At 37.9% G+C, this 137,198-nt stretch overlaps 5 protein-coding genes across 8 annotated transcripts in view; 1 reads left to right on the top strand and 4 right to left on the bottom strand.

Annotated features, from left to right (window-relative positions):
* Positions 1-18,262, bottom strand: part of tmem181 (transmembrane protein 181) — a 34,400-nt gene extending 16,138 nt beyond the window's left edge. Inside the window, exons 1-5 of one of the 2 annotated variants that reach the window (XM_035522657.1) lie at positions 18,082-18,262; positions 7,085-7,188; positions 4,426-4,487; positions 3,395-3,485; positions 1,717-1,838 (exon numbers count right to left, since the gene is read on the bottom strand). In XM_035522657.1, coding sequence (XP_035378550.1) covers positions 1,717-1,838; positions 3,395-3,485; positions 4,426-4,487; positions 7,085-7,188; positions 18,082-18,221 — 519 coding nt within the window. In that variant the 5' untranslated portion in view covers positions 18,222-18,262. Of the gene's footprint in view, positions 1-1,716; positions 1,839-3,394; positions 3,486-4,425; positions 4,488-7,084; positions 7,189-7,975; positions 8,063-18,081 lie in introns of those variants that run through there. The other variant, XM_035522664.1, reaches the window with a different exon arrangement.
* Positions 18,263-37,851: 19,589 nt separating this feature from the next.
* LOC113592158 (tubby-related protein 4-like) lies at positions 37,852-69,701 on the bottom strand. The gene is made up of 14 exons (XM_027032921.2): positions 68,663-69,701; positions 61,652-62,064; positions 54,566-54,694; positions 53,782-53,943; positions 52,273-52,453; positions 50,187-50,294; positions 49,040-49,206; positions 48,719-48,943; positions 48,277-48,511; positions 47,375-47,519; positions 44,788-44,938; positions 44,415-44,508; positions 39,844-43,076; positions 37,852-39,246 (listed from the first exon to the last, which is right to left on the bottom strand). Exons 2-14 carry the CDS (start codon positions 61,901-61,903, stop codon positions 39,130-39,132), a joined length of 5,199 nt encoding a protein of 1,732 aa, XP_026888722.2. The 5' UTR covers positions 61,904-62,064; positions 68,663-69,701; the 3' UTR covers positions 37,852-39,129.
* Positions 69,702-73,951: 4,250 nt separating this feature from the next.
* zc3hc1 (zinc finger, C3HC-type containing 1) lies at positions 73,952-88,302 on the top strand. Its single transcript, XM_035523787.1, has 10 exons — positions 73,952-74,176; positions 76,189-76,291; positions 76,508-76,658; positions 76,754-76,837; positions 76,926-77,053; positions 79,030-79,166; positions 82,513-82,756; positions 82,855-83,043; positions 84,915-85,127; positions 87,936-88,302. The coding sequence occupies exons 1-10, from the start codon at positions 74,043-74,045 to the stop codon at positions 88,032-88,034; spliced, it is 1,482 nt and encodes a 493-aa protein (XP_035379680.1). The 5' UTR covers positions 73,952-74,042; the 3' UTR covers positions 88,035-88,302.
* A 17,143-nt stretch (positions 88,303-105,445) lies between these two features.
* Positions 105,446-111,680, bottom strand: mapk12b (mitogen-activated protein kinase 12b). Its single transcript, XM_027006815.2, has 12 exons — positions 111,396-111,680; positions 110,382-110,511; positions 110,191-110,249; positions 109,961-110,072; positions 109,778-109,807; positions 109,432-109,479; positions 108,828-108,942; positions 108,259-108,330; positions 106,326-106,405; positions 106,155-106,233; positions 105,748-105,921; positions 105,446-105,534 (listed from the first exon to the last, which is right to left on the bottom strand). The coding sequence occupies exons 1-12, from the start codon at positions 111,512-111,514 to the stop codon at positions 105,458-105,460; spliced, it is 1,095 nt and encodes a 364-aa protein (XP_026862616.2). The 5' UTR covers positions 111,515-111,680; the 3' UTR covers positions 105,446-105,457.
* An 823-nt stretch (positions 111,681-112,503) lies between these two features.
* Positions 112,504-125,019, bottom strand: mapk11 (mitogen-activated protein kinase 11). 3 transcript variants are annotated; one of them, XM_027006816.2, is made up of 12 exons: positions 124,756-125,019; positions 122,008-122,137; positions 121,158-121,216; positions 120,745-120,856; positions 120,549-120,581; positions 120,090-120,137; positions 119,864-119,978; positions 116,864-116,935; positions 115,628-115,707; positions 114,960-115,038; positions 114,594-114,767; positions 112,504-114,374 (listed from the first exon to the last, which is right to left on the bottom strand). In XM_027006816.2, exons 1-12 carry the CDS (start codon positions 124,866-124,868, stop codon positions 114,301-114,303), a joined length of 1,089 nt encoding a protein of 362 aa, XP_026862617.1. In that variant the 5' UTR covers positions 124,869-125,019; the 3' UTR covers positions 112,504-114,300. The 3 variants fall into 3 exon arrangements, with proteins under 3 accessions (XP_026862617.1, XP_026862618.1, XP_035379134.1); XM_027006817.2 differs by having other exon boundaries at positions 120,549-120,578; XM_035523241.1 differs by lacking the exon at positions 112,504-114,374 and having other exon boundaries at positions 114,568-114,767; positions 120,549-120,578.
* Positions 125,020-137,198: the final 12,179 nt, after the last annotated feature.

Here is a 137,198-nt window from a genome sequence, read left to right as displayed (position 1 = left end):
AATCAAAACACAATCAGGCAAAAATAGCATACAAAGGCATAGTATAGTCATAAATCTAAATGAAAGAACCAACAAGAATCTCAGAAAACTGGAGATCAATACGGCAAGTTGAAGAGCAATCCAACAATCGTACTCTATCTTTTCAAGGACATGTGGCATGGGCAAAATACAAGGGACAGACAATAAGTGCTGTCTTCAGCATTTCATACACTGTGTGCACAATTATTAGGCAAGTTGTATTTTTGAGGACTCATTTTATTATTAAAACAACTACAGTGCTATCTGTCAATCCAAAATGTTAAACCTCAAACCTGAATATTTAGGAAAGTAAAAATGAGGTTTTGGCTTTCTTAGGAGAATATCTGTGTGTGCATAAATATTGGGCAACTATTAGTGTGCAGAATTATTATGCAACCAAATGAAAAACAGACATCTTCCCATCTCACTTGTTTGTTTTCAGTTGTTAAAGTGAGAATAAGGAATAAACATGTCAATTTACAAATAAACATTTGACATTCAAAAAAAAAAAAAGTGACAAATATAGCAACCATTCTTTTTTATACTAGTCATAAGCTTTCTATTCGTGGAGTCTGTCAGTATCTTAGTCTGTTGACGATCAACTTTTTGTGTAGCAGCAACCACAGCCTCCCAGACACTGTTCAGCGAGCTGTACTGTTTTACTTCAGCATAAATCTCCCATTTAAGTTGGGCCCACAAGTTCTCAAGGTCTTAGGTCAAGTGAGGAATGGGAACACGTCATTATTCTTTCATCTTTAAAGCCAGTACTGGCTAGCCACCCAGTGGAGCACTTTGATGCATAGAGCACTGTCCTGCATAAAACTCATGGACTTCTTGAAAGATGCACTTTTTCCTGTACCACTGTTTGAAGAAACTGTCTTCTAAAAACTGGCAGTAGGTTTAGGAGTTGATTTTGAGTCCACGTTCAACCTGTAAAGGTCCAACTAGCACATATAGCTTAATAATACCAGCCCATAACAGAACCCCACCTCCAACTTGCTGGCATCTGATTCGAAGTGGAACGTGCTTTTCTCATCATGTTTTTTGCAAACCTGTTGACTATTTGCAACAAAATGTTTGATGGTTCTGTGATTACCCCCCAATATCTTAGCAATTTTAAGAGTACTGCATGCCTCTGAAAGACTTTTTTTACAACTTGACTTTTTAGACTCAGTTAAAAATCTTTTTGGCCCATTTTGCCTAAGGAAAAGCAGCTGCCTAATGATTATGCACACCTTAATATAGGGTGATGATCTCCTTAGGCCACACCCTCCCTCATTACACAAATACGCATCACCATATATGCTTAAATCCAATAACCATTCAAGAGCTTGGAAAATATGCATAAAAATGATGAAATATTCTCTTGCCTAATAATTGGGCAAATAGTATATGAAAGTTTAGGTAGAAATAAGATATTTTGAAAGAACGAGATGTTGAAATGACAAGATATTTAAAAATGATTTAAAATAAAGTTAAGTGAAAATGGTGGCACCGTACTTCAAAAAAACTTTCACAGCTTACAGTAAAGGACTTACATTGCTGTATTATGCAGTTGAATCAGAGTTGTTCAAGTTATTTTTGCTTAAAAATAGTATCATCTAAACTACACTTTTTTTTTAAAGTGAGCTAAACCATTAAAAAGTGATTGATTACAAAGCTCTGGTAGAGCTGTATTAAATCACTGAAAATACTCACTGTTGCACAGTGCAGAACACGTGATTTATGTTGCACATTATTACTGATGTCCATGATGCTGGCATCCTGTATTACACCTTTCAAATCCACATTCATGTCAAACTTTTTTCTGAACTCTTCTTCTGAGGAATACAAACATCATACCATTTTAACAAACATAATATAAATTAATAAAATCAAATCATGATGTGGACAAAGAAACTGGATTTGCCACCACAGCAACCTTCCACTGTGATAAAGTAAATAATTTCAGACAAACCATCTAATATCCAGGTGTGGTGATGAGGTTAGAGTAGACTTTACAACAGTTGTAGAAGTAGCGAGTATCTTATAGAAAATAACAGACCAACTTTTCACCTATAAACTGTGATCAGAAATTAATTACTCTAAATGCATTTCTAAATGGCTAAAGTACCTACCAAGTTTAATTCTATCTTTTTCTTAATACATCAAAGGGGCTTACTTGTTTCTTTGCTTTAGATTTCTCATATTTGTAAATTTACTAATTCATCTTGCAGCACCAGGATGAGGGCTTGTAGCACTTGAATCCCTAAATTAATTCACAATTCAAAAGCATGTTCTTCTGCCCTATATATAAAGGTTACCATTCTCCTTCTGACATCACTTTTTGAAACCCAATGCATAAATTGCAACAAAGATTAATTGCTCACACCAAGTCGTTCAAAAATGATCTTAAAACTGGAGGTGCACTTAGGGGTTAAGTGCACTAAATTGCTTCAAGTCATTATCATGGAGTTGCTTGTGATGGCTAACTTTGCTGTTTCCCAGACATCATGTATATTGGACTATTGTCTGTGATCACCTGTCCTGTATTATATCTGTAGTCAAAATATTTCCATAAACTTCTGCTTTTAGCTTTTTTGATGGAGGAAAAAGTTCTGGGGCCACACCACCTTCCACTATGCTCTGGAATCTCTCTCTCTCTCTATGCTTACAAATCTCTCACAGCAATGAGGGCAATGACACGTGATCAGAGTGCCACACAGCAGTGCATGAGATGATAAAGCAGGCTTGCTTTGTGACTCTGGCAAAATAAGCATCTTTTTAAAATGCATTGACGGTATGTTGAAGTGTCCATGATATTATTGTACGCCTTTAATATCGTGATGTATCATATTACCGTATATCGACATATGCCTGGTAGAGACTGAAAGATGGGGACTTTTTCTTTAATAGATGTGAGCCATATATATACACCGAGGCCCTTTGATGTGAAGTCAAAATTATTTTTGTGTGGTATTTTGTTGCCTCTAGTATCAGTGTTTTCTAATTCACAAATCCATAAATTATTATTTAAAAATGTGTTCTTGTTGGTGTCTGCATGAAACCATCACAAAAAAAGCTTCTCAAATGACAAAACATGCAAATGTTAAAAATTAATAATAAAAAAAAAAAGTCAGATATTACTTTTATGACATTTAGCAGACACTTATATCCAAAATGATTTACAATTATGACTGAGTACAATTTGAGCAACTGAGGGTTTGCTCAGGGGTCCAACAATGGCAACTTGGCAGCAATGGGGCACTGAGCTACCGCTGATATTTATATTCATTTGTGCATTAATACTTTTCACAGTTTATGCAATCTGTGAGAAATCAAAATTTGTTTAAGCTATTACTGACAGAATGAGAGAAGAGCTAAAATGATGTCTTACCATTGATTTGAGCTATTTGTATGAGGCATGTGAGCCACAGCTGTTGATTATAATTGGATAGTGTTGGTGATTTCAGGTAAAAGGGTCCAGTCTTAAAAAGCAATTAATAAAAGGGAGTTAATAGTAATATAACGTATGAGAAACTGTACTTGAAAAACTTGATGGCTTTTCAGCTTCTTACAATAAACAGTGTTCTTTAACCTAAGACATACACAGTGGCAATTCAAAGTTCTTTACACATACAATGCAGAATAAGATAAATATAAAACATTTGCAAAATAAAATAAATATTTAAATAAACAGAATAAGAATTAAAAAGAGGAAAAATAAATTAAAAGACTCAAGTTAAAAAAATGCAGTTTGTTATGCTAATGGTTGTATTCATATAGCAACTGCAAAGAGTGTACAGTAAATAGGCAATATTCCATAATATCAAATGGAATTACAAATTAAACCCCAAATAAATTCAACTCCATCTCTCATTGTATATGGAAACTACTCTAGGTGACCAGTTCAGCAATGAAATAAAGGCATGAAATAAAATTTTAAAGAGGAGAACTAAAGAAACTAGAATTGAGTAAAGAGCAAGTGCACTTTTAGATATTCTGCAATGTAAATATATTAATCACGTCTGATCTCAAACCATGTCAATTTGTTCTATGAGCAGCAGCATAGTAGAGATTCGATTCATGTTTGAACAGCCAATGACAGAGTGCTAAAGTGGTGACAGGTGGGTTTTGCACATCTGCTCTCTCCATGGTCCATTTCATAGTGGAGAATGTGCATGGATAAAAAATAAATAGGCATAGGAACTACGTTGCGCTTACGGACATTATTATATAAAATCTCTTCACTTGAAGCAGTGGTGCTGTGACAGTGTTGAGTGCACTTAGGACAACGCATGTGTACTTTGTACAAGCATGCTACAAAAAAGGCACAGTATGTGGAAAGCACTACATGTTTTGTTTTACACACTATTACATGCATTTCGCTCTATACCATTTGTTATATTTGTTCAGGTTTATACTTACCTTAGACCCATTGGCACTGGTGCTTAAACCATTGTAGAAGTTCTCTGTTATGATCTTTGGTCCTGTGAAAAACAAAAAAGAGAATCCTATATTCCCATTTTCTAATAATCAGTTTGTAGTGCTCTACTGACACAAGCAATCATATCTACAAGTTGTAGGTGCTGCAAGGTATATATATTTTTAACAGCCTAAAAAAAAATCTTTATTATTGATTTTGAAATACAGTGAGTAGCTAATGTTGTAAGATAATAGTTTAACCTTGGTAAAGATTCAGTAAAGATTGGTCTGACAAACGGAAATGGTTACATTATACTGAAACACAACCAAATCACTTGTTTAAGCTGTGCTGAGGCTGACAGAATGGTCTCAAAGAGAAAGGTTTATCTATGTTAATTAAAAGTTGGGAAGAGGCTGAATATGCTTTTTGTGCCATGAATTGTAGATTAATTTGCAAAGCCAAAATTACTTTCCAAGTTCTGGCCAGCAGAAATACATTCATTATCACCAACATGCAATACACCATGCTGCTGGTATGTCAGTGTCTGTTTTATGTCAGAATGTATTGGGACTTTTTAAACAATGTAGCTACGATAATGCCTCCATTTTTAATTCTGTCAAACTATTGACAATTGTATTTTTATATACTATTATTTGAACATCAGTACTTTCTGTTGATCAAACCCTCGTTTCTTTATATGAGCAGTCCACACACAATTTACACATCATTTATGTTCTGATTTTTTCCTGAGGTTGGGCTACAGCTTTACCAACCTTTTCAGCTACCAACTCTGCATTCATTCAAGGTCATTTTTATTGAGATTTGCAGAGATTCAAGAGTAGTTATTACTCAATTGGGATTTTTTGACAATATTTGCCACTATTATGACCTGAATATCTTAAGTATCTGGTTTGGTATTGATGACTGATCTCAGATCCCTTTATATGTGGTTTCCCACCTTATTAATCATCATCATCATCATCAATGACACTGTCACTTATTTTGGCAAAGGGTAGGTGCACAAAGTATCAAAACATAGCTGCGCAAATAATTTTGACATATTTAAAAATGTCTTTTAATAAAGATTTATTTTCTTTAAATAATTTGACCTCACTGAAAGGTTAGATTTCTTTCATAATTTCAGTGTAACTGAAATAACAATAGAATTTTTCATAGCTTTAGCTCTTTTCCAAAGGGGTGAAAATCATGGCTTACTCTGTGTACTATTTTTGATGCAACAACAAGTGTCTATCCACTCAAGGGTCAACTTTTAAGTTATTTTCAGCACTTACATTATGTTTAGGAGACAGCAGAAACCAGGCCAAAAGATACAGCTAGTGACTTCTTGCCTCTTATACCCACTGGCTACAATTCAATGCTATGAAGTAGTCAGAAGATATTTTCAGTGAGATTTGGAGATTTACAGCCATAAAGGGCATGGCAACATAATGTGTGCAGAGCTAGCAAACAATATGATGACCCTAGTACACTATTCAACTTTCAGTTTATACGAGGTTTAACTTTTTGCAAACAAGCAGTGATGCAATATGATAACTATGAAAGGGAAGGCTGTACAATGTTTTGCCTATCTACACACTAAGTAACTATAACTATAGACTACTCCTCACTTTGTTTTTTCCTTTACCATCGAATTCAATGAGCATTAATGAACAAGCATTAGAAAGCACCCCTTACAATTAAGTTTTGAATTTATTCTCATTATTCTTTTAAACTTTCTCCTAAAGTTAGTCCAGTTTTGTTGCTGGTCACACTTAAACCCAAATAAGGACAATAACATGCTTCTTCTGTGACATGTAAATTGTAACTACACATTACTGAACCACAATATCAAAGATGAGCTGATGCTTGCATCTTAAGACTGGCTAACTGCCCAATTCTGTAGAAATTACCCAACATGTCGACTGGTTAACAATTATTCCATACTAAACCACTGAAAGTAATGGAATGGGTATAGATAAGTGTTCAAAAAATGTCCTATCATAATATCAGTGACCAAAAATATTTTTTGTGATTTTCTTAGTATTTTATGGCTTGTCATCAACTTACAATTATTCAATGTCATTTGCATCAGTTAATTTGCATTTGTATAAGTTAAAGTTGCTTTGAACAAACATTTATTTTCAAAAGTAGATGTAAAATGAATTATCAGTCATTTTTATACGGTCAAAAAATATTGAAACATTGAGGAGAACTTTACACCATACAGGACAATGCATGAATAGCCCAACTTATGATACAAATGCCAATTCAAGCAACAGTAGATAATAGGGATGCACTGAAATTTCAGTCAGTGAACATATTTGGCAGGACATTTTGGAACCTTTAGAACAGGGTGCAGGTATTTCTTGGAGAGTAACCAATTCTTTAAATGTTAATAGCAGGTCAATAGTCATATTGAAGGGTTCAGACTGTCATTTTTTGTAGTTCTTTTGTTTCCAAAACAATAATGATCCACAAAATGACAGATTATGCAATAATATGAATATGGCAAATTTAATTACAAAATAAAAATAATTACAGAAAAGTGGCACTTGGCTGTGTGTTTACATCTCAGTGTGAATTTCAGTTTAGGGCAAGAATTTATTTCTATTTACTGGTCTAGGACTCTGCTGTATTTGGAGGAAAAACTGGAGCACCTACCTGCTACACCAACGAAGACCGTGAGCCCAAAGCACATCAGGAAAACCACAAACACCACAGCAAAATGCCTTCTTGTGAGAGTGTAAAGACGCATGGGGGCTAACCTACAACAGAGATACACGATACCTAAAATATAGCTAACAATGAAAGAGTACTTTCACAGGGGTGAAGAAAAGCATAGCACAAAAAGTGTGTGTGTGTGTATATATATATATATATATATATATATATATAGATAGATAGATAGATAGATAGATAGATAGAGAGAGAGAGACTATAAAATATAGCATTACTGTTCTTTTATAACTAACGCTACTGTTCTTTGACGGGGGCACAGATTTCACTGTCCGTTACGTTTATATTCACCCATAAACTCAAGGAAACAACTCGCAAGTTATACATTTTACTTGACATTTAAGTAATATTTAGTGTAAATAGCTAGCTACTCTCGAACAAGTTACTTCAGCTCATTTACCCTAACTAGGTTAACTAGCTAAGCTAGGTACTTTGTTGAATTTTGACCTTATAACAGCAATATTATGCTGTTTTGTTTAAGAGAAAGACTTGTGTAGCCTATTTCTCCCTTTGACCACACATCCTGCCGCAAACGTTAGCATTAATGCAATGATATATTTTTGCAAAAACCAACTGAAGTAGCCAGCTAGCCATTTTGCAAGAACCTTTCTTTAAAAGAGAACATTTAGCCAGTTATGCACGTTAGCTAGCTAGCGTTAGCTAACAAGCTAGTTTATCTAACGTAAAACAGGAGAGTAAACCACCGAGCCAACTAGACATGACAGGTAAATTATACGGAAACAAACATAAAATGTCTTAATTCAGGCGTGTATCGGATGTTGCAAAAACAACTAAAATGATTGTCTAAAGTCTTACATGTCCATTATCTTTGGATTATACACTCATCAAACCTAACACATCGAGTTTTCCGTGATAAAGCATATCCGTACACATCAGCCCTACGGCATGTTCGATAATAAGCAACGCGCGTTTTGATTCGTGTAACACTGGCTAGTAATTAATGTCTGTCAAAATAAAGGTTTCTCCAATTTTTGTGGCGAGAAAAACACACTGTTCAAGAGATCTTAAGTTTCTGAAGGTTTAAAAATAGTCCTAAATTATACTGTCCACAAACATTTGAATGATACAAAAATTATTCAGCACCCATCCACAAATTTAAAGACAAGGTTATCCAAATCCCTGGATGTCTTCAGACTTGCAGACCTGTGGTCTTGATATGCAAATTCCAGAGAAAGTCTACACGACCAAAGGCCAACTAAGTCTGCCATTTATCTAGGCCGTAAAGGGATAATGCAATTTTTTTTAACTTCCAGAGAGTCCGTTTGGAATACAGACTACAGCAGACTTTGCTTGTAGAATTACTGAAACACGGATATGACAAACAAGAAAGGAATGCTTTAGATCACAGATTTTTATTTAAATGTAGATATTACATATGGCATGATAGCTGTGCTGAACTGTAATTGTTTTTAAATTGTATTATAACTTCTGATCTTCAATAACAATAGGTGCACTGACTATAAAAGTTTATATTATTTTATCATCAAACTGCATGCCTCTAACCAGTCCTGGAGTGCAAGAGTATGATCGATTGGATCAGGTAATAAAAGCTTCTGCCTCCAATTGTCTGGCAGTTAAAAGCACAATAATGTAGACAAGATCAACATTGGTAGCTAGGTACAGCTTGTTTCCAATATCATATATTACAGTTAATGTTAACCAAGGAAACAAGTCCAGCTGAGGTCTCCTAGAACTGTATACACTTGCAGCTATGTGGCCTTACAGATTCAACATGATGACTTTGACTATTTTAGTAAATGTCACAAAATAGTCCAAAACCTGTAAGGCTTGGAGTCTGGGGGTCCCACAGTCTGTAAATTTAGACTGGGCATATGTACATTCTCAAACACAGTTCTGAAGCAGCACTTTATTTACACAGTCATAATAAGAACACACAAAACATGCCATATAAAAGCAAACCAGGCATCTCAGCTGTTGGAAGCAAAAACAATTAAAAAGTGAAGAAGGATACAAGAATGGTTTAAATATTTTTTTTGTTTCTCTACTCATCCATTTCAAATTAGCAACAAAGTGTCAAATATCATGGTGATTTTTAACTGGATGTATATTTCATATACAGTGATGATAAAATGCTATGAGTTTTATTCTTGTTTTGCTGGCAATTGCTGTCCTGAAGGCATCTAGGCTGGTTGGACATGTAGGTACTAATACAGTGAAAATGAACCTAAACTAGGAATTAGTCAAAATGTTTGTTTTGTTTTTATTTATTATTTAAAAAAGAAGACAATCTCTGCTCCTAGCTTGCTATTGTTGCTACCAATGCACTCTAGTGATTAGTGGCTAGTGACTTCACTGGACTTGGCGCTTTGCTCTTGTCCATTGAGCATGAGTTAGTTAAACATACCTACCACTTACAGTTTTTGTTACATAACTTCAAGAAAAGTAAAATATATATATAAACAAAGGGGTCCAAAAACATACATCACCCATCAGCCACAAAAATATAGCATGAAAGGAGGACCCACATTAATTACAGTGGTTCATGAAAGGTTACCCTTTTAGTAGCCATTTTTAGTCAAACTATCCAATGTTTTATTATTGTTTTTTGGAATAAATACTGTAAATCCTATACACTATAAATATTCAAGTTAGGTAAGTAAATAACTATCTTTAAAGAGAAAGAACGTAACAAGAACATTTAGCAACTTCTAACTGGAATCTATTTGGAGTGAATTTTTTTGGTCCTGACAGTCCCTTCACCCTGCCATAACGATGCTCAGTAAACCAGAGCAGTGAAGGTCATATTCATATTTATATTTGTAGGTAAGATGTTAAATCTCCAGGTAATTTATCCTTCATAGAATTAATAGAGGGAAAAAATCATATAAGACCATATAATACAAAATATAATAGAATACAATAACTAAGATAGCTAGATAACTAACTTCTTTCAGACAGGAGCAAGTAGTTCCTTATTTAGCAGTTTAATTAGCTAGCTTGCTAAACTTATTCTTGTACCTAAAGCTAGCCTTCAGTGGAACACTATTGACACAGATGACGTTTAACACCTTGTCTTGTAGGCTAATAGAGTCCAGATTCAAGACTAAATTTACAGCTGATGCAGCTTTGTTTGCAGCTACTGTTTGTTGCAGCTACTGCAACAATAAATCCCTTTTCCATATTTGCTGTGAAAGGATTACATTTTTGTATGTATACAATGCGTCACGGTTGGCCGACCATCAGCCGGGAGGGACACGCCCACTGCTGAGAGGGACCGTACTTCATTTCTGCCACGCTCCCAATCTCCAACATATTAATGCACTACACCCATTTACCTAATTGACGCCACCATTTAATCCTGCAGGTCCCGAGAGAGGACGCTGCACATTGATGGACTACTGCCGTGAGACTAGCTGCACTAGAGCTTCAAAAGCAGGAGATGTTCGATGGTGCAAAGCTTTAGCCATTGCATGAATCGCTTGGCTATAGGCTACAACCTCGTCAGTTACCTCGCCTATCCAGGAAGGGACGCGAGGTGTAATCGCTACTCCTGAAGCTTACGGGGGAGACCATTGTGCACCTTCTTGCGAGGGTAGATGTTTTCACAACCGGAAAAAGTGTCTATCCAAGCAACGTCGGTTGTGATCCACACAGGAGAGGAGAGAACCATGGAACAGTACATTAAGGAAGCCTTGGGCCAGGGATACATACGTCCCTCTATGTCTCCAGCCTCCACCAGCATATTCTTTGTAAAGAAAAAGGATGGGGGTCTAAGACCCTGTGTGGATTACCAGGGGCTAAACAAACTGCTCGTGCAGTATCCTTATCCCCTTCCCCTGGTTACAGCTGTGCTTGAGCAGTTTAGGGGAGCCAAGTATTTCACCAAACTCGATTTGAGCAGCATGTATAACCTTATAAGGATTACAGAGGGCTTATATCGCTTATATCGATGACATATTGATCTATTCCGCCTCCTGGGACGAACTTGTGCACGAAGTGCACTCCGTCCTCCTTACCCTTTTGCGGAACTTCCTTTACTGCAAAGCTGAAAAGTGAGTTTCACCGCAGGGATATAAACTTCCTGGGTTGCATCATACAAGAGGGCAGTGTCCATATGCAACCAGGTAAGGTGGAGGCAGTCAAAGAATGGCCAAGACCAACCACACGTAGGGCTCTGCGGCGCTTTTTAGGGTTCGCAAACTTTTGTAGACGTTTCATTAGATATTTTAGCACAATTGCACAAATCACTCATAGATGTGCCAGAAGGTCAGAAAAAAAACATTTGAGTTGGAACCCCGATGTGGAGAGATTATTTGAGGAATTAAAAACCACGTACTGCAACAGCCAGACCCCATGAAACCTTTTGTGATGTGGGAGTGGGAGCGGTGCTGTCTCAGCACAAAGAAAAAGGGGGCAAACTGTACCCTATTGCCTACTTATCCAGGAAGCTAAGTCCCACAGAGAGAAATTATGGGGTTGGAGATCGCAAACTGTTAGCCATAAAACTCTCTTTCGAGGAGTGGAGACACTGTCTAGAGGGGGCTCGGCATCCCTTTAAAGTGATCACTGATCACAAGAACTTGGAATACTTACAGCCCACAAAAAGACTGAATTCCAGACAAGCAGTCATCACTCTTCTTTTCCAGGTTCAACTTTAGCATAACCAACATACCAGGAGAGAGGAACATGAAGGCAGACGCGCCATCTCAACAATACAACGCGGAAGCACAAGCTACCTGTTCAGAGTCTATTCTTCCCCTCTCCTGCTTCCTGGTGTCTCTGAGCTGGGATATAGACAGAGAAATAGAAGCTGCTAACCCTCATACGCACTGTCCACCTAATCACCTCTACGTGCCATCCAGACATCCTGGTCCCCTCATAGCATGGGCTCCCACTTCGATGGGAACGGGCCACCCAGGATCCACATGCATGGCACAACTCTTGGGGGCACGCTACTGGTGGCCAGCTATGAACAAGGAGGTGGTGAGGTATGTGGCTTCTTGTACGGAGTGCGCCCATAGAAAAACACCACACACTCCACCCCCAGATGATCTGCATCCTCTACCTACCCCCCCTTAGACCATGGTCTCACCTTGCTGATTTCAGCACCGATCTACCCACATCCAAGGGTAATACGGTGATCCTAACTATAGTGGATCATTTTTCAAAGATGGTAAGGGAACAAATCTTGCCAGGTCTACCCATAGCATTGGAGACAGAGGATTTACTAACAGTTCGGTTTGCCGGAGGACGTCGTTTCCGACAGGAGACCACAGTTCACGTCTCGGGTGTGGAAAGAACTACTCGGGCAGCTGAATATCACAGTCAGCCTAACGTCCCACAGGCTAATAGTCAGGTAGAGAGGATGAACCAGGAATTGGGTAACTTTCTGCGTTTATACAGTCAGCAAAACCCAGAAACTTGGAGCACATACCTAGCCTGGGCTGAATACGTGCAGAATTCCCTGTGTCTCACAAGACTGACCCCATTCGAGTGTGTTTTAGGATACCAACCACCTCTCTACCCATGGAACCTCCCTATCTCAGACCAATCAGTGGTAGAGCAGTGGTGCAGACACAGTGAGAGGATTTGGAAGGAGACACACCAGGGACTGCGTAAGGCAATCTCCGCGTACAAATAGAAGACCAATAAAAAAGGGAGAAAATCCACAGTATGGACTTGGGCCAAAGGTAAGGGTAGCCACTAAAGACAGCAGAGCAGGCCCTACAGGGAACCTAGTGGCAAAATAGAAAGGGGCGTACACCATCACAGGGAGGATTAACGCCATTACATACCGAATCGGACTACCAGGAGGCAGTCGGGCATCGAGAGCGTTCCACTAATCGGCACTGAAGCCAGTGGTAGAGGGTTCCCTTGCAGAGGAAGGCATGTCTTCGGGCTCCGCACCACCACCTCTGGAGGTGGAGGGAGGCCCGGCGTACAGGATAAGGGCTTGCAGTACCTGGTAGATTGGGAGGCGTATGGCCCAGAAGAACGATGCTGGATACTAGCCTCCCAGGTATTAGACCCCGACCTCGTCGCCTCTTTCTAGAGAGAACACCCACAAAAACCCACTCCACGGCGGCTGGGTAGGCCATGCTCTAGGAGGCTGGCGGGGTCTTGGAGGGTTCTGTCATCGTTGGCCGGCCATCAGCCAGGAGGGACACGCCCACTCCTGAGAGGGACCATACTTTATTTCTGCCACACTCCCAATCATCAACATATTAATGCAATACACCTGTTTACCTAATTGACTTCACTATTTAATCCTGCAGGAGAGGACGCTGCACATTGACGGACTACTGCCGTGAGACTAGCTGCATATCGCACTACTACAAGTGTCTTGTTGTTTGTGGATTTTCGTTGCGTATTATTATGGATAAAAAACACCAGCTCGGACTTGCCTCTCAGTTCATCTGTGTCGCCAGCGTCACACAATGCTTCACAGTTTGCATGCACCAGTTAGTCAGCAGACATAAGCTTCAGTCACCAAATTATGACACAAAAAGTATACTACGATTCATTATTGCAAAATAAATTTGGTGACTCACAAAATGTATTTTGTCATCTAGCAACGTCATTTTATGTCTCACAATAAAGCCAGTACAGTGATCTAAACAGTTGCATTTGGGCAATGCTCCTGGACACTAAAGGCACTTTACGGTTAGCTTACATGGTAACGTATCAAATCATGAGAAAAACAAGAAGCTAAAGAAAAGAGGAGGAGTCAGAGAGAGATATATGGCATTTTTTAAATTAAGGTAAGCTTCCTGGCCATTTACAGCAAGAAGGTAAAGAAATGACCAGCAAACGCTTAGCTCACAACTCACTGATTCAAGTTGTGCCCATTTATTTGGAACACTTGGACCTTTAGTGGCCAGGAGCATTTTCTTTATATGTGACTTCAAATGATTTTGACTAAAGGGGACATATTATACCCGCTTTACACAAGTTAAACAGTTCACCGCAGTCTTAATGAAATGTCCATGGTTTGGTAAAAATACCACAAGGACCAAGCATCACGGCGCCCATTTCATCCCCTCAGCCCTGGTCAGAACAGCCAGTTTGAGTGCCTGTTCCTCTAAATGATAATGAGCCACTACTCGCCACAAACTCTCTTCCACAGGGACCATATGCAGTATGTTTGAATCAGACAGACCTTGAGTTTGCTCCAAGGTCAGATTTCTGCTAATTCTAGCAGCAACATACAACCCAACATACATACCTACACACAGCAAAGCGTGCCCATTTGTAAAGTTACAGATGGATATAAACCAAATTTTCCCCTAATACAACATGCTAACGCCTCAAACCTTGATAACCTGAGTGGAACACAATGGTAAATTTCACTGTAACATTTACTTTTATGTTATTTATGTGTATGTATCCATCCATCATTTTAAGTTAATTTTACAATAGGTATGTATTAATATTATATTATATACCAACCCATAAACTGTGAAATAATACAACTCAGTCTGTTTCTTGTGTCCTGCCTATGTCAAAAAACATGGTATAAAACAATGCATGCAGATTTGATTCCCTTATAAATGTCACTAGACTGTTGTCAGACTGGCAACAAAACCTTTACTAAAAGGGTGATCAACAATTGTCCATGGCAAATTTTCAGATAAGAAAAATGTAGCTAAATATTTAAAAAATTATTGTGTGTTTCTTTTGCCATGTAGCACTAGCTAACACTAACTGCTGAGGTTATCATCATTACTTGTTGCAAGATCCAGTTGCTAAATAGAGAAATAAAACAATTGATTTAAATGAAAAAGATAAAGTTAAAATGTAGGTAAACAAAAATTTCAAATAGAGATCTAAATAAATTAGTAAATAAAACAAATGTTAAAATTAAAATGCTAAACACGTTGAGATAAAATACAAAAATAAAAACAAAAATTAAGAATGAAAAGAAATAAAAGTATACTGTGCTGAAAATGAAATGTGCAGTGCAACAACAACAGTGTTTAAACTGAGCCAAAAGCCTGGTCATATTAGAACATTTTTAATTTAGTTATCTACTTGGGTCTTATCTAGTGTAGAGGGCTCTTCTGTTAATAATCTAACAATCTAGTGCTGGGACACATCTAATATTCTCTGACAACAGATTCCATTTCAAAACTGCATAATTGCTAAATGCTGCCTCTCTGTGTTCAGTAATTAACTTTCGGCGGGACTAACTGACAAGTTCCTAATGATCATAAAATTCTGCTTGGCTCATAATCCTGCACCATATGTAGCATAATCCAGTGTAAGGATTTAAGAATAGGGGTGATGTGTTCCCTTCTTTTCTCCTAGTGAGAACTCTGGCAGCTGCATTTAGAATCAACTGAAGTCCAAACAGGCAGCTAGTCTGTGCCTCTCATTGCTGTTCCCAAATATAATAAATTTCCACTTTAACTTTATTCAAATGCAGAAAGTTTTTATCCAATCAGTTAGTGTTGGGCTTAAGACACTTACAAAGTGAGTCAAGGGAACCGTAGTTACTTGGGGAGAGGGCCAAGTAAATATCAGTATTATATGCATAGCTGTGAAAAGACAGCTAAATCACACAGGATTTGGGCTAAGCAAGTATAGACTGGGTACAAGTTAAATAAGAGCAGCTCAAGAATAAAACCCTAGGCGCACCACAGGTCACAAACACTCTTTCAGAAACATTATTTTGTATTGTGACAAAGTAGTTCCTGCCTTGCAGGTATGAACCTAACCATTTTTGTACTGTTCCTGAGAGTCCAACCGACTTCTGTCAATACGAATTATATGCAATCAAATGCTGCACTGAGATTAAGCAGTAATAAAACTGATACCTTTAGAGTTTATATTTAAACTAGTGTCATTCATTACCTTAATTAGAGCATTCTCAGTAATATGAGTAGGTCAAAATCAGCTATTTAAGGATAGAAAACCAGTAAATTACTTGAAGATGATTCTCTCAATGATTCTCCCAGTGATTTTTACACAAGCCCTAAAAAAAGTGAATTTTTCATATGATGTCCCCTTCTGTGCAGTCAGGTTCTCAGTTTTTATTTGCTTTGTAAATGCTGCTGTGATTTTACTCTCATGGCCACTGTAGCCTTGGTAATTGATCCATGCAAATTGTAAATAATTTTCCTTAAAAATGTAATCCATTTAAAATACCTTGATGGACATCCTCAGTGCAGCAAACTACAAGCATGCATCCTAAGAAATGGTCTAAAGCAAAATCACTATCAAAACAGTTATTCAGTCGTGAACTGAGATCATCATATGCTGAGGAACTGATGTGTGGAAAGGCAGTTGTAATAAATTTAGGTTTAGCATAGGGAAAATTTACATCAGGTCATTAAAAATGGAGAATATTTATTAATTCTATGCATTACTTTTAGCAGGCTAGACTATGAGAGCTGAGCGGCTTTGGCCTACACATCTACAGAGAAAATAGTGCCACTTTTTGGTCAATTGGTTAATTGTTTAAAGTATCTCAACACCATGTGCTTTATTTTGTGAATCATGGTTAAATGACAGAAAGCTCAAAAGTGCAAAATTGTTATGTGGACAAATAATTTTTTCTGAGTTATGACATCTTGAGACAGGACATGAATCTTGTGACATGCAACACCGCTTGACAACAATGCTCATACAGATTTCATGGGTAATAAATTTGCAGAGAACAAGCCTAAAAACAATTTACCAGTTCCATTTGAAAGTTTTATAGATATCGTTTTATTTTTTATATATATAGTTTTATAGTAAATTTGACAGTTTTATAAAAACATTTTCTACTGACTATTAAATTGTATAATTGATTACATTAAACAATAAAATATATTGCTAACCTCTCTGTACACATCGATCATCAGTGAACTTTTCAAATGCATATCAAGGTTTCCAACTCTGATGTAACAGTTTACATGTATCTACATGTAATTTTTTGTTCGTTTCGATTTTGTTTCCGCCCCAATTTTGTTTGTTCTATACGCATAATGCCCTCATTTGTTTCATCAATGTTCCCAACTATTCCCTGTTCTGTACATATTTTTCTCTACTGTTTGTGTTTTCTCCTTTGTCAAGTCTGTGCATGTTCATTGTTTCGACTCTTGGCGTGGTCTCTGTATACTGTATATGCTGTTGGAGTTTTGTTTTTTTGTCTGGTTTCCCAGCCCTGTTAACGACTATAATGACTAGGCTTCCCAAAAATAAAGATGCTAAATGCAAATGCATCCTGTCTCACCTTATTGTATCTCTGCATTGATTTATTCAATTTTTTGTTAAACATTGAGGAGTTTTGCTTTTAATAAATTTCTGTAGGATTTCTCCGAACTTTCAAAGAAAAAACTGCTATAAAGTGTTATAAAAACTGCTATAAAATGCTATAAAGAAAGTGCAGCAGGATTCGTAAATTGTAATTTGGTAACTATTGCAATCATGGTTCCACATTCAGAAGTTTCTAATTATGAGTGATCATTAGGGTACACCCAGGTTTTCCATATCTCCGTCACTTAGGACATGACAAACATGCGTTAGTGATCTTCATCCAGTCATTTCCACAATATCAAAATGGATAAATTAAAAAACATATAAAAGGCCACAGACAATGGTAGCGCATTTAACCACTGTAAATCCATTTAACCTATCGGACATATCGACGTGTTCATTATTTTTCAATTACAAGCTTTACAAACACAGAACAGCTTAATCCTCAACATTATTTTTAACGAGATTATAAGGGGCTTGTTTGACAACCTGGCCGCACAGCACGGCGATGAAGGTACTAGCCTAGAAGCCACCGCGTCTGTGCGAAATGTTGCTTTAATCCAGGAATTGAAATTAATCGAAGTGAATATGATTCTTATATAGGATAGCAATTGGTATGACGCATGCAGCACAGATAGGTTATGGCGTGGCTAATGGTCAAATGGCCCTCTACGTAATTTGAAACACATTCAGCATACCTGTAGAATCGATCGTCTTTGTATGGTGTTATTTCCTCCTTTAAGTCGTTATAGAACCCTTGTATTTTTTTACAGATTTTTTTTATCTCACAGAGTGTCGATGTTTCAATGCCGGAATAGTCAGAGTTCATCATGTCCATATATTCGCGCTTAAAATGGCGATGTTCTTTTCTCTATGGTCCACCAAGCGGTAGGTGAAAATGTGCACCTTTTTATTTGGCAGGTTCACGATCGTGCCTTAAGTAGGTTGGAATAAAGCGTCCTGCTCGGGTCACGTGATAAATTCGGCACCACGAACAGTGTGTCACTGTTATTGGGCAAGAAAACAAGTTAAAGTCTAGGAGGTGGAAAGGTTTTGCGCTATGTGAATATGTATTTTTGCGTTTAATGAAGCGAATATTCCATAAAACGGGTTTAGCAAAGAACTCAGAACTCACTGAAATCTTTTCTAGAATCATAGAAATAATTTCTATAATCCTATATCAGTGGGGTTTTTTTTAGTTTTTGTTTTTACTAGGCCTATAGCTACTTAACTCAGATTAAAACAGGTGCACAGAGGGCATGTCTACAGTACTTGGACACTAAACATGAAATGTCTCTAAACAGACATGCATTGTTAGTTTTACTAGAGAAAAATGGAGCTGTGGTTGCCAGAATAATTCTGTAAAATACAGTAAACATGTAAACAACCTTACAGAACAATCTGTAAATTAATTTACAAAAATAAATAAAATGTTGAACCTGTACATTTAACAGCCTTTTTTTTTGCAAAACTAACATGATCACACTCTTATTTCAGGAATATTTCTGTGCAGTTTTCATACCAAACAACATTATTTAACTGTAAAATCCTCATTATAAAGACTATCACTTAACTGATTTTCACTGCTAATTCTACTTAAAGGTGTTTTTTTTAAATAATGTACAGTCTGTTGCTGTATTAATGACAGGTTTCAGTGAAAGCAACATCTAATCACTGTATTTGAATTTTCTCTATAATTTGTTAATTACTATTATATCTATTACAAAGGCATAACATCCTGTTCTATGACTCTGTCTAATATCATTTTCAAATATAAACTAAAACTGTTTAAGAATTTCTCATGTCTTGGGATCATCACACAGTGAAAAACACAAACTATTTCTATACACTACAGGGAGATTGAGAGCACATCTATTTTAGATAATTTCATTTAAAGTGCACAGCCTTCACATGGATGTTCAATTTTTACCAGAAATGTGAAAAATGTAAAGCAGTGGACACAGATTAAGCATTTTACAACTGAAAAGCAAAGTTAGATATACCTTAACAGTTACTGTACTGAAAGATTTTTTTAAAATCCAACAATATCTTGCCTTGCCAAGAATGTATTTACCCAAAAGCAGTTAACAAAATCGTCTGTAATTTCTCAGCATGAATATTTGGAATATGTACTTAGAATAGAGAGCATGTGACAGATTACTGTTTATTATTGCCACTGAAATGGCCCTGGTTAGGGGAAGAAATGTGGGAAATATACATAAAAGAAAGAAAAATTGAAAAACATATGGTGGGAAACTGAGAAAAGACTTTCCTCCTAGAAATGTCTTAAGAACAATTAAATTATTATTTTTTTCAATAATGTAACCCTTGAAGGATTGTAAAACTTATGTACAAATGCCTTCAAACTGAGGTAGACATGTGAATGAGGAAATACACGAGGAATAAAACTCCAGTCCTTCTAATTACTCTGAAATAAATCATACACAAACTTGTTTGAAACTTTTATTTCCTTTACTGTCCTGTCCACATATATCTGGATATTTTTGAAAACATGTTTTTTCTGCTCTATCCTCAGCAACATTTCTGAAAATATCTCTACCCACACAAGAATGCAAAAACAAAGTTCACAAAGTTTGATGTCAAATTCCTTAAGAACCAAATGCCAAAATCCAAACCAGGCAAATTCAGTGCAAAACAAAGATTTTCCCACCGTGTTGTTCAAACAGGAGGTCTCCATAACGCAATCTCGGATAGAGATTTTTTTCCCAATCTGTACCAAAAAAACTGCTTAAAAACTGAAAGAGAAAAAAAACCGAAATAATTATGTTGTTGTTGCAAGGCTCATGTCTCTAAAATCACCCACACACTCTTAGTGAGGCACTGAAAACCATTTGTGTGGACAGGGGGCCAAAATGTAGAGCAAATGCTGGGTTCTCAAAACTATTTGGAGGAAGAGACCTTGAAGTTGAAGAACTGAGCCAATGAGCTGAACCAAACCTTTAAACTGTGTGTGAGGCATGTCACATACCATAAATCTTACTGAGTTTAGTCCATATTCAGGCATCACACCATTCATGATCGGAAAGTTCCGGCATCAAGGTAAGGACTCTAGGGTTCACAGGTAGACAGGATGGATTTGTTTTCTCCACTTTAGTGCCCTGCTCTGGGTTGATGGAGAAAAAAACATCTTTGGAAACAAAAGAAAAACGGACGACTTTATAAATAATACTTTCATTAACAACAAAAAACGTCACATCAACCATTATTATTCAAGCTATTTTAAATATACTAATACTAAAAAGGTAAAATGACAACTCCCCTAAACCCCAAGTGACTGCCAGATCTACTTTAGATTTGTGTTAGTTCAACAAAGTAAAATGTTGGATAAAGTTAATCAAGAGACACACCTTTGCAGAAACTCCAGGGTTGATGCACACTCTGATGGGTAATGGATGTTGAAGCAATAATAGCTTCCAAACATGATACACAGTACAGAAATGAAAGAAGGGATGTTATCTTGTACAATGTTTCAATCCATGCTCAACATGAACCATCCTGAAGAATAGCAAGATCATCCTTTATAAAAAATAAATAAATAAATAAATAAAATAAAATAAAAAAACCCAAAACAAACAAAAAAACAATTTGACAAAATTAAAACAAGACATGTTTGACATTTCACAAAACAATGATCTTGTACATTTAAACATTTTCAAGGTCAGTTAAATTTCTTACAATCAATACAGAAATCACGTGCAGGTTTAGGGAAGATAAATGTAGTGCCTTTTAAGGCCACTTTGACTAACCTTACGGGTGATGATATACTTGCTGTTAACCAAAATTCAAAAGCGAGAATAAAAGAAAGACCAAGAAAAAAATGTTAACTTGCCAAACAACAACGCTGAGAGTCAGTTGAACTTGGTCCATCTGTACTTCCCCTGCCAGGCATGTGTCCTCCATATAACAGAACATATCTTCCTTCTCACCAAAGTAGGACAGCAGAAGCAGCATATCTTTGATGTCTGCAGAGCAACCACTCCACTCAACCTTCATCACTCTCAACTTTGTTACAGCCTGTAGGAACTTTTTGTTCCTGCTCACATACATAGTATTCATATAGTTCAGGAGCCATTTCACCTTCAAATCCATATTCCGTGTAATGGTTTCTTTATGACCAATTCCAGTGAGTTCCTTAAAGTAAACAGCCATGCCAAGTTCATCGAACAAAAATGGCCATTCTTAGATTGGGGTAGTTTATATTTTTTCTCTGTTTGAATTGTTTACGTTGTGTGTAGAAAGTTGCCCTCGTTAGAAGTTTCATGTCCTGTGAATTGGATCAGTTTGCTGAGAAATCATCTTCAGGTTTTCTCTTTCTTCTCTTCTTGTCTTTCTGGGGTCTTTCCAATGGGCAAGAATTTTAGATCCCAGTTAATGCACCCATATGTATCCTGGATTGCTGCTCTCTGTTCTGGAGGAACTTCGTCTGTCAGACTTATCAGTGCAATGCTTCTGTTTTTTATTTTTGGGGTTGTACATAGCTTGATATCATCTACCCTATTTTGCAATTGCTTGACTAGAGAGTGATACCTTGGCCCAATCATTTCTCCCTCTATTATGTCTTGCAGAGATCTAGGATATTTTGGTACAATTTTTTTTTTTTTTTTTTGGTAACTTCAGTAGAGTTCCTTTTACTTATGCAAGAACATTTTCACATCATTTTACCACAATCCAGACCATTTACTAGCATTTACTTGACTACAGGTGGCCCTGATGAGGCACGAATAGAAGAGCTACTGGTTTTAGGAGTCTGGCATGCAATAAAACAGATACACAGAAGATGATTTATAAGAAACAATGTAAATGCGTCTACATTTTTCATTTATTTTGAATGCACACTATTTTGACTACTTTTGACTTACATCTCAGCTTCAAAGCAGCCAGGATTTTGCCAGTTTGAATTGGCATCAATGCTGACAGCTAATTGACTTTCTCAATAAACTGAGAATGTAAGATCTCTTGTACAATATCCTTCATCATCTCTGGAAGGTTAGGCAAGACCTTAGTGATGGCAATGTGTAACCATGTTTGTTCCAAGTCAGTCATTTCTGGAATTATGGAATATTGCTTTATTATTGTACAACTAAAAGGAAAAACTGTCATCACATTTATATCAAGTATGTGTATATAAAAACACTTTGTTTTGTGATATTTTTACATATTATTTGTGAAGTTTTAGTATGGTTTCCAGCACAGTGGCCAAAATCAGATTTACTTCGACAACACAGTAGAATGATTTGGTGCCCATTAACAATGTATGATGGTAACGGATAAAAATGTAACAAGTTGTTAATGTTAAGACATTCCAACATTGACCTCTGTTTTGTCACAGAATACAGATGGTATTCAGAATGAAAGTCAGCATTATGCACACTATATTGCCAAAATTATGCGTGCGAAGGCAGACGAGCGAATGTGAATTTGAGGGACATCCCAGTCTTAATTCATATGGTTTAATATGATGTTGGCCCTCCCATTGCAGCTATAACAGCTTCAACTCTTCTGGGAAGGCATTCCATAAGGTTTAGGAGTGTGTTTATGGGAATCTTTGACTATTCTTCCAGAAGTGCATTTGTGAATTCAGACACTGATGTTGGACGAGAAGGCCTGGCTCGCAGTCTCCGCTATAATTCATCCCAAAGGTGTTCTAGCGGGTTGAGGTCAGGACTCTGTGCAGGCCAGTCAAGTTCTTCCACACCATACTCACTCACCGATGTCTTTATGGCCCTTGCTTTGTACACTGGTGTGCAGTCATGTTGGAACAAGAAGGGGAAATCCCCAAACTTTTCCCACAAAGTTGGGAGCATGAAATTGTCCAAAATTGCTTGGTATGCTGAAGCATTAACAGTTCCTTTCACCGGAACTAAGGGGCCAACCCCAACTCCTGAAAAACAACCCCACATCATAATCCTCCCTTTACACAATGCAGCCAGACAAGTACCGTCCTCCTGGCAACCGCCAAACCCAGACTTGTCCATTGGATTACCAGACAGAGAAGCTTGATTTGTCACTCCACAGAACACATCTTTGCTGCTCTAGAGTCCAGTGGTGGCATGCTTTACACCACTGCATCTGACACTATGCACTTGGCGATGTAAGGCTTGGATGCAGCTGCTTGGCCATGGAAACCCATTCCAAGCTCTGCATGTACTGTTCTTGAGCTAATCTGAATGCCACATGAAGTTTGAAGGTCTTTATCGGTTGACTCTGCAGAAAGTTGGCGGCCTCGGCGCATACGCTGACCCCACTCCTTAATTTTACGTAGCCTACCACTTCGTGGTTGAGTTGCTGTTGTTCCCAAATGCTTCCACCTTCTTATTATACCACTGACAGGTGACTGTGGGATATTTAGTAGCGAGGAAATTTCATGACTGGACAGGTGGCATCCTATCATGGTACCACGGTGGAATTCACTGAGCTCCTGAGATTAACCCATTCTTTCAAAAATGTTTGTAGAAACAGTCTGCATGCCTAGGTGTTTGGTTTTATACACCCGTGGCCATGCAAATGATTGAATTCAGGTGTTCCAATGATTTGGATGGGTGACGAATACTTTTGGCAATATAGTGCATTTCCATTACAAAATACACAGCTGTATCAGTTTGAATTAAAATCATGAGAAGTTCTCCAAACTGTGCTCACAATTTTCTGAGAAACTTCCACACATCATCTGGATTTTTCATTTTGTCACCAATTAATACAGGCAGCAACCTGAAGAAATTTCAATTCTGCATAGCTTGACAGGAAAGCTTGAACACCCCAGAGTTAACAGAACATGGCTTTGCAAGAGCATCAGATCCTTTGTACTTGAACTGCTTGATGTGCCGGTTCAATAGTGAATATATAAGACATTTTTTTCTTAATGAACTGCTTCAAGTACAGTACAATGTCAGAGGATAAACACACCTTAAAATATATCTTGGCCTATATAAGGTGGGAGACCAGGGTATTGAAAACAGAATTTTCCTTTATGCCATTGATGCCTTGACTGTCCCCAGCTTCAGTCTGCAGCTCAATAACAGCATAACAACTCAGGGGTGCATGGTGCACCACATACATTTGGATCATCACTCTGAAACTCAGTAAACCCATCAGTGCTGTGTGAACACAAATTATTACCAGCAACACAAAGAGCCCCTTTGATAATTTCACCCTCTATAGTATTTCCATTTTCCTCTAAATGTTTTAAAAACACTAACATCTCTGAGAAAAAACAATTTGGAATTGCAAAGGTTAAGTCATTCTTTCCACACAGTAAGACAAGGGACATGTGACCAGTATTGGACTACACATGAGCAGGCAAATTTGCAACAGAAAGATAGACAGCAACAACTTTGTGCAGAGCAGAGGGGATTTACAATTTCAAAAGCATCCTGGTACAGAATTAGCTTCAGGCATCCTGCATTTTCAATGAAGAACTGCTTGAACTTTAAGTTTTGTCCATCACTTGTGTGGCCAAAATCTATTTCACAAGATGGTTGAGACACTGATTTAATCCATAATTCTGATTCTAATAAACTATTTAAATGTTTGTAACATGGGTATGTAGTAAGCAAACCTTTGTGTCATATTTTCATCATTTCCTAATTATACTTTTTGTATCTATGTATTGAACATGCTTTTGAATACCGGAGCTCTTGAATATGTTGTTCTTAGTGGTCCCTAAGGACAGACAGAGAACAGATCTGAATCCTTCACACAATCACAGATTTTAGCAATAGCATCATTTGTTATACACGTCTATTTTTTTTTAAGTGAATATAGTTTACCCAAAGTATAAAACAGTCTGTATTGTTGAAGCTGGAAGAAGGAGCTGCCCTTGTAATTTTAGGTAGAAAAAACATGCATTCCTTAGAAAGGTCTCCTTGAATTTCTGTGGCAATTGAATGCTTTCAATTGTTGTTGCACCATGTGAACTCTGGGAAGCATCCTCAAATGCAATGACCCCAGAAGACTGAGAAATCATTTCCTTGTACATGTCCCTTATGCCATCAGTCGAACATTTTTGATGTTTCCTAGGTTTCCAGGTTGCCCCTCCACTATATGTTCTTTTAAGTTGGTCAGAAGTTCTTTCACTGTGTGAAATTGGCACTCCCACAGAGAAATTGCACATTTAAAATCTCTAACAATGGCTCTAGCAGTAACAGACGGTGCAAGCACATTGTGAACATGGTAGAAGTACAAAATGTCTGCGTGCAGTCAACACATTTGAAAAAAAAAAACAAAAAAACAAAAAAACAACAAGTTGGTTCTTTTCTATTAACTTTACAATCCAGCACATAACCCTTCAGAGAATCAAGTGTTTTCTACAAAATGGCAGTTAATAATTTTAGCAAACACACCAATGAAACTACCCATTTTAAGGTTTTAGCCTCCTTGACTGATACTGCAAAAAAAAAACACTGCACCACAACAGCATTAAAAAATGAACTAAGAAGCTTTAGCACAAAACTTACTATTTGGCATTATAACTATGAATGAAAAATATACCCTCAATAAAACACAGAAGCTAGTATTTTTATGACAACAAACGGTAGTGTTATTGTATTTCAAGTTTGAAGAAATTTAATTGCTATCTTACCAGTGCTACATGTGGTGATTCTCCATGTCTTCATGCACAAGAAGATTGGACGCACACTCAGCAACTTCCCCAAGAAGGCTGCTCCTAATTAAGTAGTCCAATAAAAGAATAGAAACAAACTCTACTGCTCTGTGATCTGACAATTCAGATCTCATTTACTTTAAAAATAAAAGATACCGGCCTTTATTTTTCGGGAATATAAAATTCACACTGAAAATCATTGTTACTCTTAAAATTGCTTTAAGAAACTATAAATAAGACCATATGACATTATTCTGTAATGAAAATACATTCATTAGTAACTGATTAACAATTAATATGATGCAAAAATAAAGAAATAATGAGCAATGGAACGATAATGATTTTCTTTCAACTTATGTTGCGATAGGCAGATAAAATATTTATGTATTTATTTTGCATGCTAATATTTATGAACCTAATAATAAATCTGTCAGTCATTCATTCTAAATATTAACAACATACTCAATGTTCACTGCAGTTACCTGCACTTATTTTATTTTGTACAGTGAACATAAGTAGGAAAGTGTTAACATTCATCTTTACCATCAAATGTTTTAAATCACAGATGCTGTAAAAATGGTGCATGTAAAGCATTCTTTGGTGACATATTACTACATTAGGATAGTAGAAACAATGATATATGTCTATTTAGAATTGACTGGATCTATATTTAATAGCATAACACCTGATTTAACTTTTCATATGAACATAATTTTACTGCATTTGTACATCTGTAATATAGAACAAACTTGTAAACTCAACCTTGTCATGTTGTAATTTTAACTGTATTGTATTGCATTATTATTTTTTGTTTAAATTATAGTTTTGTTTAGTATTTTACTAAAATTTACACATTGCTTCATTGTATTTCTACTTACAGCACTTTATTGTTAATTTCACAGACATTGTTTACAGTTTGGCTTTAATTATACTTTCAAGGTTTTCTTCAACAATATGGGGTTTTACTCAGATCAGACATCATTTTCTGCATATTTTATGGTGTTCCATGAAACCATGTATAACATGAGGAAAGGCAGAGCAGGATGCGGGAATGAGTTGCAGAGCACAGAACATATGTTTATTAATACACACCACAATGATGATGTAATTCGCAGGCTGTCTGGGTCAAACACCCACAACATTCACATTTAACATTTCAAATACGAGACTCAAACTAACGATACACAACGAGGAGCAGGTGTGAAACGGGGGGGGGGGGGGGGGGGGGGGAGACATTTGGGAGGTGGGGCTGTACCATGACAGAAGCCCTCTCCAATGCCGCGACTCCCGGCGTGCCAGCCTACTGGGCTACGGCCCTGAAACCAACACCAAATAGCGAGGCCAGAGGACCGAGCAACCCAACACGGGCCAGCGCAAGCAGGACAGAAGAGAGGAAGACGGGGACCAGGACAACAGACACAGGGACGGACACACTGATGGGTACAGGCACGATCCTGTGCAATACACAGCGTCCCCCCAAAGTTTCCAGGAGCACTCTACTCTGTTGTCTCAATATGGAAAGTGCCCAAGACTATGGGGGTTTTCCCCAAAAGGGCATGGGAGGAACAGTTACATGCTCTCTTCCCCTTCTTCTTGCTCCTCTTTCCTGGTATCCTTCTTCTGTCTGTTTCTGTAACGCAAAGAGGCAGAGCAGGATGTGGGGATAGGTTGCAGAACATATGTTTATTAATATACACCACAATGACGATGTAGCTCGTTGGCCATCAGGGTCAAACACTGACAATATTCACACTCAAATACAAGACTCATATGCACGCATACCAACAATACACACTGAGGACCAGGTGTAAAACACGGGGGGGGGGGGGGGGGGGGGGGTCCATGCCATACGGACGAACACACATACAGGGAGACATCTGGGAGGGGCCATACTGTGACACCATGACATTCAAAAGTTTCACTGAATTTTAAATGTTATTTAAAAAAACCCCAAAAACAACAAAACCCATGCAAAACCAAAAACGTGAGGACTAATCACTGAATTTTACCATAAACCTTATAACCAAAGTCTTACACAGATCAACATTCCTATTACAGGTTCTTCATTACCAAATTTCATATATAACAGCATAATACAACAAATAAATGCCTTTTCCACCATCAGGCTAAGGGTTATGTGATGCTGGGCTGATTACACTGGACAACACATTTTTACAAAAGGCATGCTTCTTTGATAAAATTAGTCAATTTTAATTAAAAGTTGAAGGTGCTGAGCACGAATTTGACAATAGAAATGCTGACTTGGCTAACTGACTTGGCAGTTTTTTAATGCATTTATGAAATAACAGTGTAACAGAAGTCCTGTCCATTTGTGACATTGCTTTGCCTGTCGTTTGTGGACCTGCTCAGGATCTATGTTGCCTGATTACTATTGGACGCTAGTCAGAGAAGTGGACCACTTCCCCTGGTATCTTTTCTCAAATGCTGAAATGTCCTGATGAAAGCATTCGCCATGCTCATCGCTTACCATGCCACAGTTTTTCAGGGAAAAATTCCAAATGGGAATGAAGGAAATGGATCTTTAAGGACATTGTTGACCCAGGTTTGTGATACATTGACATGTCTTTAACCAATTCCTTGTAGTTTCCAGCCCTGACGTTCCCGAGGAAGTTGGTTGACACCAGATGAAATGCATCCCAAGCCTTTTTCTCATTACCCTTAAGCAGGTAGTCGAATTTCTCGTCTATGAAGAGTTGACAGATCTGAGGACCCACAAAAAATCCCTCTAATTTTTGCTTTGCTGATCTGAGGGAATTTCTCAGACAGGTATTTAAACACTGATCCTTTCCGATCCATGGCTTTTACCAAGTTTGATGTGTAGGGGTGGTAGAAGTATTTTGTCCAGTTCTGCCAGTGCTGAATGCTGTACATTCTTCTCTCCAATCTTCAGAGACTTCCTCAGGGGCCAGTCTTTCTTCACATAGTACAAAGAACGTGCTCTGCTGTCCCATTCACATAGGAAACAGCAGTACTTTGTGCATCCCAGCTGCAGACCGATCAACAGAGCGACTACCTTAAGGTAACATATACCAGCCATACTTGCTGTATTCAAGACAATCCAGCAGCTGCTTCATGTTGTCATATGTCTTTCATATCTACAGCGTGTCCAACTGGAATAGATGGAAGATTTCCATAAAGCAGCAATACTACCTTGAGACTCATTTTTGAAGAGAATATAAACAATCGCCATTCTTTGGGTCCCAGGGCATTCCAAGGGCATTCAACAAGCCATTGACGTCAGAGCAGAACACAAGATTATCTACCTTTCTGAAGAAAGGCTCTAACTGCAGATGCTGCTTTCGATACAAATGTCACTTGTACATTTTCCTGAAGAAGATTCCATTGCTGAAGTCTTGAGCCTAGTAATTCTGCTTTGCTCTTGGACAGCTCTAGATCATGAACGAGATAGTTCAGTTCCTGCGTTATTCTGTGTGGTGCAGATGATGTACCTTGACTGAAGTCAGGATCAGTTTCCTGATCATCTGACATCGAAGGTCCAGGAAACTCCAGAGTCATTTCGTCTCCATCGTCATCGTCTGAAGGATCATTAAAAACTTCTGTCGGAGGTTCAGGGACAGGAAGTCCTTCGCTATGCGGAACTGGTCAGATAGCAGGAGGTATATTTGGATACGCCATTGCCCACTTCTTTGTAATGCCTCCAGAAACAGGAGGCACCATGCAGAAGTAGCAGTCAGTTATGCGATTGCTGGGCTCCCTCCAAACCATCTGAATGGCAAAGGGCATCGATTTCCCCCCCCCCCTCCCCAAATCATCCACTGTGACAGATTTGTTGCACACATACTGCAACATGTGTGGGGCCCAGGACTTGTCCTGGTCACCGATCTTGCATCCGAAATACAGATAAGATGCCTTCTTCACCTTTACATTTGAAACAAATGTCCTTCTTCTGTCACTTCCCCATAAATGTAACAAATTGTCTGCAATATTGATACAGTTATGAGTCACTGATGGCATCAACAAGTATCTGAATCACTTCAGTAGTGTTTATAACGCAGCTGGAATTACATTTAACCTAACGCAGCTGAATTTACATCCAACATGATGCTTAGCAAGAAGTAACAGAAATAAATCACTTGTCCTATGGTGTCTTGGTTTATATATCTCCCTATTGCGTAATCTTATGTCAGTGATGCAATAGACCTTCCTGGGTATGATCATCATGATCTGATACAATATGATATCTTATAGCTTTACCTAATACAATGTCTTATGGATCACATGGAGTTATCGTTAAAACAAGAGCCAATAACAAATGCGGATATAACCATGAATTTAGGACATTTAAATCATTAAGAATTGCACCTTATTAACTCTATTAAGAAGCATTTTTGTTGCTGTCCAGTGTTATCAATGTTGACACCAAATGGTTAACCTCTATCATGAACTTAGACATTATTAGACTACATTTTAAAGATACAAAAAATATGCACACAGGATGACCCTTCTGATGGGATATTTCAAATGCCAATTTTCCCCCTTTTCTTACTAAATCAAGTGAACAATTAAATATGTAAAACATCATAAAAATATTTAATTTTAGCAATGGCATCAGTATGTGTATTAGGTGCCTCAGAAAACCTGTTTGAAAAACTGCATTCTGGGAAAGGATCTCATTTTGTTTTTATATTAACCACCTTTTAGATATCCTTCTCAGTGTACCAATGTCCGAACCTATATCCATCTGTTTGGCTAAGAAAACATGGTGGAATCTGGTAAGCACCCTGCACCACCAGGTGCTTGTACTGTGGCTTAAAAAACACACCACGCTGCCAAACATATTCACAAGAAATGTAATAAAATGAGTTAATATTGGAAATGTTTCTTCCTACATTTGAACATTAAGAAATGACTTAAAATAAGTCACTTAAATATTCATTAACCTCTTCCATTAAAATATATCATCTATTGAATGCTATAAACAAAATAAAATCAGCAGCAGACATGTGAACTTGTATAAATATTGTCTACAAATCAAGCAGCTGTAAAAGTGGAAATGGAAAACAAAATAGAAATGGAAATGGAAATAACACCTAATGGTGGCGGTAGAGAAAAGGTTAAGTGGTTCTTCCACTTGGGGGTCTTAATTGTGCATAATTGTGCTGTTATGGCAATTTAACCATTACTTTGAGATATATCTAGTTCTCAGCCTTGAAACAATGAAATAATGATGGTTGGGTGTATCACAATACCTAGTGAGCTACCTACTTCCTGCACAGGCAGTTGTTTAATTAAGCAGGATTCTAACCATCATAAAGCCTCATCAGATTATTGGGAAACTCTAGATCGATAGCAATTACATCACCGTTTGTTCTCAAAAGAGCAAAAATAGCTTGTGTATTGACTAAAAGTAGCAACTTAAAGCACCTTAGAAGACTCAATTCTGCTCAAATATTCAAGACAAACAAGTTGGGTAGTACATTGTGGAAGGTTTCACAGTGAAAAATGAATAATTTTGCTAACTAAAGGAAAACAATTTTTAAGCAAATAGAAGTCTTGCATTTTAAAAGTTAATGCAATGGTCTTGTATCATCTAGCTATAAATTAGGTATCAAAAGGAAATATCCTACTCACACATTACAACTATCTAACTGCAGTTGTAAAGTGAGATCATCTTAGCTCAGCTTGCTAGCCAGCCATCTTAGCAAACTCTTCAGCATCATGTAGTATTATTTTTGTTTGTTTTTCACATTCCATTTCACTTTTCAGTATTGTTATCCTTGGAACAGTTTCTGTTGTGGCATTACAGTTTTACATTTGTCACAATGTACATGAACAAGAGTTCAATAAATCTGTGTTATTGTAATTGTCATGGCTTCTATGTAGTATGTAAATGAAGAAAAATGGGAGATTGGCTGCTTCTTGTTTGCTCCCTAACAAGGACTATAAGTTGATGCTGTGCATACTGTAGTTTCTTTATCAGACTTTTTTTTTAAATTAAAATGTCAGAAAGCATTAGGCTGAACCAAGAGCAACCAAGAAGCTGCACTATTGGTTTTGCCTTAAATCCTTGGTTCACCAATAGTTCCAATTGTTCTCTTGACACACCAATTCTGGGTCCACCACAGTAATCTGAAATGGTCAATGCTAACAACAAACTAAACTTAGTGAGATCATCTTAATACAACATTCCTCCATGCACGATTTCCCAGAAGGTGATGGTCCATTACATATGCATATCTCAAGTTTCAAGTTTGGTTTGTCACAGTCATACACAGTATAACTCGCAGTGAAATGGTTTGAAAGTGCTCTGTCCAAACTGAGGAGAAAGAAACAGGGGTGTTTAGGGAAATATATATATACACACATACATATATATACACACATATACATATATATACACACATATACATATATATACACACATATATACATACATACATACATACAATATATTAACAATGTATGTTCAATATATGTATAGTAATATATGTATATACACAATGTACATCTTAAGATATGTATATATCTTAAGTAAAGCTCACAAATAGAATCAAAACACACAGAATCAAAAATTGTCATATGGTTAAAATGATTTAAATCAAAACTGATCATTAGTTGTAACTTTTACAGACAGTTGGCATTGTAAGAGTTAAATCACAAAATACAGGTGTATAAAAAAAAGCAGTCTGTATAGTTTTTGACAACACAGCAGTTTCCCCTGGGGTGTAAATATGGTAATCAAACTAAATCGTAACGGTACAGAAGTTGGTTACAAATAGCATTCTAACGTTGAGCTTCAATTATGTTATTACTCCTAATTGCCAACATTTATTCATTAATCCAGATTAAAGTGGTCACCGGAGGCAGATAGTAACACACTACATTTACTTAAGTAACTTTTTGAACAAATTGTACTTTTAATAGTTTAAAAAAAAAAAGGGGGAGTGTACTTTATACTCTTGTAAAATCAAAAATGTCCCTTTTACAGCATTATATTAGTCAACCTTCCTTCTGTTACATTTAAACATAATTTTTACATTTTGTACATTGCACCACAACCTGTCAAGTGTGATCACTGAGTACCACCACTTTGCTTCAGCAAGTTAGACACTGGGACACTAGACTGACATAATGAACAGAGATCAGGCACATTTGCTGGTGTGGGACTCAAAAGAAAATTAGCTTGCAATATATCCTTTTCTTTAAGGATCATATACATGTGTGTGAAAACGGTGCTCTCTATTAATATTAGTGTGGTCTAAATGATATTCTAAGAAGAAAAAAAAAGTCTAGCTAGTCACGTAGCTGTATGGGTTTAACCTACACATCTTTTCTTACAATACATAAGATTAATAATTGATCAATAGTAAATACGTCTCCATTAAATCAGTCTCAAATATTCAAATCAAAACCACAATGCTTAATTTTTAACTAAAAAGAGAGCAACATTCATGATTTGATCCCTGCAGGATTTAAATAAACGATATCTGATACCGGCAACAACCACAATCCGAGAGATATCAAGACAGACAACTTGGTTAGAATAAATGATACATTTATGAAAATACACTACTCTAAATGACAAACAGCAACAACAGTCAGTAAATTTATATTGAAACAATCTGCGTTCGTGTGTGTGTGTGTGTGTGTGTGTGTGTGTGTGTGTGTGTAAAAGGGGAGGAAAGTGAATACGTGCGTGAAAGGGAGGCGGGACTTGATATGGTGGCTCTCCAAAGGAGAACAAATGAAACAAATTGGAGTTTAAACAGCAGAATAACGTGGCTGTATGTTAAAGAGCTCAGATGGCGTGTTCTAACGTGATCATGGAACAAATTATAATATCGATTGTTTTACTAACTAAACAATAAGGTCAGTGTGTCAGGCTAGGTTAGCAATATGATGAATACGTTTGTTAATACTTCCAGTACGTAGCAATATTAAAGTCATCTAAACAAAATAGGTTGAACAAGCACAAATACATTCAAGATAGAGAAGTTTTTAAGAACCTAGTACTGTTTAACTATTCCCTTTTTATAAACTATGCCCAGATGATAAAGACTCACGTGTTTTTGATTATTCTAGTTGATTATCTTATTTGGTCGTCCTCAATGGATTCCTCTAGCGTTAGAAGGGAATTTCCACCACTGGTTCCTTGTTGATCAAATATGACGCCGTCCAGATGTGCTGGGAATCTTCATATTCCTAAGATCCAGGAATGTGAGTTTCGTCCACAGTTTAACAAGCAGGAACTGACCGCCCTTGCAACTTTGCTTGACGTAATTCGGTGAATCTGTTGCGTTGGTCTGACATTAGTTTATATTCCACCGTTACTTGGACTAATTAGGAACTACGACTCTCAGCTGTTTGCTGTTAAGTATCCACGTGGTGCTGAGTGAAGAAAGAACCTGAGGGCGAGATGACGGAGACCCTCTTTAATGTTTAACCTTAGAGGAAAAAGCAAAAAGAGACCTAAGTTCTGTTGATCGAGGTATTTAAAACACCTGAATTCCGCGTGCCATCTTGTGTTATGCGATATTGATGGTGCTGCCACCTGCTGGATTGACATGATTCTTACATAGTTATATACACTATAAACTGCAGGTGAACTGATCTCATGGCGTGCAGGAATGTATGCCCCATATTGGGATATATTTTCAAGATTCTAAAGCTTTCAAGGTTATAAAATTAAGGTTTGTTATTGATTTTATATATTGATATTTCTTTCGACCACGTACAGGCGCAGGTGTTAGCTAGGCAACTTAGGATATCTAATTAGCTAGCCATTCAGTCTGACTAATCGGTCAAGTAATTGCAATGTAAATATAACGAAAAGTAAAATGTCCAGTAATTGACCTTGGGCAAGAGCTCGGAATATTCCCAGAAACTGTACTAATCACATAGTGATCACCAAATCCATTGTGTAGCGTAAACATAACACGTAAACTAAGAAGGACAAAGACCAAGAGCAAAGAAAAACAGCTGTTTATAAGGTATTTTTGCACGCTAAGTCCGAATATGTCAGCCATCGTGTTTTTTGTTTGTTTGTTTGTTTTTTGGTCCATTATATTTGCATCTACATGTTTCGCCAGATAACTGTCTGCACCTTAACATTGGGAGGGTCCCATGGGATCAATGGCTGACCTTAGTGCTTTCAGTTCTTCAGGGATCAGTGGGTGATCTGTTGTAGGAACAGTGACTCCATGGCGTGGGTCTTCAGGCAAGCTGCAGTCATCCCAGTTAAGATGTATAAGGTATAATTCCTGAAATGAAATTGTAAAACAGCTGTTAAATCAATTGCAGGCAAATATAGTTTGTTGTCATCTCATTAAAGTTTCAAGTATCTCTTCATCTTAACTAGCATGGAAAAATATATGCCTACAATTTGAGAATAATAGATGCTTTCTTCATACAACATCAAAGCATTTTATATATATTTTTGACTAGAATGTGCTAATCACAAAATTAATAATTTGTAATACCTCCACAAGTTCTGTCACTGAATACTGAATGTTTCCCATCTCCCAGAGTTGATTAGATGTCAAGTTCCCCACTGTTCTGATCAGGTGATTATCCTAACCATTGTAGAATGTGCAGAGACTATTCTGTAATCTGGGCAAGAACACATAATGACATCTGAAAATGTGCAAGGTCTTTGACAGGTCAAGGAAACTATGATCTTCTAGTGAGTGCAACACATCATAGTATATGCTTGTGACAGCACATCACATATCTCCACAGCCTCTCTATTCTGCAAAGAGGGATTAAGCAACAGACAGTAAATCAAATGGGTTCATACATTTTTAATTAACACACATTTTAACATATAATACAAATAACCTACAATATATACAATAAACTTTGATGCATATACAGACTTCTCACTGGGAAACAGTTTACAGATGTTTACAGGATGTATGTGCATAAAAGGTGGGCATTGAAATGTTAGGACTTGGCCAAGTATCACAGAGTGGTTCTTTAACCTGTATTTAAGGAGTCTTTGTTCTAAAATAATACAAATAATACTAGTAAATACTTCAAAAGCATTTCTAAAGCTCTTTGTTCAACAGAGCAACTCATGTAATAGTAGTAAAACTGATAATTGGATTATTCATGTTAATGTAGTAAGGTCTTATAGTAAATGAAGCAGTACCTAGTAATGACTATAACTAGTTATATAGACAAAATGCCTACACATTCTCCATTTTAGTTAACACTGCACTAGAAAAGGTCACTTCATAGGTATATTTACAAATTACCTTTTACTGCAACTTATCAGTCCTGTTACCCATTCATCATTGGTCAATTATAACACACATTTTGCATAATCAGAAAACATGCACAGTACCATCAATGCTTACCTTTACCTACTGATTTAAGTTAACACCATCCTGTTACTTTATGATGTGGAAATGAAGAAGCCATACTCGGTAGAAGGTCTATTAGATAAAGTTTATGAATATGAATGGACCGTTGAATCAACTTCAGATGAAAACTAGTATAGCCTACACAAGCAGTTTCACCTATTAATGGCTCACTTATGTTAACTTTGAATTATGGCAATGGTACTTTTTTAAGTGATGTTAAAACAGGAATGAGCTATGAATTACAGGAAAGGTTAACGTGCAAGAAAATCGTGGACACTAGACAGACTGGCAAACATACAGAAACAAGCTCACCTTCTGGCCGTTCATTATTGATTGAAAGACGATGGCCTTCACTTTGACTCAGTCAACTGAAGTGCTTTTCTCACAGTCATATCTTGTAAAGTGTACAAACAGCACCACGTATTGTTCAGGGGCAATATGAGGGCAGTGTGCATTTATGAGAAAATCTCAACATAAATTGTGCTTGCTTTGAGTGTGGGAAAAGTCAAGTGATTCACAAACAGCATCATGACACAAGAATATTTGAAAAACATGTTTTATTTCATTGCTATTTTTTTGCATTTGTAAAACATGTTATATTTGATTAAGTGCAATGTATTTTAAATCATCTCTGCATTCATTAGAAATTTACATATGCATTTGCAACAACTGCATTTTGTTTTTGTAATGCACAACTTGTTTGTTAGTTATGTCATATGTCTGTCCCGTTATGTCACGGTGTGTCCTGTTTGTTTGCAAATAGTATATTTACAGAATATGTTGTTTATTTGGCAGCAAACTAGCTCCATATTCATTCCTTTAAAAAGCCATGCTGTTGCACTTGTATTTGCGCAAAGAGCAGGCCAGAAGACATGGTAGCATAAGCACTGTTTTAAGATACAGTGGGCCCAAAAATACCATTGTATTGGCAGATTTTAAATGTCACACTACCCGTTGTGCTGCTCCACTCACCTTTTCACAGGTACATTTACTTCTGTCCATCAAATTAACAGTGGTGTTAAATGTGTGTGCGCCCCACAAAATTAGTAAAATGCACCATTAGGGGGTGTTCACATGAAGAAAAATGCCATGTTAACACTCCCTTAGGCAGCTTTAACGTCCCAGTGCAGCAACAAAATGTAGAGCCCTTAAGTCTTTCATGAAGTGTTCTCATCCGCCTTCTGTGTCAGTTCCTTGCCCTTTAGCCTAAGTTACCCAGCAATGAATTTGACCTAGCACTTGTATCATGCTTCCTCGTTTGTGCTGCCAGCCCGTGTTACAGTAAGCCATGGTTACCCATTGTCACTGCATGCATCATAATGCATTATTTTACTAAATCTTTTTCCTTTTTTCCTACCACGATCATTACATTTTAGGTGACTACTGATAAACAAAGGACCCCACAGTGGGCTGAATATCAGAGTTCTCTAGTATAATTCCTACACTGAGATTTCCTTCCAAATAGTTGCACCCACAGGTAATTAATGTACGTAACAAGATTATTCAATGCATAGGCATCTTAAATTTTATTGGCAATCAATACCATGGAAATCTGGTAATTTTTATATAGACATCCATGGTACAAAAAAACTTGTTTTTTGTACAGTCCCCTGATTGTCAATCATGAACACCAACAAGGTGTTATTGCTGGTGTTATTTAAACATAACAAACATATAAATTAAGTAACAAAGTAAATAATCTCCAGCATCATTTTTCAAAGAAATACTGAGTGCACTGCTGCTCCCCCATGGGAGACTTGAAACTACATATATAATTTTTTTTTTTTTTTTCATGTATCAGAATAGTTTATTTCCTACCAAGCCCGGTGAGCTACATTTGGTAAATGCAGTGATATGAAAGGAAAATAATGACATTGAAGTGTATATCTGATGGTAAGGGATTTAACTGAATTTGAATACTGATATGTATACACTAGCCACTGTAAAAAACAAAACAAAAATATGCTGAACACAAATTCAGCCTCCATAGACAATTTGTGGGTAATACCTGATGCTAATATGGCTGTACGTGTACCTCACTATTTGTTTTCTGTCAAATCTAACTAGCATACCAGTCTACCTGACAAGAACATCTTAGAAATTATATTTAAACATTAACAGAAAACTGCAATGAATGGGGGTTTAACAACCAGATCAGAATAGGGCAGACAGTGTGGAGTAAAGACCATATACAAGCAAACTGATGTATGCAAAATGACAGATCACTAAGTACAAAACACACATTTAGAAACTTGTTACTTCCAAGACAAATTGTTAGTATGTTATGATAAACACACAAATGATTATACAAATGAAAAGTAATAGTGCAGACTATTGCTATAGTTATATACCAAATTTTCTAAATATCATGGAGACATTATCAAAAAATAAGTTAAAAAACCCAAAATAAATAAGTAATGAAGTACATTATTTCACTTTAGATGAATTCTTTTTCTTTCAAAAGTAAACTTGAAATATGTACAAGCTAACTATAGAAAACAGTAGACAATTCCCCTAAGTCTTTACCAATGCGTTTTATTTTCCACTGAAAATATAGGTAACAGTCTTAAGTAAGTAAAATCTATCACATTTAGCTGCCTTATGATGGAGTACAAGTGGTATTCACTAGACTCCGAATGCTTTGTTCTATATTCATTTATAAGACCTCGTAAAAGGCAACAAGATTACCAGAAGAATCACAAAAACATACCGTAGTGCTGCCTTTCTGGTTTACACTAAAACTAGAGATATTCCCATGGATGAAAATGGAACCAGTGATATCACTTGAGACGCTGTGTAACATTGGCCAGGGCTACAGCAAATGCTTGCACTGCTGAAAATGGGTATTGAAAGTCCAGAATGTAGGCATTCCCATCGATCCTGCCAAACTGCATCACCTGGGTTTTGAAAGACAAATGTCACACATTTGGTAATACTTTATAATAGGTAGTCCTAATAAATAACACAATTATTAATTTGGTGATTATTAATATGTATATAGTTGTTTAGACACGAAAATGAACATTTACTTTATCATTTATTATTTATTTGCATTATTACAATATCAAGCAGTAGCCTGCCAAAGACATCATTATAAACTTTTTTTTTTTTTAAATAATTAATTAATTTTTTTTGTACCAGCCATTAATATCACTTAGTGACATTCGGATACTCATAAAGCACAACCTATTTACCTTTTCCTCTAAGCTGTGTATGGCTGTGATTTGAATAACTGATATTTTGATATGTGATTTGAATAACTGATTTTTTGACAAACATACACACACACACACACACACACACACACACACACACACAGGCTGAGGGATTACCCACTCAAATTGTATATAGCAACAGATGGGGTAGAGTTGATGGGCAAATGTTTATGATGGGCAAATGTTTATATTAAACATTTCTAAGTAATACAGATTTATAATTTATAGTGAATATATAACATGCATGTACATGCAAGGACACTCTTGGCTATTGCTTACCTGTCTTCCTTCAAGCTCTATTTGGAAGTTTTTTGCAGACTCCTGTGTGACCCTTCCCCCAAAATCCAACTGGTATACCTGTGTTGCTTCATTCCAAAGAGGCTGTTTGTTGGCCATGATGTAGACAAAGCCCTGGTTGTCTAGGCCACACTCCTCTTTCTCAACAGCCTTTCTCAGAAACTTAATATCATCCAATTCACAGCCACCTGACCGAAGACTCTTCTTGGCCTTCCAGCCTTTCTTGGTACTTTGGTTTTGGTTCATCAGCTCATCCCCAATAACAATGAACTCTGACTCACTCTCAGAACTGTCCTGGAAGTCACCTGTTGTGGGCTTACTAAACCTTTTTGTCTTTTGCTGCTCCTTCTGTCCCTTGGTTTTCTTGTCCTGGCCACCCAATCCTGGGCTAGAGATGCTGAAATCAATAAGGGCTCTGCCCTCTTTTCTGGATTTGTTGCATACTGTGATTGCAGGAACACTGACTTCATCATTCCTATTACTGTCTAATCTCTTTCGGTTTTTCTTGCCAAACTTGTCTGCATACTGGGGAATTATGCCCTTGCTAAGAGACAGCACCTCCTGGAAACTTTCTGCAGTCTCAGAGGTGTCTTCTGGAGAGTTAACTAAACCCTCTGTATCTGTGAAGGGTAAGAGCAGTTGTGCAGTTTGACTGGGAAGAGACAGAACATTCTTTTCCATTATTTGGGAGACATTTTCTGGAAGTGCACTTAAGAAGCTAGGCATGGCTGGGCAGGGATTGCATGTGTCCCATGGACAGACAGCAACAGGGGTCATAGGTAAATTTGGACCTGAACTTACCCCAAGATTAGGTGGAGGAGAGCAACAGGTAAAACTGCTTAAATTGGGAGGGTAAATGGGTGGCAAGACCAGGGTATGATCCTGCTGTGATAAGGCCACTGGTGCAACCATTTGTTTAGGCAAAAAGGGAAGTGGTGAGTCCAGGACAGGCTGGAGGTGGGCACCAACATCACTGCTACCTGGGGAACAGGGAATGGTGATTTGGTATGTCTCACTTGCCTTGAATTTTGTGGCACTTGGGTGTGTAGAAGAACTCGATGATATATCAGGAAAATGAGAAACATCTACAGGCTGAGCAGGATTAAGGATTAATGCAGGTGGTTTGTGAGACACTGTGTGAGGAGTTATGGAGAAACTGGTTGCTTGGTCCTGAGGAACCCATATTTCATCAGTGACAGATTGATCCCACTGATATGATTGTGGTTGTTTAACAGTTGGTTTAACCCCTTCTTTGTTAAGAGATAGTTGCCTTAATGACTGATTCAAAGGCTCATTTACAGTAAAGGCAGTGTTGATAAAATCAGATGTATCCCTGTTATCACTGCCACCTATAACATTATAAATACCCCTTACATGTATTAAATTATAAGAGGACTCTGAAGGCAGCACCAAATTACTGCTGGAATGCACTATCACTGTGTTGTGGGTTGTGCCACTTGCAGATGGTGAAAAGTCTTTCCTTTTGACTGTATCACTAGCAATATCACAATTATCACTGGTTGTGACCTCTCTGCTTGCTCCACTAATGCTACTACACTGACTACATGTATGAAGTGTCACTGGTGCAGTTTGTTGATAAGAGACTGACAGAGTGCTTGTTTTTGTGGGAAGTGTCCTCTGAGGATAAAGCATCTGAGAACCCTTCAATATTACCTCTTGACTATCCTCAAGGCTCAAAGTGCCATGAATCATTCTGGTGTCAAGTGTTTGTCTGCAGCTTTGTGCTGAACTGATTTCACTGGCTGCATCTGTGTAAGGGGGCTCGTACCCACTGGATATGGAGTACCTAGGAACAGTGAGCTGGTTAAGTTTGGAAGAGGCATAGGACAGCTGTACCTTTTTCTCCTCACTTGAGGAGGATGAAACCCTGAGCATAGCAGAGCTTCCTGAGCAAGGAACTGTACTAAGATTCTGATTACTGATTAGTTGCATGCGAGGCTGGCAAATCTCCTCCACATTCCCGCTACTGTCAAAGGTGGTGATCCGTTCAAAGCCAAAAGAGGTTGAATACGGTGCTGTTTGTGTGGCAGATTGTTGAAGATTATCATCATCTCTCTTCTGATAAGTATCTTCCTGGTGTGGAGTTCCAGAGTTACTACCTGCTCCCACAGAAGAGGAACTACCATTTGCAGCAGATAATGGCATCATAGCAGCTGCTGCTGCAGCTACTGGAGTATAAACTGTACCACGGTAGGGGGGAGGAGCAGTAATCTTGTTAATTTCCTGAGGGGCACTGAAAACCACAGCATCTCCCTCTGCCAGATAAAAGGTAGGGGGAATCGGTTTGATATTGAGCAGTAACTCATTCTCCATTTGTTTAGCTTCATAGTTTCCAGTATGTTGAGAGGCATGTGCATTACTTTGTGAGAGCTGTAGGAACTGTCTAAATGGAGATCCTGAAGGTAAGGAATGAGCAGGGATTTGCATCTGACGCTGCTGTTGGTGCTGATGATTGACCTGCCTATGCATTTGTAGAGGTTGCTGTTGCATTTGATTTAGTTGTGGCAAGTGCTGTTGCTCCATCTTTTGGACCTGCAATCGAAGATGGTGTTGCTGTTGCTGCAATAAGCGATTCTGCAGCATCTGTTGCTGTTGTATTTGTTGTTTCTGTTGTACTTGAAGCTGATACTGTTGTTGCTGTAAATGATGCATCTCTTGACAGTGCTGTTGTTGCTGAAGCTCCTGGAACTGTGGCAACTGTTGTTGATGCTGTTTTAGATGCATTTCATGCTGACACAGTTCTGATGACAGAAGCTGAGTGTCCAAAACCTGTCCAACATTTATCCCTCCAAATATTACCTGATCAGAATTGGAACATCTAGATGGTACAGTATAATGTGTCATTAGTGCAGTATCCTTGCTGTGGACTGGCCCCTTAGTAGGGGATGTTTTTTTTTCACTGGAAAAGATATCCTTACTGGCCATCAATGACTGCACCAAACCAATGCTCTGGGTACGAGACATTGTTTGGGCAGGGCTGTGTATTGGTGCGATAGGTATGTTAACAGTGCAAGGAGGGGTGTCATCAGGAACTCCTGGATTTGTAGTGGCAGGCAGGTCATCATCATCCTCACTAAAGACATTAGGGCTGAAAATAGGTAAGTTGATGTATTCCATGGAAATCTTCTTTACCTCAGGCAGATAGATAGTCATCTGCCTAGGCTGCAGGTGCAACAGACTGGTTTTATAAATAACTGCGGAGAAAAAGGTAAAAATGAAATGTAATTTATGTAATATACAAAATACCTTGTTAGTAACAGGATCTAGTATGATCTTTGAAGAATGCCCAAATTTCTAATTAGGAACAAGAGTCTGTAGAGCATGTACAAAAGCTTTGTAGAGGTACTTGATGTTATTCTGTATCTAATCAGGGTTTCTGTCATGGCACAGGATCTTGAACAGGTTGCTTATTTGTTCAAATTTTAAAATTCCTGTTTCCAAGGAAACTGTGCTATTTACCATAAAGCCTGACAAAGTAGCCCAAATCCTATATTTGTCACATGTATCATTCTTTGACTGTAACGGGGAGCGGTAAGGAGGCGGACGCTTGTGCAGAGAAGAGCGAGATTTATTATGGGCAAATCCAAAATCAGAGTCTTTGTAGTAGTCCAGGGTCACAGAGCCAACATAGAGATCACGGGGATACATGCTAAACAAGACAAGAGTTAGGATAAACGAAAGCTAGGAAACACAAAGCAAAAGTACACAAAGGTAAACAAGGGAAGCAGGCTATGACAAAGACCAGGGAAAACACTGAGCTAAGAAACACGAAGGCTAGGATACACGGAGTACAAACTTACAGGTATACAGAGACATGCTTTCAAAAACATTCCCTAAACGCATAAACGCACAAATTCAAATAAACACAACCATTCAAATAAACACTGAACAGCCAAGACCAAGGGAACAAGGCAGGGTTTAATTACATGAACTAAACAAGGGACAGGTGTGGAAAATCAAACAAGGGGCAGAGAAAATAAAACTACGGAATGGAACTAAAATACACAAGACAGGGAAACTACGGAACACGGAAGCTGGGAGGGACTAATCGTGACATTGACATTTGAAATTCTTGAAAAGAAATTAGATTCAAACTGTTTTATCCCTGTGGCATTTACCCAAAAGTAGTACTGTGAAAAGTATTTATCTTTCTCTTAGAAAGGTGTAAATTCCCCTTTGCCCACAGCAATTTTTGACATTTACCTAAGCACCACATAAACTGTTAAAGATGTGAACAATTAGCCTGCCTAAATGTGATTTAATCCCAGTTGCAATTAGCTGCAATTAGACAAATTAAACACAATTTTTCCATTTTAAATTTTACTACTATAATTTTCAAAATGATGATTCACTTCAACTTCTAATCAAAATCTTAACAGATGTTCTGTAACCTAATAAATACTTTGATTATTACATCTTAATGATTTTTGGATTTTTTTAAATGTATTATTGCAAAATGAAAAAAGGTCAACTAGTAATCAACTAGTATTCAACTATTTCAACAAAATCAACTAGTAATTCATTGTCATTACCTGTACCAAGATTTGTTGGTAAGAAAGATGCAAGTCCCACAATTTTAAACTTTGTTCCCCATATGTTGGATGTGACTTGAGCAAGGTAATTATTCTGGAAAAAAACACAGAGGTGAGCCAAGTAATCAGTGGCTCATGATTTGTTTTTAATTTTGAAAAAAAAAAAGAATGAGGCAATCTATATTTTCCTTTTTATTCTGCCACTATTTATATCAATCCCTATAGCAAAATGTTAAATACATTACAGTAGTATATAAAATGTGCAGACTCAAACAAATTTCCTCATTATGAACAATAAGGAATCATATTAATATTAAATATTGCTATTAACGTTATAATACATTTCTAACATGATGTGCATCTCTAAGTGTACCTGTGTTAAGTCTTCTAAAGGAAACTCTCTGCGAGAGGGACTTGGGGATCCAATGGATCCAATGGGTTTGCGGATAGGTAACCGTGGTGATCTAGATACTTCCTGTGTGGCACGGGACAGCTTAGGGGACTTGCGGGGATCTATATTTATCCTGTTGGTGAAATAACACTAAGTCTCTACAGAAAATGTACAAAATGAAGGAAAAGACTTGAACATTAGTTTTTTTCAAAAACATGCTTTTAAAATTATTGTTCTGGTTAGCAGCAGGGTAAGTGTGGGCTTAGTGCTGGAATCTGGGCAGCCATACATGGGCTGGAATCAAACCAACCATACCTCATTTTGGAACTGGGCCAGATCCAGATGCAGGCTGACAAAAAAAGTTCTCACATGATAGATAAGGGCCAGAACCAGACCATACATTTTTTGCTAGCTGGGATGCAAGCTACAATGATCTACTGCTAGTAGGTATGCTGCATTAAAATTAACAATTTAATTTCTAAAATAAAATACATAATTAGTAAAGGGAACTTTGACATGATTGTAATGTAGTAAAATTTCCATCATTATATGTCCTATACTTCAGCATTAGAAAACATTTTGATTTCTGTTTTTGTTAAAGGAATTAAATAATTGTCTCATGTCAGTTCTTTGATTGCATACTTTCTGCCCAGAATGTCACAATATTTAAAAGTGGTTTAGATGAGTCTTTTTTTCAGAGGCAATTTGTCTTTTTATTTGCTTAATATGTGACATAATAAGGTAATTTTATTTTGTGCTTATATAACTGTTCTATGCCACTTTTTACTTTATGTACAAATTATCCCCTAAATCCCAGTGTGATTGTTTCTATTATACAAACTGAAACAAATGTCAGAAATAACATAATTAAATACACTTTTAATGTTAAAACCAGCTGTCTGAGGGCACAAAATAGAGCAGATCTACATAGTGAGGAAATCAAACAGTGCAAACTAATGCAAATATTTTCTGAGGTAGGTTTCCTGTACTGTTCTTTTATAAGAAAAGATGAAAACTGTTTCATTTGGTAGGTCAATGGGGAAGAGGTGCATAAATGCAAATGCAAAATGTAGTTGCCAACTAGGACATTGTTTCATATATATAAGATATTTGTTTGTTTGTTTAGTGAATGCATGTGGGTTTGTGATCATCTTATTTGTGTGTCACGGTACGGCCCATCCCCCGCTAAAACGTCTCTGTATGTAGGTGTGTGTTTGTCTGTATTGTCACGCCCTCTCGTGTCTTACACCTGATGCTTGTTGTGTGTAATTATCATACGTATATAAGTCACATGTCTTATTGTTGAGTTCCCTGTGTTTGAAACATAGCATGTGTCCTACGTCTAGGTGTTCTATGTTAATAAACGTCTGTTTCAACGTGCTTCATCCCCGCATCCTGCTTAAGCCTCTGAGCATCACACTGTGATTTTATTAAATGAACATAAGACATCAATAAAGGTTGAAATTTCATTTTTGTTTCTTAATTCACATCTAGCCTCCTAAAACAAAAGTTTTCATTTATAAATTTTACATTTGATATATAGCAATTTTCTCTTAATTTCTGTATTTATTTGTTGTCAGATGCCTTACTTAAAAAGAAGCGAGTAAATTGTGCTCTTTGTGGGACACACAAGTTGGCAAGGATAGTGAAAACCATTATTTTCATACTTTAATCTTTTCTTATTTTAGGAAACCCAGTGTTTATTAGATTATCTAAAAAGACTAAAGCTTGTACAAACTTTGCAGCTAGTGTATTCATGTGTGCCTGTTTTTTGCATCCATATTCCAAAAAACAGGAAAAGACTTTTTATTCACCAGAGATTAAGAATTGTTTATGTATTCAAACCTAGATTAGACTAATGCAACATGTGGTTGGCTGGCTATCCTGCTCTTACTTTAAGAAAACTTCAGCTAGTTCAGAACACCCCAGGCCACATCTTTATAAGGAAAAGAAAGTCAGAGCATGTTACCTCAGTCAATTTGCACTAGCTTCCTATTAAATTTGATATTCACAACAAAATCTTGCCTTTGATGTTTGAAGTCCATAGTGTCTATGATATCCTTAACTCTGGTGCATAAATCCGTACAGAACTGTATATTTTCCTTGGTTATAACACAAAGGATTTTGTGTCTATTCTCTCTTCTCTTAGCCTTTTTACTTTTATCCAAGTAAACTGTATTGATCTTAGCTCAACATAGATTTCCCCTGCCTCATATGCCTTCTAATATCACATCCATGTCATAATGACTAGGAAACCAAAATGTTTACAAATTAAAAGTATAATTTCCTATAGATAGGTGCTAACTAACTTTAAACATTTTTGTAGGCAGGCGAACACCTGCCAATTGTTTTCTTTTGCAGTGAATATTTAGTTTTTTTATCAGTTTAATTTATGTTGCCAAGATTGTGGGTATGACTTTTTGCTAAATCATTTGATTACCATCAAAAATAAAACTGTATGCTTACTTCAGCCACTCAGTTGATACTGTTTCCAAAATTAGTGAATTCATGAATGCATATTCAGATTAATTTCACACTTTTCACACATCTACAAATGGTTTCTCACTACCTGGGGAGTTTGGGTGACTTGCTTCCTCTGGACATCTTTGGTGATTTCTTGCCAATCCAGTCATCGCTGAGTTCAATGTCACTGCAATCTGAGCAGTTGCAGCTGTCTACCACAGAAGTGATGAGGCTGTTCCCATACAAATCATCTGGAGAGGGAAAATAGATAAGGTTATACAGTGTGATTGGAACTTAAAAAGTGAAAAATTAAAATCCCAACCACATTCAATACAACATATACATACATAAACACTCGTGTGTGTGTGTGTGTGTGTGTGAGAGAGAGAGAGAGAGAGAGAGAGAGAGAGAGAGACAATCTAAGTGATCAAACAAATAAAAAAAAAAAATAAAATTTGCACAGCCTGCTCATATCATCTAACAAATGTCTAGAGGTGACAATGTGATAGAGCATAGATTCTGTCCCTTGTATATTTATTTCAAGATGGTGTACACGCAGAGGGAGACACACATGTACACACATGCGCACACAGAGAAGACACACACACACACACACAAGTGCAGAAACTGTAGCTAGAAAACCAGAACGTTCATTCCCCAAAATGTTAATGCATTAACGCTAGCATTCATTGTCCTGTTAATGTAAGCCCACAAGTTAAATCTCCCATTAGCAATTGCAACCGACTTTAACTAGAATCTTATAACTATCCAATTAATCACTTATGATAGCAGATTGTTGAACTGAGATGAGAACAATAGTTTTTGAGCCCTGTAAGTAACTAGTTTATCTGATTAAAGACTTGCTAACATTACAATTCCCAAATAATATTATTTGCATAAATGACCAAAATCAATCTAATCGTACAGACTGAAAACATTGTATATTTTATTAAGAGTGAGCAATTAAATATATTATTATTTCATTTCATTTTTCCAGCATGATCTCACCTGTTTTCCCATCTGTCTTGGGGTCCATAATGATAAACTCAGGGCGTAGTTTGCTGATCCTGCAGCCCTTCAGAATGGGAACAAGCCCACCCAAGTACTCCAGATATAAGGTGTAACAGGGCCCACCCACATCCAAGTTATCATCTGTGCGCTTCATAGTACAATAAAGACGCTCATTCCCCGATGAGGGGTAACTCACAAAGTCCCGCATATTGCTTGTATCAGGAATGGGGGGCTGTAGGAGGACGGTGAAACATACAGGAAAATGTTTCCCCTTGAGCCATCAGTTTAGCAAAGGTATATTTTTATACCTCAGTACTGAATAAACAAAAAAATGTCTGGCTTTTCAAATACAATTTAGCAATGAGTGAATAATTAATAAAGGCAGAATATTAATGCCATAAAATGAAACTTCAGTAAAACAGGTAAATAAACATCTTACTTTAATAGTAGGAGCAAAGGCAGAAGACACATATCTGCTTAGGCGAGAAGGAATACTGAGTTTGGACACATCCTTTTCTTCTCTCACTGTGCTGGCAATCACCTGTTGGCATAACAACTGCAGACTGGCAAGCCTGCGCTCTACCCGAATCACATACAGTGCTGCTCCACATGCCAGAAACAAACGAGAGTCCTTATGACCCCAGCAGAGGGTACTAATTGGCCTCTGTACAAGAATGAACACACATGAGACAAAACTATATGTAGATTAAAACTGTTTGTGAATGCGTTAATATTTTATACAGAAAGAGTATATGCACACCTGTGCAGGTGTTTCAAGTAGATAGATGTGTTCTCCATGATGATTGTAAAACTTAACAACTGCAGTTTTGGATGCTGTAAAAAATGCATACTCAGGGATGACCATTTGTTTCTCCAATCCAGCAACTGCCAACAGATCCCCCTGAGAACACCACTGCATCACAATATCTGAAACACACATACAAAAGCAATATAAGTAAATTACACACATCGACATCATTGCTATGTAGATAACTGAGTGCATAAATTTGTAAATATTGGTTGGCTGTATGTATAATGACTTCATTTCAACAAGTGTACAGCAGAAAAATAAACAAGTATTGACATGTGAGCTTGTAATAACATAGATGAAAATTGGTCAGGATTATAAGGAAGATCAATAATGTGCAAAACAGAGAAAAGAATGAAATCTTGGGCTTCTCTGACAGAAACTGGGGAATAAAATATGCACATTAGCTTTGTTATGACCCAAAGTTGTGTATCTGTGGGCTGGTGGGCTGGTGGGCTGGTGTTTGGATTTCAAGAACAATACAAATTTGTTTTTTTATTTAAAGCTATTTTGTATAATGTTAACTCCCCTTGTAACTTTTCAAACTTTCAAATATGTCATTTACATATAAATGGCACATGCTGTTCCAAATGCAATATTAATATATTATGTTGAACCCTATAATACCCTGTAGAACACCACTTTTTGCCACCTGTAGCTACACAGTACAACTGAAACCATTTGCAAGATGTCTGATCAAAGTAAGGATAATCAAGGATGGCTGTATAAGGAACTGATGGGAGCGAATCACAGTATCAAAAGACTAAGAAATCAATAAATATGTCTGAGCAATGCTTATTTTAAAGTAAAATAGATAAATGCACTAAGTAAACAAACAATAGCAAATTAAGCTGCAGTTACATTTGCAGTTAAATGGCCTGATCAAAACCACGGTTTATATCAATATATTGACATTGACAGAGTTTATCAGCATGCATATATTGCCGAAGTCAGCAAGGAAAATGTTATTTAGATATTGAGTAATAGTTATTTAGATAATTTGTATCCCCACCCATTATCCAGTGGATGTACATCGATATACTATGGATAAACCAAAAGTACATGAAAATATTTGGTGCCCAGCTACACACATCCTTACCTTTAAGTCCAGTGCGAATTATAGTAGGTGTGAGGTCATCATAGTTGCTCATCAGACTGATGTCTCCTGAGGTGAAACACACAGTGAGCAGGAGCTTCAGGCTACTCACTGCAGCAGGAGAGATATAAAAATAATATATTACTAGTGAAAATCATTATAAAGAAAAATACCATTTGTAACACTAAACAATTCACCAATCTTACATTTTACACCAGTGTCAAGAGACAGTGGCTATTACTTGGTATTTAATAAATATATAACAACCAAAATAGCCATGACTAGTTGAAACTATTTGGCTTGTTTTAAAGCCTAGCACCCTTTCCACATACCAGACAGCCAAACTGAATATAGGCCTATCACAAAAGCGTCACGGTACGTGTGCTCATTTCTATGGCCACGCCCTCCCTGTGTTTCACACCTGCTCCTTATTGTGTCATTAGTGTGTATGTATATAAGTCCTCTGTCTACGTATAGGTGTGTCGATGTTTGAACCAGGTTAGTTCGCTAACGATGTTGTCGTCTTTGTGTCAAATAAAACGTTTGTTGTGTTAGACACGGCACGTCCCCGCATCCTGCTTTGCCTCCGCTCGTCACAAAAATGACAATTTAATACCATCTAGAGCTGATCTTAGAATGTACTTAATCAAACAGGAAAGAAGAGGTGAGGCAAGTTTATAATCCAATGCTATGATAGATACTTTTTATGATATCTTGAAGGAAACTGTAAAATTATAGCAGCAAACTGTTCACATCACATAAACACAAAATAAACACAATTAGAAAATTAAGGATGCTCTAAAAAGGCTCTACGAAGTACAGTATTTACAATTCATTTACAGAAGGGACTACACTACAATAATTACAAATGTGCAAGTGAATGTAAATGAATACTTTCCAAATGCTACAATATGTGGTAGTATTTTAAGAATAATGTCCAAGTCTGAAACTAGCTGATCTACAAATAGATGTGTTGTTAATTGCTAAAAGAACTGCCCTATCAACAACTAAATATTCAATGATTAAACAGATATACCATTTACAATAAACCATACAAACAATGAAACTCACTATAATTTAAGCAGTATGGTATCAATATTGTCCATGTTGGAGGGTGACTCTTTAAAATGTCTAACTGTTGTGGGTATGAATGACCTCACATAGTGCCCATTAGCACTAGTTAAACCCTAAGTGCACCTCCAGTTTTAAGCTTATTTTTGAACGATTTGTACTTCTTCAGTTTAACACTAATTATCTGAAATTGTACACATTGTACAATGATCATTAGGGTTCAAACTGTAGGAGACACTTGGACCAAGACATCTATTCACATCCAGGCTTATTTTTCCATCATTTAGGTTCCATTTGATCTCATCTAATACAGAAGAAAATGTCAAAAACACATTTGGAGGAGAGGCTCAAAAACACAGGGGTTCTAACAGAGCATTTCAGAGAGAGGGTGATAAGATATGTACAGTATGATAAAGATGTGTGGAACATTGAAGCATGCAATCTATTTCAATAGACCAAAAATAAAATATGTACATTCAAAATTAGCATAATAGGTCCCCTTTAATGAAAAAATAGGTAAAACAGTGTTAGGCTAAAACTCCTGTCTGTGTAAATAGTTCAACAGAAACCAAAATATAAATCAACACACACACAAAAAATCTATGTACTACAAGACTTGGTTTATGCATACAACCACAGCTATTTCAGCAGTATCAAAATAAAGCATGTTTTATATTATATTTATATTATATTAAGATTGATATTATATTTATATTATATTAATTATACTATATTAAGAAGCAAAAATCATATGTTGCCTACATAGACAGACCAAAAAATTGGTTTAGTTTAAAAATCAGTAAAACTTTTAGTGATTCACAAACACAAATTACAAAAAACTGCATTACCAAGAAGACGAAGGCAGAATACCGTAGCCTAATAAACAGCTTTGTGGAGTCATCTTCTACCACCTACAACTCCCAATAGGGATATTGAGTAATTTAATTTTTGGATGGCTTTCTGGCAAAAATCTAAACAGACATTTGGCTAAGAGGAGGTAAGAAAATTGGTTATATACCTTGCAAAGAATCACAGTCATCTGAGTCTGTCTCACTCTCACTGCTCTCCTCCATTATAAAGTTGGGATAGCTCCAGGCCATGCTTACGATGCCCTTTGCCTCATGCAGCAGTAAATGTGCCATCATCCGTCCGTGACAGTCCATTACTATGACTTGTCCATCAGCTGTGCCAAACAACACCTGGAAAACCCAGGGGAAAGGATGAGAGAAACAAATACATTGGCATTGTTCATTGTTTATTAGCAAACCTAGCTAGCCTGGGAATTGGCTAACTTATAAAACTGCTCAAAATACCAAATGATAGCAACCTTTTAATAACCTATATTACAAAATGTTCTTCTGCACATTTCATGAAACTACATATTTGCATTAGAAATTGCCAATTCTCCAAACTTACACAGTGCTGCTTTAAATTATTTTTCATAAAATACCTCTGGGACAAGTGTCAAGTATAAACAAACCACAAAAAAACATGACAACACATTTGTACAACAAAGGCTGTATAAGCACAACTAAACTTTTTTTTCTTCTAGTCTTTTTTATTCAAGAGACAGAAACATATAAATAAACAAATTTTGTAGGAAAAATGGACGTCAGTGTCACTGTAGTTTATAGGCTACATCACTAATGGGTTTTGTGGGATGGATGTGGGGGGTATTTCAAGGTTCAGCATAAATTCTTAATTTTGGGAAGATGTCTATAATAATTTATTTCAGCAGCTATGGTATAATGGTGTAGACATCTTCCAAAAATTAAGAATTTATGCTGAACCTTGAAATACCCCCCACATCCATCCCACAAAACCCATTAGAAAAGGCTACTGGGATCAGTGCAAAGTAGGCCAGTTTGTATATAACAGATTACAATGGTAAAGTTAAGATACTTTACTAAAAAATGCAAATAATCAAAGGAATGAATGCATTTGTTATAATGCCATTAGGTTTGTTCACTTTGTCAAGTTTTAAATTTACAAGAATGACATTCAGAAATAATGTTAGGCTGGCGCGCCGGGAGTTGCACCCTTGGGGGGTTGGGGGGTGTCTGTCACGTTACGGCCCTGCACTCTCCTCAAACGTCTTGGTGTGTGCGTGTGTGTGTGTTCATCTGTGTCGCCATGCCCTTTCGTGTCGTCCACCTGTTCTGTATTATGTGTAATCCTCGTGTGTATATATGTCTCGTGTTGTAGTACATGTTGTTGGTGTTTGAAAGGTGTTTAGTGAGGTGTGCGGTGTTAGATGTGTCGTCTGTGTGTTAAATAAAAACATATGTTTGAACGTGCCCCTACTCCGCATCCTGTTAGCCTCGAATCGTCACAGATTATAGTATAATAATTACAAAAACACTTTACTCCAGGTGTAATAATCATTTGTGTAGCTGGAAATACACATGTACATAGCATTCTAAAATTTTGTATCATTGTTTAATGCTTTCATTATTGATAAGGAACTGCAGACATACATTTGATTTAAAAATAAACAAAGAAATAGGACTTAATTCAGGTACACTACCTGCTGGTCATCAGGAGTCCATATCCCACAAGTTAACTGACTCTCCAGATTAATCTCAGAAGACCAGTGGCGTTGACCACTGACAGAGCCCACCAGCACAAAACCATCACGGTAGGAGATCAGTGCCTGCGTGCCATCATGAGACCATGTGAAGTCACTGACCTAAACAAATAAAACAGTGTAATTCAGTAACTCTACAGGGATGCCCCTTTATTCAGTTAGTAAACAGTTAGTTAGTGCCTCCTTGCACTTAACTATACTTAGCAGAGACTTTATTTGTAATCAACACATTCTTAACACTACTGTCTCTAACGTTTACCAACAAATAAGTTAATGGTAACTTATGGTGTACAAAATACAATTAAAGTGGTCATATGTCTAGTGGTCTCTTTAAAGAAAAAAAACTCCTGTTATAAATGTCAACTGCGATTTAATCTCAGAATTACTGTGGCGCTCAAAAGATCTAGGTTACATTTTACAGTTAAATTCAAAAGGTACAGCAACCTATTAGGTAGAGTTATACTGTGTATATATAGGATGACTACTACTATGCATACTCTAATATTCTTAACTTGTTAAATCAATGTTAAACAATCCTCCAACCTGTATGGCCACAAAATATATGCACATTCATTGTACCTGCCTCTGTGTCTATTTAAACCACATATAAATTTGTCTCTGATTTTGAAATACAGTCACTGAAATGCATACTCCACTATAATTTTTAGTGTATTTTAGTGTTTTTCGGTAATGACAACATTTAAGTGTCCTTCTCCAGTCTTACCTGTGTTCCCCGGTCATTTACCAGCTCTATAGACCAGCGGCCCTCATACTGAATCCATACAAAAATCCCCCCATCTGCATCACAGGTGGCCAGCTTCTGAAAAGGCTCATTCCACCGCACCAAAACCACCTGCAATAAAGAACAACTCAGGTTAATCTGCAGCATTTCTCAACACTATGTTGTAATACACTGTGTGTGTTGCATACATAATGTAACATTTGTTGCTTTGGCTTTATATTATAGCATTAGTTATGAAATGAAAGAAGACTTTTTATTTTAAAAAAAGTTCAGAATGTTACCTTTAATTAGGGGATATTTAGAATCATAGTCCTATAAAAAATCCACCAATTTCACAGGTCCATTAGTAACATCAGTTTTCTTTTTTTTCTTTTTTTTTTAAATTTTTTGCTTATTTCAGGGGTTTTTGGTCTTAAGTCTTCTCATTGGAGATTAGATCAGATTTGGCCAGTCTGAAAAATTACACTTTTTGTCCTTGAAAATCTCCATAGGTACTTTAGTTGTATTGTTTCACTGCAAGGTGAAGAATGATTTTCTGACTTATGACCTGATCTCACTGTGGAGGCGAGCAATTTCCACTGGCAGCTACACTATGTTGCCAAAAGTATTCACTCACGCATCCAAATCATTGAATTCAGGTGTTTCAATCACTTCCATGGCCAAGGGTGTATAAAACCAAGCACCTAGCCATCCAGACTGCTTCTACAAACATTTGTGAAAGAATGGGTCGCTCTCAGGAGCTCAGTGAATTCCAGTGTGGTAACGTGATAGGATGCCACCTGTGCAACAAGTCCAGTCGTGAAATTTCCTCGCTACTAAATATTCCACAGTCAACTGTCAGTGGTATTATAACAAAGTGGAAATGTTTGGGAACAACGGCAACTCAGCCATGAAGTGGTAGGCCACGTCAAATGACAGAGCAGGGTCAGCAGATGCTGAGGCGTGTAGTGCGCAGAGGCTGCCAACTTTCTGCAGAGTCAATCACTATAGACCTCCAAACTTCATGTGGCCTTCAGATTAGCTCAAGAACAGTGCATAGAGCACTTCATGGAATGGGTTTCCATGGCCGAGCAGCTGCATTCAAACCTTAGTTCACCAAGTGCAATGCAAAGTGTTGGATGCAGTGGTGTAAAGCACACCACCATTGGACTCTAGAGCAGTGGCGACGTGTTCTCTGGAGTGACAAATTACACTTCTACGTCTGGCAATCCGATGGATGAGTGGGTTTGCCAGTTCCCAGGAGAACGGTACTTGTCTGGCTGCATTGTGCCAAGTGTAAAGTTTGGTGGAGAGGGGATTATGGTGTGGGGTTGTTTTTCAGGATTTGGACTCAGCCCCTTAGTTCCAGCGAAAGGAACTGTTAATGATTCAGCATTTTGGACAATTTCATGCTATCAACTTTGTGGGAACAGTTTGGGGATGGCCCCTTCCTGTTCCAACATGACTGCACACCAGTGCATAAAGCAAGGTCCATAAAGACATGGATGAGCAAGTTTGGTGTGAAAGAACTTGACTGGCCTGCACAGTATCCCAACCTCAACCCGACAGAGAACACCTTTGGGATGAATTAGTGCAGTGACTGTAAACCAGGCCTTCTCGTCCTACATCAGTATCTGACCTCACAAATGTGCTTCTGGAAGAATGGTCAAAAACTACCATAAACACACTCCTAAACCTTACAGAAAGCCTTCAAAGAACAATTGAAGCTGTTATAGCTGCAAAGGGAGGGCCAACATCATATTAAACCCTATGGATTAAGATTGGGATGTCACTCAAATTCATAGGCGTGCGAAGGCAGACGAGCAAATACTTTTGACAATAGAGTGTATGTAATTCCACACCAACTTTGGCAGACCTGGTGATTTCTTTTTAATGTAATCTTTTGAAAAACAAGATACACATATGTGCCTAAAAATTGAATGCAACATTTTTTAAATAGCACATAGCCTGAACCTTTCTTACATCCTGATAGATATGCTTAGAAAAGATGCTGTGGGGAAGGACTCCATGACTGTCTTGTGCTCTGTAGTTAGTATCCATACATTTCAGCATGGTCTGCTGTATTACCCACTCTACAACATTTTCTACAATAAGGTGGCCCTCCCTTGCTTTCAGTGATTTTGCATGCACATGTAGTACTGTACAAAGAAGGGTAAGCTAGGTAGTGCTCAGGATTCATGTCGTTGGAGGGAGGGGCTTTGGGAATAATTTCAAAAGAGGGCAAACATTGAAGGGTGAAGCTGGGCTGCTTTGGTGGCCAGGTCTACTGAAAGTTGACAAGTCCTATAAAATCCATTTCAAGAGCCTTGATGATAAATCACAATATTTGGCTGTTGTTTTTTAATAAACATTCTTTCTATACCCACTATACACTCTTTAACTCTACATCTAAGAATTTAGTCCAAGTGAAATAATCAGAACTTCTGTTAATTATTTAATTTTTTTAATTTTATTTATTTTCTACTAAAAGTGCTAAAGGTTATAAACCTCTGATCAAGAAACCTAACCTTGATCTCAGCCAGTTCTCTGACTGCAGCATGTTTCAAACCTTCCTTCGCTGCTGAACCTGTAGCCAAGTTCATAACATTTTAATCTAGTGGAAAAGTTATACTAGTTAATTAACAAATATACTGATCTGTCTTGCTAATGGATCTGAGTGTAGCATCTGACAGCAAGATAAGCTAAAATGTCGTAAGACTCTCCTAGTTGAGATCAAGCTTGATTGTTTACACATTGTAGGTTATGACGCTGGCTCTCCTGCAAGAGTATCACAACCCACAGACCACTGCTACAAATCTTTCAACACCAGGACAGTCCTCACAACAAAAACAAATGCATGTGTCCAAAGAATGGCAAAGAAGAGAATCCAACATGGCTGGTATAGAATAACAAAACTAATTGCACTTGTCTCAAAGAAAGAAAAAAAGACCAAAAGGTTTCTTGGTATAATATTACTTACCTATTTCTGTTCTTGGTCATAGATGAGCAGAGTACTGTGCTGTTATTAATTTGTTGTTGCTCTGAATGCAAGTGTTCAATATTTTGTTAAATATAGGTTAATGTCTGGGAAATGAATGTATTGAAAACAAAAGAAAAACCCCAAAAATCCAAACAAAGTGTGAGATTAAAATAAGTTGCTTAACACTAGTGGTTTGTAAAGGTAAGCAATAAATTATCAAAGATACACTGTTCCACAAGGCTGTGTTTTAGCACCATTACTGTTTTACACAGAGAAGTATGTAAATATTTGGACAGAGGCCAGCTATGGTTGCTATTTAGGTGCTCATATACTCAAGCAGACCTGAAAAATGGCTGAAAAATAATGAGTGTAAACTATCTGTCTAATTTTTACAGCACATACATCTATGTCAGTTTGAATGTGTAGGAATTGCAGCCCTTTTATACATTTAGGAGAACAAAAATCATTGGACTGAATCAGCCACTGAATGCAGTTTCTTGGGTAAATCTATGTCACTACAGCATCAGGTCATGCACAAAAAAGCTAACAAAGTCCTAACAGAAGTTTAAAGCAGGGCACTGAGGCTATAAAATTAATCAGTGTAAGATTAAACTAATCAGATGCCAAAATCTTAACAAAATAACGAATATATTAACTAACTATATACAAATAAATAGATATTAACTAATATTATCTAATAATATAAATAATAAATCAACTAATTAACTAGTAACTAATCAGATACCAAATTATTAACAAAAAGAGACTTAGTAAAATACATTAGCATAACCTGTGAATAATGGTAATTATTTTAAGAATTGTTGATTTCTGAACTATCTTTGTATATGGAGGTCTGTTGGTTCCAATGTGGGTATCTTGTGGAATACACTGCTCCACTTGTTTTCAGCTGCTAAACTGGTCAGTGTAAGATAATGTTAGCTAACACTAACAAATTCAAGTTTTCTTTAGATTTATATATAAGTGAATAACATTATATCATCACAATAACGCCTGTCAAGGATAGGATATACGAGGCAGCAATTGAACAGTCAGCTCTTGATGTTGATGTTTGAAGTCATAAAAACTGGCAAGTGTAAGGATCTGAGTAACTCTGACAAAGGCCAAATTGAGACGGCTAGATGATAGATGAGGCATCTCCAAAACAGCATGTCTTGTGGATTGTCTTCAGTATGCATAAAAGTATCTACCAAAAGTGGTCCAAAGAAGGACAACAGGTGAATCAGCAACAGGGTCAAGGGTGCCCAAGGCTCAGTGATGCACGTGGATACTGGTCCAATCCCAAAGAAGAGCTACTATAGCACAAATTCCTGAAGAATTAATGCTGGCTATGAAAGAAAGGTGTCAGAACACACAGGGCATAGGGCTGTGCAGACTGGTCAGAGTGCCCTGTCCACAACCTAGAATGGGCACAAGAGCATCAGAACTGGACCATGAAGCAATATGTGGTGGTCTGATTTGATGAATCACATTTTCTTTTACATCATATGGACAGCTAGGCATGTGGGAAGACATGGCACCACGATGTACTATGGGAAGAAAGGAAGCCGGCAAAGTCAGTGTGATGTTTAGGGAAAGGTTATGCTGGGAAACCTTGGATCTTGGCACTGACGTAGATGTTTCTTTAGCACATAACATACTTAAATATTGTTGCAGACTAAGTACACCCCGTCATGGCAATGGTATTCCCTAATGACACTGGCCTCTTTTATAACAATAATCTGCCCTGTCACACTGCAAAAATTGTTCAGAAATGGATTGAGGAACATGACAAATGGGTTCAAGGTGTTGACTTCGTCTCCAAATTCTCCAGATCTCAATCTAATTGAGCATATATGGTATTCTGCTGAAAAAACAAATCTGATCCATGGAGACCCCACCTTGCAATCTGATGTACTTAAAGGTTGTGCTGCTCACATCTTGGTACCAGATACCACAGGACACCTTCAGAGGTCTTGTGGAGTCCATGCCTTGATGGAACAGAGCTGGGACCTACACAATATTAGGCAGGTGGTGTTAGTGTTATGTTGGAGCTCAGCAATATATACACACACACCACTTAAATATTATTTAATTTTTTTAATTATTAAGATATAGCTCTCTCTCTCACTCTCTCTCTCTCTCTCTCTCTCTCTCTCTCTATCTATCTATCTCAGGCCAACTTCATTACCAACTAGGTGTGCTCTGAATTTTCTCATATGACTGTGTATATATTTGATGCACATATGAATCTGCAAGCACTAGCACTTAGTTGTTCCAGTGTGCAAAATGATTGTCATGAGCAGAGGATGCAATGAACTCCACAAGGGTGTGATCATAGGGTACCGAGCAAAGGGTGGTAGCAATCTCAGTAACCTCTATGTTCTAGAGCTGCATACTGAACGTGTGCCTAGGATGGACTTTTTGAACATTAAGTGCCTCCTAACAGTATAACAAGGGTGCCCCACAGTCCATTGATGTCAGAGGGAACCAACTCCAGCAAGTGGTACAGAGCAATCTACACGCCGCAGTGGACCAGTTAACCTCTGTAATGAATACTGGAGCAGCAAGGAAAATGTAAGGGATCACCACGGAGCAAAAGCTGTTATGTCTGGGCCTGTGAATCACATGCATGGTTAAGACACCAATGTTAACCAAGGTTCATCAACATCACCTCCAGGATTGGAAAACATTGCCTTCATGGATGAATCCTGGGTAGTGTAGTGCATTGGGCACCAAACACACAAGAACTGCCTCCAAGAGTCAACTGTGGGCCAAATGCAGTATTGTGGTGGCAGAGTACAGCTCTGGGGGATGTTTTCCTGGCATGATCTTGGACCCTAATATCACTTTATGAGTCTCTGAATGCCAAAAGGTACTTGGCAATCTTAGTGTTGGCAACCATACATGTTGACATTCATCCCTGATGGTATCTAGCAACAGGAAAATTGCCCAACTCACTATGCAAGGGTGGTGCATGAGTGCTTTAAGAAGCACAGCAGTGATTTTGGTGTCCTTCCCTGGCCTGCTAACTCACCAATCTCAATCCAGTGGAGCGCATCTGGGAACTCTTGGTTTGTCAGGTTCACCGTCCTGATCCATAAACACACAATCTAAGGGAACTCAGTGCTCTGTTGCAGTTGGAATGTTCATGAGTGCCTCTGGATATCTTCCATCACCTAATACAGTCTCTCACTAGTGTCATAAGAGATAAGGGGGCAATCTCTCTCTAAAGCAATTTCATGTGTTTTTGTCCAAAGTTTGGCTAACTGTTTGGCAATAGATTACATTACTTAAAAACATGAGCTAACTGGCTAGAGTTAAAAATATGCATACCTATAAGTGTTAACAAATTCTAAAATGAAATCTTGAAGGATTAAGTAATTCAGGGTCTTCAGAGCCACACTCTGCTTTTGTGTCTTGTGTTCTTTAAGCATTTAAATATTTTAAAGAAATTGAGTCAATTAAAATGCATGCTCTAAGTTGTGTCATTCAGTTTGAAAGTGCATCATTATTGCATTATCATTGTACATTATTTCTAAAATTTCTTTTCACTCAAAAAGTAATGATAGTTGTATAGATGTAGTGAAGCAAAAAGATTTTCAACTGTGAAATGTAGTGGAGTGAAAGTAAAAAGTTCCCAAAAACAGAGACACTACAATATAGTTAAACTAATTGAAGACTGCACTACAGTACAGGTACCAAGTACATGTACTTTGTTTCTGTCCATCAATGATTACAGCAAATATAGGGGAAACAAATTCAAGAAAACTGCTGCAGCAAAAGTAATGCTTTCAAGACCAAACATATGGAAGAGAAGCCAAAGACAATAGTATTGACACAACAGAGCTTTAGGTGGAAACACAGTATACTAGTGCTTTATCCACTATCTCTTAATGAGGGTATTTTCCTTAGTGTAGTATTACATTTGAACAGTGACACCAGGAATGGCACAGTGTACACTCATAATTAATCCTTGTAAGCACAGATAAATGTTTTATTAACTTAAATAAGGCTGTATTTAGAACAAACATCACATTATCAGTGCCATGGGAACTTCACTTATAAAAAAAAGTAAGCAAAAGGTATAAATCTATTTCAAGAATTCTCACCTCGCTGTTATGTCCTCTCAGATTGAAGTTGATGCGCTGTGGAGTGATACAATCCCTCTTGCAGTGGCTAGAGGTGAAGGTAACCCCTACCACACCTCTCCCATTCCCAGTGGCCAGCCAGCCTTCTTCATAGTACCTCCTCCTACACAATGGCTTATCTTTCTCATGCTTGGGCACACAGCCCTTCCATGACAAGCAGAGGATGTTGGAGTCACTATAGAGAACAGGGCCATGCTCAACTGCTGCAAACATTCCTGTCTACACTTCTAAAAAATCACTTGGAATTTAGGTCCACACTGTGAGCCTGTAGAGGTCACTAGATGATTTCCCTGTTCCTAAGACTCCAATTAAGTAAGAGCTTCACATTCCCTCGCATTTGTGGTTTGCTGAGGATAAGACCAGGATCCAGGTCCCTGACAAAACAGAAAACAATAAATACCAAAATAGTTTATTATAAAAGCAAACATATCCTTTCATACAGTGTAGTCCATAAGTAATTTCACAGTGGCAATGACAATTTCTTTGGATTGAAAGCAATAACCATGACAAAACAAAACAAAATGCACAATGCCTTAATGTGAATGTATTTACATCTATATACAGCCTTTAAGCATTGCCTACACACATTTCTTGACCAGTAGTGTGCTGCTGAATTGCAAGGGGAAGACCCCATACAAATGTATTCAGATGTCTTGGAATTTTCCAAGACTTTCAAGGACTCTTTTCAAGCACTAATATTTTTGTTTTGTTTTCTGCTTTGGAAGAAACACTTTGGCCCTCATTTTGGGAGGAAAACCTAGAATGAAAATTGCCAGTGACAAAGGTCCACATCAGGTCACATTACATCTGTAGTGTGAATGGTAATGCAGGGTAATGCATCTTGATGTGTACTCAACAGCTTATATCATACTGCACATATCATCTTTGTCACTGCCCAAGCCAGAAAATATGCTCTAATTGCAAGATTGTTTGGAATTTGCTCCACATGTATTTAAGCAAGCTAGGCTATAACCGCACTATAGAGGCTTTAAGAATTTGACTGGCACACAGAGCCTGGACCTCAACCCCTCTGAACACCTTTGGGATGAATAGAACGAAGATTGCGAGCCAGGCCCCCACATCCAACATCAGGGTCTGAACTCACAAATGCTCTTCTGGAAGAATGAGCAAAAATTCCCACAGACACACTCCAAAACTTGTAGAAAACCTTCCCATAAGAGTGAAAGCTGTTATAGCTGCAAAGGGGGGACCAAATTCATATTAATGCCTATGGATTTATAATGGAATGTCATAAAAGCTCATGTAAGTGTAATGTGTAGGTGCCCTTTTGTCCATATTATTCACTAGTGCATATGCTGTACACTATATGCTATATAGTGTATGTTGTATGTAGTGCATATGATGTATGAGCTGCATACAGTGTATGAGCTAGCCAATGTCTATGTGGAAAGGACTGTTGCATTTGACAGCATCAAGCATTCAAAATTCCATGTTTCTTATGAATATGCTTGGTAGTAAGTTTTACTTTTACAATTAATAATTATAATTAAACATACTCTTGATCCAAGACAAGTTTTACCACATTGGAGTAATTAGTATTGGCAGCCAGCATTTAGATGACAGTAGAATTAAATGGCAAATTAATTAAGGACTAGACTCTCTAAGTTTATGTATGTAGGATTTGTTAGCCAGATATATAACCAAACAGCCCTTAGATAGCTAAATGTATGGAATATTTTAGCTGCAACAACAATTACATCAAAGTCTGACTTCACTCATTAAGCATGACAGAGAGCTATATTGTGTGACAATGATGTTTAGTTGTGAAACATTCACACTCAGCTAAATAGGCTATAGTATAGCCTTGACACACAGTTATGATATATATCCATTCTTGTACACACACAGAAAATTCTTAGGTGGGAATATGTATTTATACCAATTGTCCAAGAAAACTAATAAAAAGTTAGAATTAACAGCACAGCTTACTAATAAGGGTTGCCACCATTTCAATAAGACAAAACCAGACACTCCTGTTCCTGTTAGACTCAACATTAATGTGTCTTCCACCTGTACTTTGTATTTTATGTTGCTTGCCAACTTTTGATTGACCTAAAATTGTGAACAGGTGGGTGAACAGGTGGGGGAAGTAAAAAGTGATAAATGGCTAATATGCTTGACTTGCATATTCAACCCCCCAGTTTTACACTTTATGCATATATCCACAATATATGAATCCTCCCCCTGAGGTAATTGCTTCACACTATAGCTTTGCGATATGTTTAATCATTAGGCCAACATTATCCTATAGTAGTCCATTCTTCTCCGGAAAAAATTTAAAACAAGCACATTTGAACAGTCAGTAGGAGACATGGGAGAAACCTTTTAGCAGGCTGAAAACATAATAATGTCTCTGTAATGGATTATCCATTTCAAATTTACTTTATACGAGCAATTCCATTTCACACAAAGCTATACCGGAGCTTTACAATTTTCTGTCCATCTACAAGATGTGACTGCAATCCATTTGACTACTGAGATTTGGAGTTCAGATGTTTGCCCAATGTCATTGCTAAGCCTTACTGCTCACTGGATAAACTCACATTTTAGTTTAAAATGCAAAGTGTCTATTCTTCTACCAGAAACTAGCTCCTAAATGTAAATCTGTGTTACCCAAAAATACAATGTAACTGGAAAAGTCAACTCAAATATTTTGATTACAATTTTTAACCCCACCACATCAATATACTTTGAATGGTCACTTTATTAGATACACCCATCTAGTATTGCATTGGAACTCATTTGGGCTTCAGTACCACAGCAATTTATTACGCCTTAGATTCCACTAGGTGTTGAAATCATTTTGCAGGACTCTTGGCCCATGCACACAGGGTAGCTTCTTGCAGTTGCCGCAAATTAGATGAAAGGACTGACACGTTCTGCAAGGCCTGTTTTACTTCGTCCCAGAGATGATCTATAGGATTAAGATCTGGGGACTGTGAAGGCCAGGGAAACAAGGAAAACCTCCTGTCATCCTCCTGGAACCAATCTATGAATATAGAACCCATTCTCTTCTGTCCCCTTTCGTGTATGAATTGTTGAAGTCCGCAGGATCTTCTTTTGCTGGACATTTTCCCAGATTACACCATTCTCTGTATACTCTCAGCACTATTACACAAGAAAACCCAACAAGGATCAAGTTTTTGAAATACTGGCCCTCTCCAATCTAGCACCAATGAACATGCCTCATTTGAAGTTGCTCAAATCACTAAATTGCCCCATTCTAATGTAGATTCACAATGAAACTGATCCATGGACAACTTGCTGACCTCATTTTATACTGCATGCCTGGATCATGTGTCTGATTTCCATAGAAGAAAGCTTCAATTGTGAAAGGGCAGGTGTCTCTAATAAAGTAGCCATTCAGTTTATGTTAATGAGCACAAGCCAAACTATTTCTTAGTTATAAAATTGTTTTAAAAACTTTTCTACAGGTTTATTTGCCGGAAATATTTGCCTACTACTTTTCTTCATGACTGATATATTTTATAAGTTATGATATTTAAAGGACATCATGATGAGGTATTTGACAGCAATACCTGACGATGATGATACACCAGTATAAAGTTAGCTTGCTATTTGACATTTCATTCTGGCTAGACATTTGCCAACATTGAACTTCAAAAAGTTGAACATGGCTAAATTTGTAATAGAATGAACTACAATATGGAGTGCAGCATATGTCTTATTTTACATAATTTCAACAGAATTTATAGCTAAGCAGTTTAAAGCTTCCTGTGTGTTGCATTAGGGATCACTGTTGATGTGATGCACATTTCAGATTAATTTTTACATTTTTGTATTTCAGTACTATTTGAAGCAAATTATAGCCTACAATATAAAATAAATTATAAATACTGGTTAAGAGAATAGCAAATAGATATCAACCCAAACTGGAGTGAGGTGCAAGACTTGTTGCATCATGCAAAGACAGGTTCTGCAGCAGGGCCTAATGGGGTTCCGTATAAAAACGCATCTGATGTTTTGAATTTTTATGGAGTATGTTGGTCAGAGTGTGGAAGAAACAGATTATGCCATAGTGGCAAAAAGCAGGGAGTATTCTTATACCAAATGAGAAAGATGCTGTGGATATTGAGCAGTTTAGACCTATAAACCTTAATTTGGACAACAAGATTTTCTTTAGTGTGATCATTCAGAAACTGTCTGAATATTTGAAAGTAAATAAGTTAATTGACACATCAGTTTAAAAGGCAGGGATTTCAGGTAGCTGATATAAAGCAGTACTGAACCATAAACAGCAAGTTGTGGGGCTGGTAAGTCATTTTTGCTATTTGAATTGAAATTGAGGTATCTACAGTGTGGCTTGCTTCCTTGTATTAGGTGTCCTCTGATGGTTTATGAAGTTGTAATTACAAAAATAAAGAGTCTAGAAGATTATGAATAAGGAAGTGGCTAGGGGTACTGTGCTGTCTAAGTAGTGTGGCATAGTATGGGAGAGGGGAGGTGGAGCTACTTCTGAGAAATTTAGATGATCTTATCATGAGCTGATTAAGCAAGGATAAAGCAATCTGTGAGCTGTTACAGTTACATATCACATCCTTATCCCCCAATCTTCTCTTAAGTAACTGTAGTGCAGGTGCAAAGGTGGAAGATAGGGATTGAGTCAGGTGATTCATGGAAAGTGTTTAGTAAGGCTGCAATGCCAGAGAAAAGGCAAATGATTATTAGTTTTATTCATAAAGAGGAAGCACTGCAAGAACAGCAATCTCACAAAGAAAACAGGAACAATAGGTGTATCTCGTAAGTCTAATCGCTGCATCCTCGGTTCCTCTGTTCTACATCCTGACATCTTATGTTGCATTTCCATGTTTTATTTGTATTTCATACTGATCTTTTATTTGTCCCATTCAAGTTTTCACTTTCAATGTGCACATTTGTAAATGAATCCTGTTATGCGTGCATGTTTTCAGACTAAAACTATCAATGCAGCATGCATTTTGTGATGCAACAGAACCACAAGGCAGGTGTGTGATTAAAATAACACCTTTGGCTATTAGGAGATCCATAAATGTCCAGTGACAGATGATACAGCTGTAGATCACATCAACAATTGATGTCACATGAAAGTGACCATAGAGTGAATAAGGAGATCTCAATTTGTAAATCCATTTAGCGCTGATACCTTTGTCCTCACATGCTTTCCTTGTTTCCTCAGAGAGAGGAGCAGAGCTAAGACGTGAGGAAAGGAGGCATGGAAAGGAAACAAGGATAAACCGTTATGATATGCACCCAATGGCTCAGATTAGAGAATTTAGAGAAGCAGAGGATCACCTGTTGAGAAATATGGGTGATGAATGTGACGCAAATTAAATTTTTGCTTAAAGCAACTTTGTGTCGCTCCAACCCTGCAAAACTGGTCATTGGGTAGATGAAGACTCTAGTTGTTAATTATGTTGTGTAATTTTTAACAGGTTCTTAGCTCTGCATGTTTATATGATAATAAGCAAATAGAGGTTCTGTCTTTGCCCATTAACTACACTGATGCCAGATATGGTGTCAGATATACTCAGAAAATAAAGTTTATAGAGCAGTAGCATAGGTTTCATTTCAACCCACCACAAACTGCAGCTATGTTATAGAGTTAACAATTCTATTGGAGGATGCGGTTGATTAAATATTCAAAAGGAAAATAGTGAAATATGCTGATTTGGTGACTGAGGTGAGAGAATGTTGGCGGCAGGTGTCTATTAGGCCAGCAGAGATAAGTGCTAGTTAATAGGATATTTGACATCTCAGTGTCAGTGTCAACTGTCTCTTTGACGAGGATCCAACTCGCGAAAGAGGCTAAATATAGCGCATTAACCTTTTTAAATTCAGTTGAATGATAAAAAATAAGGCATATGCGTTGCATTTCTCAATATCCTATATCATTCTATTAAGACATGAGGCAAGTACCTCGACATTTTTAGGACCGATTAATGTTCAAAGTTGGCGAAAGTCTAATAAATACAAAAGGTCAACACATTTACAGTATAATTTTATCCGAGCTTTGACTGTTCTGAAATATTAATAACTGTTTTAACAGTTCTATAGCAAAACCACATATTTTTCCTAAACTGTTCTGACATGCAGTGGGAGGGTGTACGGCGACTCATTTTGTTAATTTACCTACTAACATTAGCCAGTACTAAAACGCATTGAAACGCAGATGAGACGTTAACTAGCTTGCTATGTCGGTTAAAAAAAAAAGATTAAAATATGAGCGTACATGAAACATACACAGGTCTAGTTGACTGTTGTGCGGAATCTGGGTCCAGTTTTCATTTACTGTTCAAACAGGATGGCAATTTATAATATGGTTAGCTGAGGGTTTCACAAAGGTACAACGACAATCAGGGATCCATACCATCTCCTCATATAACTAGTCTAAGTACGTTTCATCCACGACGCTGAAGTTAGTTACATATTAGCACCTGCTTCGTTTGATTCCTTATTCATAAAGGGGTGTTCATGACGTATATTTGCCTCGCGATGAGCTAAATGAAAATGTGATCATGAATTTGTTAAGAATTTATTGTGTTTCTCATCGTGAGCCTTGGAATTAACTGAAATAAATATTTTACAAAATAAATGTTTTATATTTGAATCTAATTTTTACATTCACAATATCAGAATGAAAAACAATCGAGTGTTAACAAATTTATGATCACTTCTTCATTTAGCTCATCTGTGTCTGTAAATCATAAAGTGTGCTGCAAATATGTATCGTGAACACACTTATGAATAAGGAACCAATTTCAGCCACTGAATAAGAAGCTGCGAATAAGTAACTTAACTTCAGTGTCGTGTTTCATCCAGTAGTTCTTGTTTCGTTTCAAATAGGATGTCCTAGAGGAGCTGTCACTATAATTACTTACGGATTGTCCATCAAGTTAACATAGACTGAAAACCTAATCAGTGAGGTTTTGTAAATATGTAAAATGCATTCACCTGTAATCCAGGCAAGGATTGATTATCTCCAGGTGTAGAAACAAAACAACTTCAGTTACAGGGCGATATTCCACTTCAGAACGCTTGATGAAATGATTCAAAACAAAATAGCTTCGAACGGAGAAACCCTAACAATGTTGGAGATGTTTTCTGTTTTAAATATGTTTATAACGACATGAAAAGTGCAGTTTATAATTTCTTGCTCGTGTGGCTAGTCCGCACAGTAGCCAACAGCAACATAGCGTTAGCTACTAAACCTGCCTAACCCTAGATAATTGACTAACTGGTTAGATACGTTGTTTGGTATTTAGTTTATTTAGCTTACTTGTGAGCACAGTAAGCGTCAACAATGGAATGTAGATAGCTGGATATATTAAAGCAGAAATAGAAATCTTCGATGCAATCATCAGATATATATATTCTATAGGTAGCTATCCAGCTACCCTTAAAACTATCATGTTTCGCTATTTATAACTAAACCACAAGCACGTTTTGAACGAACTTCTCAGATATCCTAGCTTGTTTGCTAGTTAGCTAAATTAATCTTGTTGAAGTCAGAACACTCCTAGCTAAAATAGGTGGGTAGGTAGTTAACTAACCACACAGACTAACCTCAGAAAGGGGGCTAGGTAAATTAACAGTTAATTTAAATGTTTTGAGATTTTAAATGTGGTATGTACACAAAACATTAACTGCAACAGTCGACACCAAAATAAACGTATTTAGCTACCTAGCTTCTTCATACAGCCTATTAGTTTGAAGCCAAACTCGTTAGCGCGGGCTAGCTTGCTGCTCCTCAAATAGTGCAGTAGTTTAGCTAGGTTAGCTAAGTTTAGTTAACGTTAGCTAGGTTAATTAACTTAAGTAACCAGTTTGAAAGCAAAGGACTACACGAAAAGTGTATGCCTCAAACCAAAAATAGATCTTTGCCTTGTAGTTAATATACACGCAAACGAGCAAAACATTCTTGTTGAATCCCAAAAAATCACGACCTGCTTTGGTCCAGCTAGCGTTAGCTATCTTTACATCTCTACGTTGCTCTCATTGCACATTTTCCGAACAAGAAGCTAACATATGCTGTTACACTTGGCAACAAGAGCGAGGTAAACTGTCAAAATAATAGTCCCTACACAGTTTTCATATAATCACTCCTGGCGCTTTGTTAGCACTTTAATACTTAATAATAAGTCAGTACTATAATAAGTACTGACATAAGTAAGTACACATAGGTGTGCTAGCAGGCATTCTATTAAAAGTGTCTTGTTTGGGCCTTATCGAACGCTAATTGTTATATCAGACTCTTGTCTGTTTAGAAATTGATAGGCCTGTCTTTGAATGTGTTCAGTACCTAATAATAGGGCCCAAAAGTCAAAGTTTATTCATGTAGTGCTTTTTACAGCATACATAGTCACAACGTGGCTTTATAAATTATTCAGTGTTGGATTATCTCCACAGCTCCATGCAGATAAACCAGAAAGATGTAGCTCTGTTAAGATGAACAACAAAGGAACAGTCCATAAACAGTAGTTGTGTCAGTGATCAACATGCACCTCTGGCAGGTCTATATGTAACAGCATAACTCAAAGGGAGAGCCAGAGGGTGACCTCAGTCCTGGGGGCTCTCTGAGACATTACATTCCACCCAAATCATTGTCACAAAACCAAGTGAATGAATGAAGTGGCAGCATGACAGCATCAACACATAAACAGTAGTTGTGTCAGTGATCAACATGCACCTCTGGCAGGTCTATATGTAACAGCATAACTCAAAGGGAGAGCCAGAGGGTGACCTCAGTCCTGGGGGCTCTCTGAGACATTACATTCCACCCAAATCATTGTCACAAAACCAAGTGAATGAATGAAGTGGCAGCATGACAGCATCAACACCTCATATTACCAGAAAATTCTCTTAAGGAGGGCCCCAGGTGCTGCACCTTTATATGCTCAGGAAATGAACCAAAAGCTTGAGTAAATAACACTTTAACCTAGATTTATAAATTGGCAGTGTGTCTGAGCCCCAAATTTAAACTGGAAGACTGTTCCATAACTTATGGTCTTTATCCTCCTTTATAGGAGGAGCTCTTCCCTTGGCTGTAATCTTACTAATTCTAGAAACTAAGAAAAAATGATATTTTGGTTTTCAAAAAGGAGGGGGGCTTTCAGCTGAGCTGTTCCTGACAAATAAATACACTACTTTATGAGACACTTTTCAGTAGTTCTGATGTACCCAGGTATACTTTCCTGAATATCTGTCTGTTTTAGATACAAAAATGCTATTTTAACAAGATTACTGTGCAATCCACATATGGAAAACAAGTAATACAGATTTTCACACAGACTGGCCACTTCACATCTATAATTCTGGAAGATTTGTGTTTAATCCCTGTTTTATTATGCTTAAAAGACTAAAAAGTCATTTAACCACAATGTAGTTAATGTGGTGTGAACATAAGGAGACTGATTGAGATAAAGATTCTAGTTGTTAATTATGTTGTGTAATTGTTATCAGGTGCTTAGCTCTGCGTGTTTCTTTGATAATAAGCAAACAGGTTCACTCTTTGCTCATTAACTGCATTAACTACACTGATGTCAGATATGGTGTTGTACTCAGAAAATAAACAGTTTATTATAGACAGTTTAAATAGACAGTATTATTTTATAGAACAGTGGCATAGGTTTCATTTCAACTTTTGGTGAAGGAAAGGGCAACACTGCTCACACCACCCAACCACATATGAGTGTGAGCAGTGCCCCTCACCACAAACTGTGCCTATGTTATAGGGTTAATAATTCCATTGGAGGATGTGGTTGATGAAATATTAAAAAGGAAAATAGTGAAATATGCTGATTTGGTGACTAAGGTGAGAGGATGTTGGTGACAGATCCATATTAGGCCAGCAGAGATAGGTGCTAGGAAATAGGATAATACCTGGATGGTTTTGTCACATGCATTCTGTACACTTACAAAATGGACATCACAAAAAAAACAACAACCCGATGTATCCTCTCTGACCATATGCTTCTGTGAAGCCCCTACACACATGCTGAGAAGCAGTCTGACTAACAATTGCGTGTATATGATTGATCAGTTGTGGAATGTGAAAAGGTGGGACCTATAAAGAATAGTCAAAACTGCAGTGTATGGGGATTCTACAGAGCAACTGTCAACAAGAAAGACAAATCATTTTAGGCATTTTAGACATACAAGCTGGGCACATTTTTATGTCCCAAAAAGAGGACATGCTCGTACATTTTAAAAGCCATGGCTTAATGTAGTGCTACATTGTATGAGTAAATTTTACTAAGATATACAATTACAATAAACTTGAATTCAGGGTAGTGCAATGTACCCTTTACTGATGGATATCTAATTAAAACCACCATAAAACTGAGTAACCTTTATTTGAAGATATGGTCTGTTAAATTTAATAGCAGTTTTTATGTGGAAATCCTTCCCTTGTTTTTTAAGTAAATCTCACTCTAAATTTTTTTCAGTGCATTGTCCACATGGGAAAATAAGGGGAAAAAAGCCAGAGCCTCTTGCTGATTTCATTGCAAAGCATTTCTAGTTTCTGTTTATTGTGCATGACCATAGCTTTAGAGAGATTGTGTGTAAATCTGGATCCCACATATATTAAAGATATGATAAATATGAAATTTGATGAACAATAAGAAAAGGCCATGGCTGAGTTGAAGAGGCTATCTTAACTTTTGTAAATTAATTGTTTCATTATTTACTAGTTCATGTTTTAAACTAAAATAAATGTCAAGGTCTACACTGAATCACTTTATAGTTTCATGTTGGATTTGGTGTTAATAAACCACTGAATTTAACAGTAGGCATTAATGCTATCAAACATTTTACAATTCTTACAAATCAACTGATTGAATAGATTATATTATGGGAATGTTGTTTGCCGTTAGGATATTTCTAGTTTATCAGTTACATACAACAAACAAAAGTATGACAATTAGAAGTCTAATTTAAATCACTAGCTACCAGCTGCTCTGAAAACAGCTAAAAAGCAACTGTGTCCTTGCTGACACAAGATTTACTGCAGTGTATATATAACAATATCAGAATATAATATCAGAGCATTGCTGATTCCGCAATCACTTTTAGGATGGGGGAAAAATCCTTCTAAAACTATTGAGGTCTGGACCTTGGTGGCCTCATAGTTTGTCATAGCTCTATTGGTATATTGGCACTAGCTGTCTTGTGTATAGTAAGCCAAACAGCCTAAAATCATTTAGATCTTACACCACCCATGAGGGCTGCACAGGGTGGACCATTCACCTGTGCAATTCACTTTATAGCAGTAAGGCCTGCTGGGCAGTTTTGTGTAAATAAATTCACCTGCACAATACAGTGGCTAGCATGGCATTGAGCACTTTCAATCATGGAGCTCAGACCAATTTAAAAACAATACTACTCAAACCACAAAGCCTAGGCAGCCCAATGAGCAGTACAGAGTGACCTATTAGACCCTATCCAAAAATCTCTACTTCAAATTGACAAAAGATGTTAAATTGGTCCAGGTACAAAGTGAAGAATATATCAAATTCTACTGAATTTTTACTGAATTAATTATAAAAGAAATAAAATGACAAAGGCTACTGAAAATTGTATACAAGTTCAAAGACTTTTAGTATACATTAGGATTTAACACAAGGAAAACAGATGGACAGCCAATCAGCTATCACAGAACATACATGTAATACATATTGATTAAAAACATTTAGCTATGACAAAACTGTCACTCTGATGTGATGTGAATATTTAATTTTGGGGAGAACGTTTGTTTTTAAAGTGAGTTTTTCATTTTGGTCCCAGCATTCAGACTAAAAACGTCTTAGGTTATTTTAGATTTTCAATTTTTTACATTTGTCTTGAAATGTGTGTAAGCAATTGTGAAAAACTTTCAAAATTTTCAAAATTCAAAGTCTGTACTATCATTTATTTTTCACATAGTAAATAACTAGTTTCTCCTCCACTTCCTCTCTTTAGGTTTCTCAAGTATTTTAACAAAATCCTTACATTTTTTTCCTAAGACGCTGTATACTTCTTAATGTTTTTCCGAAGCAAACCATAGGTTCACTCCACATAGCAAAAATCATGTCGTATTTCTCAACGTTTTACTTAGGTTGTTTCTGATGCTGTATTATAGTGGACCAGTATAACCCGCTCGGAATAGCATCTAATCCCGGAGCAAACGAACGTGCTACTTTTGACACTGTTCAACTATCACAGTGAGCATGCTCCACGTTGGTGTCGTCATTACCTTCTAATTCTCCTCATTTACAATCTTTGTCCGGAACAGCGCGGTTGTACGGAGCACGAGCTACGGTACAGCACTTTTCTCGACAACCGAAGTTTGAACATGGCAATGGCAGGAAGTCGAATTGAACATAAGGATAAACCAGCAAAAAGCCTATTAATATCTCCTTTAAAAATCAGACAACTCCTCAGTGAGGGTTTTGCCCCGGAAGACAATGAGGATAACGTGTCAAATCGGTAAGTGCGTTTTGCCATGGAAAGAAATGTTAGCTAGCTAGCTAGCTAGCTAGTTAACCTAGGTAAGTTCTAGAGAACTAGTAAAAAATAGCTAGGGAACTATTTAGCTGCTCACCTAAACTATTTCAAACTAAATTAGGGTAACTGTCGCAATAACGATTGGCCACTAGTTACCTAACCTAGCTAGCCAGATAACCAGATGTCTAGTCTATGTTGTACTGCAGCAATTAATATTAGCAGTAGGTGAAAATACATTTTCTTTATATTCATAGCTAGCTAGCTATATTTCGAGGTCCACTACACTAGCGTTAACCTAGCTGTTACATGTCAATAGTACCAACCGTCTACTAACCTAGATAGCTAGGTTAGTTGGATTCCATAAATGGTCACTTCGCCTAAATTGCTATAGAAGCCTGGAATCGGTGGCACCGGAAGCACTAAACAACTACTGCTAGCTAGCCATATAAACATACAAGCAGGATGATGTATAGGTTATATAAGTTAAGTGGTTGGCTACCCTATCTAGCTAGTTATATGTCTAAAAGTTTGTGGACACCTGACCGTCATAGCTCTGTGAGCTTGTTGGATGTCACGTTCGAACAACATGGACATGTGTATAGAGTTGTCCCTCATTTGTGCCTGGCTATAACAGCCTCCACGTTTTTGGCAGGGCGTTCTACAGAATTCTGGAGTGCGTCTGTGGGAATTTGTACCCGCTCAGTGAAGAGCGTCTGTGAGGTCACTGACTGATCCTTGACGAGAATGCCTAGTTTGCAGTCGATGTTCAACTCCAATAAACACATTTGGGATGAGCTGGAAGTCAGAGTTCTTTGCAACCATCCACACTAAACTAGTCAAACCATGTCTTTATAGACCTTGCTTGGTGCAGAGGTGCATAGTCATACCGGATCAGGAAACTTAACAAAACTTGTTCAGCACTGAGCATTCCAGTGGGCAGTGTTCTGGCATCAACCAAACCCAGATTTGTCCATCAGACTCCCAGACAGTGAAGCATGTTTCATCACTCCAGAGAACTTATTTCTTCACAAAGAGATGATCAATTCTCTAAAAGCAATTAATAGATAATAATAAAAGATAATAAATGTTACTGCAGTTTTTTTCTGTTTAGTGAACCAGCCTAGAAGATGGCATTTGTGCTCACTGACAGACTGAGACACATTGCTGGAATGCACATGAAAAAGGTTTTGACCCATTTCTGTAGTAGCTGTACCAGTTTGCAGCACATACAAAATGGTCAGCACTGAAGACAAGAAATAAGCACCTTGTTTGTAAATAGTCTTATCCTATTTTTCATTGTAATTATGTAGTTATGTGATTGGATTACATCCAACAATTATATTTCACTTATGCTACCTAGTGGATTTGTTTGAGTTGGTTTTGGTTCTAGCTATCTCGCTTGCTTATGTGTAATGTGGGATGTTCATGGTGAGGTTAATAGTGATGAGGATATTAACTCAAAACATAGCATACCAGAAATTTGTATACATTTATAATAGTAAATGACAAAGTAGGTTAATAATATTATGCAGTTATGACCTCCTAAACTTAGTTTTTTTCTTAAACTCTCTAAACAAAGCTGCTAGTTAAGTTTAATCAAAAAATCATTCCTTGAATGCAGTCCACCTATATTTGTTTAACTAATTGCCTAAGGCCATGCATCACAGACAAGGTGCTTATTCCTGTCTTCACAGCTAACCACTTTATGTAAACTGTTATATATCTGGTTAGCAAGCTACTGCACAAACAGTAGCCCTCACAGATACAAAGCATAGATGGAATATTTAACCAGAATTAAATCAGATGATGTGGCTGTACCTAACTGTTGTTTACAACTAGTCAGAGCAACTAGGTACCTGTAAAACAGCTGGAGTCAGTTTAGTAATCAAACTATTTAGCTACTCAAATGAAATTTGAAAAGGGACACACACACACACCCACACACATTTATGGTTAATTTGGTGGTGTGACCTGTCTTGTTTTTGTGTTTTTAGCTCTTCTCAAATTTCAAACTCGCTGGGTCCAGAATTTATCAGTGAAGCACATTGTGAGGCTACAAACAAAGATGCTTTCTTTGCCAGAGTGGAATCATACTCTATATCCTTTACTGACTTTTATAAATTCTTCTTGGAAATTGACTGTGCAGATATGAATCGATTTCTAGACATGGTAATGCAATACTACAAGCAAATTTTATAAAGGCAATACTAGTTGTATATTTGTCAGATATTTTAAGTAAAATTACAATGATAACTTAAAAATATTAAGCATTTACCTTTCATTTTCTTTGTAAATATTTCTTAACTTGCAAACTGTTTGAAATGGACTGGAAAGCCCTTCGTTCTCTCTCCTTTGAGATGTGCTCAGTATGGCTGGATAAATGTAGACTGTGACATGCTGAAGTGTTCCAGTTGTCAGACATTTCTTTGTGCATCCCTTCAACCAACACTAGACTTCCAGAAATGTAAGTTAGAATCAAAAGCCTTTTTTAAATGTAAGCTTCAGTTAAGATCAGCTGATAACATTGATAAATATGCTCCATCTTGTTTCCTTTTACAGATGAAGAACGTATTTTGGAGTTGACGAGGCAACTTCAGACACAGCATAAAAAATTTTGTTCATGGCCGGATTTTCCATGCCCTGGTATTTTCCATGCTCCTGAGATTTCTGTTGGTCATTTTTATAGGCTTTTTAAAATTTCCAGTATGTCAGTTGTCTTTTTCTCTTTTAGAAAGATTCTGGATGGTTCCAGTCAGTGAACCTGAAGAACTGTTTAATGATTTCTTGGAGCGTTTCAGGAGTGCTTGTTTGCTTCAACAACAGCTTCCTACCATGAAGTCAGAGCAACTCAAAGCTATGGTGAGATGATTTTTATGCTCTTTTCAGTAATTTCCCTGAAGCAAGAAAAGTACACAATAATGCAAACAGCTTGCCAAAGATAAATTACCTTGCTTTAGGGAATTGTTGAAGTAGACAAGAACACTGAACAAACATAAAAAACAACAATTTCCTATTGCTCTAAGGAGCTTCTGAGCAGTGGCTTCTAAACAGTGGTAGCTCAGTGGTTAAGATACTTCACTAGTAATTAGAAGGTTGCCAGTTCACCCCCACCCCCCCCCCCCCACTGCCAGGTTTCTACTGTTGGGCCCTTGAGGAAGGCCCTTAACCCTCAATTGCTCAAAGTTGTATTCAGTCATGATTAAGTTGCTTTGGACAAAAGCATCAGCTAAATATCATAAATGTACACTTTCAGTGATCATGTCCAAAATGGTACTTTAATATGATGGTTTTAAAATGTAAACCTTTAAAACTGCTTGCACAAAAGACTATAGATTTAATATAACAAATCTTTGCATGCAAGGTTAATTTGTTGTCTTTCAGTAAATCCTGCCCGAGAAATCCAAATTAAAAATGTTTCTACATGATCAGTCTATGTGGTTTGAATTACTTAATATGGCTACCACTAAGAATTTGTTTTGGTGCCTTATGACCAATGATCAATACTACTACTAAATGATACTTTTAAAATAGTGCCGGTGCCTAAACAGTGTCTGAACCAGTACTTCAAACTTTTACTCTGTTTTTAAATTCAAAAGTACACAGTTTCCAGAGAAACAATGTTTCAGCCAGAGGTCCTTCATCAGCTGTGCTCAAAAAAAAAAAAAAAAAAAAAAGTGCTCAAAAGTGCCTTTTTAATTTCTCTCTCTCTCTCATACTTACATACACACACTATATATATATATATATATATATATATATATATATATATATATATATATATATATATATATATATATATATATATATAACCAGAAATGGCTGATGACATTAAATAATTCCTTTTTATATTTCTAAGGCAAATCTGAACTTCCACACCACTGCACTTTAATCAGTTGATCTTTAGGCATTTTAACTGTGTCTAAGGTACTAGCTACTAGCAAACGATAACCAGCTGCTGCCATCTGAGCAAGTGTGATGTTAAATACTGATGGCAACATGATATGCAGTAATGCTTTTTGATACTTTTAGTGTCAGTTTAGGAGCACCAGAGGGTACATATTTCAATAGACAGCTCAGGAACCTAAAGCAGTACTTTATCGAAAAATGAAATTTGCAATATTTTCCACTTACACTAGCTGTGGACAATTGGCCAAGACCTGTTTGGAGCCCATATTTTGTTTCATTAGTTTAGCACTAAAGTTGACGACTGCAAACATTGCTAACAAGAAATGAAAGTTAACCACAACCCAAATAGCATTCAGAATAAATACATGTCCATAATCTTCTTTCAAGATCATCATGGTTTTAATAAAGGTCTCAGAGACTATTGGGTGTGTTTTAGGATACAGTATGACTGTGTGCATTCCAAACATGACTCATCACCTGGGGTATGTGGAAAACCCATGTAAATTTCTTTCTGTGAAACTATCCCTTTAAACGGCACTGAAATGAGGCACAGAAATCTGCTGTGTGATTGTCTGCTAGATATCATGATAATGATGACCTGTGAGTGTTAACTGAAAACAATGTCTTCAGTTGAAAAACAAAAAGGAGAAAGGATTTGTAAAAGGAAAAAAAAATGGATTTGTAAAAACATCTGCTAATGAGGCTGGAGTAAGATGCCTGATTTTGCAGATTAATGTGTTCATCAAAAGCAGAATCTTTTGACTCATTTGCATTTAGATATATAAATGTAAAGGTAAAAAATGTGTGTGTGTGTATGTATGTATATGTATATATGTATATATATATATGTATGTATATATAAAAATCTCTCTCATACAAGTTGACTTATGTCTCCTGGTTGTTTTTCAACTTTTTATTTGTAATTGCAGACACTGACTGAGGATGTAATCAGCAGTCTTTTGCAATTGGTTGAGGTTGAGCAGAAGATACGGGATGAATCTTCATCAGATCCACTCTGCATACAAATGGCTGCTTGTACGGTGGCCCTATGTGGCTGGGGAGCAAGGTAGGAAGCACATTGAGTTGCTGAAATTGACAAACTGTTGTAGAATATTTCAGGTAGTTACTACATGTTGCTTGAAGGGCTAAGTAGTGTTAAACTAAATACTGGTATGACACAGTATTTGACACATGGATTTTGCCATATGGATACCATGGTAAGTCCAAAAATGACAAATCATAAACAGCCCCAGTCACAAGACAAAATAAATGCAAACATGAATGGCTGCAAATGACAAACGCATTTGAAAAGCCCTCAATGTCATTTGTCACTTTTTCATTGAAATTCATATTGGGACTAATCTGATTAGGGATGCACAATAACATACTAACAAATGCATCACCTCAGGGAACAATTCACTGCTGAACTACAGCAGAAATAAATGGATTAAATATCAATTTTTTTATTTTTAATAATCCATATTGGATTGCATGGATTATTAATTCCATAAATCAAAGTATGTTTACCCAGCTCTAATAAATAGATTTTGCCATGAATGACAGCAAGGTTTTGTTAGCAGTCATGTCAGATAGATCTTTGTCAACAGTCAAATACAGTGTGTGGTAGTGAGCTGTTTCTCCTGAACCCAAAGTGTACGATACATGTATGAGCAATTGAGTGGTTAAAATTCAGATAAGCTGTTTCAAGCATACTTTTATTCAGTGTTTGAATACTGTGTTGAAATAATTGTTTAACATCAGTTATTAGATGATATACTGAAGACCTACTACTCCCTGCCAATCATTTTGTGTGATTGGCCATCCCTGCAAAGCTGCTCCCATTCTGCTGTTTCACCTATCTCTGTCTGTCTCTCTTCTGTCTGCTTTTCTTTTTTTGGGAGCATTATGTTTGGAGCAGTGCGCCCAGCTTATTCAATAAAATCATACTTTGAGATATGATTGAGTACCCCTCCCTCTGACTGCTTTAAGAAATTAACAAAGATTTAAGAAATTACCAACGGCCTGGTGGTTCAATCATTCAGCAGGTGGACCTGATCTGGCATACTCAGTTTCTTAGGAAAAATATAGGTACCTGCTTACCAATGTTCAGCCATCTATGTGCAACCGTTCACCAGAAATCCCTTGCTGCACACACTGTGTGTGTGTGTGTGTGTGTGTGTGTGTGTGTGTGTGTGTGTGTGTGTGTGTGTTTTTTTTACCCACCACAATTGTGGCTGTCCTTTTAAATGGCCTTAAAACATACTTCCAGTATAAGATGATGCTATAAAGAAGCTAATATTGTCTTTTAGTAAGTTGTTGAACATTGTGATGTTTTAGCAAAAGTCTTGCTCACTCTATGTATAGTGACTAATGACTGTGCATGCGGAGAGGTTTTTGGGCACTTGGGAGATGTCTAGCATGCCTAGTGAAATACTGTGTAGCTCCTAAATAATTTCATGTTTATGCTCAAAATTGTTCTTTATATGATAAGACCCTGGTGAATCAGGAAATGTAGAGCATGACAAAAAATTAATCTCCAGCATCCAAGTACACATTATAAACCCCAAAAATAAAAGGTGCGTTTTTTCCTTTGACATTTCCTCCTGTATTAGATGAGCTCAAATGGAAATGATGGAAAAATAAGTCTCATCCTAGTTGACCCTCTTGGTAGACCTCCAGTGGGAGTAGACCTTATCAGATGCTTGAACCACCTCAGTTGACAATTCTCAATACAGAGAAGCAGCTCAACTCTGAGCTCTTTCTAAATAGCTGAGCTCCCCATCCCATCAGGGAGTCTGAGTCCTGCTACCTTGCAAAGAATGCTAATTCTGGCCGCTTATATCCGTGATCTAATGATCTCCACAGTTCATAATCATAGGTGAGGGTGTGATCATAAATTAACTGGTAAATTTGAGTTTCGCTTTATAGCTCAGCTCAAACTTCATCACTACAGTCCAATACAATGACTGCATTACTGCAGTAACTGCACTTGATCTGTAGTCAATCTCATGATCCTGCTTCCCATCATCTCATGAACAAGACCCCAAGATATTTAAACTCATCCACTTGGGGAGATTTCTTACCTTCTACCTGGAGGGATCTTGCCATTATTTTAGATTTACATTTATTTAACAGATGCTACTTAGTCTCCTTAGCTAGCATAAATAGGTTTGTCCAGAAATACCCTTAACTGCTACCACCAAAACCAAGTGTCTGTGCTGAAATCTAGAGAGAGAGCTACGGTATCAGTCTGCTGTTAAATAAAACACAATTCAAGAACAAGTAGTAAACAAAGCAAATATGAGTACATTTAAAATCACCTTTACAGGTGCCTTTTCTGGGAGATAAGGCACACCCTTGGTAGAGTCCAATACCCACACTAAATACAAGGATCAAATCACCTGTAATGTGTTTTTATTTATATATATATATATATATATATATCACTTCTGTTTTGTCAGGGTTAAGTGAGGGAGAGTTTCTCGACATCCAGTATCTGACATCCTGCATCCATGCATTCCTCAATAATGCTAAGATGAAAAGACTCAATTTATGTTGACAAACAGGAAAGGACTATTCCTCTAATCCCAAACATTTTTGAGTCTGTCTAGTAAATTTTGTGATCTATAGTGTCAAATACTGCACTGGGATCAAGCATTATATGCAAAGAGACATAACCCTGAAAGCTAGCAACAGGTCATTAACTATTATAATTGTAGTTTGGGCCTGGTTTGCTGCATCTGGGCTAGGACAGCTGGCCGTCATTGAGCAGAATCTCAAGAAAACATAAGTCATGCAGCAAGACAAACACCCTAAGCACCAAAGTCAATCTACCAAAGAATGGTTGAAGAAGATTAAAGTTAAGCTTTTGGAATAGCCATGTCAAAGTCCTAACCTTAACACTATAGATATGTTGTGGAAGGACCTGAAGCAAGCAGTCCATGGGAGGAAACCCACCAACAACTGAGCTGAAGCTGTTTTGTATGTAGGAATGGGCTAATATTCCTCTAAAATGATGTGCAGGACTAATAAACCATTGCTGGAAATGTTTAGTTGGAGTTATTGCTACACAAGGGGATCAAAACACCTACTGAAAGGTTCAGATGCTTTTTCAACACATGTATGTAATATTGGATAATTTATCAATAAATAAATGACGGAGTCATTTATTTTTTGTCTCATTTGTTTGATTTGGTTTACTTTATCGACTTGTAAAAATCTGATTAGGTTTTAGGTCAAATTTATGAAGAAATATAGAAACTTTCATGCACCACTGTAGTATGTTCAAATTTTGTAGTTTCCTTGTGATACTTATGACCTTATGTAGATCTCAGCTCGATGATTTGTGTATTGTTTGGTATCTTTTGAAAGGATTTCTTAATGGCTGTGCATGTTTACCTGTTTTTGTTTAGCCCCAGTCTATGTGCAATGAATCTCCCCATTCTCACCTGCACATACTGCATGAGGAAAGTAGGGCTGTGGAACTTCTACCAGTTGGATGGTGTCGGTGACGGGGATAACTTCTCATTCTACCAATCCACAACTCCAGTGCAGGAGGGCCGAAGTGGGGATAGATTAACTCCTACCTCCCCCTCTCAGTCACCAACCCCATGTCGAATGAAGCTGCGTAGCCAGGACACTACGCGCACAGAGCAGGTGATGCACACCGGTATTAAATTTATCATCTTAAATTATAAGTGAAGTGTTTTGATACTGGCACTAATGCCCAGTTGTAATCCTGTGTTTGAATATAGTCTGAGAGTTCCTCGTCCCCCCTGGTGGTTCGAACTCGGAGCAGGGACTCTCCTAGCCCCAGTGAGGAGATGAGGGGCAAAAGGCCTGTGACCCGTAGCCGAGGACATGGAGACGGCCTGATGGCAGAAATGCCCTCCAGTCCCCAGAGAAAGACAAAACGTCCACGACTCTCCTCTGCTAGTAGTCCTGTAAGAACAGTTTTGTCAATGTATTTCCATGACAATCAAGACAATTTTAATCTCAGTAAACTGTTGCATAATTTTTGTACGAATTAAGGCTAAAGTGTATACATTAATTTTTAATTGTACCTCAGAAGACTGAATTCCAACTGAATGTTTGTATAGGCAGTAGTAAAAATGAGCTGTTCAAAAAAAAAAAAAAAAAAAAAAAAAGGAAGGCTGTCATAACTGTATGTATACACACATGCTTCCCAGCTGTTTTTCTTGACATTCTCCTTGCTTTTTTCCTGTCTGTAAGGATGACTTACTGCCAGGGGAGCAGCCAGAATTTTTGCATTAGGGTGGAGCCAGTTGTTTTGGGTGGGGTTTGTTTTTTTGTTTTTTTTTGGTTGGGTTTTTTGGTGGCAAAAATAAGTAATTCAAATTCATTTCATTCTGGTTGTTATTCACAAGCGTACGAGAAGTGAATTTCTATGAATTTACACTGACTACAAATGCCAAAAGGTGAAAGTGACTGAAGATCCAACTTTTTGTAAAATATTTTGCAATATTTGTAAAATAATGCTATAGAGCATTTCTTTATAGAGTAAATACTGTTTACATTTACATTTGACTAAATACTAAAATATTTAAAAACTTCTCCAGATCATAAAGTTGTATTTGGTGATTCCTTGTGGTTGCACACAAACAGGAATTATATTTTGCATTACCTGACTTCTGAAAATCAAGTAGCAATTTAGCAGCCATGTTCCTGTGTACATCACTGTTCTAAATCGTGATGGAGTTAGTGTTACTGTCTTTAACAACATTTTGCATAACATGTTAGATTTAATGTTTAAACCAGTGATTCTCAAACTGTTGTTCCTAATAGAACGGCCAGTGACTGTACATTGGTGTACAGTGGTACACTATGACTCTTGGCAGCATGTAATGCTCTTCCTAATGGAAGATATTTCACTACAGGGCAATGGTAGCTCGGAGGTTAAGGTACTTGACCAGTAATCAGAAGGTTGCCAGTTCAAGCCCACCACTGCCAAGTGGCCACTATTGGGCCCCTGAGCAAGGCCTTTAACCCTCAGTTGCTCAAGTTGTATTCAGTCATAATTGTAAGTCACTTTGGATAAAAAACATCAGATAAATGTAAGAATTCTGCAAATTCATCACTATTTTCATTAGAAAGTTCTAATGATATCTGAGGTGGGTGGATAACGAGCTTATCAGCTAATCAGTTAGATGCTTAGTTTGATGAGAGGTGGTACTTGGTTAAAGAAGTGTGAGAACCACTGGTTTTCACAGTATAATACTGGTGTTTTAGTTGTCAATGTTGTCAATATAATGCAAGCTATATATATATATATATATATATATATATATATATATATATATATATATAATATTTTATTTATTTATTTATTTATTTATTTATTTTGGGGGGGGGGGGGGTTGTTTTTTTGTTGGAAAACAAATTCCATCATGCTGTCAACTAAGGTTACCAGCTAAAATCCAAATTAATTTCGAGTTATTTATTTATTTTAGTTTTGTGACTGGGATTTATGTCCCGTTCTTCTGAGGTAATGTCTTACATTACAGGTCCCTTAACAAACATTGACTGAGTTAACATTAATAACTTATTTCAGCATTAATAACCCATTCACAACATTAAAAAGTAATTAAGACATTTACTGCATCATTGCCCAGCTGCATGAGCTGGGAGCTTAATGTAGATCACTGACTGACAACAAAATCAGATTCTGTGGTCTGCAAGAAAGCTGACAACTTAGTTGTAAAGTATTACCTCTAAACTCATATTTGACTTATGGTAAGTAGTTTTTGCTGATTCTTTTTACCAGGTGCTAAAGTCATTTGGTCTTTTGTTGCAGGAAGGGCTCTTGCACAGGAATTTGTTTGACCCAGTTGCTCAGCATAGAAACTGGTGTCCATGGGTGAATGTAGTTGGTGATAATTGGAGCCTGGATACGACACTGTCTGTAGAATGTGAAACGGAGCTTCCTCAGTCTGGTTGGAGAATGGCACTCCAACTCCTCCTAACGATGAAAAGGAGCATTAGCCCAGTAGCGTCCAATACAGCTCAGGTGAGCACTTTACAGTATTTTCCTTTTTTTCCAAGAATAGCTCTTTGTGTTGCATTCAAACTTTCATTAGTCCAAACATTATTCTATATTTGGAACACAATGCCAGTTTATCCCTTACTCAGAAACAAAAGATGGGAGAAAACAGCAAATGAAAATGCTGCCTGTAGCATTCTCTGGCACTGAATATTTCTACCAGGAATTCTTAAGCCTCTTAAACAACTGTAAGATTACTTCTGTCTTGGCTTACATTGAGTGCACAATGTTATTTTGCCTTTTACAGGTGTATTTAAAATTAATACCACACCTATTACTGTTTGTGAATTGTAAATCTGGAGGCCGTGGTAGCTCAGTGGTTACGATACTTAACTAGTAATCAGAAGGTTGCCCCAGTTCAAGCCCCATCACCGGCAAGTTGCCACTGTTGGGCCCTGAACAAGGCACTTAATCCTTAATTGCTCAAGTTGTGATCAGTCACATTTGTAAATCATTTTGGATAAAAGCATCAGCTAAATGCCATAAATGTACACTTTCAATGATCATGTCCAAAATGGCACTAGTTTAAAAATGTAAACCTTTAAAATGTCTTGCACAAAATACTATAGATCTTTGCATGCAAGATTTGGTTCCTTTCAGTAAATCTTGGCTGGCAAATCCAAGTTAAAAATGTTTCTACATGATCTGTCTATGAGGTTTGAATGACTTAATATGGCTACCACTAAGAATTTGTTTGGGCGGCTTATGACCAATACTGCTACTAAATGATACTTTTAAAATGGTGCCATTGCCTAAACGGTGCCTGAACCAGTACTTCAAACTTTAACCAAAATTGCACAAGCAAAGATGTGGCAAATTTGGCCACAAATTCTTTCTATTTATAAAGTTGTTTTTGTTTTTTTTTTATAGAATGGCAGGATTGTCTTGCTGGCACTCCTACATGTACATGGACTAAGCTTTTGATATGATGGCAAAAGACTAAGTCCAGTCTAGGCTTTGAGCAAGCAAAAAAGACAGTCACTTCTCTAACTCACTAACTATACAAAAACCTTACACCTGATGTGTTGCTTTATATACAGTGATTGTACAAAAGGGACACATACAAATGGTTAGCTAAATACAATCACTATGTACACTATATAACCAGCAAATCAGACACAGAAGCCGAATAGCAAGCAAAAACCAGTACAACAGAAATACAGAACAAACAATGAAATAGCAAACCATGAATCAAAAGTGCAAGTGGACTCTAGGCTGGCTGGACGTGCACATGTATAGCTCCTTTTACTGACCCAGGAAGATGACACAAATATGATGGCACAACTGTACTGGACCATCAACTGCTTCCTAAAATGGAATTGTTAACTATAGCATTCATCTGTCCATTTACTTTGAATACGGCACCATATATGGCCTAGGCATTGTTGATGCAATACACTGTGGAACCTGAAGCTTTCTACCAATTTCCGAACCCACACTTCAACCCATCTGCTGATATTTCTAGCTTCTCCTCACTTTCCACTACACTGGCCGTCATGCACAAACCTAATTGCTCTACTACTGACACTAATGGGCATAAAGTGAACCTTTTTATAAATTGAGATACAAGCACAGTGTCCCTGCAGTAAACTAACCTAACATGCTGAAAAAATATATGCTTCACTATCCCAGCCCCTGATGTAATTTACAACTAGGATTTTTATCTACCAACTGTCCAAAGTTTTGCGGAGTTGGAAAGATGCCGCAAGTTGCTTCAAGCAAAAAATGTAATGTGATCTAAAAGCCACTGGCCATCTGTATATTCCTCCTTTAAGAGAGTACCTCTTTGCCATTTGGTGAAGCATACCTCTGCCAGTCTTTGTGGTGCAGTAGTGTGTGTTTTGCGTTTAACTTTGTGCCTATCAATAATGACAACAATTTGGTGGGCAGTGCTTAGAATATGCACATTATTGTCTGGTTTGAATTGCAGTACTTTTTTGCAGTTTGCAGCACTGCCCTTTTTTATGGATGGTGACCATTCCCATCTGTTCTTATTTGTGGTGCCCTGACCAGATTAAGTGAAGTTGTTGTTGTTGTTTTAAGTTGAAAAGTTGTTGGTGGTGAAGTTTTTCTTCTTTCCTGGGTAAGGCTCATCAATCTTCACCACCACCATTTCTCCAAGTCACTATTTGATGCTTTGGGACTTCTCTTTACCCAGATATGGCATACAGTGGTAAATTGTCTCTGAATCGTTCGCAGTGTCTGAAGTCAGACGAAGCACTACTCCTCTAAAGCATCAATAAAACATTAGCAGCGGTCATTTTTCTCTTTCATAACTTTTTTTTTAATTATTGTTATTTGGACTTTTCTGCTGATGTCATGTTATCCTATTGATTCCATTTTACTTGGTAAACTAGGAGCTATTCATCAGGTTTTTACCAGCTGTTTTCTGAGTTAAACTGAATCCACGTTATCAAGGTAACGACCGACATGCTGGAATAGGGGAAAAGTAGCTGATTTAAGGAGATGAGATGCCATTCATAATAAATATCGTTAAAACGACCACTACGGCCTTTTGAGGTATAAATGCACAAAATATTTTTGTGCTTTATAATATTAAAATAATGTCAGACTAAAATATGATTTAATGGTATAAGTCTCAGTTTGGAAGACATGGATGGTTTATTTTCAAAATGGTCAAAATATAAATATATGCATATTGGTATTGCCATTTACTCAGAAGTTTATTCCTTTACTTTTTGTCAACAAAACAGCACTATTCACATTATTGCATGTGCTTTTACTTTGATTTCCTCATTCTTTTGTCTCCTCCAGGGTCCTGAGGACAAGTCAAAAAGGGTATCCTCAATATTTCAACACCTTTCCACTAGATCTTCTGAGGAGGAGAAAAAGGATTCCAAAATATGTTGCTGACTGCAATCAAATGTTCTGTTCTTATTAAAAATGGTAGTAGTATTGTTTCATCTGTGTGTTTAGTATGCTATTAGAGCTCTGTGTAATACCAATTTTGACTAATTTCAAAGAAATTGACATCGCACCTTCTTTGAAAAGGTATTTCTGACGTTTTATGCTCACAATACAGGACATGTCAACCTACTAGTCTGGCAATGTGTAGTGTACTTGAAAGTTGATTGTATGTGGTGCTCCCCCAATAAAATAATAAAATGTCTTTTGTAATATAGTAAAGTCTCTCCCCTTTTGTGTGACAGCATCAAGTTTGCTTTCCTCCACTGTATATTTATGTTTAGACTGCTTTTAAAACCCATCCACTTACCATCCAATAGAACACAAGTTATCATATTCCATGGAACAACAGCAATTTGTGTTTTGTGTAGCAAAAACACAATTTTGAGTTATTGAAAGGAGGCATCACCGTGAAATATAGGGAAAATGTCAACTCGTACTTGAGCGGTACCAACGGTTTATTAAACATCAGTATCATTTCTAAATTAGCTCAAATTTTGTGCAGTTACCGAATACCATTGCTTCAAATATATATGCCACAACGACTAACTTGATAAGTAAATGTGAAGTTTATTTGAATGAATGAATATACATATTGAGGTTGTGAGACAGGTGTTATTGACTACTATGGTGGACTTGGCTCAGGTGTACAGAATCCCTATCGAATGATAACTGAGGGAGAAAAGAAAGGGGTAGAACTTTTCAAAAGCCAGAGAACTCTAACTATGGTGCTAACTCAGCTAAAACTAGCCTATCGTAATGCCAAGCGGGATAGCGTAACTACTGAAGGGTTGCCTAAAAGGGAGAAGGTTCCCATTTCTATTATACATTGCCTAGCCAAAAAAAAAGGTCACACATTAATATTTCGTTGGACCGTCTTTAGCTTTGATTACGGCATGCATTTGCTGTGGCACACAAGCTTCTGCAATGTCACATTTATTTCTGTCCAGTGTTGCATACATTTTACCCCAAGGTCTTGTATTCATGGAAGATTTGGACCACTGCGCAGTCTTCTGCAGCACATCCCAAAGATTTTCAATGGGGTTCAGGTCTGGACTCTGTGGTGGTCAATCCATGTGTGAAAATGATGTCTCATGCTCCCTGAACCACTCTTTCACAATTTGAACCCAATGAATCCTGGCATTGTCATCTTGGAATATGCTTGTGCCATCAGGGAAGAAAAAATCCATTGATGGAGTAACCTGGTCATTCAGTATATTCAGGTAGTCATTGACCTCATTCTTTGGGCACATAACGTTGCTGAACCTAGACCTGACCAACTGCAGCAACCCCAGATAATAGCACTGCCCCCACAGGCTTGTACGGTAGGCACTAGGCATGATGGGTGCATCAATTCAGCCACCTCCCTTCTAACCCTGATGCGCCCATCACTCTGGAACGGTAAATCTGGACTCATCAGACCACATGACCTTCTTCCATTGCTCGAGAGTGCAATTTGTATGTTCCCTAGCAAATTGAAGCCATTTTTGCCAGTTAGCCTCACTGACAAGTGGTTTTCTTAAGGCTACACAGCTGTTTAATCCCAATCCCTTGAGTTCTCTTCACATTGTGTGTATGGAAATGCTCTTTCACTATTAAACATATCCCTGAGTTCTACTGCTTTTCTACAATTTGATTTCACCACATGTTTAAGTGATCGCCGATCACGATCATTCAAGATTTTTTTTTTCAGACTACATTCCTTCCTTGAAGATGATGTTTCCCCACTGTCCTTCCACTTTTTAATAATGCGTTGGACAGTTCTTAACCCGATTTTAGTAGTTTCAGCAATCTCCTTAGCTGTTTTATATGAATGGAAAATATAGCTCTTACTTTTATTTCAAGGGACAGTTGTAGAAAGGCTGAAGCTTAGGTGTGGCCATGGTCGGCTGGACATAACACCCGATCCCTGATCTTCTCTGCTCCGTTGACGATCCTGCACAAAAGGTTGTTCCGAACTGGTGCGCCTGGGCTTCGCTGAGATGGAGAGTTCCTTGACTTTGTAGATGTCAATTCGAGAGCATATCCTAGATGTAGCTTTGTAAAACTCTAAGGCCGGCTACTTGACACTAATTACTGTTGGCCAAACAGGATTGATTCAAATTTTACCAATGAGGCAAAAACAAAAATTTCATTCCATTTACAGAGTAGAGGAAAGCAAATCAAATGGTTTACGACAGACTAACACACTAGATACAAGACGCATAAAATATGACACTATTCTAAGTACTTAATTCTTCTCACAAGAGGTTCCAACTTTATATGAACATGAATGGAACAAATATTGCTCTTACATCAGTTTCCAGGGACAATGATTAATTTGGCCGGTCCGTCTGTGCAAAAGGGGTCACTGAAGTTTAGGTGTGGGCATGTTCGGCTGGAAATAATACCTGATCCTGAATTTCTGATGCGCTGCTTATGACCCAGTATCAAAGGTTGTCCTGAAACAGGGAGCCTGAGCTTCAAGTGTAGAGCTGAGATGGACGATTCATTGACTTTACAGGTTTCAATGTGAGAGTATCCTAGATGTGGCCAATGAGATGTTACCAATGAGGCAAAAACAAAAATTTCACTCCATTTACAGAGTAGTGGAAAACAAATTAAACTTTATGACAGACTAACACACTAGATATAAGATAAACATAAAATAAGACACTATGCTAAGTACTTAATTCTTCTCGCGAGAAGTTCTAACTTCTTTTCTGGATCCAACTTTCATCACTTTTAACCACTTAAAAAGTAAAGTTTGGGCCATGTGTCCTGATGGGGTAATAAACCTTCCTTACAGAGTGGTTTGGGGAACTGAGCCAGCTGAGCCAAAGGAGTTTTGGTATTCATAAAACAAGGCCTCTTAGAGTGGTGTTATGAGTTGTCCCAGGGGTGAAGGTCTGGTTGCTCCATAGGGCAGCAAATGGTATTCTAGAGCACCTTGATAAAGAAATTTCTGTGAGGGATGTTGGGTTACCTTAAGTTTAATTGCAGGAGCTGCTGCAGCTTCCACTACAAACCCATGTCCAGTCTCAGAGTAGCAATACACTCAGGGACCAGTAGTTTTTTGGTTACATCCGCTAGCAATTTCCATTCATGTGCTTCAACCCATCTACCAGTATTTATAGCCTGCACTCGCTCTCCAATACCCTGCCCCTCATGCACAAACCTAACCTCTTTTTTTTTGTATCCCTGTTAGCATTAACCTCTAAGCGCTTATCAAATAAACATTGTAATGCATTAAGCTTCTGATTGTTTTCATGTATATCATCCCTGCTGCAAACTAACCTCACATACTGACATATTATGTAGCCAGCAAAAAATAGTTTACTTATAATTTTTCACTAATTAGTACTTACAGGCCACCAGGTAAATGTAATGGAAATTACATTGCTATAATGTGGGAGGCTGAGCAAGACACGAAGAGGAGCCATGATACACACAACGACATTTATTTGCAACACTGAAGACAAGGTAGCACTACGGCTATTGTGAGATCAAACACTGACAATACCAACACTTACACCCAGGACATATATACGCTCACATTAACACAACGAGGAACAGGTGTGAAACACATGGGTAGACATTTGGGGAGAGGGGCCATCCCATGAGAGTTGCATTTGTGTCACAAGAACATGGAGCAGATGTCACGGTTGCTCCCTCCTCGCTTCCATGTTCCATGGTTTCCCTGTCTTGTGTATTGTTTTGGCTCCATTCCGTAGTTTCATTTACCCCACCCCTTGTTTGGTTTTCTACACCTATTCCTCATTTCTAGTCTTGTTAAGGTAATGTATTGAAACACTTGTTCCCTGTGTCTTTGCTGTTCATTGGATGTATGTCAGTAGGTTTATTGTTTATCAAAGTCTAACCTCTATGTATGTAAGTCATGTTTATTTATCCTAGCCTGTATGTTAATTCTTGCCTTCGTTTCTTCAAGCCTCCATTTGTTTCATTGTAGCCACTGTTTGTGTTTATTAGTTGTTCGTGTACCCTAGACCTTGTTCTAATCATGTGTCCTCATACTCTCCATATTGGTAAATTGACCCTGGACTACACTGATGACTACGACTCTGGATTTGCCCCTAATAAATCTCGCTCTTCTCCGCACATGCGTCCACCTCCTTACCGCTCACTCTTACAGATGTCACTTCCTCTTTGTAAACTGTGCGCATTGCTAGAATATCATAACAACCATACCTAGTATAATTTGCTAATCCGACAGGGAGCCAAACAACTCCTTTTTGGAGGTTGCTTGTGAGTGTTGAGAGAAGCATAAGAAACGCAGAGGGAAGGTGCCTTACAGAAGGTGCCTTACTGTGTGTGTGTGTGTGTGTAACTGAGATGCCCTCAGGCTGAGATGAACAATAAATACGATTTGCTTTTGCTTTACCCATTGGTCTTCAGCTCATCATTATTATAGGACTGGAGATTTCCATGACATAACCTATTTAGAATTTCTACAAATTCAGTGTCAAATTTATTCACATTTATTTACAACACAATCACAATGTAGCTCATGTTACAAATGTATGGGTCCATATCCCTAATGAGCAAGCTGTGACAGTGGCAAGGAAAAACTCCCTGGACAGAATTAAGGAACAAAACTTAGAAGGACCAAGACTCAAGAGTGAACCAATCTTTCATTGGGCAGCCCAACTAGTAACTAGTCCATGCTTTATTAGATTACATTGTAGATGTTGGAGCCTAAGATACTCTATTGAGTCTAGGTTGGGTGGGCTCTTTCTGACTTGGTAGTATCAGTTCATATACTGGCATCATCAGTTCATCTACAGGAGGAACCCAGATATTTTCTTACTTTGTCACTGATGAGCAAGTCTAGTACATTGTTGGCATCATCTCCGCAGTAGCATGCAAATAAAAAAGAAAGCTGTAGGCTAGGTCTGTAAAGATGAACACCTCATAAACAGTCCTTATAGAGTAGATGTGCCAGTGACAAGTATGTAGCTCTGGCAGGTTTATCTGTAGCCCTTACTGCTCTCTAGCTGTTTATCAACTTTTTCCTTGGACTTAACTACAGTCTACCTGGAAAGCAACAATTTTCATCAGACATCAAAGACTACTTTATCATCATAAACTACAGCCAAAGAACTACCAAAAACGTAAGCAATGTTAAAAAAATGTTTTCTATCATGGCTGCTTTCATTCTCCTTCAGTGCGCTGAGTGCAACATGTTCAGTTATTCTTCATCTGTCATTAGCAATCTGTTTTATCTGTGAGAAATGTAGATTAATTGATAGTCTGACAGAGAAGATTCTAGCACTAGAAGTGTGCATCCAGACCTTAGAAAGTGTTAGACCTATTGAGGAATCGTACAAGCTCTGGATACCTTAGGGGAAGTTAAATAGCTGTCTGACACTACAACCCTTGTTTGGCACTACAGCCCCTGCAGCAGGGCGAATGGGTGACATTACAGTGAAATAGCCAAGCTTTGTCTCACCCACAGGAGCACTATACACCACCAGTTGAGAAGCCTGTAGAAAGCGCTCTGGTTAGAGGGGACTATATTTTGTGACACGTGAAATTAGCTAGGCCTTTAGGGACACCGGCAGTAGTAGTTAGTTGCATACCAGGGGCTAGGGCACCTTCGCCAGTCAGAGATTACTAAAAATAATACTGAAGAGGTGTGTCAATTAACGAAGGCGATGTCCGATGATGTAGTATGTTCTGGTCCCATCCCAATGCGGCGTGGTGATATAACATACAGCCGGTTATCTTTGCTCAACTGCTGGATGTCCAAGTGGTGCTCATGAAACAACGGGGGTTTATAGAAGATTGAAACACATTCAAGGGCAAGCCTGGCCTTTTAGGGCAGGATGGTATCCATCTTATCAGGGAGGGCGCTGCCCTCCTTTCCTGTAACATAAGCCATAGTCATATGACAGACCTAGTTAACCAATGACAATCTAGAGCAGAAGCCAGGCAGCAGACAATGAGGCTAAACCAACCGCCTGTTTGTTGCTATGTGACGTCACCCGAGGTTCATTATATTGACACTGTGCTTGTTCCCTGAGCTAAGCAGAAATACATAAAACAAAGAAAAACATGTCTTAATAACCTAATTAGTATTAAAGTAACTGATTCACAGAACACTGCAACAGAACACCTTTTATCTAAAGCTGGGTTTACTAAATATTATATCCTTAACATATAAAGTGCTCATGATAAGTGAAATCCTAACAGATCATAGATTTAATATACTTTGTCTAACAGAAACATGCATCAAGCCAAATGAGTACATGGCTTTAAATGAAGCATGCCCTTCTGGCTACAGCTATGTACACCATTCTCATCTAACTGGCAATGGAGGCGGCATTGCAGTTATTTATACTGAAATATTAGGCATAAAGCTTAAAGCTGGTTATGATGTCGAGTCCTTTGAAATAATTTTTACTAGTATAAATGTTGTAGCCAGCAATATTAGCCCACTCAGCCTTCAACTAATTGGCATCTACAGGCCACCAGGATCCTACTCAGAATTTATTAACGAATTTGTAGATTTCCTCTCTAATCTAGTCAATCTAGTAGAAAGAGCCATTATTGTTGGTGATTTCAATATTCACTTTGATAGTGCCCAAGACAACTGTGGGAAAATTCAGAGGAGGGGTGGGAAAACACCACAACATAGGACAGCCCAGCACAACACAGACAACAGAAGACACCATGCCCCAGCTAGAGGAAGCTTTTTTTTGCAGTAGATTGAGTTCATAGAACTCAAGCACCTTCTATTTTCCGACCCACCATCCAGTGAAGACTCCCAGCAGCTGAAGAACAGCTGGACCAATTAAGCAACTCACTACCAGACAGAAGTTAAGTGTATGACCTTCAGGAGGACAGAGAAGCCCTTAGGATGAAGGTCACTGCAATAAGAGAGGTGCTATATCTTCAAGACAGTACTGTGATCAGCCTGAGTGAAGAGCTACAGAGCCTGAAAGCCCCATCAAATCCATCCAGAGCACAGTCCTTCCCAGTCTGATTCCCACCCAACACAGCAAAAGGCCTGCCATGCTCATCAAGAGCCACACCAAACCTCCATTGAGACAGCTTGAACACAAACACATGCACAAATGTGCTGGCAGATGCAGTAATTTTAATTGATTCTAATGACAAATTAGTAAATAAAAAAACAAAGCAATCAGCACTTAAGCTTGCAGTTAGGAATATGAATACTATTTTTTATTACAAACTAATACAATGAAGGAACAAATTCTTGGAAAAGCAAGTGGTTTGACATTGAATGTCAAAAAATTAGGAAAGAATTAAAAAATGTTTTAAATCAAAACCACACAAACACACAAAAAACTTGTAAAAGAATGTAGACTCAAAGTATACTAAACTTTATTATGCTAAAGCACCATAAAATGTACTTGCAGCGTCTCTAATCACTAATCCATCTTAAATTGCTAAACATTTTTGCAATTATATTTTAATTATACAAATCGAACAAAATCTTAAGTTTAATATAGTTCAAACATATTGCATGTATTTTTAATCTGTGCTTCACATTTATATAAATTTATATATACTTTATAAAAATTATGATTGCATTATTATTACACTGAGTTTATTTAGAATGTACTACAAATTGACAAGAATATATTTTTTGAGGTTTAAACATTCACTTTGATAGTGCCCAAGAGCCTTTGAAATGAGCCTTTAGTTTTATAGTAGAATCAATTTGTTTTACCCAATGTAGAGAACTGACACACTCTGGTGGACATATGCTTGATTTAGTACTGATATATGGTGTAGACATAGAGAACGTAGTTATACTACCCCAGTTGGATGCCATCTCAGACCATTCCCTCATTTCATTTGAACTACATATGAGCCACAATATAGTGACCTTGCCTTGCTAAGACACCAGATGCACGATCACGTCAACTTATCTAGATTTATTGCAAATCTCCCAGACTTATCATTTGTGACTAGGATACCCTCAAACCCCACAGAACTTGATCAAATAACTGAATGCTTAGAATCAGTATTCTGCTGCACACTCAGTGATGTTGCTCCACTTAAGAATAATAAATTAGGGACAAAAAAATTAGTACCTTGGTATAATCATCACATTCACAATTTAAAACAAAACACTTGAAAAATAGAATGTAAATGGAGCCACACTAAAGTTGTAATCTTCCAGCTTGCATGGAAGGAGAGCATTCTCAAGTATAGAAAGTCACTTATTACTACTCGAACAGCTTATCTCCATAAGAGAAAATAACAAAAATAATCCTAGCTGTAAGGGTTGGCACCAGGCTGAGGCCCCCACCAGCCACCAGAGGGAGGCCTCAAGTCAACTACACTACTAATCAGGCTTGATGCCCAACAGCTGGGCTAGATCTATAAAAGCCCAGTGGCCCAGTCATTCAGTGCTGGGTTTTTGCCAAAGTTCTGAGCCAAGCTCCTAGCCAATAGCTTTGGGTATTGAGGTCTGTGAGCCCTTGTGCTTTACCTCACTTCTGCACTGCGAGGGTGTTTGTGTTTTTACATGTCCCCCCCCCTCCAGTTTTCCCTCTCAAGTCTGTCTCTCTCCCGAGGCTTCCCTTAGCCATTAAAGTTCTTTCCTGTTTTAAGTTTTAATTTGGTTTTCCCCCAGCACATCAGGTTTGCCATTTTTCCTGTGGCATCCTTTGTTCTCCCTTTTTCCACGCTCGGCGTGGGTGTTTAGTTTTTCTTCTTGGTTTACCTGATCCAAGATCTAATTGTTCTGCACACGTGCACACCATCATTAGAGCGTGGTTGATCACCCAGTAAGCTGTTGGTGTCATCACCCATCTGACATGGGTTCAAGCCCACGTTACACTAGCTTTCTTTTTAGTACAATTGCGCATCAGAACAACCAAGCCTATAAATTACTCTAGAATTCTTTACACCTATCCAAGAGCCAGAACCTACACCTATGGTCTTGCATTCAAAGTCTTCCACTTGTTTACTAGATTCAGTGCTCACACATTCTTATGGAAATCTTATCTGAAGTAATTGAACCTTTACCAAATTTCCTAAATCATTCAAATTAACAGTAATCAGACCACTTATCAAAAAACCTAACCTCAACCCATGTCAGCTGTTAAACTACATGCCGATCTTAAACCTTCCATTTATTTCCAAGATCCTAGTAAATGCTTTAGCTCAGCGGCTAAGCTCATATCTGAATCAGAACCAGATGCATGAAGTCTTTCAATCAAGATTTAGGCTTCATCATAGCACAGAGACAGCACTGATTAAAGTAGTTAATGACCTGATGTTGGCTTCTGACCAGGACTATGTCTCTTTGCTTATATTGCTTGATTTGAGTGCAGCATTCACTAGATATACTTGAAAATGTTGGGATTAGTGGAATAGCCTTTTCCTGGTTTAATGGTCTTGCCCCACAGTACCTTAGAGAACTCCTAATGCATTACGACCCACCACGTCTGCTTAGATCAAAAGGTGCAGGCTCTTTATTAGTATCAAGAATAAGAAAATCTACCACAGGGGAGAGAGCCTTTTCATATAAAGCTCCCACACTATGGAATAACCTTCCTGTAAATGTTCGAGACTCAAATGGTCTCAACATTTAAGGCTAGACTGAAAACCAAACTGTACAGTCAAGCATTTTATTAACTACATCCCATCTTAGGTAAAGGTGTAGATCTGGGGGTCCATAGGCAATGAGAGTTATGGTAAACTGGGAGGTTATGATGCTGTCACTTCATCTCTCTTTTGTCACTCAAATTTGCTGACTGAGAGTGGTGGAGTGCTGAGGTTCCAGGGTGTCCTAATGCCTGTGTTTCCTTCTGGAGCTGTGCTGCCATAGCTAGATCTGCTGGAGTCTCTTTGCACATTATAGTTCCCTAATTTACACACCCTGATAACTGGACATGCCTAATAATCTAGTTTCTCTTTCTGGTGAGGTACACCTAAACAAAAGTAAAGATGTGATGAGACACACAAACAGGAATCAGGAATATAAACAAACATTACAAAAAGTGATCTCAACAACAGAAAGAGAAGCAAAAGGATATTTATATGGACCATGGAACAAGTGGCACAAGGAAGGTGATTAATGGGATTGGGGGTGTGTGAAAGTATACCCAGGAATGTGTTCATTAGAAATGTTTAGATGTTGGAGAGCTACACCTGCCACATTGTTCCTCAGCACATAACATGATCAGAAGGCTCTATGCTTTTGTGAGCTGAGCACCAGGGTACACAGTTGTACCTGTGATAGAAAACATAATTAACAAATGTTCACATTTGTATACAACTGTGACGGACAAGGGTTAAGCAGGACACAAACGTACGCGCACACACACAGACGCGCGCGCACACACAGACTTGAGGGGGGAGGGGCCGTACCGTGCCCTCCCTCAAGGGCGTGACTCCCAGCGCGCCAGCCTACTGGACTGTGGCCCAGAGAACAACACCAAAAGGTGACGTTGGAGGACCAGACAACCCGCTATGGGCCAGCACAAACAGGGTAGTGGGGGGAAGGACAGGGACCAAGATGATGACAGACAGGGACGCACACACTAACGGGTACGGGTACAGACACAAAGGGGAACAAAGCGACCGGTACATTTAGTGTAATCGGGACAGACACGGTGACAGGGACAGGCACATGAACACCACCACACACATTCAATAGTCCGGGGAAGGAACTCCAGCCAGTCCCCCAGTCGTCGACTGGGTTGGAGACCGACCGGCCTGGCGGGGAGTGTCCCTCGCCATCTTAGGTAGCGGTGACTGTCCTGGTTTCGGTGCATGTATATCAGGACACGCACCAGCTGTGATGGCTGGTTCTGGTGCGGGTACTGGTGCCGCTGCCCTTTTGCCTTCACAAGGCTTCGGCTTAGGCACATGCACTCTAGGGCTCTTTGCCTTAAGGGGGGGGGGATGTCCTCCTCCGACAATGCCACCTCGCTGCTAGCCAACTCGCTCGGTTAACCTGCTCGCTCCTGGGCGGCGTGCCCTGGGCAGTGCCTTAGGTGCTGGAGGCTCCTTGCTCTGTGAGCTTTTGGCATCACTGTGGGAGGGCAGATCCCTATGAGGGTCCTCTCCTACCTCCATTGGAGCTTCCTCCTCACGATCGGAACCCCTTTCCGACCACAGACAGATGTCGCTGCACTCCTCTGTCTCTCTGTAATCCGTGTAGCCCCTATGAACATCCAGGCATGGGTCATAGGACCCAGCAGAGTCCATCTCCGAGTACCGGTCCTCTTGGTCTGACTGTTCCCCGTAGCACTCTGCAATGTCCGATCCCGGGCCGTACGCAGGGCCCCCCCAAAATTGTTCAGCGGGTTCCTCCCTCCCGATAGTTCCTTGGAGCGAGGCCAGGATGAGGGAAAGACTCTCTGCTTGACAGTATGAGTCCACAGAGTCCAACTCCGAGTACTGGATGTCGCTGTACCAGTCCAGGTCACCCGCCAGGGTTCCATACGCCCCCCCTGCTTCCGCACCTGGCGTCAGGAGGGTGCCCAAGACCACGGGAGACCTCGCTGCGCATGCTGTGGGAGGGCGTTGACTTCCCTTCTTTCCCTTCTTCTTTTTGCCTTTCCCAGGCATCCTTGGTAGGTTGGTGTTTCTGTGACGGACGAGGGTTAAGCAGGATGTGGGGACGAGGCACGTCGAACATAAACATACGTTTTCTTTACACATGAAACATACACGTCTTAACACAGACTGCTTGGATCAAACACCGACAACTTTGACAATACAAAACAAGACTTATATACACACATGACAATTACACACAACAGGGATCAGGTGAACGACACAAGAGGGCGTGGCAATACAGACACACAGATGTGCGCACACATACAGACGCGCGCACACAGACTTGAGGGTATGAGGGGCCGTACCGTAACAATAACACCATATTCAATGGAAAATCTCCTTTCAGAATGCTGTGTAGTCCAGAACCAGGCATAAACGCTGTCTGGGAAACCAGCTCCATAACACCTAAAATCTTTTATGGTATAGGTTTTAAAAAAACATTTTTTAAAATTCTTCAGCTGGAGAATATAATTTAATAGTTCATATGGTACATATGTAAATATTTTGCCCAGTGCAAAATAAGGAAATAAATTATCTTGTTGAGCTTTAGCTGGAGGTCCTCTGGAGGTCGTGCTCTTTTCCCCTTCTCTCTACTCCTGGATCATGACTTTTGTTGCTCCCTCTTCTTGTTTCATCTCTCCATCTGTATCACTGCTTTCTTTTTGTTCTCTCTCATCTTGGCTTCTCATCTTTTCTGCTTTTGTTGTCCCCTCTCTTGAAGACACTCCTTAGTGTCTTCCTGGACACAGGAGTTCTAGTAAGAACTCTGGCTGCTGTGTTTTAAACTAGCTGGAGTTTGTTTAAGCATTAGTGGTACAGCCAGATTGTAAGGTATTACAGTAGTCCAGTCTTGGAGTAGTATATGTGTGGGCTAGCTTTCAGCATCATGTGAAGATAGTATGTAAATGCTGTCCTAAAAATATTATTTACATGAGCTTCAATCGAGAGACTGGGATCTTTTTGATTGTGGTCTTAATAAAAGCACTTATGTTTTGTAAGGATTAAGTGAGAGAGATTCTCATCATCCAGTGTCTGATGTCCTTTACACATTCCTCAATTCCTTCCTTCTATTCTTCATTCCTTAAGATCATATTTGTCTTCTGATTTGGCTGATACACATAACTGAGTGTCATCAGCATAGCAGTTGAAACTAAGTGTTTACATGTAATGTCATCTATGGATAGCATATATAAAGAAAAAAGCAAGGTCGCTTGAACCGATCCTTGTGGGATACAAAACTAACTTTGGTGTATGTTGAACTTTTTGGAGTCTACCTAGTAAAATGTTATGATCTATGGTGTCAAATACTGCAATGACATCAAGCAATATAATCAAAGAAAACAAACCTTGCTTGGAAGCCAACAACAGATTGTTAACTACTTTAAACTTTAAAAGTAATTCTTTGTACTATGATGAGACCTAAACCCTAATTGAAAGACTTCATGCATGTGGTTCTGATTCAGATAAGAGAATAGTTGATGAGCTACAGCTTTTTCTAAAATCTCAGAAATAAAGAGATGCTTTGTGATCGTCCTGTAGTTTGGCAGCTGACATGGGTCAAGGTTAGTTTTTTTGGTAAGTGGTCTGATTACTGTTAATTTGAATGATTTAAGTGTGTGGGTGGTGAATCTAGTAAGAAGGTGGAAGATTTTGAGTGTGAAATCAGAGTTAGTTCAGGCTCTTAAATGGGAGTAAAGGATTTGAGAGTCTTTAGTGTGGCTCTTCTGATCTCTATGTAAGTACGGTGACATCAGTGTCACATTAATACTCTGAATGTTATTTCTAATGTGCTTATTTTTTTTCATTGAAAAAAAAAAAGAACTAATTTTTACATGGTGGTGTAATCTCAGCTTTGGTGTCAGTTTTACTTCTAGTTAGATATGTAATTGTAGTAAATAAGAATCTAGGATTATTTTTGTAATTTTCTATTAGGTTTGAGAGGTAAACTGTTCAAGCAGTAATAAGTGCCTTTCTATACTTAAGAAGACTGTCCTTCAATGCAAACTGGAAGACTACAACTTTAGTGTTGCACCATCTTTTGTGTGTTCTGTTTTAAACTGCAAATGTGATCAAACCATGGTGCTGATTTTTTGTCCCCAGTTTTTTTATTCTTAAGTGGAGCAACATCATTGAGTGTTCAACGAAGTACTGATTGTAAGTATAAGTGCAAAAATGTTTAGCAATTTATGATGGATTAGAGAAGCTTCAATTACATTTTATGATGCTTTAGCATAACGTTTAGTATACTTTGAGTCTACTTTTTTTTTTACCAATTTTTTGCGTGTTTGTATGATTTTGATATTTTAAAATTCTTTCCTAGTTTTTTGACATTCAATGTCAAACCACTTGCTTTTCCAAGAATTTGTTCCTTCATTGTATTAGTTTGTAATAAAAAATAGTATTCATATTCCTAACTGCAAGATTAAGTGCTGATTGCCTGTGACGGTGTCCCTGTATTTTCATTATTTCTCTAAGCTGGTCCAGATCTAATGCAGAAGGTGCTTGAGTTCTATGAACTCAATCTACTGCAAAGAAAAGCTTCCTCTAGCTGGAGCATGGTGTCTTCTGTTGTCTGTGTTGTGCTGGGCTGTCCTATGTTGTGATGTTTTCCCACCCCTCCTCTGAATTTTCCTACAGTTAGTTGTATCAGCCATGGCTCAGTCTGTGACTAGTTACAATAGCACAGGAGCTTTTCTTGTTTCTTGTTTGTTGTAGGTTCTTACCTTGATATTCCTTGATTGATGGCTGGAATGAAGATTAAGCTTTTATGTTTCATGTTCATCTTTTCCCATCTCTGTATCCATATCCAGCCCCTGTTAGCTGCTGTTTGTTTATCTTTTACTTATTTTCTTGCATTGCTGAAATTTTTTCTCCCAAATAACCTTTACTTTGTTGAGCTTTTTTCAGTAATTTATGCTGTTTTTAAAACCTCTGTACTTGTGTACACATGCGCGCACACACACAGAATGGATGGGATTTGTAATGCTCTTGTGATTTTACTTTTATAGGTGTCACCTTAAGTGTCATCTATTATTTATTTTTACAATGGTTAAATATATGGTTAAATAAATGGATACACACACACACACACACACACACACACACACACACACATACATATGAATGTATGTATATATCTTGCAGTGCAGCTTGGTTGTCACATTTGGACAGTGCCACTGTAAGAGATGGCTCACTCATAGGAAAAAATAGGACTAGAATGTAATATAGATCTATTAACACATGACTCACATTATAATTGTCTCATTTTCTCCACCTCAGGCAACAACTGATGACACCATGGCTGGTGACACCACTGAAACATTGTGTAGGGTTCATAATGTTGTTAGACTGCTTTGCTGCCTTTGGGACTGGATACCTAGAATGTAGTGCAGGAATAATGAAATCTCAAGTGTAATAATAATGCTCCCAAGTGTAGGAGAACTAGGTTTGGGTTTAACACAACAGGTCCTATAACAGGATAAAGACCAAAAAAACATCCAGTTACAGGATCTTGAAATCCTGACAAGAATGTTTGAGAAGAAAAAATGCAAAATGATTGGTTGAGAAGAAAAAAATGTTTTATGCTGGCCAGCAATGAGTTCATGATCTCAATCTTTGGAGAGAGCTAAAATCTGCTATTAGAATAAGGAACCATGTAAACACTGTAGACCTTAAAATAATTTCAGTGAAAGATTGGGAGAAACTACAAACAAACTGATGCAAGAAGCGGACAGAACATTTGGAGGCTGTCACTGATGCCCCAGGTTGTGCAACCAAATATTCATATTGTAGCTTTAGTGTGGAAGAAGAGTCAAAAATGCAAAAATAAACACAATATATTATGTAAGGAACAAGAGTATAAAAGAAGTCATGAACAGTGAGGGGAAAAAGTGAATAAAACGATTCACACCCATGATGAGGGTGACACCCTAAAAATGCTCTATTAGATTGAGGAAAGGGAATTGGGGTGGAAGAACTCTATCAAAAACTTTGTGTGTGTCAAACCATTCCCTGTTTAGATTTGTACAGTAAAGGCAAACATTATCCCAAAATATGTAGCATTTTAGGAAGTCATTCCTCTCTGGTTATCTATTATTCTCAGGAATGATATCTCTATTAAGTGCATATAAGAATGCTAGATGTTATGTGTTGTAGAGCCCAATGAGGGAGATGTGAATAATTACCCCATTCTGTTATTTTAGCACATATTGTAATGTTTGCTTCACACTGGCCTGGCACATCCACATTGGCTCTGTGACCTATGATGTTTTGGCCACGTCTCCTGACTTCAGGCTCAGATTCAGGTTGAAGCCCACTTCATCTACATACACAAAAATGTACAGTAAAATATTAATGTATTTTAGAAAACTATTTGCATACATACATACATACATACAAATATATGCTGTATACATTTGTTCCTTGCATTACCTGTACATAATGGTATCACAGCTCTTTCCTATTCCTCTCAAATAGAACTTTGTAGAGTTGTCTCATGCTCTTTTGATATCTCTTTAGCTACCTATCTATAGATGATAAGCTGACAGATATGCTTTGAAAGTTATTGCCATCTTGGCACTCTGGATCTTTATTGACATTGTTGGCTATCACCATATTGCAGACGGCCTCCTCTGGGCCAAGAATGAAAACTGCTCTTCTGACACTAACATGAGGTAGTCATTCAGTCCTGTATAATTCAGCAAATACATTTCCATTCAATGAAAAGCAGATCTGATATATGACCAGTTTCAGTAAACAAATTAATTCTGTACGACAATGATATGAATGTATATCTGTTTCCCTCCTGAATGTTAGGATTATTGAGGACACTAGGGACTGGCTCACATTAGGCTGAACTCTCCATCTACTTTCTGTCATAGTTAAGACATAGTTGAATACTATAGTCTAAAACTGTATCCAGTATCTCTTTTGAGACAGTGTCGTGCCTTTGTCTCCTTCTGACTCTTTATCCTTGGTGAACCCCTCTTCCTCTTACAAGTCCACCACAGATCCAGACTCCACTTCCTCTGGCAATTGCAGGCTGTTGTCTCTGGTCTGCTTGTTACATTTTTAACATAGTTGGTAAAATAAATTTTCTTCTCTCTTTATACATGTTTTGATGACTGATAGCTACTAAAATGAATTGCACCTCATCACATCCCAGTTGGCACCCAGCTAGACACAAAGCAGAGACAGCACCCACACGAGAGCCAATCACAGACCATGATCATCAAACACCTCCCAGCCACTCCACTCATGTCGCTAATCACATACACTTTACAATATGCCCCTCCCCACTTAAAACACTAGATCTTCAACTACAGTGCTTCACATTAGTTTGAATCCAGTTTCACGTTATGCCAATTATCTTCCTGGTCCAAGATAATCTCTTTGTCCAGTTTCCTTTTTGTTTTGCTAACACTTTCTTGTTTGTTTTATAAATAAGGCCAACTGAAAAAAAAGTGAATAATGCTGTAACAACTATAAAAGTGAAAGGGATATTTCACCCAATATTTTGAAAAGATTTAACTTTAGGATTTTGATTATGTCAGCCAATTTCCTGACTCAATACATTTTATTTATAAACTTTCATGTTTTTCAAGTGATCCTTCTTTTTTGAGCTATATAAGAAAAAATGTAAAGTGTTTTGACTTTTTCTTTGTCAGAATCTTACTGATGAAGTGCATTAATTTAAAGGTACTTTCAAAGACAAACATAGACCTCTCAGAGAAAAGGAGTGTGTGTGTGTGTGTGTGTGTGTGTGTGTGTGTGTGTGTGTGTGTGTGTGTGTGTGTGTGTGTGTGTGTGTGTGTGTGTGTGTTCATTCAAACAGATGTCCCTTTGGAATCTCTTGGCTCTATGAAGGGGGGCTGGAAGGAGAGGATCTCTGTAAAGGTGTGACCTGCACAAAGAGACACAGAGAAGACAATTCATATATTCATAGATGTGACAATAAAATTCACTCTGGCAGTCTGTAAATCATTCCCCCCCCCTTCCCCTTCGTCCCTCTGGCTCTTTTTCCACACTCATCTCTGTGTTCTTATTCATTCAAGCATTACCCTACATATCCATCTTTTATCCCTCTTCAGCTCCCTTTACTTGACCTCCCCCTTACGTTTCCACTGCTCCAGAGGAAGGTCTGCATTGTCTATGGAGTGGTCATAGGGCATTGCCTCCATCTCTTCTTCAGGCTCTCGGAATTCAAAGAACATTGAGAGCTCCAGCGCCATGGTGGCACTGACACGCCTGTCAGGGTCCAGCACGAGCATCTTTTCCATAGCACTCACCACTGATAGATAGATAGATAGATAGATAGATAGATAGATAGATAGATAGATAGATAGATAGATAGATAGATAGATAGATAGATAGATAGATAGATAGATAGATAGATAGATACTACAAATAAAACTACAAAAACATTATAAAACATTAAAAAAAAATTTTTTTAGCTAAATAAAAAAATCTTTTCGAAAGTCAGCAATTTAACTATTGCCAATGTCCAACAACTGTTCTGCTTACCATCCGGGCTGGCTTTAAAGAAAATCGAGTGCAAGTCTTTCTTTGGCACTTTTGGAAGACTTCTAATGTAGTTTTTAGCCTGAGAAAGTGATGGATGGGAATATATATGATGTGGCAATAAGAGTGCTGCTGTATGCTATATGTGCACATGTGTGTTTTTACATCACTCACATCCTGACTCTGTAGCTTCATGATGAAATCCTGTGACGGTGTCCCTGTAATTTTCATTATTTCTCTAAGCTGGTCCAGATCTAATGTACAAGGTCAGGGAAACAAGGAACACAAGGAGCACAGTTATAGCCAATATCACCAATATAATGGCTCACCTTGGCAGAAATTCAAACCACTTATTTAATAATTAGAAGAGAGCCACAGAAGATTGCAGGTTTATCAAGGATGATGTATGATATGGGTAATTCTGCAACTAAAATGCTAAAATAAATGTTCTCCAGTCATGTGAAATATATATGTCAGCATCTCCACATATAAAGCAGCCATTCAATTCAAGTGTTTGTTGAATTCCTTCACAGACACACCTCATTCTACTTAATAAAATGCTGAATAGGTTATAACCAAAATCCTATTCTAATGTGCAACAGTATAAAAAACACTGCTGCTGTCATCACTATTATCTTGTTATAGAAGCAGCTGGATGGGAAAAGCAGTGCTAGGACTACCCAAAAAGTAAGGGTAGTCAAAATACATCTACAGACCATGCCAAAAGAGTTGAAAAGAAAGGTTAATGAGAAAAAGAAGGGTTCAATTGTAGCTTTACTGACAGAGGGATACAGTGAGCATCAGGTTGTTTCTATCTTGAAAATTTCAAAAACTGTGGTTCATAAGAACAAGGTCAAGCAGCAAACACATGGGACAACAACAGAGGTCGAAAATGACTCTCTACAGACTGTGATGATTGCGACCTCATTCTAGTCACTTGACAACCTTAAGATGACGTCAAGTGACCTACAAAAAGAATGGCATGCAGCAACCGGGGTGAATTGCACAGCGAGGACGGTTTGAAACAGGCTTCTGGAGGCAGGGCTGAAGTCATGCTAGAAAAAAAGCCCTTCATCAGTGAGAAGCAAAGAAGAGCCAGACTGAAGTTTGCGACCATAAGGATTGGACCGTAGAAGACTGGAGTAAGGTCATCTCCAATGAGTGCAATTTTCAGCTTTGTCCAACACCTTGTCATGTAATGGTTAGACGGAGACCCAGAGAGGCCTACAAGCCAATGTATCTCGCACCCACTGTGAAATTTGGTGCAGGTTCGGTGATGAGCTTGGGGTGTTTCAGCAAGGCTAGAATCGAGCAGATTTGTCTTTGTGAAGGACACATGAATCAAGCCACTTACAAAACTGTTCTGGAAGAAAACTTGATTCCTTCTGCTCTGACAATGTTCCCCAACTCTGATGATTGTTTTTTTCAACAGGACAATGCTCCATGTCACACAGCCAGGTCAATCAAAGTGTGGATGAGGGACCACCAGATCAAGACCCTATCATGACCAGCCCAATCTCCAGACCTGAACCCCATTGACAACCTTTGGAATGTAAGCCATCAAACAAAGTCAAGCTCCTGGAATTTCTGTGCCAGGAGTGCCATAAAGTTACCAAACAGCAATGTGAAAGACTGATGGAAAGCATGCCATGATGCATGAAAGCTGTGATTAAAAATCAGGGTTATTCCACCAAATATTGATTTCTCGACTCATCCTAACTTGAAATATTAGTTCTGTGTTGTTTGTAAATGAATATGAGGTGTTGTTTGTAAATGAATATGAGGTATGAACTAGAGTAACTGATAATTTTGTAGTGGTCTCTTATTTTCTCTCTCTCTCTCTCTCTCTCTCTCTCTCTCTCTCTCTCTCTCTCTATATATATATCTATATATATATATATATATATATATATATATATATATATATATATATATATAGAGAGAGAGAGAGAGAGAGAGAGAGAGAGAGAGATTATCAGTTACTATATATTATATACTATATTATCAGTTACTATATATATATATATATATAGAGTCAGACAGCAAGGAACTTGTTGCATGTGAACTTGTTTGCATTGACTGGTGTTCCAGGATGTACAAAGGATACGATCATTTCCTTTAAAGAGTGGCCTCCCAAGAAGCATCTCTGCCATGATACAGCCAACAGACCAGATATCAACTAAATGAAAGAAATGTAGACAGCAAGAACAAAATAAATAAAAACTATTTTAAAAAGCAATGGTTGTGCTATACAGTCTCTTTATGGTTAAATACTGCCATTAAATTTAATTTGTGCTAACAAAATGTATACAAAAAGGAATGTACACAACATATTGTAGTGCTGCCCCCAGGGAATAGCAATGCTAGTAGATGGACCAGTCAAATGCATAGTTCAGAGAAACAGTGGAGAATGGAGAATGTTTCAAAGCTCTGAGTAATTACTGAAAACTGTCTGCCTGTTATATATTTTTTCTATTACTTGTTCTGTTCTGCACTTTTTTTCATTTTCAGTAAGACAGCCAGGAACAGAGAGCCCAGCCAAAATATTACTAATAATTGCCCAAAGTGTCCCTTAGATGATCTCCTCACTTCTCATTAGCACATATTTGTATATTTAACAACCAAAAAACAAAACAAAACCATGATGTAATGTGTACACATGCACATATCTTTCACCTGTCTGTGAATAGTGCATCCAGTTAAGTATGACCTCAGGTGCTCTGTACCACCGAGTCACCACATAACCCGTCATCTCAGAGTCTGCTTGCCTGGCCAGCCCAAAATCTAGAATCTGCATACACAGTATTACCTGGTTATCAATAAATCTCAATAACCAGAATATAGCTGCAGTTTTGGGGGTTATTTTTGCTGAGATCACAGAGAGAACAACTGCATTTGGAATATTTTCCTAATATCTCAGAAAACAACCTGCCGCCTTCCTTTTTTTTAATCCATAAAATGTCATGTATTATTACTTACTCATGCATTTTTCATGCATTAATTAAACCCAGTGTTCAAATTTTCATTTCACAACTGATTCAGACCCTTTCATCATTCACAATGCTGGTCAAAAGCATCAGAAATGACTAAATGTTCAACATAATTATCATATACTTATCATATACTTGGGGCTACTGAGATATTTTCCTATGATGAAATTATTGTCTTTCTGACGTATATGCTTAAAACTGACTATTGTAGAATATCTTGGAAAAAAACAAGCACTTTTGATTAACTTAATTTACACTTTTACATTTTGTCCAGAATGTATGTTAAATACCTTTAGCTCACAGTTTTGGTTCACAGCCAGATTTCCTGGTTTGAGATCCTGTCGAAGATCCAAACAGATAAGTCTTATAAACTCATGCTTGTTCTCACATACACACAATCACAATCAAAGTCAAATGTTACTAGATCCATATATGTGAAAGTGGCATTCACTTTATTTTTGTTTTCTTCGATCAAGATATAAAAACTCATATCTGAAAATTCTTTAAGACACCCTCAAAAAAAGAACACAGAGAAGAGCTGTGGACAGAGAAAGAATGGGTGCGGGCGTTGAATGGAGTGGCCATCCTACTGCCCAGCCCCCCATGCATATAATTAACATGTCAGAGGTCACATACTCTGTGAATGATCCCAGAAGAATGAATATACTGTGAAGAAGGAAAAGCAACAAGTCAGAATGCAAGAGAACATATAAAGATAAATTTCACATTTGCACACATTAATTAAATCTTCTATAAAGGTTTGCAAAAGTGAATTACCTTGTGTGTGTGTATGTGTGTGTGTCTGTGTGTGTGTCTAACCTTCAGCCCCCTCAGTATTTGATACACCAGAAATTGCACCCTGTCTTCAGATAATTTTTCCATCTTCATCAGTTTCCCAAGGTCTGTACCCATGAATGGCATTACCAAGTAACTGCCAGAGAGAATGAGAAAGACACCTCTTAAAGATATTCCTGTGCAAAGTGAGGACTAAATATAATAATTAGAAACTGTTTTCTCAGCATGGAATTTTAAATATAAAATGAACTCACAAGTCCTGAAACCTGTCCAGAGATATTTCAGCAGTGAAGACATCAAACAGCCCTATCACCTGTTTTGGTCAATATACAGTTGAAGAATTTGGTATTGAGATATATCATGTAATAAGAGTACTGGGAAATTGTGGCAGTTGCCCTTGTGACAACTGCAAATATTTCTGGCCAATACAACTCTGTTAACCTACATTTTCATGCTTCATGTGCTTGAGCAGTCTCAGCTCTCTGTAAGCTCGCTTAGCAAAGAGTCGAGTCTGGAATGGACGGTGGAGTTTCTTAATGGCCACCTGTAAACCTGTTTTTCGGTCCGTGGCAGAGCTGTGAAAGGAAAAAGAACTTTCCAAACTCAAATAAGATCTAGAAATCAGAAGGTCAACTATCCATTAAATAATTAGATGTAGCATGGACTAATATAAGTTGTGTTGCTGCCACAAAGCAGCCAATGTTTAGAACATTTGAGGTAACACTTTTCAAAGGAACCACTCATACAGTTGTAGGATGTCAGTTTCATAACTGGTTGTTTATGTAAGGCATGGAAAGAAGAAAAACTTGTTAGCCATCCAGTGGAAAGAAAAAGAGGCCCCTCAAGGAGTGAACCCCCACCCCAACTAATACAGCCATTCAAACGCTCAATGGCCTGTTGGACCTGATAAATAGGAGATGAACAACTTCATTCAGCGTCTGAAACGCGAAATTAATCAGACCCAATAAAGACATGTTATAAGTTTAAATTATTAATAAACATTAGAAATGTTAAAAGTTTGAAAAGTAAACATCTAAGAAAAATGTGAACAGTGTATAAATGGGTGTTCAATTACTGCTTCTGCTTGTTAAACGTTAACAATGCCATCGAAAGGGGCTCTTTGTTATTCGCCACATTCTTGAAGACAGTCGGAAAAACACTGCAGAAAACAGTTTTACAGGGTACTGAAATTCAAAGAGCGTCTCTTAAAAGTAAAATCCCAGATTTGAATTGTCCATAATAGTTGCAGTTAACTAGCGAAGGCTTCGGCGATCTATTGCGTAATTGCGATGAGAATCTTGAGCATTAACGTTCAACGTAATTACGCAAATTCGGAGTAATTACGCAGAGAATCTTCAACTTTGTTTTTTTTTTCTTTAAACTAAAAAAGGTTAGCTGTGAATTACTAGCACGCACTTTAAAGTAATATTTGCATTATATTATATATCCGTTTACTTACCAAACCGTTCCATACGCTCCTGTGCCCACTTGGACTAGATCTCGATATCTTTCCGGAACATTCCAAACTGTTTTATTTATATCTTGGCGGTAGAATCCTGTCCTGGTACGAAGTGACATTTTACCCGTAGGAACGTCTGGGTTTTTACTATGTACTGTATCATGAATTCATTCAAACAGTTATTGACCCCAAACTAACAGACACCCATACACCGATGACTGCGGGCACTGGGGGCGTTTCACTTCCCCTATAGTTTACATGTACATCTTAAACTATGACATTCTGGCATTCTTAGATATTCCTTTCAAAACATTTTAGATAATAAAGAGCTAAACTAAATAAATGATAAATAAATAATAATTTATCCATGATAGAATTTCGAGCGTCGTTACTTTTACGTAGCTCATGCAAATATGAAACTTCATCCCACTTATGAAAAAAGTACATCCGATTTTAGTATTCAAACAAGCCCCATTTGTGATGGATCTGGAATGTGGGGCAAAATCCGTTTCAAATAATTTCCTTTAGTTTAATATATTTAACACACCACTTCACGGCACTTTACTAGCGTCTGCAGCCTAATAGCCCTTGACTTCATTTTGAGGGGGTGGGTGGGACAGAACACAGGCGAACACGTTGGATTGGTTACAAAGGCGAGATAATTCCTCCTTTCCTAACAGAACACCGGAACGGCGATGTTTCAAAAGCAAGGATCCGTAGAGAAGATGGAAAACTCAGCGAGCGTATTATTGCTATATACCCAAATAGCTTATATTTGGTAATGCAAAAGCACTTTTGCATTATCACGGCTGCATCAAAGCGTCAAATAAACCTGGTGTATATGATCTTTTAGAGATACCATACCCAACCTCTATTTAAAACCGTGAATATTAAAAAAATGAATTCGTGTAGCCTACGTGTTTTGGAGATACATTCATTTTGGAGATACATTCAAAATCCCTCCCCACCTACCATATTTATGTATTTACTTGTTAAAACTAAATTTCATATATCTAAATCTCATGCATTGCACCACGTATAACTACTGTGGGGATTATTATTATGATCTGCAGTCATTGGGCACTGGGCGAATAAAATTATTTTTTATAATATTGAAAATAATATAAGTAATAAAATGACAAATATTCGTATATAAATCAGTGAATCATAATACCAGCAAAGAAAAATCCATTAATATTTTCTGAAATACAAAACATACCCCACCAACATCAAAGATTCAGTGTAGATCAGATATCTTTCGAGGCAAAACATTCTTCATATTTGGTAAAATATATAAACACCACCCATAAAGAGAAACAACTACAGTGATTAAAAAGACATGGAAACTATGTTGAAACATCCTTAAGAAAGCAAATATTTCAGTCAGTTTTATGCTATTTGGGTCAAGCGAGGACTGAGCTCTTTGGATGTTTTTAATAACATGTTAGACAGGGCCTAGTAGATTAACTGATCTTGCTGCATTAATATATAGTTAAACCATTTCTGTATATGCAGGCATCCTGATCCATCCATTTGGTACATGAAGCATTACAAAAAATGGAATCCCATTCTGCATCATATGGGTTTTCACTGCACACCTTTGAATTCTGAAGTGGACATTTAGGCTGTGGAGAAACAGATTTTCAAACAACATACAGCATTTGAACACAAAGGTTTTTTTGTCTGGTCATTCATAATTGAACACTTGAGGTATTTAAGATTTCGATAATGCACCCACTATGGTGAATAAAAGATGGATTATATTGAATATTGAGCTAATATACTTTAGACATGCTGTATTTATATATTAAGTCTTAAAAATGTAAATGCAGAAGATTGACAAAAGAATGGAAACACAAAGTAATACAGACATACCAGTAATTATTTGGGCTTTGTCTTTTGTGTTTTAAGGAATCCTGTTATACATGTTTTGAAATATTTCTAACAAGAAAACAGTTTCTAATAAGAAACCACTCCAAGTATAATTGCTGGAAGACAAAAATAATATACTGTATTTTTTTTCCCCAGTGAAAGCTCCATCACACATCAGCTTTGTTGATATAATACAATTTGGTTATGGCATGTGAGGTTTCTGTTTTTTAATTCTAGTGTTTATATAGGGACAGCATGTATTGCTATTTGTGGGCTACAGCAGTCAGCCACTGTTTGTCCTTCCTGAGACTATTTTAACTATGATTGGGACATTTCACTGAAACACTGCTTCTTCTAAGACATTACCCCTTTTTGCTCTTTTTGCAACTTGGGCCATACCCATACACAGGGCACTCATTCATCCTCTTTCAATTTGCATGTTATGTCATAGATATTTTTATACTTTCATTGAAATAATTTACTTTGATCTTGTTTATCTTGTGTTTCCAGTGTTTTGTTTACCTACTGCCATTTCTACCCTGCAAATGTGTTTCAGATTCCAAGATTCCTTCTTGCATGCCACATTTAGTTTGGTTTGACTAACACCTGTATCCCAATTACAACTTATTTCTATCTGGCTTGAAATAAAAATACTATGAGAAGAAACCACATCATGCTCCCTGTAATGTTAATGCAATGGCTGTGCATGTATGTGTTTATAATGTGCCCTAAAATCTAGACACATGCTATTTTCCAGCATCCATGAAAACAAGCAGGCAGACACACACACACACACACACATACACGCACACACACACACACACACACATACACACACACACACACACACACACACACACACACACATGCGCACAATTTTAAAAAAAAGGCATCATGCCTAGGGAATGGGAATTCATTGTCACTTCTGTAATCATCCCCCAAAATGCTTAGAGTTCTGGTTGACAGACATAAGAATATTAGTCCTTCCTGGATAGTTGGTTATACTCTGTCTTGCAGGCCTTAATAGTTCTTTTTACTGTTCAGCAGGGAGACTGTCTGTTTTGTTGACAGGTGTTTTGAAACTGTTCACTTCTTCAAACACCAGCTCTGTGAAAAAATTGAAGGAATAGTTAATTTATGCACAGAATAATGAAAAAGACTTTATATACCTTAGAATACTGACATTATTTTGTGTACCTTCAAACAGTGATCCAAACAAGACAAAGCTACTGAAACCATTTAAGTTACATCATATGATATTATAAAGCATCATCTGTTTATGTGATCAACTTTAAACCACTCAGTCCCTGTCTTGCTTTCTCTGACCCTTCCATTCTTCCAAGGTGCGGTCCTTGCTCTCTGGGGTCTGGTCATAGGGTGATGCCTCAGGTTCATCATCAGGATCGTGGTACTGGGAGAAGTATGGGTGTGACAAGGCCTCGCTGGCAGAGATCCGCCTGTCACAGTCCAACACCAACATTCTCTTCAACAAATCCACCGCTAACAGAGAGAGAGTGAGACAAGAGAACAGAAGAGAACTTTAAGAGAGCACTTAAGTTAAAATTAGGTATGAGATTACAGTAAATAGATATTGATCACATCAGAAATGTCAGACTGCTGTTATGGCCTGTTGGGAATGCCTTCAAAGGCAAAGATTAAAGTGCTGTGTGTAATGTATCCATTCAGTCTCACCCAGTGGATTGGCTCCTCTAAATATCTTCCCCAGATCCTGCTGGGGCATGTATGGAAGGGACTGAATGTATTTCTGGGCCTAGACAAAAACAGTTAACAATTAGCTCAGGTTCAGCTGTCATGTGGAGGTGTCACACTCCCATACTCAGTTCCTCCTGCTCTTATCATCACAGTCCATATTGATCACAGGCCCCACCCTATTAGTCTTTCATCTGTCTCTTGATTCACTCCCCCTTCAAATAGTCTACACTTTGTCTTAGTCCTTGCAAAGTCTCTCATCCCCATTCACAAATTCCATGAATTAGATTGTCATTTGGAACCTTTTCAAGTTTTTAACCTATTTCTGCCCTATTCAAGTAGTGATCTGGCTTCCTTCTACATTTTGTTTACCGATTGTCTGAACCAGGACTGTTTACTCATTCCTAACTTTGCATTGCACTTATATAAATCATCTGCTATTATATATTATTGCTCAAAAATGAGCAATGAACATTTTGCTGGAACATTTCAGTAAATAATGTCACTAAAGCAACTCCTAGCCCATAACTTTACCAATCATAACATTTTATACATGTTAGAACTGATGAATTCTTATGAATTAGCAATTATGAGATTATTAAACAATCATTCTTGCATAAATGATACTCTCTACAAAAAGTCATTCTCACATGCTCTGATGAAATCTTCTTGAGCAGATCAGGAGTTGGAGTGCCAACTACTTCCATGATTCTCTTAAGCTGATCTATATCTGAAGAGGCAGTGTAAAAGATCGCCATCATAGAAATATGAATTCGTATCTAGCATCATGTCATTGAAATAGAATCTGCCTTGACATTATGGAGAATCAGGAACATGTGTCAAATACATTCTCCCTGTTTTTATACTATGTAAAATGTGCCATAAAGACTAACATTTTCAACACTACATAGGACTGAATTCACAAGATAAATGCCATATTCCATTTAAAGGGACATTTTTAATATCTATACACATACATGGTGATGGCTAGGTAACTCAGATATATCAATTGCTTGAATAATTTGTTAAAACTCATTAAGATAGATCCCCCACTTCCAATGAACTCCATTCAATTTCAACATCCATTCCACAAACACTGTACATGCACACCTTGGCTGTTACAGACAAAAATGTTCCTTGTAATGACTTTGTCAACATTCTTCAATCATTTATTTATGAAGAGGCTAAAGTGTCTAGTTGTTTTAACTGTTTTTGCATGGTTGAATCATATGAATGCCAGAATCATTCATCTGCCAGAATGGTAACTGGAAGTCTGTACCAAGCTTAATAGAGTCAGCGAAATTGGACAAAACCAAAAGTTAAACAAAAGACAGTCTACCCTGTAGTCCACTGCATCAAAGTGGTTACTGCAGACCCTTAACTATTTTTTTCCAATTAGCTTGATATCAGTATCATCACCATATTCAGGTATTGCCATAATTTGTATAAGGCTGTTTGTTAAGGGAAATATGTGGAAGTTAACATTGATTTGTGCTCTCAGCCCACAACAAACTGCATGTACTGACATAAAAATGGTCTGAGGTAACTAGAAATCATCCAGCATAACCATTTAGGCTCAATTGTGAACTTCCCTTTTAACTGTCTCATATTTTTCATTAGCCAAAGACTCAACATTTCAGGTACCAATCCTAAACCTCATTATCTATAAATTAATAAATATGGAGTATACTTCTTGGTTTACTTCAATATGTCAACAAACTTTGTTATATTTGAAAATCACTTTCTATTATATAGTCATGTTACGTACTGCAATAGGATTCTGAAATATAATTTAAACCACTCTAATGAACTTTTTGTCTTCCCTGAGAAAGCAGCTTACCCAAAGATGGTGCCTAGGTGCAGCTCTAGTACTGGCTAAAGGATACAGTCATTACCTGGAAACAAAACCTTGCCTTTGAGAAGCTCTCCCATTATGCACCCAACAGACCAGATATCCACTAAAAACAAAAACATAAAAAAAAAAAATTCACCTTGATTTTAATCCAGGCCATATGAGTAAATTGTAATCGGTAATCAAACATTTTTAAAACACTACAATTTTAAGATTTCAGTAAACCCTAATTACTTAACATTATTTTTAAATGTTTGAGTATCTACCTATCACTTATCACTTGCCACATTTTTTCTTTTCTTTTTTTGTCAAGATAACCCTTCAGATGAAAACTAGTTTTATAAGGCAATTGTCCTGCTCCACGCTCATATAAATCCCACAGTGTCATCAACTACAGGACACAGTCTTAGAGACTTCAAGCTAAATTCTGCCTCCAAATTCGATGCTGATGACAAAATAAAGCCCAATAAAGTCAGTTTTATATAGCAGCCTGTATGGCATTGGTTTGTTGAATGCTAAAGTGTTTGTGATTTAGTCCTGGTTAGCATCCACACTGACATATTTATCACTGAACCTAAAGCCGTACACAAAAATTACGGTTAGACCCTGACTGAACAGATTATATGGCATATATTTTTCAACAATATAAAAATGCCAACAGAACACTTCTCTGGACTCAATACACTTATGAGAATTGTAATCTAGGGTGGTATTTCTAGCATTTTTCAAAAAGAAGCAAAGTACTACAAAACGCATCAATAGAGCGAAAAACCAGCATTTTCCGCATTTCTCCAGTGTACTAGATAGCTGGTTCTAATAAAACCTTGCCACAATTTCTGTATTAGTACCTTTTGTTAGAGCAACTGAGAACACTGCCTTGCACACCATATAAGTGGATGAAGAGCCCTTGAACAGGTCAGTCTAGGTCCTCTATAAAACGAATTCTGGTGCAGTTCATTTGAGGTATGAACACACTACGGACCAAAGGCACCAAATGTACCAAACACAGGACATGATGTCACAAGATGCGACCCTAAACACTGCATGAGAGAACTAGTAGTAGTAGCAATAAGGGAGTGCCTTAATTTAATATTTAGTCCAACTAGCTTATCTGTATTATACAGTGGCCATGAAGACCCATCGCAATGCAAATGGAAAAACACACTGCAATTACACAAAGCAAATTAATCCAAATGAAACCACATGTTACATTTCTAAAACATGGTGTAAAAAAAACATGCAACTTCAGAAACGCTGAAAATCCAGCCACCACAAAATGGAAGTGTTTCTGGTGGACACGCAGAGGGGATAGACTCCTATGAGACCAGTGGTAAATAAGTAGCTGATGAAAAATTATACTTGTGATTATCACTGTTTTATCAATGTTGGTTAGGCTGATACAGAATGAACAACTGACCTATTCATGCTCTGTATTCCAGCATATTTACTGTTGCTAGGTTGTACAGAACAGAGCCTTAAAGAACACTGATAAAATCCCATTCAACACAACTAAGTTTCTGTCTTAATACCTGTTAAAATAGCTATCTACATTCAGAGTGTGTTACTAATTTACAGCAAAGGTTACATTTTCGTTCAAATTTGATGGTTTAGCTGGTGTGCTACAATGACCAGATTGGTTAGCTGGTCTGCTAGAATGGCCAGCTGGTTATCTGAAGTGTGATAATTTTACATGCATATAAAATATGGTTTGAAATCAATAACACTCTAAATGTAGCTATATAGACAGAAACTGAGTTGTATTAGACAGTATCTCATTAGGTTGAACTGGATTGTGAAATAGTAACACTGAATGTAGCCAGCTAGCTACATCTTTTCTGGCAGGGTGAGGTTTAGATATGGATTATATGGGATTTTGTCTTATCTGTTCTTTACAAACTTGCCACAAAATACACAAGAATGCGAACCACGAATAGGCCAATTGTTCATTGTGTACCAAATGCCAATGACAAAACCGTGGTAATCACAAATATAACTAAATTTTTACTAGTTGTTCGGTTGTCCATCCCTTCTTCATGTCTCCTAGAAACAACAATTCCCTAGTTTTGTGACTGGATTTGCAGTGTTTTTGTTCTTTTTTGCCAGTTCTTTTTACCAGTTTTCAACTGGTAGAAATACCACCCTATACACAAGCGCCATGTGTTTAGCTCAGGTTTGGTTGGTGTTATGTAGTTATTGTTACAAATTATACATCATAAAGTTTTTCATTCTGGATGTGAAGTATCCATATGACTTTTGTTTTATGTCTTTAGGTTTTATGGTCACTATGTCAGTATAGATGCTAAGCAAACCAATAAATGCAATAATGTACCATTTTTCTGCTTTGGTCTGGGCCAAGAGAAAGGAACTACAATTTACATTTATCTGACGCTTTTTATCCAAAACAAATTACAATTATGACTGAGTACAGCTTGAGCAATTGAGGGTTAAGGGTCTTGCTCAGGGGCCCAACATTGCCAACTTGGCAGTGGTGGGGTTTGAACCAGAAACCTTCCAATAACAAGTCAAGTATCTTAACCACTAAGCAAATTGACATTTCCGGTTTAGCATACGTAGAATAAAGACAGAGTTCAAGTGAATTTTGACATTCAACAAACCAATACCTGACAGGCTGTTAAATAAATTTCACTGTAGACATGAATGGATCGGGTTGCATTTTGTCATCAGCGTTGAATCTGAATGCAGTAGAATTTAGCTTGAAGTCTCTGGGACTGCCATATGTGTTGGAATCTGTCTCAAAAGGGCACCATCGGCATGAATGTACCAATGCCAAAGGGTTCTGGCCAAGCATCAACATATGGCGTGTTGGCAATGAGAATGCATTGAAATTTAATATGGGTTGAGAAAGGGTTGAACCGTAGAGAAACACAGAATTTAGTGCTTCTCTAAACCTGATCTTAAGATGCAGACATAAAAAGATTTTAAAACGTAAAAATATGTTTGTAATTTGATACATCAGATACTAGTAAAAGTGTAAGTATATAAATAATGACTCCTTTGGTAAGTGCATTCTCACCTGTTTGATTGTAGTGCATCCAGTTGAGCATAATTTCTGGTGCTCTGTACCAACGCGTTGCTACATACCCTGTCATCTCGTCATCTGTCTGTCTAGCCAATCCAAAGTCCAGAATCTGATGACACAATCCAGTGACTGATTACATAATCAATAGTAGTAGTAGGACATACAAGATCTAATATTTATCTTTGTTATTTAGCATTACCAACTATAATAAATGCATTACCCTGAGCTCACAGTCTTCATTCACAGCTACATTGCTTGGCTTTAGATCCTATAAAACAGAGATGATATATATTACATGACAGGACAGTCATATGTAGAAAGATGCACTCAGGGTAATGGAGATATGATACATAAAGAAGTAAACATGGTTTTCAGTTTTCTACCTAGTTTTCTACTTCCTCCGTTGTACATCACACTGGAAGCTTCTCCTATTACAAAACTTGCTCTAGCACGTTACTACTACAGGACTATTTGTCAAATAGCTAAAAGAGAAATATTGATACCACTGTTATATGTAATGACAATAGCTTTATCAGTGATTAATTAATGACAAATTCTTGTGCAGTTACTGAATGTGTTACCTGTTTTACACAAACACATGGTACATTTGTATCTACATGATTCATCAGATCAGCTTTGAGCGAGAAGAGAAAAACAGAGGAAAAGCAGAGAAACTTACTCTGTGTATCAGTCCAGCAGAATGAATGTACTGCTTCGGATGAAGAGAAGAGAGGAATGGGAACATGGGGAAGAAGGGTGACAAAGACAAGATACCAAAAAGGTTAGAAATGTATTTCAAAGATGTCTGAGCATAATACAATTTTTTAAGCGTTTTTCCTGAGAAAGGCTCAATAAACTTTCATTTCTTGAAAAACCTTAAGGCCTCGGAGCAGCTGATAAATGAGAAACTGCACATGTTCATCTGAAAGGCGCTGAAACTTGACTATGTTGTTGAGATCTGCTCCCATCAGATTAGTGACAAGGTAGCTACAAAAAAAGGTCAGGAAGAGAAGAATTTACACTCCTGAGCCAGGTGACACACCTCATAGTCCACTAACCAATAATTTGTAAATAAGCATTGGTCAAAAATGTCTTTTTGTAGCTTAGATTTGATCCCAGTGTTAAAGCATTGAAATACCTTTAACATACCAGATACAGATACTAATTCTAAGACAGCTATTCTTTAATATTCTTTAGCAAACAGTCCTACTACAAGAAATGGCTTGCATAAATTTTATGTAATATAACACAACCAAAATTGTGGCTAAAATTGTAGGTAGATACCTACACCTCATTGAATTCTTCAAGAGATGCCGCAGGTGAAAAAACATCTAGCAACCCAATAACCTAAGAAAACACACACACACACAAACACAAATGATGAACATATGATACAAATGCAAATACAAATAATAACACAAATAATTACACAAGTATTGACATCAAAATATTGACTTTTGGATGACGATTAAAGGGTGTCTAATATTTCAAGCATATGTAATAACCAAATAGAGCTTTTCTTAGATTAATTATAAAGTTATTCAGTTCTCTGGCAGAACTCTGTATGCTTGGAATACTGCCATGCCATGAAGATAAAACCTAATGATAACAATTGCACATCCATTCTTCATAAATGCTGTACACATCTGTATACTATATTAGTACGTTTGACATATCAGGGTCACATACAGGAATGTATGGAACTACAGTAGTCTTAAATACAGTCATCTTAAGCTGTGCCATTTGAACCTGATGGAGTTTTATGTGTAGAATGGAATCCAGGTTGCTATGATTGTTTTAATACACTACCCTACAGTCACTGCTAACATATTTCCCTAGCAGACTCTCACCAAAATGAGTAAAAACAGTTGACTCAGTGTGGCTTTTTAAAATAATTTTTTATATGTTTTTTATCATTATTTTTAGAAATGTCAGTTGGAATTGGATGGCCAATAAAAATTGGTACAATTCTTTGAATTACTGTTTCTTTATTGACAAATGTACTCCAGTAACATATAAAGCACTGCTAGTGAAAAATAAACACAAACAGCCTTGAAAACTGCAGTTGTAACTGTAAGTCAGTACTATGCACATCTGAGTAACTCACAGTGGGAGTGTGGAGTATGGCTTCAACTTACATTCTCATGTTTCATGTGCTTGAGCAGTCTCAGTTCCCTATAAGAGCGCCTACTATGGATGAGAGACTGGAATGGACGAGAGAGTTTCTTAACTGCAACCTTCTGACGGAGCAGCACATCATATGCTGAGCTAAAGAGAAGAGAACAGAAGAGCAGTCATGTTAGAGACAGCACATAGAGACATTACAGTGCATAGACATGAGAAATTCTAACATGAATTTAGCAGTTAGCATGAAAAAGCATGAAAGCATCAATAAGAAAAATAAAAGGACAGAGTGACACCACTTAGCTTGACCAAAACCATGAGCGCTCACTAAGCTTTTTTTTTTTTTTTTTACTTTGAACAGTAAAACAAGGCCAAGCTAAGCAATTCAGCTCAACTTTAACACAAGCAATTACTGACTAACTCTTGACAAAAGGCAGGTCTTGGTTGTGTGCATATTCGTAAACACAGAAATAAGAGCCAACTGCCATAACTGGACTTAGGCAGGTATTGGTTGTGTGCATATTTATAAACACAGAAATAAAAGCCAACTGCCATAACTGGACTTAGGCAGGTCTTGGTTGTGTGCATATTTATAAACACAGAAATAAGAGCCAAGAGCCATAACTGAACTTCTCACCATTGTTGTAAGAGTGTTGTCTAGTGACAAATAATGTAACATTATTATGTTGTATACAGCATCTGCCATTTTGCTGGAAACCTACAATCCTGTAAAATATCACATCGATTATAAAATACTTCTAAGACCTACAAAGCACTGAATGGTCTTGCCCCACAGTACCTAGTGCATTATGACCCACCATGTCTGCTTAGATCAAAAGGTGCAGGTTCTTTACTTTTACCAAGAATAAGAAAATCTACCGCAGGGAGCAGAGCTGCAGGGGGACAGAAACATGTCACAATTTTGTCTCACTAGCCAGCACTAGCACTAAGCCATCTCTAAAATCTCTACAGATTTTAGTTCCAACCATGCCTGACTCTAATCCTGGAATAATACTTAACTGGAATATTAATTAACTGAATCAGTTGTTATTAATGTTATAAATGTTATTAATGTTAGAACTAAACTCCACAGGGTGGGACTTCTCACAGATCATCCTGACTCTAGGCCACAGGAGGCTCTAAAAAAGATTTTTTTGGAAGCCCTCTTTAATGCTTCCATAATAACCATAATATATATCTGGTAATGAATATATAAATATATAGTTAAAATATAAGTAAATATATAGTCTAAATATATAGCTAAAAACTGGTAGTATTAATAACAGGTATAGATTGAAATACATTTAAGACTAGAACATTGATTTTTTAAAAAGCCTACATAAATGTACAAATAAAAAAGCTAAAGATTTGCTATAAAAATAAACATTTTACATTAAAGCAAAAGGCATATGATTAGATCCAAAACAGAATTTTTTAACATATATTTTTTTAAGACTGGTTAAGACTAGCCAGATATTCAGAAGCTATATCACTTGACAGCTCATCATGGCAACAAATGGCAAAGATGTGAGGTGTCTAATGGTATAATTATGACACATATAAGATAATGCCTAGTTTTGTAGAAAGACCATGTGCACGCATTGTTACAGTGGCAACCTGAACACTGCTGCAACCACCTAGCTCACTGTCCCTTTCTGTCTCAACACTCCATGACTCTTCTGTGATAACTTACACATGTTGCACCTCTTTAGGATAAATAGATAGATCGCTTTATTGAACCCAGAGAGAAAGTCAAGAAATTACCACTCTATATACTTTAAGTCATCTAGATTATGATCATATGTGTTGCGGCATGCAGTTTCCCTTTCATTAAATGTGTGCTCTTGAATATTTTGTGACATGTGTAGTCCGATTTTTTGAAGATGTTTTGTTATGGTTATGTTACCCATGTGGAAAATCACATTAAAAGCACCCTTTGGTACAAACGCAAATTGGCAGCATGGTAAAAGTTCATTTAGTTGTTTAGGCAACTTTCCTGAAAGACAATGGGCAATGATTGGGAGCACTGGTTCAATTTAACCCAGCAGATTCTGTGGTCTATATCCTGGGCTAGAATACCTTGTTTGTAAAAAGTTATTCCAAAGAGCCCAACATCTTTCATGTGCAGTCCTACACAACTGACAGACTCAGGCTGTATTTGGATGGAAGGGTGTGATCATGCTCTTTTTAAATGTTTTTTCTGTCATTTCTTTGGTTGTTTCCATAGACCTGTGAGTCCAGTTGCAAGTGGATGTAAAAAGGAGCTCACATCAAGGCTGAAAACCCATGGCCCAATGTACAGTATTTGATTACTGGGGCTTAAATGAAAGATCTGGATGGATAAAAACAGGTTGGGATGTTTTAGCAGGCCTGACCCAGTGTAATTATCAATCCAGGGAACCGTTTTTCGTTATCCACTTTACCTATGGATTATCCCCTCAGACCACAGAACCGACACCGAACGAACATGGTCCAGTCTGCTTCTTAAAGGAATCTGATGTGCATTACATTTGATCATGAAGAAGTCGAACCCTGACACGAAAGCTATAGAGCTGGCTGTTAAACCCCATCTCGGTGAAAAGATATCAATGCACCTCGGTGCATTACCGCTTGTTGGACAATTGCTATCAGCAATAGGCTTACAATGGGCATAGCCTATAGCGTTTGGGCTAATCGCTAATAGTTTTATTTGTTTTAGGAGTGATCGTATTGTGTTGAAGAGAGCCACATAGCTGCCTCATCTATCTTTAATCTGAACTCACCATACTGAGCCATACGCCCCGGAGCCAACCGGTGTGAGATTCTGGTAGCGTTCGGGCACCTCCCATACAGTCTTGCTGAGCTCTTGGCGATAGAATCCCGGTCTGGCAGACATTATCTCCACTAAATAATCCCAGACTAAACTACCGTATCCAGTGGTAATATTCGCCTTTAAACTAGGAGGATACTCCGGAGAATTAGCCTAGGGTTTCTCTTCTCGCAATTTAGAAGAATAGGAAGCACCGTTTTACCATCTGTCTGTGGGTATGCGCGCGCACGTGAGACAGACGATGTGGTGGGTGTTTGCAATTTCGGGCTGCATTTGCTCAGATAACCATTTCTTAGAAAGTGAAAAATGCTGTGTTATAAAAATGGAACAAGCAGTTATATAAACACTATCTACTTTTAACGTTGATAGTGCATGTATCTCAGTTAGAAGCGACATGTCAAATGGCTGATCAATTAATTAAATTGAGAAAGCGGTTAAATTTTACTAGGTACTATTTAAAGTTAAAGGAAAAGATCAAGACGATATTTAGCATTTTTGAATTTTGAAATATGTCTTTTAATAATGTGTGATAATCTTAGTTGCAATATTATAAACAGATAATGACAAACCGATAGAATTTAATTATAACTGAATAGTTTAGACGAGAAGTAAATGAAGGAGTGAAATATAGCTGTTGTGGAAAAAAAAAAAGAAAAAGATTTCACATTATGACATACACTCCAAGAAATCACCAGTGGTTTTATACCCTCATTCCTCATTCTCGGACCCTCATTCCTCACTTTAAGCCTTTAATATTAGTTTGTGTAGTTACTGAATAAATCACAGGATTTGCTGAATAATATAGTATACCATTTATACATTTGAAGCATTTAGCAGATGCTCTTGTTCACTGAAAAAAAAGTGCTTTGCTGTTTCCATGGAAAAATCATTATGCATACCATAAACTTAGAACCCTGACGAAGATAATACAAACCAGAAAATAAATACAAATAACAAATACAATTTTATAAATAGGTGTGTAAATTATACGTGCATAATTATTGATTAATCGAGAGCGTTAATGTTATTAGGGGTCATTAAAGAGGTGGGTCTAAAGAGCTGGGTGTTCAGTCTACACATATAACTAAATCTCTAATAATTAAATAATAAGTGTACAAAAATTGAAAAATCTAAATATTTAAATGGAATATTCATCTTAAAAAAGGTGCTCAGTGGATTATATTATCCAATCTATCTATAATAAAGTGGTATCATCTATCTAATATGCATTAACTAAACAGATTATTGGCCCATAAGAATATTTTTAAACAGCATAACAATCAAATGTGTTAAACAGGCTAAAATTTAAAACAAACTTAAGTTTCAAACTTAAACCATAATTCAATTGAATGATGCTTAAAAGAATATACACAATGTAAGATTGAGATGTATTGGTTTTAGATTCAGCATTCAAATATTTAGTGTTCTATTTAGTGATATATCTTTGATTGAAATCCATTCTGAAGCTTGGCTCCATTAGGTCATTTTAAAGCCAGAGGAACTTCTGTAAAGGACATTAATTTATGTGCCCTTTAGTACAGATTTCCCACACTAAGTCTATGTTTGACCATCAGAGGAGGCAGCAACTCCTAGTGGCTAATCCTGTAAACACAATGAAGAGTGGTTATGCTTGATTAACATTGTACATCAAAAAGCTATTACTATCTTTATATAAAAAAATTTGATAAATGTATTAAAATATCAGAAACTTAAAACAAATAAATAGAACTCCCAAATTAATATGCATTATTTTAAAATTATCTGACAATTGGAAAAAAAATATTTTCTGGTGCAAACCAATGCAAACAATCACATATTTTCATGGTTATGCAAAAGAAAATGGTATCTCCTATTAAAATCCATTCAAAAGTAGCACAAAGCAACTTACTATGGCCATTCTAATATGTCAAGGCAATTCAAGTGTTATATTTCAATTGTTTTTACAAGTTATTTTATATTTCTAATAATTGAAGGGAATAATGCGAGGAGGAGCACAGTGCAAAAATATTCAAAACATTTGCTTAATGAGATTACATGGTGACTAGACTGAGTTCTTAAAGAAGGCTAGGTTGGATTTTTTATTTGCAGCAAAATGCACTGTTTTGTCAATTAGTAGCAGTCTTTCTCCAACTCTAAGAATGTGGTTAAATATGTTAGTTGTAACATAAGTCAACTATAGATTGACATGCTTTTTGGAGAACAACTAGGACATCTCCAGATATATTATTTCTGATTGAAACGTATTTACAGGGACAAGGTTTAGAGGCAGAATGCAGATGTAGGAGGTTCTTTAATAAACGAGGGAAACTAAACAAGGGACGCAAATAAAACAGAGACACATGGAAAACACTAAGGCAAATGAACACACGAAGTAAGCGAACAAATAAAACAAAGACGGCAATAACTCCACACATGACCAAACTTACCAAAAATAACTGACAACATGGGAAACCAAACACAGGGCTTAAATAACCAAGACAATTAAAGACTAACCAGACACAGGTGAACATAAGAACAGCGAAAACCAAAACAAATAAGGAGTGGAATTGAGGAACAGACGAGGGGCGGAGAAAACGAAACTAAGAAACCGGAACAAGGAAGTAAAGGAAAACAGACATGACAGGGAACAGGGATGAAAACAGGGATGCCAGGAGGTTAGCCAATCGTGACAAAACCCCCCCACTAAAGCATGCAACACTGGGGCCCTCAAAAAAGAACACAGAACTAGGACAAGACACCTACAAACGGAACGGGCAAGACACGGAGCAGGAACAGGACCCAGACAAGACACAATAACAGACAGAAACAGGAGACTCTATAGGAGCAAACAAGGGACCAGATACAAAACCTGGGGAACAGGATAAGGACCAGGAACAGATGTAGGAACATAGGCAGGCGGTCAGGCAAGACAGGTACCACAGTACCACATAGAGCAGAGACAGGACCAAAAGGGGGAGCTAGGGACAATGAGGCAGGACCGAAAACAGAACCAGGGGACACTGAGGAAGCCAATCTGGACACAGGAACTCGAGCAACAGAAACAGGACCTGGTTGAGGATCAGAAACAGATGAAAGGACACATGGAGTAAACAAAGAAGTAGGAACAGGACCAGGGGCAGGACTACAAACACGGATTGTGGCAAGACCAGGGGCATGCACAGGACTCAGGGCTAAACCCTGGACAGGCAGAAGAGTTGTGACAGAGTAAGGGACCGAAGCAAGTTGGGGAAAAGGAGTGGGCCTGGAGACATGATTGGAACAGGAGGCAGGCACAGAGACAAGAGAGGAGAGGAGAGGAGAAACATTGGGATTGGCACAGCTGTGGGAACAGGGACAGGAACAGAAGCAAAGACAGAGGTAAGTATTTTCAGCACAACAGAGACAGGCACAGGCACAAAACACACCACAGGTGTGGGTACGGGTACTGGAACAGGTAATGGAACACTGATGCCACAAGGCAGAGTAACAGATCTCACTATGGTAACAAAAACAGGCATGGATGTATGGACAGGAACATGGACAAAACCAGGAACAGGAGCAGGCAAAACAGGAAATGAGGAAACAGAAGTAGACACAGGGGCAGTAATGGGGCCTGTAGGAGCAGCCTCAGGGGGCAGAGGAGTTACAGGAATTGCACAAGGTGTAGACATAGAAGCTACATGGGTCTAAGAAGTTGACTGAGAGGCCTACAAGTACCTACCTGACTCCTCTAACCTGTTCAGTTTCATCAATAAAACTTCTTGCAATTGGATCCTCTCACTCGTGTGTGTGTGTGTGTGTGTGTGTGTGTGTGTGTGTGTGGTGTGTGTGTGTGCAATCGTAACAGTCTGTCTGTATCTGGAAGACCCACAGGATCTTAGCATGGTCATTTTCCACCACCTTTGGGGTATATCCAACTTAGACCTTGGAACTTCCAGCCTATACTCACCACAGATATTTCTGTACACTGCCAGACACTTGGCTATGGTATTATATGTACACCCTTGCCTGCTAGCATCTTGCAACTCACTGTTATGTGCTTGATTTTCTCAGGGGCATCTTTTCACAGCCTGCATATCTGGAGTCCTGCCTGGTGTGGTAGATTCCAGCCTCTACTGATCTCCCATTTAGTGCTTCCATGATTACTGCCTTTGTGCTCTTTCAATCCAGCCTTTTCCAGACATTGGTAAGATTGGTAAGATATCAATCACTTCCACTACCTGTTTGTGGTACATCCCTTGCAGGGGTTTTTCCTTCCATGATGGTCCCTGTTCCTCCTTATTTCCATCCTCCTTGGGATTCTGCAGTCTGAGGTATTCACTAAGCACTTTGTCACTTGAGGCCATTTTCTTGGTGTATTCCTGGATCTTGTTTGTTTCATCCTGAATAGTGGCTCACTAGTCCTCGCCCCCCCCCCCCCCCCTCCTTCTGCTTAATGTACAGAGTGCTGGATTTAGGATAAAACCCTCCATGCATTGTGAGGAGTTTGCTTGTGTTGATGTCAGTGGTTTCTATGTCCTCCTTAGGCAAGCTTATTTTGCCAGCAGGGTACCTGATGACTGGTAGGGCATAGGTATTGATAGCTCGCATCTTATTTTTCCCATTCAGCTGACTTCACAGGACTTGCATCACTCTTTGTAGGTATTTGGCTGTAGCTGCTTTCCTTCATGTTTCCAATTTGCATGAGGGGTTCCAAGGTACTTGTAGCTGTCCTCAACATCTGTTATATTACTCTCTGGTAGTGTAATCCTCTCTTTTCTAGCCACCTTCCCTCTCCTTATATCCATACCACCACACTTTTCCAGTCCAAATGACATTTCAATATCACTGTATATTAGTGAGTTGATGTCTCATTCACATGTCGTCCATGTACAGCAGGTGGTTGAGGCCTATGCAGAACAGCAGCAGGGATAGAGCATCTCCTTGTTAAATCCTGCTCTTGATGGCGACTCATGCTATTGGCTTGAAGTTGGTCTCTAGGGTTGTCTTCCACAGCCCCATTGAGTTCTTGATGAAGGCTCTTAGAGTCCTGTTGATGTTATACAGCCTCAAGCATTGCAGGATCCAGGCTTTCTTGTAATCACTCCAGAATGTGCTCAGGTTGGTCTGTCTGGTCTTGTAGTTTTATCCAACAACAGTTGGTGCTTGGCTCCTCTGGTGTTCTTCCAGTGCCCTTCTGGGCCCCACTCATGCATTGAGCCATCCTATCTTAGCTGCAACGATGCCTGTCAAGAGCTTCCATGTTTCACAGAAGCAGGTTATCAGCCAGTAGTTAGATGGAATTGCCCCTTTCTGGGGGTCCTTCATGATCAGAACTGTCTTCAGTTAACCATTCAGGGTGGGTTCCATCCATTAGCTGCTGGTTTATTTGTGCTGCCTGGTGCTCATGGAGAGCAGTTAGCTTTTTCAGCCAATAGGCATGGACCATGTCAGTGGTCCAGTTCTTCATGCTTGAGACCCTTTCTTGGATGTCTGCTAGTGTGATGTTACTGGATCCTGTTCAGGGAGATTGCTGTGGTCAGCTCTCAGGTTCTCCAACCACTGGGCATTGTTGTTGTGTGATGCATTCTTCTCCCATATGCCTTTCCAGTATTGTTCACTCTTCAGCTTTGATGGATCTGTTCTTATGCCACTTTGGATGGCTCATGTTTATTCTCCTAGCATCTACTTCTTGTGTGTATCTCTTCAGGCGGGCAGCCCGAGCTGTTAATCTTTTCTTGGCAGACTCCAAGGCCTCAGGTATGGACAACTTGTATTTCTAAGGTAACTAATGGTGCCTTTCTGCATTTCTTATAGCTGGCTGATTTCTCTTTGTGTGGCCTTTTCTTCTTCTTCTTACATTATTTACATTTTTATAGCGCCTTTCTCAGACTCAGGGGCACTTTACAGACAGATATAAACACTCACACACAGATGACCTTGATCTACATCCTCCTTCTCCATGGAGGATACTGCTCCTTGATTATGGTGTTAATCTTATAGCCAAGCATCTCAAGTATCACTGTTGCTGTGGCATATATCAGCTTGCTAGTTTCAGTGAGATATATTGTATCCCAGGTGTTACTTTAAGCCACAAGTGAAAATAGGTTAATATCCCTTTAATAATATGACAAAATCACAAGAGGTGATAAGTTATTCACAAAATTACCATAGCATCGCCCTTCATCACGTTGAGAAACAGTGGAGAAAACCGCTATGAAAGAAAGATTAAAACTAGATTTTATTAGAATAAACTTGTTAATATATTGATACTTTGACATAGTTTCAACATACAATGGCATGATCCACAAACACAAGTGAAAAAAGAACATAAAAAGTGGAGAGCTGCATTTAATTCCACTACTTAACGCTGATGGGAAATAAGCAAAATGTGCTAGAACTCAAGGGAGTTCCAGCTCTGAGGATGTGCAGATGTGGAAGGCCCTGTGAGAGAACTCAAATCAAATCAAAATGTATTTATATCGTGCTTTTTACATAAGATGTTATCACAAAGCAGCTTTACAAATGTCCAAGTCCAAGCCCCCAGTGAGCAAGCCAAAGACAACAGTGCCAAGGAAAAACTCCCTAGAGCATGAGGAAGAAACCTTGAGAGGAACTCAAAGACTGAAAGGAGGTCCCATCCTACTCTGGTTGACAACGGTCACCAAAAAAGCAACAATTTTAAGAGAAAATAAGAAAATAAAAATAATACAAAGAAAAAAAAGGAATGTCTAGTCCAGGACTCTAGAAGTTCTAGTCTTTTCCTGATGGTGTGTCCACCATCCTGCATGAGAACAAAACCCATCCTGCATGAGAGCGTCCATCAAGGGCAAGGGAGAAGTAGTTGACTGTGGTGGAGGTGTGGTGGGTTACAGCTGGGGACATCAGGAGAGTAGCCATGGCAGCTGAGACAGGTTGAGGCTCAGTAACATCATGACATCAGGGGTAGGTGTACCTCGGCAGAAAGAGAAACTAGATTATTAGGCATGTCCAGGTACAAGGGTGTGTAAATTATGGAACTATAATGTGTAATGATGGACTCCAGCAGATCTAGCTATGGCAGCACAGCTAAAAGGATAGAGCAAGAAGTAAACATAGGCATGAGGGCACCTTGGAACTCCAACACTCTGTCAAGTAAACGAGTGACAATAAAGAAGTGAAGGAACAGCATCATAACATCCCAGTTTACCATAACTCTCAATGCCCATGGACCCCCAGATCTACACCTTTACCTAAAATGGGAAGTAGTTAATAAAATGCCTAACTGTACAGATAGGTTTTCAGCCTAGTCTCATATATTGAGACTGTGTCTGAGTCTTGAACATTTACAGGAAGGTTATTCCATAGTGTGCTATTTATAGGAAAAGGCTCTGTCTCCTGTGATAGATTTTCTTATTCTTGGTACTAGTAAAGAGCCTGCACCCTTTGATCTAAGCAGACATGGTGGATCATAATGCACTAAGAGTTCTTTAAGGTAAGTGTTTTGTAGGTTATTAGAAGTATTTTATAATCAATATGAAGTTTTACTGGGAGCCAATGTAAAGTAGCTAAGATAGGAGTGATTTGATCAAATTTTCTAGTTCTAGTAAGAACTCTGGCTGCTGCATTTTGAACTAGCTGGAGCTTGTTTAGACACTTAATAGTACAGCCAGACAGTAAAGCATTACAGTAGTCCAATCTTGAAATAATAAATGCATGGACTAGCTTTTCTGCATCTTATGAGGAGAGCATGTTCCTAATCTTTGAATTGTTCCCAAGGTGAAGAAAGGCGGCCCTAGAAATATTTACACAAGCTTCATACAAGAGACTGGAATCCAAAATAACTCCAAGACCTTTAACTGTTAGAGAAGATGTGATTGGGAGTAATTAGAGAGTGAGGACCTAGCTGTCTCTGGGCCTAACAAAAGCACCTCTGTTTTGTCAGGATTAAGGCTGATGTCCTTTATGCAATCGTCAATAATACTAAGATGATATATGTCTGCTGGTTTGGCTGAGACATATAGCTGAATATCATCAGCAGTGGAAACTAGCACAGTGTTTAAGTATAACGTCATTCAATATCATTGAGTGTGCAGCAGTATACTGATTCCAATATTGCTACCCACAGAGAGCAGTCTACTAGCAAAATGGCATGGGACATTTGAGGTCCTTAGGAAGATGGGCCACATGATGTACAAACTACATTTACCAGACTGGCAAAAAAAGACCAGGTCTTCCAATTCAATCTGCTCAGACTGTAGTGAGACAGGCCAGAGTCGGTATCCGAGTAGCTGTGGGCTTGGGCAGTGTATGAAAAGGAGGAGCTGGACAAGCAATATTTCCTGACAAACTCTGTGCCACATTTGTCTGCAGACACTGAAAAGAAGTATGGGGAACTAAGATTCTGTGTAGACTTTTCAAAACTTAATGCCATCTCAGCTTTTGACCTCTACCTTATGCCCAGAATGGATGAGCTAGTTGAACAACTAGGTAAGGCTAAGTATCTGAGCACACTGGACATGTGTAAAGGTTGCTGGCAGATACCTTTGTCAGATGAAGCCAAAGAACTGACTGCTTTTAGAGCACCAAGTGGATTATACCACTTCACTACCATGCCATTCGGCTTACACAGATCCATTGGTACGTTCCAGAGGATGATGGCCCGAATATGTATATATACATGTGATGTGCACTTACAATAATGTACTGAATTTTACCTAGGCAGGAACTTCGGCATATAATGCTTGAACCAAATCAACCTTAATCAGTCCACTTGGGCAAGTCTTTTGATGAGCTTTGTTATTTCAATAATATCAAGTAATTGAGTTACCTGAATACTGTCACTACACAGACTAATTTTAAATATTGTTCGCTGTACGTACACTTTGCTTATATAAGACAAAGTATGCACTGGCTTGTAGTATGTAATGCTATTTTTGGCCCATCGCCTGAACCCCAGGGACACTGGATAAGGCACTGCTGATGGGATTTACTTGTGTGGAGAAAAATTAGAAGAAAAAAGGAATTTAAAAAATCAGCTGAGGTGTTTGTCCTGTTTGCTTCCTGCCGTGGGGCCTCCTCACATTACCACACATGGTGGCAGTGGTGGGATGGTGGCAGGGCCATCGGGAGCATACACCTTTGTTAATTAATTGCAAACTACTAATAATAGAGGGCTCAACATTGAAAATGTATTAAACAGCTACTAAATAATTATCAGATTGTAATTAAATACAAAACTCTGATTTTGTCAGAGTGTCAGGTTGGACTGACAAACATACCCCATTTTATGTGCAATTCCAGATTGCGTTGAGTGCTGATTAAATGAATAGTCTGGTGTAAAACAGCTCAAATAAGTGAACAAGGTACATACAACTGGTCATAATATATTCTAATACAATGCTCTAGACTTGCTGAAACATGTTTTTTTTTTCTTGACTTAACAATTAATCTTCTGTCAACTAAAGAGAAAATCAGAATTCTGTGACTAGTTATTGATTTCTTTAGTTAACCATGTGTTCATATATGTACAGTTGTGGTCAAAAGTTGAGACTAGCACAAATTTTTGTTTTCACAAAGTTTGCTGCTAGTTGTTTTGGTGGCAATTTGCATTAACTCTAGATTGTAAAGAGTGATCAGATGAATTGCAATTCATTGCAAAGTCATTCTTTGCCATGAAAATGAACTTAATCTGAAAAATTACTGCATTCCAGCCAGCCACAAAATGGCCTGCTAACATCATTTCAGTGATCTTCTAATTAGCTGAGAAGAAAGTGTTAATGAGGACAAAGCAGCTGATATCACTCTGTCATACTGATTAAAAGAGCAGACTGGTTGCTTTAAAAGGGTGGTGGTGATTAAAGCTTTCTTCTGTTAACCATGGTTACCTCAAAGGAAACATGTGCAGTCATCATTACATGAAAAAGGGCTTCACAGGCAAGGATATTGCTGCTTATAAGATACCACCTAAATCAACCATTTATCAAGTCATCAAGAACTTCAAGGAGAGAGGTTCAATTGCAGTGAAGGAAATTCACTCATTCTCCTTGGAGACTTCAACCTTCCATCAGACAAGCTGCATTCCTCCTGCATCCTTCCACTGTTGACAACATTTGAATTCACCCTCAACCACTCTCCTCTGACTCACAAAGTGGGCGATGTTCTAGACCTCATCTTTACCTGTACTGCCACAACATTGGACATCGCAGTCACCCCCCTCCACCTCTCGGACCATCACTTTCTATCCTCTCTCCCCCTTCCTACTCCTTCTAGTCCTCTCCAATGTGTTCCTCCTTGTTCTGTCGCAATCTGCACTCCATAACTCCCTCTTCCCTTACTTCTATTATTTTGTCCACCCTTCCTCACCCTGACTGACTTCTCTCTCTTTGGATACAGTTACAAATATTTCATTTCTACACTCTCATCAATGAATCTTCTGTGCCCTCTCTCCTCTAGACCTGCAAAGTCCTTGTCACCTGCCCCCTGGCTAACAGAAACACTTCTCTGCCACAGGAGAGAACTAAGGACGGCAGAGAGGCGGTGGAGGAAATCTCACCTAGATTCAGAGCTCAGCTCATACTAGTCTCTCCTTTCCAAGTTCTCACTGGAAGTAACATCTGCAAAGTCATCCTACTACAGAGAAAAATTTTAATCAGCATATGATCCACACAAGATCTTCACTATTTTTTTTTCTCTCCTTAATCCTCCTCCTTCCTCATCTCTTACTCCTGAGGATTATCACCTTTGAGTAAAAGGTTGCAGCAATCCACCAGTTATTTTCCTCTGTTCCCACTCTTCCAACCATTGTGCATTCCACAACATCGAACTGACTTTTTTTTTTTTTTGTCCCCTCTCCTCAGACGAAATTCTTCAACTCCTGACTTCCAGCAATCTGACTACATGTCCGCTGGATCCAATTCTTTCCACTCTGTTCGAGACAATCTCAAGAGATCTGCTTCCTTTCATCTGTCCTCATTAACAACTTTATCTTCTGGATACGTGCCAACTGCATTTAAAACCACCAGGGTGGTACCAATCCTCAAGAAAACCGCACTTGACGACTCTGTTACCAACTACAGACCAGAATCACTCCTCTTTTCCTCACCCAGAACCAACTGCACGAGCCCAATCAGTCTGGCTACAAACTGGCACATTCTACAGAAATGGCCCTCATGGGAGTGACGAAGAAACTTCATGCTGCTAAAGCTGCCAAACTGCCACTTGTTTTGATTCTTTTAGACCTTTCGGTAGCCTTTGGCACAGTGAACCACAACATTCTTCTCTCTGTTCTCTCCAGGCTTGGTGTGACTGGCTCTGCATGGTGATGGTTTCAGTTCTGTCTGAAGGGACAGTCCTGTCAGGTGACATGGAGAGGATCCATATCTAAACCGTGTAGACTCTCCACTGGTGTTCCACAGGGCTCTGTATTGGGCCCCCTTCTCTTTTTGTATACTCACTCATTCTCTTGGTGATTGTAATATCATCTCATGGTTTCTCCTACCACTGTTATGCCAATGACACTCAATTATTTATTTCTTTTCCACCCTCTGACACAGGTCTTCAGGCGTATCAGCATGCTTGGATGACAACCCTCCACTTGAAGCTCAACCCTAGGAAAACCAAGCTTCTGTACATCCCAGGTACTCCCAACCCTTACCATGACCTCACAGTTTCCTTCGAGAACTCCTTGGTATCACCATCCAAAGCTGCCTGTAGCCTGGGCATAATTTTGGACTAGTTGTCGTTCTCAACTCACAATTCAAATCTAACCCGGTCTTGCAGATTTCTCCTTTGTAACATACAAAGTATTTGGCCCTTTTTCTCGCAGGAAGCTACCCAGGTGCTTGTGCGTCTCTTGTGATCTCAAAGCTACTGCAACTACTGCTGGTCTTCCTCTAAGAGCCATCAGACCTCTACAACTTGTCCATAATGCAGCAGCATGACTGGTCTTCCATCTTCCAAAGTTCACATGTTACTCCACTGCTGTGCTCCCTTCATTGGCTTCCAGTAGCTGGATGCATCAGATTTAAAACCTTGATGCTTGCCTACAAAGCCAAAAATGGGCCAGCCCCTTCAAACATGAGATCAATGGTCAAAGCCCGATCTGTACCTCGAGTACTTTGAACCTCAAGTACTGCTCGGCTTGAAGTACCATGCTTCAGGTCTTGTGGAAGACAAGCATCGAGACCATTTTCTGTCCTGGTTCCAAGATGGTGGAATGAACTCCCACTTGCTGTCCAGATGGTAGTCACTTGCAGTCTTCAAACACAGACTAAAGACCCATATTTAAATGACCACTGACCCTGCTCCTATACAACTATCTGAATCAAGTCAACTAACAGGGATCAAGTCACCACCAGTGCAGAGCTTGCTTAGAAATGGCAGAAGGCAGGTATGAGTGCGTCAGCACGCACAGTGAGGCAAAGGCTTTTGGAGGATGACTTGGTGTAAAAAAGGGCA

Source organism: Electrophorus electricus, chromosome 2 (genome assembly GCF_013358815.1).
Source record: "Electrophorus electricus isolate fEleEle1 chromosome 2, fEleEle1.pri, whole genome shotgun sequence".
NCBI classification, from domain to species: Eukaryota; Metazoa; Chordata; class Actinopteri; order Gymnotiformes; family Gymnotidae; genus Electrophorus; species Electrophorus electricus.
Note: the sequence above shows the minus strand (reverse complement) of the source record. Positions and strands in the feature narration are given on the sequence as shown.

What these genes read in the sequence shown, in the direction of transcription:
- LOC113592158 (XM_027032921.2), bottom strand. Translation starts at nt 61,903, where the DNA reads ATGTTTGCAGCAGTTGAGCATGGCCCTGTTCTCTATAGTGACTCCAAC. An exon ending in TGAGAGGACATAACAGCGAG is followed by an intron (nt 54,695 to 61,651) that starts GTGAGAATTCTT and finishes TCTTTATTGCAG; the next exon opens with GTGGTTTTGGTGCGGTGGAA. An exon ending in CCTTTGCTCCTACTATTAAA is followed by an intron (nt 48,512 to 48,718) that starts GTAAGATGTTTA and finishes GTCCTCCTACAG; the next exon opens with CCCCCCATTCCTGATACAAG.
- zc3hc1 (XM_035523787.1), top strand. Translation starts at nt 74,043, where the DNA reads ATGGCAATGGCAGGAAGTCGAATTGAACATAAGGATAAACCAGCAAAA. An exon ending in CTATGTGGCTGGGGAGCAAG is followed by an intron (nt 79,167 to 82,512) that starts GTAGGAAGCACA and finishes GTTTTTGTTTAG; the next exon opens with CCCCAGTCTATGTGCAATGA. An exon ending in TAGCGTCCAATACAGCTCAG is followed by an intron (nt 85,128 to 87,935) that starts GTGAGCACTTTA and finishes TGTCTCCTCCAG; the next exon opens with GGTCCTGAGGACAAGTCAAA.
- mapk11 (XM_027006816.2), bottom strand. Translation starts at nt 124,868, where the DNA reads ATGTCTGCCAGACCGGGATTCTATCGCCAAGAGCTCAGCAAGACTGTA. An exon ending in CTTGAAGAATTCAATGAGGT is followed by an intron (nt 120,857 to 121,157) that starts GTAGGTATCTAC and finishes CTTTTTTTGTAG; the next exon opens with CTACCTTGTCACTAATCTGA. An exon ending in CTGCTGGACTGATACACAGA is followed by an intron (nt 120,138 to 120,548) that starts GTAAGTTTCTCT and finishes TCTGTTTTATAG; the next exon opens with GATCTAAAGCCAAGCAATGT.
- mapk12b (XM_027006815.2), bottom strand. Translation starts at nt 111,514, where the DNA reads ATGTCACTTCGTACCAGGACAGGATTCTACCGCCAAGATATAAATAAA. An exon ending in CTGGACAGGTTTCAGGACTT is followed by an intron (nt 110,073 to 110,190) that starts GTGAGTTCATTT and finishes TCTCTCTGGCAG; the next exon opens with TTACTTGGTAATGCCATTCA. An exon ending in ACTCTTTAAAGGAAATGATC is followed by an intron (nt 106,406 to 108,258) that starts GTATCCTTTGTA and finishes CTTGTACATTAG; the next exon opens with ATCTGGACCAGCTTAGAGAA.